The sequence below is a fragment of the Mixophyes fleayi genome, chromosome 2, assembly GCF_038048845.1.
Source record: "Mixophyes fleayi isolate aMixFle1 chromosome 2, aMixFle1.hap1, whole genome shotgun sequence".
Lineage (NCBI taxonomy): Eukaryota > Metazoa > Chordata > Amphibia > Anura > Limnodynastidae > Mixophyes > Mixophyes fleayi.
The window spans coordinates 146110011-146254189 of NC_134403.1; the positions used below are offsets into that span (position 1 = coordinate 146110011).

The 144179-nt window shown below is 39.4% G+C and overlaps 4 protein-coding genes and 1 long non-coding RNA gene across 7 annotated transcripts; 4 read left to right on the forward strand and 1 right to left on the reverse strand.

The window, feature by feature from the left end:
* Nucleotides 1-586: 586 nt before the first annotated feature.
* Nucleotides 587-28539, forward strand: CDC16 (cell division cycle 16). Its single transcript, XM_075200170.1, has 18 exons — nt 587-839; nt 3755-3809; nt 7028-7125; nt 7790-7828; nt 8022-8162; nt 9307-9466; nt 11711-11802; nt 12768-12901; nt 13305-13384; nt 13473-13522; nt 15128-15201; nt 15392-15517; nt 16481-16633; nt 16864-16927; nt 18682-18743; nt 19470-19605; nt 21209-21299; nt 27701-28539. The coding sequence occupies exons 1-18, from the start codon at nt 792-794 to the stop codon at nt 27964-27966; spliced, it is 1869 nt and encodes a 622-aa protein (XP_075056271.1). The 5' UTR covers nt 587-791; the 3' UTR covers nt 27967-28539.
* A 14953-nt stretch (nt 28540-43492) lies between these two features.
* UPF3A (UPF3A regulator of nonsense mediated mRNA decay) lies at nt 43493-80171 on the forward strand. Of its 2 annotated transcripts, none has more exons than XM_075200171.1 (10): nt 43493-43835; nt 46597-46703; nt 47324-47430; nt 56204-56302; nt 57780-57890; nt 58890-58945; nt 59024-59182; nt 65860-66017; nt 75161-75455; nt 79640-80171. In XM_075200171.1, the coding sequence occupies exons 1-10, from the start codon at nt 43689-43691 to the stop codon at nt 79790-79792; spliced, it is 1392 nt and encodes a 463-aa protein (XP_075056272.1). In that variant the 5' UTR covers nt 43493-43688; the 3' UTR covers nt 79793-80171. The 2 variants fall into 2 exon arrangements, with proteins under 2 accessions (XP_075056272.1, XP_075056273.1); XM_075200172.1 differs by having other exon boundaries at nt 43494-43835; nt 75161-75399; nt 79640-79801.
* A 7015-nt stretch (nt 80172-87186) lies between these two features.
* On the reverse strand, nt 87187-110183 carry LOC142141576 (F-box only protein 36-like). The gene is made up of 4 exons (XM_075200194.1): nt 110088-110183; nt 99185-99293; nt 89383-89555; nt 87187-87399 (listed from the first exon to the last, which is right to left on the reverse strand). Exons 1-4 carry the CDS (start codon nt 110181-110183, stop codon nt 87247-87249), a joined length of 531 nt encoding a protein of 176 aa, XP_075056295.1. The 3' UTR covers nt 87187-87246.
* A 4881-nt stretch (nt 110184-115064) lies between these two features.
* On the forward strand, nt 115065-120222 carry CHAMP1 (chromosome alignment maintaining phosphoprotein 1). 2 transcript variants are annotated; one of them, XM_075200190.1, is made up of 2 exons: nt 115065-115162; nt 117361-120222. In XM_075200190.1, the coding sequence occupies exon 2, from the start codon at nt 117404-117406 to the stop codon at nt 119378-119380; it is 1977 nt and encodes a 658-aa protein (XP_075056291.1). In that variant the 5' UTR covers nt 115065-115162; nt 117361-117403; the 3' UTR covers nt 119381-120222. The 2 variants fall into 2 exon arrangements, with proteins under 2 accessions (XP_075056291.1, XP_075056292.1); XM_075200191.1 differs by lacking the exon at nt 115065-115162 and adding an exon at nt 115322-115493.
* A 6075-nt stretch (nt 120223-126297) lies between these two features.
* On the forward strand, nt 126298-132190 carry LOC142141567 (uncharacterized). Its single transcript, XR_012688687.1, has 2 exons — nt 126298-126597; nt 130129-132190. It is a non-coding gene; the product is annotated as an uncharacterized LOC142141567 (long non-coding RNA).
* Nucleotides 132191-144179: the final 11989 nt, after the last annotated feature.

Genomic DNA, 144179 nt, shown 5'->3' on the forward strand with positions numbered 1-144179 from the left:
AAATGAGGATGGCAATTTGCATTGACTTGCCTTTATCATATGTGGCTTTCTAGCTTCTTTCTGGCAGTCTGTAACTCAATAAAAGCAGTGAAAAACTATTCCCCTTGATGAAAGATGAAAGGCAAGCTCCAGTGGAACAATAAATAATAATAATGTATAATTTTAAAGCTGCAAGTGTGTGACTAAATTATGGCTAGAAACTGACAATTTTGAAATCTGAAGCATAGTGGATAAATGTAGTTTCCTTTTGGGGCAGTCTGAAGTTTTCAACAATTGTACTTATAAGTTGATCTCTTTATTCACTTGTATTATATGTATTAATGTATTCTGTGTGCAGTCCAGTGTCTGTTTACATCTTGTGTGCTGAAGGGATTTAAAATAAATTACTAATATTAATAAGTAAAGTGCAAATATTTGAAATCAAAGATAACAGAGCAGTAACAGAGAGAGACATAGTTTGACATATTTACTTGTAAGTAAACTAAGCATATTTGCAGCCCATTGTTATCAAAATTACTAAGAAGAAAAACTTGCAGTTGCTACGCCGGAACAGCTGTGTTAGAAGCTTTGTTTCCGGCCGGGAGATGATGTGTGTAACACTCATCCTCATCCAGCGCTGCTGGTGATATCGCTGCACGGGTGTAATAGGATACGGAACCGGTGCAGCAGATCGGGATCGCGGTCAGTACCGGTGTCCAGCGGTTTACATACTGACCGAGCGGGGCCGGGGGCGCGCACCCTGCCTGTGGGCGCGCCTCCCTGTAGCCGCAGCCGTCCGTAACATCACAAAAATGAACTTGGATCGTTTAAGAAAGAGAGTGCGGCAATATATAGAGCAGGTGAGACCATGTGATCTCCCACATCACGTGACGTGGTGGCCTTCTACCACTGGGTGATGGTCACTCTTAGCTATGTGTTCTGGTATTGCTGATAATACCTGCATGAGTATGATCTAGGTATTGGTACTGCTTTACTGTGCTACCTTAGTGGTGCGGTATTGTTAAATGCTTATTGTGTTTGTGGAATTCCCTCCCTTGCACAGTAAGACTTTCCTCTAGTCTTCAAACCATCAAGTGTTCTCTGAAAACCCGCCTTTTCAGACAAGCTTATAATATTCCTCAATCAGCATCTTAATCTCCCTAGGTTACCCTATTACCACCCTATACACAGCTAAGACAACAACCCTCTGACCAACAATGCTATATGACTGATCACACAGCCCACGCAATACTTTTTACCTTTGCATTCTAGCTGGTCCAATGCGCAATATGATGTAGCGCGTGCCCTTGTGTTTCAAACTGCCATTGTCCCATAGATTGTAAGCTTGCGAGCAGGGCCCTCTTACCTCTCTGTATGTATTACCTGGTATTATTTTTTTAATGTTTGTTCTCAATTGTAAAGCGCTCCCAAATTTGCTGGCGCTATATAAATAAATGTTGATGTTGATGCTTATTATGTAAGCTGAAAATTTTCGATCCACACTGTTCTTCACAGTATTTTTCAGAGTCTGAGCCACGGTATTTGCATTTCTAAAGTAGATTTGCCAAAAGACCCTTCTCTACTGTTTGTAGACGTTTATAATAAGTGTGTCAATTTATTTGCTTTTTCTCCAGATGTGCAGTATTACACAATATGCCTGATACTTTATAAACAAATTCTAAAATAACACGACAGGTAAAATATAATCGAAGTTTAAATATTGTCATCAAAATATAAAATCAAATTCCAGGGGGGTGCTATTCCTGTGCAAATTCATCACAAACATAGTGATCATAGGAACTCCATAAATCTAAGTATAGCATAACTGTTGTGCATTATTAATTATACACAATAGTATTTAAATTCAACAGCCTCAATGAACAATAATTTGTAAAGACAAATAAGACTGTAGATCAAGGGAAGTAGCTTTTGGGCCGTTGGCCTGTATTAATGGTAGAAACATTGCTATGGGCTAACTCACCTTTAAAATTATAAATAATGAAAAATATGCTTTAAAGTTAGGGCTACAGTAGTTATTTTGACCCTATATAGCTCACATGCTTCCGGCTGAAAAGTGTATAGGGGAATGCAATTAGCTGCGAAGTGTCTCTGGAACGTCCGCGATTGTCCGTGTGCCACAAGACTGGCAATTGAATCCCCCCCATAACTGCTAGCCCCTATGGACCAGCTGCACTTGTTACACTCTCTTGCATGTTGCAATTGCTTCTTGCTATTTCCGAGGTATGGAATATGTGGGAGAGGTCCTCTTTTGTTATGTAAAAAGTTGGACAAGGTTGCAGGTCTTGGAAGCAATCCCCAGAAATGTCAGTAAAGCCCTTCTTTTTGCAAAGAATTTTGTTTGTCCATTTTGACCCATGATCTAACATGAGTTATCCACTGAGAGTCATACTGATTATGTTGTTGAAGTTTTCGTCTTTTTATTAACTGTGCTGCACCATCAGTAGCTGCAGAGAAATGGCAATCGCCAGTGGTTGTTTTATTATTGGTGGATAATGATGCTGCTGTCTTACAATAGCCACACGTACTTTCAACACAAACTGTTACAACTGTTATTCCTCAGCCTTATGCATCAAGTGTTCCTTCCCACATCTCTTAGATTGTAAGCTTATTTAGGAAAGGCCATCTTTAACTTCTGTTTCATTTTAATGCATGTCATTTGTTAGTCATGATCCCCTTAATGTTCAATGCTGTGTAATAAGTCAGTGCTTTATAAATGAAAAAAATAATAATATTGTTACTTAATGTCTATATATTTATGTGTCTGTGTGTAGGTATGTGTATATATATATATATATATATATATATATATATATATATATATATATATATATGTGTGTATATATGTATATGTTGCATTATTACAGCAATGTGACTACATTGACAAACTATAATAAACAGCTTTGTATGAAAGTGTTGCATAATCTTAAGTTCTGTAACATGGCATTGCGTAGTTGTTCTGCCTCCCCATGCATTTACAGCGATGTTGCTCCCTCATATAGGAGGGCTGCATGTAAATCTGGCTAGGATGCTAAACACAGCTATCATGCAAATTGCTGTCACTGCCACCTCCTTACTGTAGACCAGTGAGAAGAGCTGTTGTAGAGCCGGGTGCAGACGTAAACGTTGCTTGGTATTGAGCATGTCTCCTACCTCTCCCTCTCATCATCATTCTGCTGTGTACATCATTCTCCATTTAACAACTGTTTCAATTACAAAGGAGCAAAATCAAAGGGGTAAAAGGTAATAAGATTGACATTCTTTCTCTCCCACATTGAGCAGGGCTCTACTAGACCTGTACTGCATTAAAACTATGCAAATACAGCCTTGTGCACTGTAAATAAATAAAAGGATCCATAAAAAACTCTAATAATATAATCCACACAATGTTTTATTGAGGCTCCTGTGTAGCACCACCAAGACTGAACCTAGCCTGGCTGCTGTACTGTCGCAGTGGATACAAATAGATGTGGTTGATTGCAAGGCACTTCAATTGTGTATATTCTGTAGCCAATCATTGTGTCCCTTGCTAACATATTTGGGATACTAAATAAATAAAGGATGACAGAGCCACCTTTTAATTAGCAGTTCTCTATAGCTTAGTTCTACTGCTGAGGAGATGGTTGGAAGAACAGATTGCTAAAACTCCTCTTTGCAATACTAAAGAGAATCAGATTGGTTGATAGGATTTTGGAAAGACATATATATTCTCTGTTTTTTAATTAATAGTCATATGAAATCTTTCTGTCTCTTGCAGCAACAGTACCAGAGTGCCTTATTTTGGGCAGATAAGGTTGCTTCATTGTCGCACGGTAAGTGCTTCTGTTATTACTAATTTCATACACATATGTACAAGGAAAACATGAGTCGATCTCTCTCTCTCAAATATATTTGTTCAGATGCAATATAAATCTGTTATTTCATATATGAATATCAACAACAAAGTTAACCATCCTATGTACAACAATGCATTGCAACTAGCCTTTACGCAATAAGTTGCACACAACAAAGCATCATCCCCATCCTCTCGCTCATAACATATTATACTTAGTCCTTGATGCTTTTGTCCTTCCCTTTCCATGGTATCAGCCATAAACTGTTGGAATCACATAGCAACTTTTAGAGCTCCCAAATGCAGGATTACAGTACACTGCGCTATGATTGGGCCAAAACCACACTCCTATAGAGAACCTCTGGTCATGTCATCATCAGTACAACTCTGGCAGTACAGTAGTACTCCAGTGCTTAATAATTCTGTGTCTGGGGCATCTAAAGGCCAGGCGTATATATTGAGATGCATTTACTATCATATAGCATAGCCACTGCCTTTCCCCATTATCTGTTATGTGATTGAGCATGTTCTATACAGATGTGGCATGTGGATGTTATATGGATTATATGATCAACTTTTACAAAGCATACTACCAAGAAAGGGGAAGGGTTATGGGTTATGTTATACTAAAGAAAATGTTAGAAGTGAGGAGCATCCGCTGTACATTATGCCTGAAAGACACACCATAGCTATGGATAAAACATCTTGATTCTTAGCTACTCAAATATTCACTTCATATTAAGTAGGGCCTGTAAATGGTCCAACATTAAATGTATTTGTCAGAAAAAGTATGTGAACCTTTGCTTTCTGTGACTGTAAACTGCTATCAAACATTTATGGTAATTGCTGATCAGCCCCACACATGGTCTTGGAGGAATATTTGCCCAGTCCTCTTTCCAGAACTACTTCAACTCATGGATGTTGGTAGGCTTTCTTACATGAACACCCTGCTTCTGGTCCTGCCGCTACATTTTGATTGGATTAAGGTCTGGGATTTAACTCGCCATTTCAAAACGGGAAATTTCTTTTGCTTCAACCATTTTTTGGTAGACCGACTTGTGTGTTTAGGGTCATTGTCTTGCTGCAAGACCCACCTACTGTTGATCCTCAGTTTACGGACAGACATTCTCCTGTAAAACTTGCTGGTACAATCCTGATTTCATAGTTCCATCAATGGTGGCAAGCAATTGGGATGAGAATCTTATGTTAGAATGCAGTGTTTGTTTTCTCCAAACATAATGTTTCTCATTTAGGGGCATATTTATTAATTAATAGGGTTTTGCGATGACAGATGATTTTTTGGCCCCAGTTATAAAAAATGAACCTGGGACATCGCATCCGATAGGAGGCTGTCCTGACAATGATTTCACTTGCCTTAAAAGTCCCGTTGTCTGGCTCTGCTTTCTGGTCCCTATGGCAAAGTTGCTTTGCGCGTACTTGCTATAGTTACCAAAGGGTAGAGCAGGTAAGCTGTCTTTAAAGATCCAAAGATCCCTCTACCGCAATGCTTTCCCCATAGGCTTCAATGGCTAATCTTCATATGGCGTTAGCTATTGCGGACAAGTTTAACCGCAGTCTCCATAGAAACCTATTGGGACTAGTTTTGTGTACAAAGCCAGTAGGACTGCAACAGTTATTGGAGATATCTGCTGCAATCTTTTAGTTATAAATAACTTTGTAACTTTAATTTTCGGTAGTTTTTGGAGGATTTTAGGCTAAAAGTACTGTGTTAAATAGGCCCTTAATCCCAAAGTTCTTAGTTAGATATGTCCATCCACAGAACATTCTTCTAGTAGTCTTCTGTCTTATCCAGGTGGTCTTTAGCAAACTTTAATTGGGTAGCAATATTCTTCTTGGAGATAAGTGGCTTCTTCTTTGCTATCCTCCCATGCGCACTATTTTTGTGCAATGTTTGCCTATGGTACACTCATGCTAACATACATACATACATACATACATACATACATACGTACACCGATGCTAACCAGTGCAAGAAAGGCCTGCAAGTTCTTTAACATTACCCTGGAATTCTTTCGGATCTCCTGGAATATTATGTGCCTTGGAGTGTTTTCTTGTTTGAATGACTGCTCCTGGAGAGAGATGTAGAGAATGGTGTTGAATTTTTTCCATTTGTACACTATCTGCTTGACAGTAAATTGGTAAAGCCCAAAGTCTTTAGAAATGTTTTACAACATTTTACAACCTGATGAGCATCAACAACTCCTACCTCCATACCTATTATCTGGAATTTGATTGCATAATTTTTAGTGTGTACTCGGTACATTTACCCTTTAGAATTTCACTTAAAAATATGCATGCAATAATTTTAGATTCAATGCAGTTTTGAAGGTTGCAATTACAAATTAAAGATTTGGTAGAACCGCAGCCTACAATTAATATTCACTTTGAACACTGTTATTATTAATATATTCTCTTGTATTCTATAGTCTCAGTTGTTCGTTGTATTTTTTATTTTAGCGGTACTTATTGTCCTTCACATTCTGCCAAGACTTAAAAATAAACAGCAACTACTAATCTGATGTGATCTTCAAATGCTCATCTGCTAAGTAATGATTTTCTGTTAGGCATAAACATTTAGCTGTTTGAGTACCACATCATTTGTTCTTTATAATCCAACACTACAAAGTCAAAACTGTCCGAGTACCATGTATTGACTATTTCAAAGTCAGGATAACATACAAATTTTTTCTTATCATTAGCCTGATCTGGTGATTCCCCCTGAAGGCTCCAATGATCCAGCATGCTTCTCTCTACTACCGATTGCTTGGCTCAAGGGAGTAGCGATTTTCTCTTCACCTTTTCACTGTGAACGTCCCTTTCCTGCAACAATACTGCTGTTTTTTTCAATACTGTCTTCGTAGTAGAGACGAGTGCAATGCTGGACCATTGGGACCTCAAAGGAAGCCTGGCACACTGTTTAATGTCACAGTGAAGGTCAGTAGAAGTTAGTGATTTTTTTTCCAATTCAATTTTTAATGCATTATTTAGGAACACTGATGTATTGTACAGAATCAGTTACTACCATAGAATAGCACCTAGTGTAACCTCATGGCGTTATGTGACCATTGGACTCCTCAGTAATTTCTAGTGTATATATATCATCTAGACAAAGGGGTGCTTCAGTTCAAATACTGTTAAGTTATCTGAAATATAAAGAATTGCTTGTTTTGTTTGCAGAGGAGCCACAAGATATTTATTGGCTGGCGCAATGTCTGTATCTGACTGCTCAGTATCACCGAGCTTCGCATGCACTAAGGTCACGAAAACTGGATAAAGTGAGTTTTTGTTCATGTTGATCACACTTTGTGTTTTGGAAAACAAACGTCTTTAGAGCCAGTTTTGGCTTTGCTAGAGACAAGTGCATGGGTTAATATTAATGTTCCTTAAATGTGCTGTTGTAAATGGCAATAACAGTAGACCCATATTTCCTCACATTCAAAAATGTCCTCAAACCGGTGGTACTGCAGGAGTACCCACATCCTAGTAACAACTGTTTTAAAGTAATCATCCCAAAACTCATAGTTTATTACTTAGCTCTGCTCTAAGGTTGTGTAAATATAACACAATTGCGTGTTTTGTTTGCAGTGATGTTTATTGGCCATTTAAATGATAAAATAAGATCCTAAAAGCTACAGAAATACTGCATAGCATCATGGACTCCATTCTTTTCCAAGACATTTTACTGCTGGTCCTTTAATGTTAACAAACATTTTGGAGTACACTCATAACAATTACAGTTCAAAAGTGAATTGCTCTTTAGTGTCTAAGGACAATGTAGAAAAAGTGCAAGCCGTGAATCCACTCTCTGCACAATTGTCCTAGTAAAGCCAGTTATCAAGAGTGATACAGCAGAGTGATGGTACGAAGTACACAGTATTGTATAGGACCTTTTTGTTGCTCTTTATAACTCCTTTTTTTCTTTTGTCTTTTTATTATTAGGTGTTTGAGGCATGTCGTTATCTTGCAGCACGATGTCATGTAAGTAGCATCACTAAGCTAATATGGATATAATGTGTAAGCATCAGACCTTTTTAGTTTAGGTAGCAATTCCTAAAGAATCAAAACTATTGTTTCTAGCCAATTATATATTTTTTTTATTAATGTGCTGCAACAGCTTATATGTCAAACCTTCAGAATATGAACTGGGATCTCTTGTTATGTTTCTGTTCAGTATGCTGCAAAAGAGTACCAGCAGGCTCTAGACATCCTTGATATGGAGGAGCCCATCAGTAAGAAGTTGTTTGAAAAGAGTATTAAGGATGAGAAGATCTCAAAGGATGGCTCTGGAGAATGGCAAATGTCACAGTCCTCGGTAAAGTCTTGGTTTTAAAGTTTTAGGATTTTTATTTTCTCTGGCTTTTTTTTTTTTTTTAACAGTTGAACATGTCTGTGATATCTGGTTTCTCTTACAGTTGTTTTAATATTGACTAGATGTGTCATGTAGATGGTCTGTATGATAGTATGTGGTGTATCAAATTAGTATTTCAGCACAAAAAATACATGTAGCAAAATTAACCAGACACATTTCCTAAGTCTGTCTGCTAACCAAGATTTCAACATTAAAGAACACAGATTGGCAAACATATGGCTAAATAACTTAATAGAACACTATATGCATTTTAACTATTCTAGGATGAAACCAATGGTACCATACATTGTTATGTTTATTAGGTTACTAAGTATTTATTTACAATAAATATCACATTACCCTAAAAGGGTAAAGTTGGAGACATAGGGTACTTCCAATGTGATGCACATTTATGAGAAGAAGGAAATCATTGTGAGAATCAATTACGCACAGTTAATCTTAATAGAACTTTGACACTTTGGAGAAAAGTGTATTGGTCTACAAGGACTAATTCTTTGTTCATTTATAATTCTGCTGCAAAAATGTAATGACTCGGAAATGGAAAAAAATAAACAATATGAAATAATTTCTGGTGGAAACTAATCCCAAAATAAATATATTGTTATGAGGACTGTACTATTCTTGCCTTTCCTTGAATGTGCCTAAATCATTGCTTACTTGTTTGTTTAACATCCAAAGTAAGTCTTGATCAGTAATAACCATCCTGTTATAAGCAATGTGTGCAACATATAATTTAACTATTTACATATAACAATTTTAACATAACAGACAAAATGATCAACTATGTTAGCAGTTTGTTTAGCATGTTCTTGGTTTGCTTTGTGTACTTTTAAGAGATGGTGGTTCCCAGTCATCCAGTGCTGATTGTCACTTTGGCATATCTTAGTTGATGCCCCTTACATGGAGTTTCAAATAGGTTTAACTTCTGGTTTCCAAGCTTCTGAATTATTTTGAATGACCTGAATTGCAGCACTGAAATTTACATGGAGTTATGATAAAAACCCTGTCATAATTATTATGTGTCTGTTATTGTTCATTTATATTCTCGATTGGAGTCTCATGGGGTCCCTGGATGCTTTCTTTGCAGATCAAAAGCTCCATTTGCCTTTTGCGTGGAAAGATCTATGATGCTCTGGATAACAGAACGCTGGCGACCTACTGCTACAAAGAAGCCTTGAAGTTTGATGTTTACTGCTTTGAAGCATTTGACCTATTAACAGCGCACCATATGCTAACGGCACAAGAAGGTCAGAAAGTAACATCTCTCTCATCATTGCATGTATTTTGGGTGTTAATTGTTCTTTTATGTACAGTGCAAATAATATACTCTGTAGGAGAAAGTAGTCAACCTCTGCTTCTCCAGCTTTTGTGGAACTACATGCGTTTCTTGAAACATGGTGGGACATATGTCCACGACAGAAGAAGAGACATATGTTGCTTAAGCTTTTGACCAGGCATTTAAAGCTTATATGTGTGTCCACTTCCTAACTATTAAACTCTGCCAGGTTGTATGCTAATATCAGCCTTTATTAGAAACTACTTCCACCCCAATAATGTCTCACCCGGGCTTTTCCTGGCTAAATATTAAAATCCATGTTACAATGCACTAAACTGAGGTTTCCATCAATATATGATGGCATGATATTGGTAAGGATGTGTATGGGCTGTACCCCCTTCATCACCAGGGATTTTACATACTTTAGCATAAAACCCACATTTTAAAGTTTTGCAATATGTTCGTTAAACTGAGAGTAATTTTCTAACTAGTAAATTTAATGCTGTTTTTTTTTTTTTTTTTACAGGACAGATTTTTCATACTATTTATAGGTTTTTACACTTTATAAATCTATTCATACAAATCATAAAGTACAGAAGAAATAACAGGAGTATCTTCTACACATACAGAACTTTTGAAATTTAAACTAATATAAGCTGATATTCCTTATACAATATATGCTATGAAGGTGTGGGCCGTTTATCTTACAATATTTTTAGCCACGCATAAAAGTAATTTTAACCATTTAATCGCATCTGTTGGCCCTTTATGATGCAGACTCTTAAGCAGTTTGGGTTTGGGGTGACTTCCTCCAAGGGATGAAAGCTTTGTACTCTACTCCATCAGCCAGGGTCTCAGTAAACGGTGTCTTATCAAAACCCTTGACTCTTGCGAATGGCACCAGACAGGGGTGCCCTTTGTCACCCCTGATTTTCACACGATTTTTCGAGTCCCTGACAGTGAGAATGTGCTTATGCCCGGATATAAATGTTGTGTTAATAGGAGTGGAAGAGTATAAGGTATGCCTTGCTGATGATGTATATGTCCATTCCAAACCCAACTTCTTTCTACTTAGAGTTCTCCTGTTGTAAAATTAATTTCTCTAAAACAGAATCTCTTGATCTCCATTTTTAACCATATGCCTTGTAGCTTTTGAAGAGCAACTATAATTTCTCCTGGCAACATAATAAGATTAAATATTTCGGGATAAATTTCACTGCCCAATCGAATCGCTATTCATAGAGAATTTTCCTCAAATTATCAAATCAAAAAAGCTGGATATGTTCAGGTGGCAGAAATGATTTATATCATGGCTTGGTAGGACAGTGGTACTTAAAATGAATCTAGTGTTCTACCTACACCAAGCCCTCCGGGTCAAGGATCCCAAGGCCATTTTGGTGCAACTACTTCGTTGGTTTGTCTAATTTGTGTGAAATAATAATCAGAAATAAGACTTCCCTCGTACTGTCTCACCCTGTCACTGCTCTCAAGTGCCATATCTGGGACCACTGCAAATGCCTCTTCAGGAGTACATCCTTCCACTCCCCTATCACACCCCTATGAGACAATCCTGATTTTCCACCTGGGCAATATGTGACCTTACTTTGGAATCTGATCACTGCTTTGCTCTGGCCACCTTGCAGGAAAAATGAGTCTTTGGATATCTGCAAGTGAAAACTTTGTTGATTCACTTCCTATGTTTGATATAACTAGACCCCTGACAACTTTCGAGTCCTTATGTTTGTATAACCCCCTCTCAAAAGGCATCATCTCTGTGCTCTATAAGCTGCCATCCCAAAACTTGAAATCAACTGGGAAACTTGGGCAACCCACCACATGAAGATACATGGTTTACTACAAAAGAAAGGTTCTCTAGATCCCTAATATCCTCCTTTATTAAGGAGAACTCCTATAAAGTCTATTATTGGTGGTACCTGATTCCCGCTGGATTATGGAGGATATATGGTGCCACCTCTGATCAATGCTGCAGTGGTGTGGATGAAGAGGATCCTTCATCATAATCTGGTGGTCTTGCTCAAAGAGAGTCCGGTTTTGGGACAATGTTTTTATCCTTATTAATGATATTGTGAAAGTTCCAATCTCTAACCGCAATTGTTTTTGTCAACATTGTTGCATTGCTCCTCAGAAAGAGGTACCTTGGGGACTGGTACATCAAAAGGTGCATATCCACAGCACTTTTTTTTTCTTTCCACAGAGAAAGAACTTCTTGATTCTCTACCTCTTAGTAAGAAATGCTCGGAAGATCAAGAGCTCCTCCGTTTCCTCTTTGAAAACAAGCTGAAAAAGGTAAACACATCTTAACTGTAACGTAAACCTTTATCAAGCATATGAATTTGGCTGCCTGTAATTTACATATACCTTTATATTTTATAATAGAGTGCATTATGACATGAATATGACCTTATACAAATATATTAAAAATAAAATATTTATGGTGTTAGAGAGGAAACAAAACTCCTTAGATTGTTTTATTCAAATTTACCTAGATATTTTTAAGTTCTCAGATACAGTATTCACATAAATTACTTGTTCCTCTTCTTCATGTAAATGGAAGTAGTCACACAAAGGAATACTTGTTTAGTGGGAACAACGTTAAGCTGGCATCACATGAGCCGATCCTGCTGCTAGTTTCTACAGCCAAGCTACAAGTTCGTTTTCCAATTAGACTAAACATGTTGACCATGGAGTTATCCAGCTGATTGATTGCACACACCCAGGCTGACAGCGGTTATCTGACAAATGAGTTTTCAGCATGCTAATAATGATCTCATCATTCTATGGCATACCAATCCTTTAAGGGCCACACCTATGCAAATATTGGGCCCAGCTGCTTATATTGGTGTGTTGGGTTAGGTTCACATGAAAATGAAATGTATTTGCCTTTTTGTGAAAATTCCCAGTACTATTATTATTATTATTAATAATAATATAATATTATTATTATTACCATTTATTTATATAGCGCCACTAATGCCGCAGCGCTTTACAGAGAACTCGCTCACATCAGTCCCTGCCCCATTGGGGCTTACAGTCTAAATTTCCTAACACACACAGACTAGGGTCAATTTGTTAGCAGCCAAGCAACCTACCAGTATGTTTATGGAGTGTGGGAGGAAACCCAGGCAAACACGGGGAGAACATACAAACTCCACACAGTTAAGGCCATGAGCGGAAATTGAACTCATGACCCCAGTGCTGTAAGACAGAAGTGCTACTTTCAATTTCATTACTTAAACACTTATGTCTTTCAGTACAACAAACCCAGTGAAACGGTGATACCAGAATCTGCAGATGGACTTCAGGAAAACCTGGATGTAGTAGTTTCTTTAGCAGAAAGACATTATTACAACTGTGACTTTAAGATGTGCTACAAGCTTACATCTGTGTAAGTATATGCATTAGCCATTGCAGTAAACAGTGTAAAATGTAAATTCTGTGATGCGGCTTGGGAGGAATAAAAGAATGCATTTTTTTGTGTATTTCTGTAAATATACTGCTCTAAATTGTGTTTTCATGAAGAGGCTATATTAATAAAATTACCAACATTTTTAACGCATCTATCTTGGGTGCATATACTCTAACAAAGTACTTCCTTCATTAAACACATTCTCACATCAATTTTTGCATTGTGAATTGAGACACACGCATTATTATTGGACTATAATATAAGTTTGATCTGACAGAATGGAAAGACAAAATGTAGCACAGTTGTAGGGTGGCTAGACTTAACTAGTTACACAATTAGAATACACAGGACTTATTTTATGTCAATGTTCTTATTATTTCAGAGTAATGGAGAAAGATCCTTTCCATGCAAATTGTTTACCTGTACATATAGGCACGCTAGTAGAACTGAACAAAGCAAATGGTAAGTTTTGCTGTCTGTGCTTCCTCAACGAGCAGCACATTTATTGAAATTCTATTGAATATCCTTAACATTGTTTTTTTCTTTACAGAACTTTTCTACCTTTCACATAAACTGGTTGATTTATACCCTAATAATCCGGCAAGTATTTACATTTCTTTCCTAGTCAATAATCCGTTGCATGTACATTTTTACTGTTATTTTTTATTTAATAAATAATTAGTCCTAGCAACCCATATAACTTATCTATAGCTCTGAAGTATGAGGGTGCTCAGGACTTAGAGGAAAATATGTCACGCCATGACTCACCCTGGCTACATCAGTTTATTCAGGCAGCAACTGCGGACTATAAAAAAAAATGTATACATAGTTCAGGCTGCTGTGTCAGATTGTTACATAACACTATCATCATCATCATTTATTTATTTAGCGCCACTAATTCCGCAACGCTGTACAGAGAACTCACATCAGTCCCATCAGTCAGCTTACAGTCTAAATTCCCTAACATACACACAGAGACAGACACATAGATGAGGGTCAATTTAATAGCAGCCAATTAACCTACTAGTATGTTTTTGGAGTGTGGGAGGAAACCGGAGCACCCGGAGGAAACTCACGCAAACACGGGGAGAACATACAAACTCCACACAGAGAAGGCCATGGTCAGGAATCGTGACCCCAGTGCTGAGAGGCAGAAGTGCCAACCACTAAGCCACTATGTAATTAGTGTGTTAAAGGTATTGTTTTGGGATTGAGCCAGAATAAAAAGTATAATCTAGTGATGGAGAGCGTGAAAAGGCAAGGGCTTCTTCAAAAATGTGTCTTGGGGCCTAGTAGTTTCTAGTTACTGTCTACTACAAGCAGTTCTATTTGTCTACAGGGAAGTGTGCTAGCTGCGGGGAAAGCTGGGCTACAGGGAAGTGTGCTAGCTGCAGGGAAAGCTGGGCTACAGGGAAGTGTGCTAGCTGCGGGGAAAGCTGGGCTACAGGGAAGTGTGCTAGCTGCGGGGAAGGCTGGGTTACAGGGAAGTGTGCTAGCTGCGGGGAAGGCTGGGTTACAGGGAAGTGTGCTAGCTGCGGGGAAAGCTGGGCTACAGGGAAGTGTGCTAGCTGCGGGGAAAGCTGGGCTACAGGGAAGTGTGCTAGCTGCGGGGAAAGCTGGGCTACAGGGAAGTGTGCTAGCTGCGGGGAAGGCTGGGTTACAGGGAAGTGTGCTAGCTGCGGGGAAGGCTGGGTTACAGGGAAGTGTGCTAGCTGCGGGGAAAGCTGGGTTACAGGGAAGTGTGCTAGCTGCGGGGAAAATAAAAATAAGATGGCACCACTGCTAAAGTAAACTGTTACACAATTTTTTTCAGGTCCATCGCACAATAAATTTCAGCAACTTTAATGTTTAGAACAAAATATTGCACTTGTGGATTAAATATGAGAAATAGATTTGCACTTGTATGTTTCTGCTGTAATAGGGAAAATTATTTCAGCTACTTTTATATGCTTTGATATTCATAAATGTGCTTGGCTTTAGGATACATGTGTTTCAGAAAATAACAATATAACAATGTTTGCCTTGCGGGAAACATTTAACTGCACTCTATTGAAAACAAAATAATAAACAAAAATATCTAATTTAAGAATAGAAACGATCAGTGGGGCAGTTGTAATGGTAGCAGGCAAACTTTACTCGTCCTTTTTAGAAGTCTTGATGGATATTTTCCTTGGGTTTTAATTGTGGTGTTCTTGCTTGCTTCAGGTGTCCTGGTTTGCAGTAGGTTGTTATTATCTCATGGTGGGGCATAAAAATGAACATGCCAGGAGATATCTCAGGTAGGATATGCATTAATTCTTATTATATTACATTGTGTCATGGTGGCGTGAGGGTACAAATAAAGCATCAGTGTGTATATATACAGTATTGTGATCATCTATTAATGTGCTGTAATCATGGTCTATATATGTTTACTAATATTGCACACAAGGATGCATTTCACTTAAAGAATGTTGGGTTGTTTTTCAGCAAAGCCACCACATTAGAGAGAAGCTATGGTCCAGCGTGGATTGCGTATGGACATTCATTTGCAGTGGAAAGTGAACATGACCAGGCAATGGCTGCCTATTTCACGGCAGCGCAGCTGATGAAAGGGTATGATTATTAATTACTGACCAGCAGATGGGGAGGACCCAGTGTAGGGTCTTTGAAACAGAATCTGCAGCAAGAAACATTTCTATATATAGCATTTTAAAGTATTTTTTCCATAAGGTCTATTATGCACATTTAATGCAAAATGTAACACTTTTGCTATCTCTTATTGTTTTCTGGATAAAATTTCTAGTAGAGTGTGTATAGCGCTTATTTGCCCTGAAGCTCCTGCCACATTTGTTGGGCTTTTTGCACTAAATCCCCTGTCTATGGTTGAACCTTTGTACCATGCTACAAACCCAACGTTATAGAGTTGAAATTGAGAAAGTAGATTTTTGCCCTGCTCCGTTAACATCCAGCAAGATGCTGTGACTGAAGGGGCTGGCTGCAGACCAAGGACTCAATACAGCCAGTCCACAGAACATGGCAGTAGCTTCAGGACAGATAAGTGCTATATACATTCTACTAGAGATTGTATGTAGAAATTGCTTATAGATAGGGTATGGGTCATAATTGCAAGAAAGATGGGGGTCTATTTTTCATATTTAAGCACGAAAGTAAAAAAACAAAAACCTACACAAAAGTCTTAAGTAAAATATTTTTTTTTTAGTTTCTTTTTATTTTACCAAAAGAGATCCTTTTGATAAAAAAATAAAATAAAGTATTTATACATATGACATCCGGGTTATAAGCTGTGTCAGTGTGTGATCACGAAATACAGTATTTGTGCTCTTTTGCTGCAGCACTTACCTGTGAATTGGCACATGTTAGATCTTGTCATATTGATATTTTGGATGTAGAATTAGCTAAGAGGAGGGTACAAAAATAATAGTAGAGGAATTATACCCGATTAGTATCTTGGGGAGACATTACAGTACAGTGAGATCTGATTGTTGGTATTTTGACTATAGCTCATGATTCAACAGCAAATTATTAAAATTGCTATTCACTGCTATACTTTTTCAGATGCCATTTGCCAATGCTATATATTGGACTGGAGTATGGCCTGACCAATAACTCTAAGTTGGCAGAGAGATTTTTCAGCCAGGCCTTGAGTATCGCACCAGAAGATCCATTTGTTATGCATGAAGTTGGTGTGGTGGCATTTCAGAATGGAGAGTACGTATGAAAAAACTTCTTACATTACCACACGCAATAGGACATGTTTTGCTGCTTGTAAAAGGCTGTATTTGAAAGAAATGAACATTTCAAAGCTCCTGTAGTAAATGCACTAGATTTGTAATATTGATGCAGGTATTTTAAACTGTAAGCTTTCCAGTCACATTGAGGACTGTCACTTCTGGATATCTGTACTAGTATTTTCACCAACACTTCTTTTTACACTGCAGCTGGAAAACTGCTGAGAAATGGTTTTTGGAAGCACTAGAAAAAATCAGAGCCATCGGAAACGAGGTAACGTCATATTAACTAACAGAGAACAGTGGTCATGTTCTTCTAAACTGAGACATACACAGGAGAATACCTTAATTTCAACCAAAATAACTAAACCCATTTCCGTGGCTATAGATGTGGGGGTTGTTTTTTGTTTTTTTTTTGTTTTTAGCTGTGCTAAAAAGGGGAAGCATAAAAGAAAGAAGCACCACATTTCTAAAAACTGTAATGATGATTGGGTGTAAACAATGTCTTTACCTTTTTTAAAAAAAAAGTGTAATGAAGCCCCAACTCCAACATTGTCATTGACAAATTATTATTATTATTATTATTATTATTATTATTATTATTATTATCGTAGATTTGTAAGATGCGATGGAACAGTGCTCAGCAGCATTGTACAGTAGGGAAAATAGGACATACATAAAACAAGGACATACATGACAGACAGAATAAATGAAGACATGAAAACAAAGTGTATGGAGGAACCTGCTCATTAGAGAGCTTACATTCTAAGTGGAAGAGGGCACAGTTGAAACGAGGTGTGACAGCTGTGAAATTGTATTAGTGTGAATAGTATCATCAGGGATAAGGTAAGCTTTTAAAAACAGAGATGGGTTTTTAGAGAACATCTACAGATTTGAAGGCTGTGGGAAAGCCTAATTGGGCGTGGCAGGGAATTCCATAAGTGGGGAGCAGCACCGGAGAAGTCTTGTGGGTGGGAGTGAGAGGTGGTTGTCAGAAACTAGACAAGGCGCAGGTCAGACTTAGATCTAAGAGGGCGGGAGGGAGATGTATGAAGGGTGGTGTTATTGAGGGCTTTGTAGGTAAGTGAGTAATTGGAATTTGATTCTGGAAGTCACAGGGAACCAGTGTAGGGATTTGCAAACAGGTGCAGCAGATGTGGAGCAGTGAGAGAGGAAGATCAGTCTTGCAGTAGCATTAAGGATGGATTGAAGTATGGATAGATGGGTGTCAGGAATGCCAGATAGCAGGAGGTTGCAAAAGTCAAGACGGGAGATGATGAGAGTTTTGGTAGCATTTTGAGTAAGAAAAGGCAATGTTTTTAATAAGAGGAACAGCGATTTAAAACCTCATATTAGAATCTGGGTTTGTAAATACCCTCCACGTAGCAGTGCCAAGAAGGCAAATGAGTTCAGAATGGTGCACTAAAAGTCCCTCCTCTATATTCTAAAACAAAAATCTGTGTTAGGAGATGTCTAAGCCAAGTCCCTTTTGAAATGAGACAATATTATTCCTTTAACAGAAAATCAACATTTTGGGCTATAGATATCCCTTTATTGAGACCTTACTGAATGCACCATACATGTTATGTAATAAGATGAAACTGATCCATTTTGGTGAAGAACAATCATAGTTCATATTGAACAATCATGACATGACCACAAAAAAATACACCACACAGAGTAATGGTCCTTCCAGCTTACTATATGAATGTATTAGTAATCACTTTACCTCTTGGGGCTAGATTTACTATGCTGTGGGTTTGAAAAAGTGGGAATGTTGCCTATAGCAACCAATCAGATTCTATCTATCATTTTGTAGAAGGTACTAAATAAATGAAAGCTAGAATCTGATTGGTTGCTATAGGCAACATCCCCACTTTTTCAAACCCGCAGCTTAGTAAATCTAGCCCTTGATGTGCATGCCATGTACTGTAAGCGAAAGAGTGGACTGAATCCTTGTATACAGAAAGCCTAATGCACTGTTTGTTTCTAAATGTTACTAAAAGTTATAATGACTCTGTTTTGCAGGTTACAGTTGACAAATGGGAACCTTTGCTAAACAACTTAGGTCATGTACGCCGAAAACTCAAGTAAGTAAATCAATTTAAGTAATTAAATACGCTGATTACATACTATATTCTTGGGAAAATTGTGCTAGTGGAATGTTCAACCATTGTTTCAAAAAGCCAGTGTATTTATTTAAAACTTAGATGTTTCCGTCCAATTGTGGACCTTTATCCAGATAACAATATGTGAGCAAAGGCTCTATGCATAACTAATCTCTAAAAATAACTAAAACCAATGAGTAACCCCACTTGGGTAAAAAATGCTATGCAAACTGCACTGACTGCATCACCCCACTCCTGTATTAACCATCACCATAACAAATATACCAAGCACGATGATATGTCTGTAACATGATCAGTAGTGACGTGACAGACAGTATGATACAGAAGACCAGAATACAACAGCACCCCCTGATCACTTGATCTTTTTTTGTTGTCAACTTTGCTGCCATCTATAGTACTAATAATCATATTCTGTTTGGAGTGTTTTGATGCTAAAGGGAATCCTTTTCTAAGAAAATATGTCATGAGATGTTTGTAAATATACTACTATTGGAACAGAGGCTTGAATGCTGGTTTCTAAGAAAATTCCCATCACAGTATAGTCTAAATCTACAGATAACAAATGTTTTCTTTCTTTTTTTTATTTAAGGCTCTTTAACCTCATTATTTATATTTAAATATTAGAAGTGGCAGCATTTTCATTACCTTAAGTTTTATTGTATGTTTTTTTGTTTGTTCCTTTGGCAGAAAGTATGAAGATGCCTTAGAATACCATCGCCAAGCTCTGGTTCTGATACCACAAAATGCCTCTACTTATTCTGCCATTGGATATGTACACAGTTTAATGGGAAATTTTGAAAGTGCAATTGATTATTTTCATACGGTAAACTTTTATCTTTAAAATATACAGAGCACCTTTTAGTTATCAGCCCTCATCTCCTGCATGCCTGTACTGATTGAAATAGGGATGGATGGGTGAGGGAAATGCCAGATAGGAAGTGGTTGCAGTAGTTGGAATGGGAGATGATTAGAGAATGGATAAGATTTTTGGTTGTATCTTCGGTAAGAAAAGGGCATATGGTAGCAAAATTTCAAAGGTTGAGGCAACAGGATTGTGAAAGACTTTATGCGAGACCTTCCTATCTCAGGATGCCACCAAAACCTTCTCCTCACTGAGCTCCCCTGCTCCCACCTCACCCCCCATCGTTCTATACTCAATGTGGCTGCGAGACATCTACCTTTCACAACGCTCTTCTTCTGCCTCCCCTCTCTGCCTTGCCTTACACTGGCTCCTCTTTCCCTACAGAATTCTTTTCAAACTACTAACCTTCACTTGCAATGCCTTCTCCCACTCAACTGCCCCTTATATCCACAACCTCCTTTCCATTCACTCTCCCTCCTTCTCGCTGCGCTCGGCCAATGACTGTCGCCTCTCCTCTGATCACCTCATCCCATTCCAGAATCCAAGACTTCTCCTGAACTGCCTCCCTCCACTAGGATGACCTCCCAAGCTCCATCCGACTGTCCCCTAATTTATTCTCTTTCAAACAGGAACTTAAAACTCACCTCTTCCTCAAAGCCTATCAGCCATCCACCTAACCCTCTCTCCATGCTCGTTCTCATCACCTCTCTCTTCCCAGCCCCTGTACTCGCTCCTCCTGCCCTTGATCCCCTCTACTGAGTCCCCTTTGTGCTTGCTATCTGTTTGCCCTTTAGGATGTAAGCTCTTACGGCAGGACCCTCTTCCCTTCTGTCTATACTTGTTCTTCTGCTACAACTTCACTACAGTTGCTATGCCTGGAGCTTCTGGAGTCTTGGTATTACTTATTTATTGTTCTGTACTGTTTTCCTTGTATGGTCTACTGTTGTGTATGGCGCTGTGGAAATCTTGTGGTGCCTTATAAAGGATAATAATAATGTGAGGAGTAACGTGGGGGGAGTCATGTGTGATACTAAGGCAAACTGATGAAGTGTGTAAAATAGGTAAGAGTGAAGGATAAAGTGTTTCAGAGGGGCCATAGAGTTGGATCCTAGATAAATATTTGAAGAAAGCTATGTTTGGCAATGATCTAATGGGGGGTGAGACAGGTGTTTCACAAATTAGTATTAATCTAAATGATTTTGCATGTGTGAAATTATCTGATTCCCTTCTATATACTGAAGAACATTTCTGTCATGTGTTACTTTGGGGACAAGGGTGTGGTTGGATAATAGGTATAAACACTGCTCCTGGCGGAAAAAAATCAAAACTCCAACTCCAGGCACAAGCCCACAAAGTCATATTTTCCTTAGTGTCCATATGAGTTTGTCATTCTTTTTCTTTCGAGCTCAACCTCCTGGAGGCTGGGTTCATACCCATCATCATATGTTCTCCAATAAACTACACAATAGGGTATTTAAAGATAATTACAGGAAACACTTTTTTCTTTTCTATAGGTCTTATACATTTGGATGGTGTTCTAAATACATTATAATTTTACTTTCAGGCTCTAGGTCTAAGGAGAGACGATACATTTTCTGTTACAATGCTTGGACACTGCATAGAAATGTATATTGGAGATTCTGAAGCATACATTGGTAAGGTTTCATATAAATTATTATTGTGTATTTGAGTAACAAGGATCTACAGGTCCTACTGAAAGGTGATTGCTAACCATATGACTTGGAAGGGAGGGGAAAATATTTGTATTTAAATTTATATATTAGTAAGACTGCAGTGGAAAATCAAGACTGACCAGGCCATTTCACCTTTATAGTTTGTTTAAACAATCATATTTTGGGTTTGGTTTACATTTAATCCCTTCACAAAGCTAGAACCAATTACAGAATCTGAATCAGAGAGACAGTTTTTTTGTTTTTGTGCTTGTTTTCACAGCAGGGAACTCTAGCACTGCAACATTTCCATGGCACTGAACTATATTGAAGTGCTATGGACTCTTTTTTTTTTTTTTTTTTTTTTTTTTTTTCTCAGCTAACAAGAAACTCCTGGAGATGGATTGCACCCTGTTCGCTAAACATGGGTGGTGGTGGTGGGGGGGGGGGGGGGGGGGTTGATTGCAAGGGAGATATCCAGAGTTAGTATGTGTGGTGCTACACATATACTTGACATTTCTAAGTATAATTTATAGATGGTGGAGAAACATGCCACTGCTTAATCTCCGTTGTTAAGACCTGTCAAATGTTAAAGGAGGTGCAGTGTTTGTTTGCTTTCTTGTACACCGTATTCATCTGAACGTGGTGGGCTTAACGTGAAAGAGCAGTGTGCTTCCATATCCAGTGGAGAATATCCTGTGATGCAATCAGAGATTTCTTTGGTTGAAGATTGTCCTGGGAGTTGGGTCAGAACTTCTGTGCATGTCCACACTAAGTGATCATGTGACTCATTATGATCTCCTCTAAAAAAAAAAAGAAAAAAAAGCACACACTGTTGTTTTGTTTAGATCTGCATTCGACTTTGCAATACTTGGTATACATACTTGTTATTGCTATACTCAGGATAACTAGCTGACTGCATTTTAGTATAGCGCTCTGGACTTACACTAATTGTGTAAAAAAGACTCTGGTAAGACACTTATTCCAATATGCTAAAAAATAAAGCCCTATTTATCTTTCTTCCTATCTGGGGAACATTGCTACTATGGGGTTGTAGCTAGTGAGTGTGGAGTTGGCACTTAACTAGTTAAACTGTGAATGCTGACAGACTCCTCCCCTCTGCAACCCCCTGCAGCTAGTCAGTGTAGTCTAAGTGCCCAAAGAGTTGGGCTGACTTTTCTTTTGCTCCTATTTATTTTATTTTATAGACAGTTTTTTTCCACTAGGATAGTGTAGAAAGAAGATAGAAGGGGACAGCATGGCTGCTTTACTTACAGGACTGCAGCGCTGTCAGGTAGAGAGAGTGGTGGCTCTCACAGAAACCGCCTATTTTCTTTGCATGATACTTGCACGCAGAGCGGGAGAAGACGTGGCCACATCATTTCCTGGGGACCGGCGCTGCTCTGAGGAGCATAGAGCGCAGGAATCCAGAAGCGATGGTCGCCGCCATCTTGGAAACTTCCAGTCCCTTCCTCAGAGATTAAGAATTAATTATGAATGTATTAAGAAGAGGTAGTCTGCGGGCTTGATAGGAGAAGCGCCGCAGACAAACTCTTATAAGCAGTCAGGAGGCCGCTGGACGCTGCAGACAGGAGAAGTTATTATAGAGCTCCCCCTGTCTTAATCGGCAGATTGGTTTCTCCCACAGGGCCAAAGCATTGGCTGGAGAAGGAAACATTTGCAGTCAAAACTTGAACAGACTTGGCTGTTGCTGGACTTCCTCCTGCCTGCTATACATTAGCCTGGATAGGCTAAGTATTATTTATATTACACTATACTTGCTATATAAGAGGAGGTGCACACGGTGTCTTACAACAATTGTAGTGTTGTAGTTACATAATTGAATATGTTGGTTTCTACTCACTAAAAATGTGTGTGTGTGTGTATGTATGTATATATATATATATATATATATATATATATATATATATATATATATATATATATATTATACCCTAAGAAACTGACTTTGTCAGGGATTAGTAGTATTCTTAGGGGTTAATCTGTACCTGTGTGATTGTATACTATACTTTCTATTCCTTTTCAATAATCATGTCTGATAAAGGAAAATCTACCAAAGCTAAATTTTATATTTGTTCAACATGTAAAAAAGAATTACATTTGGGACAACAGGACCAGGGGGCTATCTGCATGGGCTGTGACGCAGGGTCCCAGGCCGCACAGTCTCAGGTTTCGGCATCTATAGCCATGGAGGAACCAAAGTGGGCAGTGTCTTTACAACAGGCTGTAAACTCTCTGGTGCAGCGTTTGAGCCGCCCAAAAGAGACTTTAGTAGAGGAACACCCCTCTACCTCGTAAGTTGGGGTAGCCCAAAAGACAGTATTGTCTCAACAAGAGGAGAATGCAGGTGCAGGTCCAAGTGGCCTTCCATCCTCATTGGCTCCTTCGGGCCTTTCCCAGGGGAAACCGGCCTGGTCTAGAGCTTTGGTTAGCAGTATAGATAAATTTAACCTTTTTTTAGACTACCCAGGACCATCAGGGTCTAGGTACAAAAGACACAAAGTGAGCCATCCTCTCTTCTCGGTCTCTGACTCTGAGGCCTCATCAGAGGAGGACGGGGAACTTCTGCCTTAGTCAGATTTCCAGACACAGGTCTTAGACCTGGATGACTCTAATAGAAACCAAGGTGTTGAGGATTTGGTTCTGGCAGTTCAGCAGGCCTTAGATCTCGTAAACATTGACGAGCCTAGACCAGTTAACCACGGGTTATTAAAAAAAACACGTAATTTGTTTTCCCCGTTCTTCGGAATTAAGGGAGATTGCTGAATCGGCCAGGTCTCAGCCCTATCACAAAATGGTGGTTCCACATAGTCCCTGTACCCATTGCAGCCAGATGACCTAGCACGCTGGGAACAGGTTCCTAGAGTGGATACACCGGTGGCACGACTGGTGCGCCAGATTACTCTGTTCTGGGCACAGCCAATCTTCAGGATGTCACTGATCGGAAAGTGGAAGGATTTTTAAAATCTGTTTATGGTATAGTGGGAGCCTCCTTTAGACTCATGCTGTCTTCTGCATGGCTTGCTAAAGCGATGGAGATGTGGACTGACCGACTGGCAAAGGGTTAGCAGGATTCGGACCTTCTTCCCTGGGCCTTACACCTGAAGGAAGCTGCAGAGTATCTGTATGAGGCAATGCAGAAAGCCGCATTCTTGTAATTTTCGAGGTTTAGTTATTTTCGCCAGCCTTTTCGTGGAGGTATGCCTTTAGAGGCCAGACAAGCAGAGGTAGGAATTCTGGGTTTAGAGGCCTCCCCCATAGAGGATGGTCCTCAGCTGGTAGCAGGCGTCGGGCCAGACTTCCGGGGAAACCGGCAGTCTGACTCTCACCCTCCTCTCTTTTCGGCCACAGGAGTGGAGGGGCGTCTACAACTGTTCACAGAACAGTGGATAAAATCCTCTCCAGATAATGGCAAGGCGATATATCCTAGATCTTTTAGGTCAGGCCCCTCATCGGTTCTTTGCAACTTCCTTGCCCCTCGACCACAACAGAAGGCAAGCAATGTTGCACTGTGTAGATTCTCTTCTTTCAGTGGGAGTAATCTGCCTGGTCCAGAGACTTAAAGTCTGTAAATCCACACCGGAGAATAGACAGGTTTTGAATGGAGTCTCTTCGTTCAGTGATAAATGGGTTGGAAGGGGGAGAATTCCTGCCGTCCATAGATATTCGGGATGCATATCTGCATGTACCTATATGGGAAGGGCACCAGCCATTGCTCGCTTCACGGCAGAAGCGGCCCATTACCAATTCAGGGCACTTCCTTTTGGCCTGGCAACAGTGCCTAGAGTATTTACAAAAATCATGGCAGTAATGGCTGTCCACCTCCGATCTATGTGGGTGTGCATAGTGCCCTATCTCGACGACTTGCTGATCAAAGCCCCTTCAGATCAGCTTCTTCGTCACCATTTACACCTCACTTTAGAGACCCTGCAGCTTCACGGTTGGTTGACGTCCAGAAATCGCAGTTAATACCTGTTGTGGGGATGATTTTCTTATGTCTTATAATGGACACCAGAAGACAGAAAATTTTCCTTCCACAGGACAAGGTTTGCTTGCTACAAGACCTAGTGACCAAGATCCTAGACAGTTACAAACCTTCCATGCTTCTTTGCATGAGGTTACTGGGCAAGATGACCTTCGAGACAATCCCCTATAGAAGGTTTCACTCGAGATGCTTCCAAGGGGATCTCCTAAAGAAGTGGTCAGGTTCATCTCTCCACTTGGAGCACCAGAGGATACTGTTGTCCCCAGAGGCTCGTCTATCGCTCAGATGGTGTAAGAGTCAAGAACATATAAGCATGGGTAGATCTTTTGCCCCATGCTCCTAGATCATCCTAACAACAGATGCTAGTCTAAAGGGCTTGGTTGCATTGACGCTACATTTGTACCTTCAGGGTCTTTGGTCAGAACAAGAAAGTTCCCTTCCAATAAATATCCTGGAGTTGAAGGCCATGTTAATGGCTCTCAAAGGGGCTCAGTCTCTTATTTAGGGATTCCCAGTACGATTACAATCAGACAATGCCACGGTGGTGGCATATGTCAACAAACAGGGGGAGACAAGGAGTCCAAATGCAATGGACATATCAGCCCAGATATTTGCCTGAGCAGAACAGTTCGTCCCATCTCTGTCAGCCGTATTCATTCCAGGCATTCTAAATTGGGAAGCCGACTTCCTAAGGTGTCACACAGCAATGCCAGGGAAATGGTCGCTCCATCCAGAAGTGTTTCAAATATTAGTCCGGAAGTGGGGCCTTCCGGATCTGAATCTTATGGCGTCCAGACACAATCGACAGGTTCCCAGATTCTGTGCAAGAGCAAGGGACCCGCAAGTAGATTTGGCTGCTAAGTTTTCTTTAAAATGGTCTTGATGTAGGACTACTCCTGGGATCCTTAAAGGTCCAGGTCTCGGCCCTTTTCATTTTCTTCCAGAAGCGTCTGTCGGACCTTCCGGAAGTCCGTACTTTTTTGCAGGGGATCCTGCACATTCAACCTCCCGTTGTTCCTTCCACGGCACCCTGGGACTTGAATTTGGTACTATCTATGCTACAAGAACCTACTTTTGCACCCTTACAGTAAGCGGACCTTAGGTTTCTGACATGGAAGGTGGTCCTGCTGGCCATAGCGTGGGCTAGACGAGTCTCAGAGCTTGGGGCTCTTTTCTGCAGGGAGCCTTTCCTGGTCTTCCATGATGACAGGGCGGTGCTTCGGACTGTCCCTTCCTTTCTGCCGAAAGTAGTTTTCGGATTTCACATTAATCAGGAAATAGTGGTGAGAGTGATCCAAGATGCTTCCGCAGATTCCACCTTAGAATATTTAGACGTGGTCGTGGCATTACGTATTTATGTTCAAAGAACTTCGGACATCCGGCGTACGAACTCTCTTTTTGTCTTAGTCGATTCCCAGAAAAGAGGCTGGCCAGCTTCCAAGCAGACCATTGCTCGATGGCTTACCTTTACCTCAATGGCTGATCAGACTGTGCCTACCCACATTACAGCACACTCCAACAGGTCTGTGGGGGCTTCCTGCGCTGCGCGGAATGGGGCTATGCCGAGCGGCCACATGGTCCTCGGTCCACACATTCACCAAATTTTACCAGTTCAGTGAGTTCACGTCCTCGGATGCTAGCTTCGGCCGTAGCGTGCTACAAGCTTGCATCCAGGACAGTCCCTCCCTTAGGGGGGCTGCTTTGGTACGTCCCCATGGTAGCAGTGTCCCCCAGATAGGAAGAAAAAGAAAAAAGGATTTTTATACTTACGATAAATTCCTTTCTCTGATTCCATCTGGGGGATGCTGCGTTCCCTCCCTTCTATTCTTCTGCTGTTTTGCTTCTTGGTTGTTCGACTCCCTTTCCTTGAGGGCTTTAGAATTACATTGACTAGCTGCAGGGGTTGCAGAGGGGAGGAGTCTGTCAGCAGTCACAGTTTAACTAGTTAAGTGCCAACTCCACACTCCCCAGCTACAACCCCATGGTAGCAGTGTCCCCAGATGGAATCAGAGAAAGGGATTTATTGTAAGTATAAAAATCCTTTTTTCTCCATAAAAATGTAAATGTTTTAGGTGTGCTAGAAAATAACATTTTGAAATGTAGCGCCAGATTTTAAATTAAAAGTTGTAGATATCAAAACAATTGTGTGCTGTTGGCATAATAGATAATAGACTAAGTGAACAGTAAAACTTGAGGGATATTTATATTAATACACACAAAATGCAGTTTTAATAATAAATCTTACCAGTATTCCTTTTTCACTCCATGTTACTTTTTCCACAAGTGTCTGTAAATATAAATGTATGGATCTCACATACTCTAGGGTTCTGTAAATTTGTTACACTGTAAAAACACCTAAAACTGTTTATCATCATCTTAGGAACCGAGATCAAGGACAAGTTAAGATGTTACGACTTTGATGTGCACACAATGAAAACCTTGAAGAACATTATTTCTCCTCCCTGGGAGAGGGAGTTTGAGTTGCAGCGGCAGTCCCTTGATGAAAGTGGCATTATAGCCTTAGAGACTTCTCAACTTATACCTAAATCCTCTGACGCCAGGTCTCCAGTTGAGGAAGCTCTTGAAATTGAGATGAATGAGAGTGATATGATGCTGGAGACTTCAATGTCCGATCACAGCACATGAGTAGAATGGCACTGAGCTTACCCTATAATATTTGGGACTCTTTTTTTACACCGTGAAATCTAGATATTTTATAGTGAACAGACACACCACTCTTTGCCTAAACTGGGAATGAACCCCCTGCATCCTCGCAGAGATGCTGGCAGTATACTGTTGAGCAATGGTTTGCTGGTCGTCTTGGCTGCAAAAATTTGAGAGGTGTGTTACTCTGAAGAGGTTTTACATTTTTACCGTTAACCATTGTAAAATGTATTTCACCTAATTATGTTTTTTTAAACATTGTACTGTGGACTGTCATTATAATTATAATAAAGTGCTGCACAATTATTCACATGTTAAATAGAAATTCCATGTGAATAAAAATATTTCCGTGCATTAACTAGAGACGAGTGATCTATGTCCACAGACCACTCCGTGTTATAATGTGAAATTGCTTTTCGCAGACATATATACGTGTACATGCATCAAACTTGGTCATTGTCTGTAATAAAGACTGAAATTAACAAAATGTGTTGTTTTTTTGTATTTTTATTTTTTAAGTTTTTTTTATGCTTATTAAATGTATCACTTAGATCACTGTTTTGTGTATTTTTCTTTTTTCAGAATGATTTTGCTAATCTGTTATGACTACAATATTTCCATGTTTTATAAATTTCTGTAATTGTATTAGAGATACTGCTTTCCTGCTAGCAGACTATTGGTTATTAACTGACCCTTTAGAATACTAATACTATTCAGGCTAATGGTACAGTGAAGTGTCTGTGACATAATTACTCATTTATCACCGGATTGGTTAGAAAAATAGTTATATATAAGATTTTATAAAAAATAGGGTTATCAGCAAACTCCCACATCTGCACTTCTAAATGCTTAGGATTTGGTAGCATCCTCTTACACCACTTTTAAATATTCCCATGCCAAATTGATATCTATGGGCCTGATTCATTAAGGAAAGTAAGGCAAAAAAAGAAGTACGTTTTCTCCTGAGCAAACCCATGTTCTAATGCAAGGGGTATAAATCAGTTTATTATTTTGCACATAAGTTTGCACATAACTGGTTGTTTTTTCATCTAGCACGCAAATACTTGATAGCTTTATTTTTACACTGAAATTTAAAGTTGATCTAGGATATGCCGTACCCCAACTATAAATCTGACTCCATATTTTAAATGTACCCCCCCCCCCCTACAATGCAACATGTCTTTGCCAAGATGTAAAGTTAGTCCTTTTTTTTTCCTTACTCACCTTAAGGAATCAGGCCCTTTACTTACCTTAATATCTCCAGATGTTACCTGCAGCCCCTTAGTACTGGAATAAATAAAGGAATTCCCCTCAATACTTAGTGAATGTTGAACTATTTGTTCCAGATTATTGTATAGGGATAGGACTCATTCAGACAAGACTTTTGACAGTTCTTTTCTAAATGGAACATAACAGGAGAAAACCACTGAAAATAGTGTCAGGAAGTGCAAACCTACAATATAAGCATGGGTCAGAACAAAGCATGCACAATTTTGAATAATTGGTGCCGCTACAAAGGTATGTAGTCATTTGGGTCACTGAACCCATGCCTACACTGTTCTCACAACAGGTTGGAACACAGCATGAGCAGTTTCTATGAATACACTTGTCTGAATGAACCCTTAGCGGTATATTTACTAACCTGCAGCTTTGAAAAAGTGGAGATGTTGCCTATAGCAATTAATCAGATTTTAGTTATCAATTATTTAGTACATTCTACAAAATGACAGCTAGAATCTGATAGGTTGCTGTAGGCAGCATCTGCACTTTTTCAAACTAAAAAGCTTAATAAATTTACCCCTTAGTGTGTGTATTTTATCCTAATGTTACAACCATGATATTATTTCTACCTTAATTTCTCTAGCACTACACTACATTATACACACAAGCTTTATAGTGGAATGCCCCTGGGGCCACTACCTTTACCAGGTGGTAAACATTCTTGTTTCTGCTTTATACAATATTTGCTGTTATCATTTTGATAGCCAAGTTCCCCTTTTAGCTCACTTGAATGATAAACACTGGGCTAGATTTACTAAACTGCAGATTTGAAAAGTGGAGATGTTGCCTATAGCAACCAATCAGATTCTAGCTGTCATTTATTTAGTGCATTCTACAAAATGACACAGTTTAGTAAATATGCCCCCAATGAAGTGAATTGTTGCTATTATCTCAGAAACATATTTTAATACATGGTACAGCCTCCATCTTTCCCACTATGGACTTCATTTTCTGCATAAGCACATACGATACCTTGTGTACAATGCAGCAGTTATGTACCAGTGCTTGTGCGCCGCATTTTCATAGATATTCATTGTAATAGTCACATTGCACATTTTTTGACTAAAGGACAAAATTTGCTATTGCACTTAATAAGTACCTGATTTCTGGTTTTATAGTAAGAATAAAAGTGAAAAAAAAAACTTCTATATTAAAATACATACATAGATGTGAAGGAGACCTCTGCCAAGAGCTACTATTGAGGATGTGAACACTTGTACCCAAAGAAGGTGCTCTAACTACAGTCATGGCCAAAAGTTTTGAGAATAACACAAATATTATTTTTCACAAAGTCTGCTGCCTCAGTTTTTATGATGGCGATTTCCATATGCTCCAGAATGTCATGAAGAGTGATCACATGAATTGCAATTAATCTCAAAGTCCCTCTTTGCCATGACAAGAAACTTTATCCCAAAAACATTTCCACTCCATTTCAGCCCTGCCAAAAATTACCAGCTGACTTCAGGTCAGTGATTCTCTTGTTAAAACTGGTGAGAGTGTTGACGAGAACAAGGCTGGAAATCACTCTGTCATGCTGATTGAGTTAGAATAACAGACTGGAAGCTTTAAAAGGAGGGTGGTGATTGAAAACATTGTTCTTCCTCTGTTAACCATGGTTACCTGCAAGGAAACGCATGCAGTCATAGCTATGCACAAAAATGACTTCGCAGGCAAAGATATTTCTTCTAGTATGATTGCACCTAAATCAACCATTTATCAGATCTTCAAGGAGCGAGGTTCAATATTTGTGAAGAAGGCTTCAGGGCGCCCAAAAACGTCCAGTAAGCACCAGGACCATCTCCTAAAGTTGATTTAGCTGCGGGATCGAGGCACTACCAATGCAGAGCTTGCTCAGGAATGGGAGCAGGCAGATGTGAGTGCATCTGCACACACAGTGAGGTGAAGACTTTTGGAGGATAGCCTGGTGTCAAGAAGGACACCAGGCTATCAAAACATCCTCCAAGAGCAACTTCTCCCAACCATCCAAGAACATTTTGGTGACGAATAATGTCTTCTCCAGGATGATGGAGCGCTTTGCCATAAGGCAAAAATGATAACTAAGCGGGTCAGGGATCAAAATATCGAAATTTTGGGTCCATGGCCAGAAAACTCCAAAGGCCTTAATCCCATTCAGAACTTGTGGTCAATCCTCAAGAGGAGGATGGACAAACAAAAACCCACAAATTCTGACAATTTCCAAGCATTGATTAATCAAGAATGGGCAGCCATCAGCTAGCATGTGGCCCAGAAGTTGATTGACAGCATGCCAGGGCGAATTGCAGAGGTCTTCAAAAAGAAGGGTCAACACTGCAAATATTGACTCTTTGCATAAACTTAATGTAATTGTCAATAAAAACCTTTGACACTTATGAAATGCTTGTAATTTTACTTCAGTATACCATAGCAACATCTGACAAAAAGGTCTGAAAACACTGAAGCAGCAAACTTTGTGGAAACCAATACTTGTGTCATTCTCAAAACTGTTGGCCATGACTATAATATCATTTGATTCAGACAGTTTTCCACTTATATGCAGAAAATGAAAACAAGTGTCTGGTTACTATAGGTAACACCACTTTATTACTGTACACCAGTTTTTCATAGTGTTCTTCTGTAGGGTCTCCTCCATTCCTTTCAGTAACCTCTGTAGCCCTGCTTACTGACAAAGGGCTTTTACTGGTTAACACCAGGGATGTCCTCATCATACGCACAACATGACATATAAAATGTAATTTGAATATACAATTACGTGCATTTACTACAGCCCTGCTGGAGTTGTGCCTAATTTTAAAGATCAATGACTTAGAATGTGATATCTAGTAGTGAGCTTGTTATGGCCTGTCCCACACTTAGGTGGCAAATGATGTAAATTCTATGTTGCTTGACATGAACTAGCACTGCATTCCAAACTGCTGCTGTTGGTTAGCACCTGGCTTCCTGGAAATAGTACATGTACTATGTAAGCAAAGTGTCAGAGAGAGGTTAGTTTCTTGTTACATATAGCACTTATCTGAATGAATTTGACTTGTAATGTTAGTGTTAGATTTAAAATCTGATCCAAGTTTGCCTGTGGTGTCAAGTATATCTGGAAGCGCTTCAATCAGCTGGAGAGAATAGGCACAGACCAAGTTCTGTATACAAGGAATATTCTCTGCTTATTGATATCAAGATACAAGTCTTTATAGCCTACTGAATATATGAATCCTACGTCATAAGCATACAATAGTCTATGGGATGCGCTGCAGATTAACTATCTCACTTATTTATGAGGTGTTTAACTTTCTCCCCCTTCTCAGGACAGATGTGTCAATTGTTCTTATTCCAAGGGGGGCTGGAGGTTTATCTCCTGTTTGCCATATCCAAAGTCATGGGCACAGCTCCCACACTACAAGCTGAAAATGAAACCACAAATCTTGCTACATTCTTACAGGAGTTCTCTATGTCAGCTTATACTCAAGGCCGTGGGCTTGCAACTTGCAAAACTGCATTTCAGCAGAAAAATCTATTTTAGCAAGTAATATATCTATGCGAGTTACAAAAATGGCTGAACAAAGGCTTTATGAGACCTTAACAAAAAATCATATTTAACACTAGCATACCTCCAGACATCGTGTCTGTGCAAATTGGGACAGTGCACACGGAAAGGAGTGCAAATACTCAACAAATAAGAAAGGCCAAAGTTACTCTAGAGTTATTTAAAATCTGTTATGGTAGGATTAGATTTGAATGTTACATTTGGAGCATAGTTGGATTAGGATTAAGTCCAATCACAATGTACTCTATATAGGATCACTTTGTACTGCAAAAAGATTTTTCTGTCATGAAAACTACATTCAAGCAAAACAGGTTATTCAAGGTAAGTATGAAATAACAGTGCAACTTTGACACACGTTTCCAATCCTGAGAAAAGAGGAAGACCTGCTCATTAATTGAACTGGAGTAAAATGTTTGGTCAACAAATTAACCTTAACTAGATACACTACTTATTGGGGCAGCACGGTGGCTTAGTGGTTAGCACTTCTGTCTCACAGCACTGGGGTCATGAGTTTGATTCCCGACCATGGCCTTATCTGTGTGGAGTTTGTATGTTCTCCCCGTATTTGCGTGGGTTTCCTCCGGGTGCCCCAGTTTCCTCCCACAATCCAAAAACATACTGGTAGGTTAATTGGCTGCTAACAAAATTGACCCTAGTCTGTGTTTCTGTCTGTCTGTGTATGTTAGGGAATGTAGACTGTAAGCTCCAATGGGGCAGGGACTGATGTGAATGAGTTCTCTGTACAGCTCTGCGGATTTAGTGGCGCTATATAAATAAATGATGATGATGATTGACAAAAATATGAAAATTCACTTGAGATGTAGCTATGAATCAAGAATGCAACATGAATCAACTGCTTCCATCTTTTGGAGTGAGACTGAACAAAATGTGATCAAAATTTGGAATTTAACTTTGATCACATAAACATCCATATATAGTTTCCAATAGTATTTTAAAATGTGTTACGGAGGACATGTTTGGGCCAGTTTTGAGCTCAGCATTTAGCTAGAGATCCTGACTGGAGAAGCAAGTACTATAATAGGACTGCAGATAAAATGTTGCTGAAAATACATTCAAACAGGACCGTCTAGCACTCAAGGTAGATGTTTTTTTCTTTTAATATTCCTGTGAAATAATAGGTTCCAGTATTAGCACCAATATAATATTTTGAATCCAATTTTACATCAAGAACTGGAGAGATAATGGAGAACAAGCAGTAAAAGTTTGGCATGTATTGGACTTGGTGATTCTTGAACCTCACCAGCACTGCAGTATGCAATGAAATACATATATGCAGTGCATTACATTATATATATATATATATATATATATATATATATATATATATATATCCCAACCAGCCACAACATTAAAGCTTCCTGCCTAATATTGTGTAGCTCCCTTCGTTCGGGCAAGACAGCTCTGTCCCCTCAAGGCAGAGACTACAAAAGACCTCTAAAGGTGTGCTGTGGTATCTGGCACTAAGACGTTAGATGCAAGCCCTGAAAATTGTGAGGTGGGACCTCCATGGTGGGTGGGTACATGTTAACGATGCTTAACATTTTGACACAGTACATACCTACAAAATAATTCCGATTTGAATAATGACGATAATAAGCAAATGCAGACTTCACATAAGAAAACTCAGTAAATCACGGACACTTCTGCAATGTATTCCGATTGAAGTAAAAACCGGCACTTGCATTTTATCTCAGTCATCTTGGGGACAGTGATATTTCTGAATTTAAAGCGGCAATGCCACCAGTCGCCACGTGTATAATGTAAAAGCCTTTATTCTACTTGTAATTCTAACCCTAACCTTATCCCTAACCCTAATCCAAACCCTAACCCTAAACCTTAAATTAGATTGTAAATGCAGCGACTGGTAGCATTGCCATTTTAACTTCAGAAATATCACTGTCCCCATGATCACTGATATAAAATGTAAGTGCCGACTTTAACTTCAACCGAAATCTATTACACTAGTGTTGCTGATGTACTGAGTCTTTTTTATGTTAAGTCTGCATTTGCTTATTATCGCCATTATTGAAACTGGAATTATTTTGTAGGAATGTTCTGTTTCAGAATTTGGATCATCGATAACATGACTACTACTGCTCCAAGGCTCAGGCTTTTATTTTCAGCACATCCCAAAGATGGTCGATCAGATTGAGATCTAGGGAATTTGGAGGCCAAGTCAACACCTTTAACTCTCATGTTCCTCAAACTATTCCTGAACAATTTTTGCAGTGTGGCAGGGTGCATTATCCTGCTGAATGAGGCCACTAACATCATGGAATATCATTGCCATAAAGGGGTGTACTTGATCTGCAACAATGTTTAGATAGGTGGTGCGTGGCAAAGTAACAGCCACATGAATGCCAGGACCCAAGGTTTCTCAGGAGAACATTGTCCAGAGCATCACACTGCCTCCGTCAGCTTGTTTCCCATAGTGCATTCTGGTGACATCACTTCCTCAGATGAACGTGGTGGGTAGGGTACGGTTTTCTGAATGTGAGAATTGCGACACATAGTACAGCGACTGAAAAATTCTGATTACTATTCCAATTAGATTATACAGGCGGTTGGTCCTGGCATTGCCCCTTTAAAACCGGCAATCTCACTGTCGCCATTTTAAGTGACGTCACTCTCCACTGGTGGCATTATCTGTAGTCGGAATTTATATCAGCCGTGTCGGAAATCTTCTCTGTGTGCTTTATACTAAGTCTATATTTCTTTGTTGTCGCCCTTATCGGAATTTTTCAGTCTCTACAGTGTCTCAATTCTCATAATCAGAATAATGACTACCGCCGAACAATGCACATGCACCTGGCCGTCCACATGAAGTAAAAGAAAAGACATGATTCATCAAACCAGGCCACCTTCTTCCATTGCTCTATGGTCCAGTTCTGGCCCTCACATGCCCATTGTAGGCGCTTTCGGCGTTGAACAAGGGCCAGAATGGGCACTCTGTCCAACCTGCGGCTACACAACCCCATATGCAGCATTGTGCTTCATTGTGTGTTCTGACACCTTTCTACCATAGCAAGCATGAACTTTTCAATCAATTTGTGCTACAGTAGCTCTTCTCTGTGATTGGACCATATAGGCTAGCCTTTACTCCCCATACGCATCAATGAGTCTTGGGCGCCCATGAACCTGTCACCAGTTGTCTTTCTTTGACCCACTTTTTGTAGGCACTAACCACTGCATATGGTGACCGCCCCACAAGACCTGTGGTTTTGGAGATGCTCTGATCAGTCATCTAGACATCACAATTTGACACTTGTCAAATTCACTTAATTCAATGCGCTTGCCAATTTTTTCTACTTCCAACATATGAACTTCAAGAACTGACTGTTCACTTGCCTCCTAATATATCCCACCTCTTGACAGGTGCTATTGTAATGAGATAATCAATCTTATTCACTTCACTTGTCAGCGGTTTTAATGTTGTGGCAGATTGGTGTATGTACCAACAGGTTTTTCATCTCTCAGGTTTTTCATCTCTGATGATATGTTTGGAGAGGATTGGGACTGGGAGGAAGTGGTTACCAAAGAATATTGTGTACAGATTACCCCCTCTGTAAAATTGGAACTGCCTGCCTACCTTAATTGGATATATGTTGATCTTTCCCAAAATTGGAATGGAAAGTATGGACAATAGAAGTGGTGTATAAAGCACCCTCATTAAAAAAACAGATGTTGGAAGAATGAAGAACAAGCAGTGTAAGTGGCTTGGGGTCCAGGTTCTACTGCAACTGTAATAGTAACAATTCTGCTGTTAAATATTTTTCTCCTTCAGAATCAATGACAGCCATAACTCCGGGGTAATAAAAAACCTTAGGGGAGGGCTGGTGCTTCCACTACAGAGATAATTAAATTATAATGTACAATACTTATGTATGTCTGGAGATCTGAGCTGTATAAAGGTTCATGCATAAAATGTCAGAAATTGATGAAAAGGTTCTATAAGAGTTCCAACATTTCTCCCTTTCCTTTCTCTGCTTGTAGAAGAGACAGGTAGGTAATCTGCAGTTATCCACTCAAATCTATATGTTTCACCTGCTGTAATGTTCCTCCAAAAAAGATGTGAGACCTATTTCGAGTGTGTGTGTAGGCTGCCTTCACAGGTGCGTCACATAAAAGAGTATTCAATTTATTGTTATTTGTATAACTCTAGAGTAGATTTCCTGTCCAGCTTGAGTAGAGACAAGTTACAGAAATCACACCCCAGATGGTATATAAGGTAGCCCGTCGTCTTTCCCTTTGTCTGTTCCTGTCTATAGAATAGGTAGGGCAGGTAGTAGTTTGTTGTTTTTCTGTAGTACAGGAGCTTTGTGATCCAGGACACACTAATCTATGCTGCGTGTCAAGGACTTCGCTAGCTACCCAGGGATACCAGTCTGCTACCACAGGAGCAGATTTGGTTTAGTTGTTTTGGATTGGCTTCGTTGGCCTGCATATGTGCATGCAGTGCGCCAGGTCACAAGATGGAGGACCCGGATAATAGTAGGAACAGAGCTGCTCTGAGTGGGATACATTTTATATGGACACTGACTGAGTCAGCTACTACTGGCAATGTAATGGAGTCTGCGTCAGATCCCAAATAGCCGAAGGGCTCCCACATTAGGTAAGCCCCTAAGTTAGGGGTGGTGCATTAAATATGTTTTTTATTGTTAGTTAGTATGTCAGGTTGTCAGTAATCTGGTAAGAGCCTGTAAAATAAATAAACAATGGAATGCAAAAAGTTTGGGAAGCCTGTGATAAGAGTCTTTTTGCATACATGTAATTCTCAGCATCATTCAGAGGTTAAAGAGAGCAGGGTCTCAGACAAATACAGGTTGGAAGACACATTTTCTATCAGAATGTGATTCCCTAGTTGATCTGAATATTCCTCTAGTGATGAATCTGGAGAGATTAAGGCTTCACCTGTGATGTTTAATTTGAACAATATGGAAATTCTGCTTAAACATACTTATAAATTCTGGAGCAGGATCAGACTTCCACAGAGTCTCATATATTCCTTTTTTGAAGACCATAAAGAAAGTGGAGTTTGACTGCCCAACAGGTGGTGAAGGTGCTGATTAAAGATTGTTAGGTGCCGTCTCTACACTGACACTTAGTGCAAGAGATGGGCGCCTGCACCCTCCCGACAGCCGCATCCCGTTGCCTAGGAACGGAATGCTCCCTTGTTCCCTTGCACGCCATGCGCAGGCTCTGTTCACTCGCATCCCATTGCTATCCCCGCTCACCTGTCTGCGGTCAGCGTACCTGACCACCGAATCTCTATCACCCAATCAGGGTGCACCTTACTGTTTATATAGTATCCTCTGACAGCTTCACTCCAAGTGGATAAGTTTCCTAATTCTTCCTTAGTCCGTCAATCCTGTTATTCTGGGCCTTCCCTGGCTTAAAGCTCACAACCCGCAGTTCGATTGCTAGGCAACAGGACGCTATCCCCGATCACCTGTCGGCGGTCAGCGTGTCTGACCACCGAATCTCTGTCACTCAATCAGGGTGCACCTTACTGTTTATATAGCATCCTCTGACACCATTAGGGTGCGCGAGTATTGGTTCACTCCCTACTCCAGCGTCTCCTCAACTTCTGATCCAGTGTTCTTCAGTTCTGACTCGGCTTGCCTCCTACTACTCTGTGTTACGAATTGGTACCTTGTTGCGCGGCTGGTTTGATTATTTGGCTTGACCTGACTACTCTTTGGATACTCCCTGTGTGCCGCTCTGCTTGTTTGTCTTTGACCTGGACCGTCTGACTACGCCTGTCTACTACTGCCGCTACACCAGTGACTGTCTTGGAGAACAGCGACATGTGTACCCTCTGCAGCTAAGCCCAAACTCCCTTGCGGGGGTCCCTGGTGAATACTGGGGGTACGTTAGACTCCGCTCCTCCCTGTTCACTTGCGTTAATACCGGTTAGCGGCTATCTCTGCAATTCCGTGACAAAGATTAGGTTCAGGTGGACAAGAGTTACTCTAATTGAAGAAATGTATGTATACAATCAGGGATGAGGAGGCTCAGAAGTGGAGCATAGTCCTATAAGTGGATGCACTTGAGGATAGTATGTCATCCAGAAATACTATTCCTGAAAGATAGAGGATTCATCGTTTATATGGAACTACTACTGGTGTAGATATGGCTCTAGTGACAAGAACACTTAGATTTTAGGAAGATACACTTAATACAGATATCCAGTAAAAGCTACAGTCAGATACATGTTGAAAAGCATTATAGTTATACAGTAAAGCATAGAGATTTGTGGGAAACATCTTTTGACACTATTGTTTTTTGCAGCAGGGTTAATGGCCTCTGCAGCGATAGCTAGGACAGCCCTCTGGTTGAGCCTTTTAGCTACAAACACTTAAAAAAAAATATTCTAGCCAAACTCCCATTTGAAAGCTCCCTGCTTTGTGGAAGAAAAATTGGGCATTGTTATACAGAAGTTCTCTGGGGGTAAAGCTAACTACTGGCTACAATACAGGAGCCTGAGTATTCTTCCTACGCTCGTCAGTACTTCAGAGACATGAGAAGTTTTACGGCAGGGAGACAATATGGCTTACAAAATATACCTACTACATTCAAACATCCCTTGGGGGCCAAAAGAAATAAAATCAAATCAGAAGACTCCACAATGACTATTGTCAGGATCAACCCTCATTAACACCAGTAGGGGGCGGAATCGCACAGTTTGCAAAAAGATGGACACAGTCCATCACAGATAACATGCTCAAAATTATCTTCCACATATTGGCCAAGGAGTCTTCTGTAGGTACCCCTCTTATCTCTCCAGATGAGAGGGAGATGACACCTAAATCGGTACTAGGGCTCCCGAGTGTTAGTCGACGATGTTGCAGGGTTGCAGGCAGAAAGCTGCTTGGTAATCCTTTGCAGACAGAAGTCTCAGCGTCCGTGATGTGTAGCCTTAAAGGGTACATGACGAGGGCAGAGTCCTGTCAGTGCCACTATGCTGATTACTTCAGAAAAACTCGTATAGAAGTCCTGTTCTGAATAATTAGGTTTTTCAAAGAATGTGGCAGTGTAGCCATCGTGTTTCACCCGTGACCTTTATTGGGCTTCCTCAGGAATAATGTGAGTAGAGGATGTTTACAAATTAACAAAATAAAGCCTGGATGAAAGCCCTCTAATTAACTAAATTAGTGTCCATCCATACAGCATATGTGTTGATCTAACAATCAGTAAAACATGATGAAGAGTATCTCATGGAATGAGAGAGAGAATGTAAGCAGAGATGGTTAACATGATAAACAATGTGTGTGAGCGATTTCAACACCGTGATTAAAACATGTTGTGTAAAAACATGTCCTCATATAAGAGTGAAACAATCATAGCAATGTAAAATGCAAATATTTGGTATATTAAGCTAAGAAATGTAATACATTCACGATCAGTTAAACATCATTTTTAATAATGGAAACCAGGAATGTACATGTCCTCAAGGTACTGTGTATACAAAAAATAAATATAATAATATTAAATATAAAAATAAAAGTAAAAATATGGGGAACGAATATTGTACATAAAAAAATAAAAGCAGGTAAAAACATAAATTATAATCAGTGGCACTGAATGGATATGCACACTGCGCTCAATCCCAGGCTAAGGTATCCCTCCTTGAACAACTAAATCAATAAACAAAAGGTGTCCCAATTGCGCTCGCAGTAATGAGAACATGTCTTTGTTCATTTGAGGTAAATGAATCCCTGGACTGCGGTCTCCATGAGAAGCTGAAAGTGCCATTTGGACTGATTTTGTGACTCTCTCAAGGACCTTTATATCAAGTTGCCATTGGGACAATTAAGACCATTGACTTCAGGACTTTGTGGATAGGAGTGGGACATGTACCATCTTCTTCTCTCCCTGGTGACTATTGTTCTTTTTGTGGTACTCATTGATGGTGCATAGTTTTGGTTGAAACCATCTCCATATTATATTCCATCAAAAAAACATATACAGTTTTCTGGTCAAACCACCTATTTGTCATCTTGACTTACTAATTGTGCATAGTGTATTTGTGTAATCATCTCCATATAACATTTCATTTTTCAAGAACAAGAACGTATACAGTTTTCAGTTAGATTTACCTTTCTGCATTTTTATCCATGCTGGTATAATATTGTTATATTTTTCATTTTATATAGATTAGTAATATCAAGATTGTACATTTTTTATTTGTTTTTTATTTGTTATATATACAATATCATCATTACTGCGAGTGCAATTGGGACACCTTTTGTTTATTGAGATGATCAGCAGCAACCTAGTAGGAGGGATATATAGCCCATAATTCTGTAAAAAGCAGGTAAATGCATTAACCGTAATGATAGTTATTTGCAGTTTTTGCTTAATGGTAAGTCTAAAGCTACTAGGAGGTAAGTTTAGTGATTTTCTAAAGAAGTGCCCAAATCAAAATCCAAATTAAGACCCTTCGCTGAAAAAGTACTCAAATCATATATCCAGTGGGCCTCTTCTCTGGATATACATTGGATGTAATCCCCCTGCTTAGGGGCTCTTTTAATCCCTATACATTTCAGGGTGGTGTGGTCATGTTCATGATGTTTTAAAAAAAATGATCAGAAATGATGTGTAACTCTAGTTGTTTCTTAATATTTCTGAGATGTTCGGAAATTCTTACATGTAGGCTGCTTATGGTACATCCCACGTATTGAAGCCCTCAGGGACATTCTAAAGGGTAAATGGCACTCACAGTATAACAGGACATTTTGTCTTTGATCTTAAATTATCTCCCTGTGTTGTTAAATTGGAAAATAGTAAAGAGTTTGCTTTTGTTCTGCCCCGTGGTCTTACTTGCATTGAAATGGTTACAGAAAAAGTAACATTCCTTTGTTTCGCCAAACAAAGTCTCTGGTTTTTCTTGATTCACATGTGGTAGGAAGCTGGGAACTAGCTTGTTTCTAAAATTATATGCTTTCCTATACACGGTTCTTGGTTTATTATGAAGAATTGTTGACAGTTTGTCATCTGTAAGCAATATTCTTACACACCCTTGTCAAAGAATATTATATTGGACACAAACCCACATGAACACAGACAGAACTCAGGACTCCACACAGATGGTGCCCTGGTTGGAATTGAACCTATGGCCCGAGTACTATCAGGCAACAATGCTGACCACTGTGTCACAGTGCCATTGAGGAAAGAACTAGTCTAAAGCAAGGATTTTAACTTATGGGTTGGCCCCATTAAATGGACTCCAACGCTGTTTAAAAACTACTAATAAAAACTCATGTTTCTCATGTTACCACAATTTCACCAGCATCTTAACACAAGACTGCAAAAGTACAACAATCAGGCAGTATGAAAAAAGAACTAGAAAACACCTTATGTGTCTTAGGGGCACTCAGAGGATAATGAGATTATTTAAAACATATTCAAGTTTAATTGGTATAAATTAAAATAATAATATTTATACAAGATTAGAAAGAGTGAAATGTTAAAAGCAAGTACATGACATTGATGACCAAAGAATAATAATCTGTTAAGATCGATAGGTGAACTATGGAAGCACGCTGTTTCTCCAGTAGTATATCTCAATTCTAAGGTGGATGCTAAATAGATTAGAGATTTATAATAAATTCTCTACTATAACATATGCCATATAGAGTTAAATAATAGTTTCCATGAATAAAAGATTGTATGTGAAAAAATATCCCCTAGGATAGGGGATATTTTTTTTTCGATAGTTCACCTATCGATCTTAACAGATTATTATTCTTTGGTCATTAATGTCATGTACTTGCTTTTAACATTTCACTCTTTCTAATCTTGTATAAGTATTATTATTTTAATTTATACCAATTAAACTTGAATATGTTTTAAATAATCTCATTATCCTCTGAGTGCCCCTTAGACACATAAGGTGTTTTCTAGTTCTTTTTTCAGACTCTCTAATTTTTGTGTGGGTGCACCTAGCTCTAGATGTCGAATTAATATATGAAGTGAAATACCAACAAAATTACTAAGTATACCTCTCTTCATCTGGAGTAGTTAGGATTTTCCTGGTGCAATAGGGTGGTTCGTAATAAAACAATCAGGCAGTAGTCAGCAAATGGTAAATGCCCTGTGACCGGAACAGAACACCAGCCACTGTTTATTAGTTACAATAATTCAATACAAGTGGATTGGCCTAAACTTTGAGTAAAGCACGCCAAGTATTTAAACTGTGTACAATTTGCACAATATTTTGATAAAAAGAATATTTAAAGGTTAAATATAATTTTTTAAAAGCTTATTTTGGTGTTTTGACAAAATGTTGTTAAATAAGTATTACAAAATTCAATTAAAATCTTTTGAGTGACATTTTTGCTCAAAAATAATTTTTGAAGTAGGAAACTTTAGTTGTGTGCCTGTGTTTATTTTAAGATAATTTTATAAAAATCAGTGTTTCAGCTGAGAAATCCCTTCCATTGTTGCTAAACTGCATTATTTGGTGCTAAACTGAAAGTTAATGTGGTGTTTTTGTGAAACAGTTGAACATGGACCTTATGATTACTATGTTTCATTCAGCTGTTATTGCTAAAATGAGATTTTTAACAGTTATAAGACATTAAGGTTAGCAGCAGAGCTACATGGATAAGCTCCACAGCGGATGCGCGGCCCCGCACTGTACGGTGTCGGGAGCGCGCGTACCCACTTCTTGTGGAGCTTGCACGAGGCATCGGCTGCGGCATCGCGCGCACCTGGGCGGGTTACGCGCTGGGTCTCGGGATTGAGGCTCGCGGCAGAGCAGACGGTAGTTCCCCGGTAGCGGAGCTGGAGACTCCAGTGCAACATAGAACACGACGGACGGCTGTTACCGGAGGTGTCAGAAGCTGGAGGAGACACTTCGGTCATGAGGAGCGAGCGGGAGACGCCGTTGTCCGTGTTGAGAGGGAACCGGGAGAACCGGAGCAGTGACCGGCAGAACCGGGATGTGGAACTGGGGGGGATGGCGAGCACCGTGAAACACAGGGAGGAGAGGAAGGCGGCTCTGAGCAAAGTGAGGATACAGGGCTCTACCATCATCCTCTGTGTATCTTTCCTATTGTGTACTACACTGGGGTTTGATGGGGACCAGTCTGTGATTGGACCAATGACATCACGTGACCTGTCACTATCCTTCATGTCCTTTGTTTATATATACACATATGTGTAGTTCCAGTGCATGCCCTGTATACATACCTACAATGTGTAGCAGACGTGGACGACATGCTGCTCTCCAACTGTGGTTAAATAATGGTGGGACCCCGGGCTGGCAGGTCATGCTAGGACGTAGTTTCACCTGAGCTGAAGAGCCACATGTTGCCTAAGCCTGATACATGGTCTACACCCATCTGCACATTTCTGTCTCTATGTTTATACATTTAGTAATAATTAGGTGGCCTAAAACAGCGGTGGATGTTAAAATACTCTTGGTTTGTGTCATTCTGTGCGTGATTCTTCGGTCATTGAAATGACAGGCAGATGTGGGGCAGCACCATGGACAGCAGCTCAATTAGTAGCTGTTGAAACTTGAGCAGACACTAGCTGCATTCAACCCCGCTGCTTTCATCTCGGATTACTTTATTTGATGCCCTGAAGGCATTCTTTATTGAAAATAAAAACAACACCCTTTCGGTAGACTATTTTATTACATTTCCACATCGTTAATTGTAAATAGCTATGAAACATGTTTGATTACATGTATATTAAGATGTGCAATAGGCTATTTATAATAAAAAAAAAACACTGAGCATCATAGCATAAAAAGGGTTGACTCTCTTCACCAAGTTTGCATTTCATACACATTTTTTTTTCCCCAGAAAATTGCTACTTGACATTCATTTAACTCAAAACAAACATACATTAAACAGAAGATAATTTATGTATATGTTTATCTGATGATTCTCTCTTATGTTTTTTTAAATTCAAATGCATTTTCTACTTAGAAGCATAATTAAAATAGAAGGTAAATATAGTAAATTACAGAGTTTATTTCGCATTGAGAATAAACTTTGCATTCCTAGGTGTTTAAATATATATGTCAGGGGATGGATCAAAACAATTACTTAAAGGAAAATTCCACTTTTTTTTAGGGGTTAAATGTATAAATTAGACCCTGATTAGACTCTAATGTTCTATTTTATAGACATAACCTGTATCCTATATGCAATTGTTTTCGCTATGCACTCACTAGTAGTAGGTGATAGCGGGAAGACCATTCATAGGCTGCAATCTTTTAATTGGGGTTTGTGATTGGTCCTAATGCATCAAGTAAGTGTGAGGTAGCAGGGGCATTAAAATATTTTTTAAAATACCAGGAAAAAGAGTGTAAGTTTGCGTACCCCTTCTAAAATTGCATGTTTCACTGAATATTTACATGATATCATACGCTATGCAGGATACAAACTTAAACAGGCCATATTTCTGCACATTTAATTCAAAATCACTATTTATTTGCCGGATTTCAGAAACTGAAACAGTGAATGTGGCATGTGCTTTGGCCACCCTTCTAGTTTATTCATTATTTATGTATTTTAAAGCCAAAAGTTGATTGACCTATTTAGAACTTAAATCACACGAAGTTATAAAGGCCCTAAAACGATATTTAAACAATTTCAAGTTGGAATTTTTGCTGTCAGAAACAGAAACCACTTTCACAAAAATATACGTATGGAATAGTTGTGAATAAGGAACCTTTCCTATGACCACATTATAAAAGACACATTATCTCAAGTGTGCAAAAAAATATTTGAATAAGCCAGCAACTCTTTGGAAGAAAGTGTTGGTGACCGTTAAACAAAAATGCAACACATAATGAACACAACCACAAAATATGCAGAGAAAAAAGTTTCTAAAGAATGTCAACCATTAAGCATGGGCTATAAAGCCTCAGGGGTGTGTGCATTAGCCAGTGGCACACAAAATATTTTTTGGGTGGATGTAAGAATGAATTAAAGTAAATAACAACAAATCTTAGAAGCTAATGTCCCAGAATTGAAGAAATTGCAGATGGAAAATGTGTGGCTATTTCAACAAACTAAAATATACATTAAATCAACTGTAAAGTACATACTGATGTGAAAGATATAGGTTTTGCAATAGCTTTCACAGTCCACAGATTAGAATATTGTTGAAAAGCTGTGGGGAGATCTAAAACACACAGTACATGCGAGAAGACCTAAGAATAATTCCTTGTGTGGATGACATTGATTTACACAAGCTTTGTGTACTAAATGAAAGCAATTATTTCCATAAATTTGTCCACCCCATCTTGAATGGCATATTAAAAACATATTTTTCTTAAAATATTGTATATATTTTCAATAGAAAGTAAAAGTAGTTAAAGTAAGGCTCAGAGTGCACAATTAAAGGGGATGGAAATCACTGGCCACATTACAATATTTATTCTGATTGACAGAGATACTTGTCAGCAGAGGGGACTAACAAGCGTGTTCCAGAATTGTATGTGAGCATTACATGATCGACTCATGGTCTATCCTTGGATGCTCTCTTAAGCCAGGTAAACCCTGCTACTGCCGAGTCCCCTGACTAATCATAATAAGTATTATGATGAGGTTTCTATGCCCTTTAATAAATTTCCCGTTATTTTCCAGTGATTCAATCACTGTATATTTATGTAACAAAATAAATAGTTTTCACTTGTTTTATGCATCTAAAGTTATGCTTCCCATTTTCTGATAAACAGCCCAACAACAGTGTCCAGTATCATAGAACCATGGTTATAGTAGAGTATCACTTATTTGTGGTGTCTCTTGCAGGTTGTAATACGTCGCCTTCCTCCCAGCATAAGTAAAGAACAACTAGAGGAACAACTACATCCTTTGCCAGCCCACGATTATTTTGAGTTTTTCACTGCTGATCCCAGGTAAAGCATACTTACCTACTATTTGAACCTCCCCTCCGGGAGATCCCACAGGAGATGTCCAAGGGACAAGAGCGGGTGGTTGACAATGCGTTTCGCATCTTCGCGGCCCTGCCCATCACTGCACAGTAATGTGATTTGCGTCACCGCACAGTGGGGGGCGAGGCCATGCATATGATTCACATCAAATCACATAATCAAGTCCCCATCCTGCCCACTTCAGAAGGGAGGGAGGTGGGATCTGGGAGCATGGCCTTCTCTGCTGGGAGTCCGGGAGGGTGACCTTCTCTGCTGGAAGTCCGGGAGGGTGACCTTCTCTGCTGGGAGTCCGGGAGGCCTCCCTGAAATTCATGAGTCTCCGTACATTCTGGCAGAGTAGACAAGTATAAGGAAAAGATTATGAGGGGTGTTTCATAAAACAAAGCACTACAGGAAGTGTAAAAATGTAATTTTAATCTAAATGCATAGTTGTTTTGTAATATTTTTTGCTCCATGTAGAGTGTTTGAAAAATTTCAAACTTGATGTACATCTCATCCGCTGTTTCTCATCCTCTGTGCTGTATAGATATTGTAATGTTTACCCACTCATTACTTACAGAGAAAATTACATTTTCTGTTTGCAGCCTGTACCCACATCTCTTCTCAAGAGCCTACATTAACTTTAGAAATCCAGAAGACATCCTTCTTTTTAGAGATAGATTTGATGGATTTATCTTCATTGACAACAAAGGTTAGAAATAATTTTTTGTACCTGATTTGATTTTAAGAGCTTTTTTAAATCAGAATTTGTATCATTAATATTAATGAAAACATTTATCTAAGCAAGCTAATTGATTACTATTACTTTATATTGGCATACATTATTGGGAATTACTTTTCATAGTAGGTAGCATGCCTTTTAAGAGACAGAACCAGTCATCTGACCGTGTTTATTTGAAATGACAAATTCAATATTTTGTACAGGAAAACTTTAAAACAGTTTTAATATACATAGTTTGTACCTTAAGTAAATATCATTATAGCATATCACACTTGATGAGCATTTTACTACATTTTATAACACTAAAACAGATTTATTAAGATATAAAACAATTACAAAAATAGTGTTTTTGTACACACCGTAAAATAATTTTCTCTGAATCCATTTGGGGGACACTGCTCACCCTGGGTATAGAGGGCATTGTGCTGGGAGTAAATCACTAAAAACTAACAACTTGTCTGGCCTGCTCCCTCCTCTCTATGCCCCCTGTATGGATGTTCCCCCAATTTTTAACTAATACAGCCCTAAGAATAAAACTAAAGTAACACTAAAACAAGAGCTATATTACTGAAAAATAACAGAACATAAGGGTGGGAGTGCAGTGTCAGAGAAATGGATTGTATGGCGAGTACAAAATCCTCTTTTCTCATACATTCCATTTGGGGGACACTGCTTACCTTGGGAACATTCCAAAGCTGCTCCTAGGGGTGAGTACAGTCATACACTCAGACAATGCTGTGTGCAATTCTTTTTGCCCAAAACTGTTGTCTTTTGAAACGAAGACATGAAACCTTTAGAATCTAGTGAAGGTGTGGAAAGAGGACCAGGTTGCTGACCAGCACAATTGTTCAACCGAGGATCCATGCTGCACCACCCCGAATGCGCTCACTGATCTGGTAGAGTGTGCTGTAATATCTTCAGGAATGTGGGCTCCCTCTGTATGATATAAACTTGACAGATGGTAGCCTTGATCCACCTCGCAACAATCTGTTTTGTTACTGGCCATCATCTCTGGTGTGTGACAGGGCAGATGATTGAGACACTCATGTCGCAGAAGAGATGGCAAGCAAAAAGGATACCTTCAAGGTAAGAAATTTTAAATTAACAGATTGCAGAGACTCAAAAGGCAGTGCCATAGATTGAACAAAGAAGAACCCCCTGAAGAAAAGTCTGGACATCTGGTATAGTGGCCTGTTTTCTCTGAAAGAGGTTAGATAATGCCTATACCTGTACCTTGAGTGAAGTTAACCTCAACCCTTTGTCCAGGCCATCCTGTAAGAAAGACAAGAATCTAGAAGAAGTGTGAACACCTTGACTTTCACACCAGGCTGTGTAAGTTTTCTATACTGTGTAATATTTAGAAGAGTCCAGTTCCCTGGCTCTGATCATGGTCTAGATGACCCTCTCAGAGAGACTCATTTTACGAAGAGTCATGGCCATAACAGCCATGCCGTCAAAGCCAGCTAAGTCCTGAACATAAAATGGGCCCTGGCTTAGAAGATCTTCTCTGAGAGATAATCTCCATCGTGCTTCTCCCGCCATGCATAGAAGATCAGCGTAACATGATTTTCTACACGCCAGTCTGGTGCCACCGGAATTACTGTTACACCCTCTTTTTTGGTCTTCTTTAGTACTCATCATCATCATCAGCTATTTATATAGCGCCACTAATTCCACAGCACTGTACAGAGAACTCGAATCAGTCTCTGCCCCATTAGAGCTTACAGTCTAAATTCCCTAACACACACACACACACTTCAATTTGATGGCAGCCAATTAACCTACCAATATTTTGTTGGAGTGTGAGAGGAAACTGGAGCACCCGGAGGAAACCCACGCAAACACAGGGAGAAAGGGAGAACATACAAACTCCACACAGATAAGGCCATTGTCAGGAATCAAACTCATGACCTCAGAAGTGCTAACCACTAAGCCACTGTGCTGCCCTACTCGAGGTAACATAGGAAATGGAAGGGAAATATACACTAACTGGCACTGCAAAGGGCCGTCATGGCATCCAATAGGAATGCTTGCGTGTCCCTGGTTCTTACACAATATCAGGCTGTTTTGTGATTCAGCTGAGTTTGCCATCATGTCGACCTCCGGCTGACCCAAATTTCCATATTCTGGTAGAATACTTCAGGAACAAAGGACCATTCCCTGGGATGAAAGGCATGCTGACTCAAAAAGTTGGGCTCTCAATTGTCCACCTCTGTGATAAAGACCGACAAGATCGCTTGGGCATGATGTTCCACCCAGTGCATAATTTTGGCTGCCTCCCTCATCACTTGAAGACTTCTTGTTCCTCCTTGGTGATTTATATATGCTACAGCCATGGCAATGTCCAATTGAATTCAGGTTGGTATGTATCTCAATAGAGACTCGGCTAGCAATAGAGCGTTGAGAACCACCCTTAGTTCGAGCACATTTATAGGTTGCTAGGCTTCCTCTTTGAATCAAAGCCCCTGAAGACGAAGGTTTAGTGTCAACGCTCCCAATCCCTGTAGACTGGCATCTGTAGTCATAATAGTTCAATCCCATATAGAGACTGTTCTGGTTGACATTCTTCGTCATCAGCCACCACAGAAGGCAATGACAGGTCTGTAGTGACAGTTTTAAAAATGTGTTGCTAACTGGGGATTGGACTTCAACCACCTGGCTAGAATCTTGTTCTGGAATGTCTGGGAGTGGAAGCATGCAAATTGCACCTCTTCAAAACATTAGCATTCTCCCCATTAGCTTTGTGCAATGAAGGATGGATAATTACCTTTGGGACAACAAATTTGTTTTTGAACGGTTCAAATTTTCTCATCTAGTAAAAACAGTCCCTGACACCTGGAGTCGAATAAGAGACCCAGAAAAATCATGTGCTAAGCTGGGACAAAAACTTTTAATGGTTTAGAAGCAAGCTGTGCAATTCCAGAGTTTCTGCTGTCCAGCACAAATGGGTCAGGACAAGAGGAACAGGAGTACGTCTTTATCAAAAGATCATCCAGGTATGGTATGACAGTCACCCCTTTTGTTTTTAAGAGCTTCCAAGACCATCATAACTTTCGTAAATACCCTTGGTGCTATAGCCAGACCAAAGGGTAGTGCCCTAAATTGGTAAAGTGTTTTTCCACTGCAAACCTGAGAAGGCTGTGGTGGCTTTCCCATATTGGAATGTGAAGAAACACATCTTTTATATCCAAGGAAGCGAGAAGTGCGCCATGCTCCATGGCATTGATTACTGAACAGACAGACTCTATTCTGAATTTGCAAAAAATAAAGATGAGACAATAAGCGTTAGATATCTGCTATAAAGATGCAATTAATAGCGCTCTAGGAAATATTTTATATTTGTTATTTTGCTCTATTCTGAATTTGGCTACTCTCAAGTGTAAGTTTAGTGACTTAAAGTTCAGGATGGTACAGAAGGACAAATCCTGTTTCTGCACAAGAAATAGATTTGAGTAGGAACCCAAACAATCCTGCTCCTTCTGGGAATGAATAACCACTTGCATCTGCCTCCCAAGATCAAAGCCAGATTGTCTGCCTAGCTGCGACCACTAAGACAGAGGTTCTGGATATACTTATACCTGCATCCAGGACAGCATCAACCAAATACTCCGATGCTGTTTTTACATGGTCCGCTAATGGTGTTAATTTGGATCTAGGCCTCCCAGATTGTATGCTCTCACTTGGCTAGCCCATTTGTCCACTGTTTTGGTTACCCAAGCAACTGCAGTAATGGGTCTGAGTGAGGAACCTGTGCAACAAATATGGATTGTAAAATGCCCTCACATTTCTTATCCGTGCTGTCTTTTAAGGACAATGTGAGGCAATCTTGAAATATTTATGTGGCCACTGGTGTCTCAAATCACTATAGTGGTTATGGACAGGCCAAGAAGGTTGTGGTTTGGAGATATTGTAAAGATGTTATTAGGTTCATGGTGAAGACTTCCACTAAGAGAGGCCCTTTTGAGGAAAGGACCATTCCTCCATCAGGATATAGCTCAGTTGGCCTTAATGCCATGGCTGTTAAAGCCATGATTCTTAAAACTAAAGGGCTCTCGGTCAGCATTACTGAAACCATGCTTAAGGCTAGGAAGCCGGTTTCAGCCAAGAATAACCATAGGGCATGGGACATTTATATTTCTCTGTATGAGAAGAAAGGTATCATACTTCTACTTTTAAGTTTGCCTACTTCTTACAGTTTTTGCAGGATGGCCTAGACAGAGGTTTCAGACTCTTTGGAGTCTGTAGAATTGAAGACTGGAAGACTGTTTTTCTTTTAGATAGAAGGGTTTTGCAATTGGGAGCTCTTGTGTGTAAGTCTCTAAATATAGTTTTCCTTGAAGACAGGACTGTACTGAATTACTAAGCCTTCATTTTAAGTGATATCTAAAATTTCTTCTTAAACAAGCCATTGTCAAACTGGCTTTAATAAACATGTCATCTATTGATTAGGAGACATCCCTTGTACTGTTGGATGTGGTTTGAGCTTAAAGCTCTAATCAGAACATCAGCTAACAGGAAGATGGAAGACCTGTTTCTTCTCTATGACGCTCAGAAGAGGGGTTAGCCATCTACTAAACAGATCATTGCCAAATTTATTACATTAGTTATCTGACTATCATATATTAGTTCAAGAAGTCAGATTCTGGAAAATATTAATGTGCATTCTGCTAAGTCTGTGAGTGTCTCCTGGGGAGCATGACACAGAGCCTCAGTTGAGCAGCTGTTCCAAGCTGCAAGCTGGTCTTCTGTCCATGGTTTTACAAAATATTACCATTTCAGTTTTTTTTGCTTCAAAGTAGCTTTGGATTGAAAGATTTGCACTCAGCAATTCCGCAGCATCACCCCCATAGGGGCAGCATTGGAACATCCCCGTGGTCACAGTGTTCCCTAATTGAAAGAAGAGAAAAGCAGATTTTTGTACTTACGTTAAATCCATTTATACATCCTGAGCTATGGACGTAATGATCAGAGCTCACAGTTTAAGCGGCTCTCTTGGCTGTACCTTCCACAGGTTGCACTTAGCATACAGAAAAAACTAACCAAGTAAATAGTTATCTAAACTAGGTAGAGCTGTTTTCTTACATCCGATTTCATTTGAATATTGTGTTTTTCTCATTTGGACTTTAGTTTATTGGAACTGTTTACAGATCAATAGGGGTTAATTCAAAACATAGGAAGGGGCTGGATTGTAGTTGTGATGCTATTGACTACAGAATAATAAAGTTATAATACAGTGAGTGATGTGATGGTTTATAGCACTGTTTGCCCTATTTAATAAATTATCACCATTAGACCATGTTGTATTGATTCGCTGTGTGGGTATCTGTAATGTACGGTGGTAATCGTTTTAACGATTACGATAACACCGACACAGAGGACACCTACAATAAAAAATCAATTGAATGAAAAAACGACAGGTAGAATGACAGACTTACCTGAAAAACGACTGTGCAGATCTCCGATGCCAGCAGAAGGATGACAGCATCTCCTTCCAACTGCTCAGGTCTCCGGCAGCACTGTGTGACGTCAGTGCGCCAATGATGCCTTTCAATTTAAAACGGCAATGTCGGGACCCCGTTTAAACAGTGTCCCTGCGGGGTCTTGCCATTGCCGGTTTAAATTTAAAGGCATGAAGGGCGCACTGACTTCACACAGTGCTGCCGGAGACCTGGACAGTCGAAAGGAGGTGCTGTCATCAGAGCTGGATTAAGGCTCTGGGGGGCCCGGGGCACTTTAGGCAGGGGGGTCCCTATGATGTAACATGGTTATCATTTTAGACAAACACACAGGCAATGCTGTGTGCACTACTGTTAGGTGCACGCAGCTCTGCCTTCACGAGCAGTACAGTGTGAAGCGGGACATACCTTCCAACTGTCCTTGTAGTCAGACCCAATCCTGACTACGCGTGACAGTCACCCAAATTCAGGACTGCCCGACCAGATTCAGAACAGTTGGCAGACTGTCCTGCTCTCTCCTACCTGTTCTTGTCACTTTCTCCACCTGTGGCTGCTGGTGTCTTTAGCTCAGTTGCTGCTTGTCTGGAACTTGTAATATTGGGGGCCCTATTTGGAAAAAAAAATGGGTTCATGAAAATTAGAAAATTCCAACCAACCCCGATGTTAAATCAAAAGTATTTTCATTTAATATATTAACATATTTCCCTCCCTCGAAAAAGCCCTATCAATAAATTAAATGGCATTTATGTTTAAAATATATAACCATTTACCACAATCATCCACGGCATTAAATAATTCATATTCACATTTAATAAACAGACCTAATTTTCCCCAAAAAGCCCCACATTCATTTATGAGCTTCCAAACCACCCCAGCATCAAATTTAAAGGTCCAATCACCCAAACTTAAATTGATAGCACACACTATTAAATTAAATTGCCCCACCATCATTTCACAAATAAAATAGCACCCATTAAATAATTAGCATCCACCTGCAATCCAAGATTAAATTAAGAACCCCCCTTCCCTCACACATTATATTAACATACTACCCTCCTCACACACACATTATATTAACATACTACCCCCCTCACACACAAATTATATTAACGTACTACCCCCACTAACTTTATTTTATCCGCTCGCTGTATGGCCTTGTTTCTCCTTGTTTCTCTTCACAAATGGGACGGCACCTGTCACGTGTTGCAGGTCCCATGTGACACCAATAGCAGGCGACACACAGGGAAAGGGGAGGACGGATCGTAAGAATCCGTGGCCAATGGTAGAAGGTGGCTGGTTTCAGAGGAGGGGACAGCCACCAAGTAATAGAGACTTGGGCCAGTGCAGGGACCAACCCAAAATAGTCTCTCCTTTTTTTCTGCCAGGCCCAGCGGGCATATGCCCCCCAACTTCCCGTCCCAGCCCGCCTCAGAAAATAGTATTGATACTGCACATTAAAAAAAAAAGAAACACTGATAAAATTACATCAGTTTTAATATATATATATATATATCTCAAAATTATTGACATGTTATAAATGTTTCTTTCTTTTTAATGTGCGGTATCATTGCTCTTTATGTATGTATATGTATACTATATATATATATATATATATATATATATATATATATACGTAGACACACACAACAAATATGTTATGGGATCCCCTATTTTGTTAGTAATTAAAGTGGTTATGCCTCTTCTAGTACACACACACACACACACACATACTCCAAGTGAAAGTTTGACTCACCTTGGCAGCCACGTTCAGCACAGCATTCCAGTGTCTTTTGGTATGTGAGGAGCTGCTGCTGCTGCTGCACATGCACAGCAGCTTCATTTTGGCCATCTTAGAATAGCCTGATGTACAGCAGCACCGCGGCTGCTGTACATCAGGCCAGCTGTCAAATTCTGCGGGGGGCGGTGCGCCTGCGTCAGGGGGGCCCCACAGCCTCACAAGCAGCAGAATCGGATCACCAACTGACAGGTGATCCGATCAGCTGGCGGCCGACGGCGGGGGCCCTCAGAGAGAGGTGGGCCCAGGGCACGTGCCCCCTGTGCCCCCCCCTTAATCCGGCCATGGCTGTCATCCTTCTGCTGGCATCGGAGATCTGCACAGTCGTTTTTCAGGTAAGTCTGTCATTCTACCTGTCGTTTTTTCCTTACATTGTTTTTTTATTGTAGGTGTCCTCTGTGTCGGTGTGACCATCATCGTTTGACGACACTAAATAACATTTGGGGGTAAATTTACTAAATTGCGGGTTTGAAAAAGTATAGATGTTGCCTATAGCAACCAATCAGATTCTAGCTGTCATTTTGTACAATGCACTAAATAAATATCTAGAACCTGATTGGTTGCTATAGGCAACATCTCCACTTTTTCAAACCCGCAGTTTAGTAAATATAGCCCTTGGAATTTCAAGCCGGAATCAGTGTTTGACACGTGAAATGATTTTGAGCTGGTATCGGTGTTTGATTTATGAACAGATCAGATGTTTTAGCAATGTGATTTATCTGATTGCTATATTGTATTACATATTCTATAGGTTGTGTTTTAACAATAGATATTTTTTAAGAAATTGAAAGAGCTCTATTTCTGTTTGGATTCAGGATTTTTATAGATAGGGAAACGCCCAAGTATATGTATACTATATTTATTGTTGCATGCATGTTAGAGATATTGACTTTATTTTTTATTGTTTTGATATTTTATTAAATGTTTTGTGTTTTGATAGACCTTATAGAGTGCTGTCATTTTCCTGTGAGCAAGTATTTTGTTTTGATGGAGTGATATTGGCAATCTCCTTTTTTACAGCAGCCTTGGCCTATTTCTTATTTTTTATTCAATATTTCTTGGTGATTTTTTAAATAGGATAATATTGGCTCATTCTGAATTAGTTGTGAGATAGCTTGCAATCAAATTTGAAGCTGAAACAAGAGGAGTAAGTGTGGCTCAGAGCGGATGTTGGGACAGTCGTGAGGACGTGCCGGTGTAGGTAGTATAGGTGGGTGTATGGTAAGCTCTAATAAAGAGATGGATAATGTTTTTTGTTTTTTTCTTTTAAAATAATTTTTAATATATTGATATTGTGTGATCAACCTTTTAAACAAAATAGTGGGATACACAAGCATCTTCTGGTTTAATAGCTCCACTTACTGTCAGCTTTACCACAGGCTGCCTGTGTAGAAGTAACAAAAATCATTGAAGTATTTTTCTATCTGTATTGTTATGACAATGAATATGAAATAGCAGCTCTCCTACAATGACCTATGATATGTTTCCTCAGGTCAGGAGTTTCCTGCTGTGGTTGAATTTGCACCTTTTCAGAAAATTTCAAAAAAGAAACTGAAGAAAAAAGACACAAAAGCTGGAAGTATTGCTGAAGGTAAGTAAGCATTTTTGTGGTAATGAAAAATATATGTATGTTAGCAATTAAATAAGCAACCATGGGAACTTTTTACCCCAAGGACCATACACAGGACACGTGGTCATCCCCTAAGGTTAGAGGAGAGGAAATTTCACAACCAGCAAAGGAAGGGGTTCTTTACAGTAAGGGCAGTCAAGATATGGAATTCATTGCCAGGGAAGGTTGTGATGGCAGATTCAATAGATATGTTTAAGAAAGGGTTAGACAAATTTTTAGCGGAAAGGTGTATCCAGGGATACGACCGTTAATTTAAAATCAAGGATAGTAGTGGATATAGGGTAAAAATTGGATTGCAATATTGAGTCTGGGGGGATTTTCAAAATTGAAACAGATGGGCGGTTGCCTACTCTGGATTAATTTCAAATATAAGTGCAGGATCGCAGGAGATCCAAAATAGGTTGAACTTGATGGACTGGTGTCTTTTTTCAACCTCATCAACTATGTTACTATGTTACTATGTAACCAAAGGCAAGAGGCACATTTTTATCTTCCCCAATATACTCAATATGACTGCCTTTTTAATTACACAGAGTATGTCAATCATTGCATGCCAACATTTTCTTATTTTAGGCTCACAATATTACATTTTAGATTTTGCTCACCCTGTAAGTGACTTCATACTGATCCAGACATCCTTTAATGTGGTGGACACGTAATCTGACATTTCTTGCTGAAGTCAAACAGTTGGGTTTAACCCCTCCCAGCTGCACTACATCAATTATCACTTAAAAGGTAATTTAACCCAAAGCTCAATATTTGTTTTTGGGAGGAATATCCTAGCTACAACCCGGTTCCTTGGTGGGACCAGTGACATGTTCTGTGGACCTGCCACTGCTTTTCTCGCTCACACTCCCGCTGGAGCTATCCACCAATAATACGTTTGATGTCAGAAACAAGGAGACTCCCATGATGTCTACCTCACCCTGCTCGCTCCTGCTGACCTGGTATAAATTCTGAGACAGGCAGCGTTTTGTCCAGCGAAAATGAGCTGACAGTGGGAAGATGCATGAGCGAGAGGAATAGTGGCAAGTGTGCAGAAGATGTCAAGGGACTCATTAGATATTTTAAACTCTTGATCCCAGGTAAGTAGCTTTTTGGGAAGAACAGAGATAAGTAGTCCAGTCCTCTGCATGTGAAAGATTCTGCTGAGTGAAATTAAAATCTGAAATCCAAGGAGTGGCATTGGCATTAGAAATGGGAAATTATGATAGTATGTTGTGGGCAAAGTGGAGCAGTGGTTCTGGGACGGTTTCTTGCCATGCCGATCATGATCATTCCTTTCTGTGATTATCTTTTGATTTTGAAAGATGGAGGTAACGGGAAGTTCTAGTGCATGTCATCTTTGTGTTGCTTTCACTCGCTTACTATCGAATATGCTCTGTCTGTACATCATGTGTGGAGCTGGCTGTTTAAATGTTTTGTGTTTATTTTGTAGATCTTGAGTATAAGAAATTTTTGGAGAATTATTGTGCAGATGAGGAAAAAATTTGTGCAAATCCAGAGACCCTCTTAGGAGAAATTGAAGCAAAAACAAAGGAACTCATTGGTCTGTTATTTATATATTCAGTGTATTATAGCATTGTAATCAAATGTTTTTCTACAAAACTATTTGTTTAGTTAAATGATATTGAAGTTTACTGGAGGTAGAAGACCCCATCATTTGTGCAGTCCCTCATTGGCACCTTCAGCTGCTCTGGAGCTTGAAATTCAGATATGTCATTGACATTACTGTACTCCTTGTTTTTAATGAGTAGTAATGTTTTGTCATTTAGAATTTTTATTTCTTAGTATATCCTCTACTTAATAACAAATAATACTACTCAATGAATTAAATGTATGAAATATAAAAGATATTGGTGTTAATCTATTTGGCTCTATATGCATGCAGGATACACTGCTGCATACTTTTCTGTTTCTTAAAGATGACCTCGGGTATTATCAATTCTGTATGTGTCTCTTCTCTTTTTGCATTGCACATTGGTTGAACCCCTCATAGATCCACATTTCCTTTGAAAAGATCCACAAGACATTCACTGTTGGTGAGACCTGAGGACATATTTTAGAACTGCTGTTGTCTTGAATGTCCCTTTCTATAAGATACTTCACCTCGCAGCAAATGCTCAATTTTCTCCCTTCATATACCAAACTTGGCCAAACCTCTCCACTATAGATATCATGATATGTAGACAGTAACTGATTGAAAAGTTTGAGAAATATACTCCAACAACAGCTGATGTGAGAATGGCTTTCAAAAACCATTTGGTGCATCTCCCAACATTTTAGCTGGAACCTCAATATAATGAATGATAGATTTAGTTTTCTGGTCATAAATTATAAATCTAAAGTCATTGGAGATAACTAAGTACTAGTTTCATTTTTTATCATTCTTGAAATGTACATTGTATTGAGTTGTTCATCTGTGAATAGCACTAAAACTGCATAATACAAGATGTATAGGTACATGACGTAAAATGTCATTCATAAATAATGATGTTGACTATAAATACTTTTGTGTATGTTCACCTAATTCAACTTTGAATTCCAGCCAGAAGAACAACTCCACTTCTAGAATTCATCAAAAACCGGAAGTTAGAGAAACAGGTGAGATAGAGGACTGCATAATTTAACAGTGAATCTTGTGGCATTTAATGTTGGAGGTTTTCTTTAACTCTCCTCTAGAGAATACGAGAAGAAAAACGGGAAGACAGGAGGAGACGGGAATTGGAGAAAAAGCGCTTGAGAGAGGAAGAAAAAAGAAAAAGGAGAGAAGAGGAAAGGCGTAAAAAGAAGGAAGCAGACAAGCAGAAGAAATTGTGTGAAAAAGAAATACGAATAAAGGTGAAAAAAGTAAAAAGGAATACAAATATCGATTTAATATATTATGTTTCATCCATTATTAGAATAAATAATGTTATTAATATTTTACTTAGATGCACAGCCTAGATTTACATTGTACATGGCCCTAAAGATGCATGGCTAAGGTAAAAATAGAAAACAAGCAAGACTTGTTGGTAAATCATAAGACACAGTTAAGGTGCCTATACACAAGGCAGATTTCAGATTTGGCCGTACGTGTACACATATGTATATGCAAGTCTAAAAGATCATACTAGCGCTCAGGCCAAACATCCAACCATGGCAGGGCACCTTTAGTGCGGTCCAACATGGTCAGAGGTGGTTATCATTTGAGTGCATCTACCACCCCTGCCGAAAAAGCCATCAGATGGTGATTGGGGTAGCATACCTCTTATCTGTCCTGATTTTGTAAGGACATCCCATTTCGCAGGCAGAAAAAAAGGGGCGTAACTTAACAAAAAGTGGGTGACATTTTACCCAAATTTGTCCATTTGTGGATGGAATTTTGACAGAACAGGAGCGGGCCTTATTTTGTCCAGATTTCGCGATTCAAATGTTGAGAGGTATAGTTTGTCTTTTTGGACTATATACAGCTTATTAGGCCTAGACCAGTAAAACTGATCATCAATATGGCAACATGTATAGCACCTTCATTATAAGTGGGCAAACATTGTCCTCCAGCAGCGGCAAGCAAAATAGATACAAACACAATACATATATTAGCACTATAAACATATGAATACAAAATACATTTATCATGCATCCAATTGGGGACACTTGAACAATGGGTATAGAGATGCAGACAGGAGCTCAGGCACTTTGGGAAACGCTCAAAGTCAGAACTCTTTACCTCTATATCTTCCAGGCTGTAGGGAGTCAGTTGTTCCCACAGGTGAAGGGCGCTTTTTTTTCCTATTATGCTACTTGGCAGTGTTAGCAGTTTTATTTTTTTATTTTACTTTATTTATTTTAATAATGGTGTTCCATTTAGCTGCCACAGAGTTTTCATTGGCTGCATCATGAGAATGTTGGTAGTGGGGAGGAGGTGATGGTGAGCACTTCATGCTGCAACATCCAAACCCTCCCATTCTTCCTGGGACATTTGGAGGGGTGATCTGGTCACTACTGCCACATGTAGTGACTGAGAACCCTGTTCTGCTGCTGCCATCAGGCCAGGTCAGACAGCTATTTAGCAAGACCATACTCCAGAGGTTCAGTGGACTGTTATTGAACTTCTCTCTCTCCTCAGAGAATAGAGATGTGTTTAATAGTGTGGTCTGTACCAGTAATTGGGCTTGTACATGGTAGCTGATGCAGAACCTCCGATGCAGGGCAATGAGTCAGATGAGGGCTGTATGATAAAACAACCAATCAGCTGCAGCTGTATACTTATGTTATGGGCCTGAGAGGCAGTAAGCAAGCTTTTTCCTTTCACGGGAAAGTCCACATAAATCTGCCAGATACTGAAACCCACAGATGCTGCTACGCCTCTATCTCTTCTACCAGAGAAGTTATAGAGGCAATAATTGTATTATTTCAGCTAAATTAACCATGTCGTCTTGTCTGTGTTGTAGTTTCACGCTCTTCCTTTGGATTGTGTATTATTGCTATCCAACTTGCTCATCATTTTCTGTCCTGTCAGAGAAGACTAGTAATTCCAAAGCTGGGTCTGTTGGGGAGATCAGTGACAGTTTTTATATTGTCTAAATGTCAGGCTAAGTTGACTACTGGACGGTCTGGGGCGTATGCCCTATGTGCAGTATGTAAGACTGAGGGTCACTTACCACGTACGGCTGCAGGTGGCACAACCATATGGACAAAATCTTTAGCGCAGTCTATTGCAAAGCTTATTCAGCTAGTAATTTGTTCCAGTTTGGTGAGCAAGGATGTTAATCATTCTGTTACCCCCTGTTCAGGTGGGTATGTTTAGCCAGGCTCTCTGTACTACTTCCATGGAGGAGTCTAATTGACACCAGAGTCTGGCCAAATGTGCACAAGCTTAGCAAAGCTTTCTTCTTACTTAAAGAGAGATCTAGAATCTACCTCTACAGCAAGACTGCAAAGCTCTACAGCATTTCGGACATTTCCTCTCAGGAGGAAGGAGAAGTGGCTGAGGACTCAGAGTTTGTGTATTCCTTAAATTTCAATGAGGATTTCTCTGGAAAAGACTTGTGACTGAACCTTAGCATCCTAGACATTGAGGAGTGTTTCTCCTGACTAATCATTGTTCAAAAGGAAGAAGAACAGTCTGTTTCTTTCAAAGCAAGCTTTGCTTTGTGAAGCTTGGACCAATCCAGACAAGAGGTTCAAGGTCTCACACAGACTGCATTCTCTTTATCCTTTTGCAGAGGAGGATAGGAATAAACGGTAGTCTCCCAAGGTGGATGCCCCTATAGCATGTTTTTTAAAGGCCACAACAATTCCTATTTTTAATGCACCAAGCTCCGACACACGTTGAGTAGATGCAATGGCCGGCAAAAACACCACAGTTTTGTTCAAGTGCCCACGGAGTTGGGCTGTGTTTAGTACTGCTTGGCAGTACTTACTATTTAGCTTAGGTTTTATTATTTTTCTTGTTCTATTTTAGTAATGTTAGGTGAGGATAAATGTTGATTAACATTTTTTTCCTCTTAGGTTTCTAATAGAACTATGTTCCGTTTTTTTTAAAAATAAATAAATTAATCTCTGGATAATAAAATGAATGTCTCAGAATAATTTAACTGAACACTCATGTAAAATACTGTCTCCATTAACTTTAGAGAATTCTATAATAAAACTTTAAACTGTATTAATATATAGACAGTCTTGTCTCTATTACAACAAGGAACCTCATTAATTGGTTATTCCCAAGTGGGGTACTTAGCTGCTGAGGACCCAAGGCCTGTATGAGAATGAAGAGGGAAGGAGCCAGCCACTGTAATTTATTAGCTGATGTCCCCGTCTTCTGTGAGGGGGGCAGTAAACTGCGCACCTCTCACTTAGGTGTTGTGGGGGGAGCCTCTCTGCTCTCACTCCCCGCACTGTTTGCTCACTTTTCTGGCCAGGGAGATCCAAGTTCCCCCTCCGCCTCAGCGGGGGATCTGGTATCTCCCTGTAATGGCCGCTCAGTGATCAGGGCACAACGCTCTATGCCTGGGGCAGCGCGGAACTGTCAGGATAAATCAGTGACGGCCTCATCAGCGCGTTGCTGTAGTTGCCTCTAACTGAAGAAATCTTCCAGCATATCTGAAATGAATGGAGCGGTGCTCCGTTTAGTCCTGTGGGTGTAAGTGCTGCTTACAGCACTTACCCCGTCCTAAGTAAAAATAAACAACAGGAATAAATAAAAGAAAATCTATTCTAACCAACAGCAAGTACTGGAGAGCAGTACTGAAATCAGCCCAACTCCTTGGGCACTTAAATAACACTGAGGAGTTACATGGGTTGCATAGGGGAGGAGCTTCTGTCAACAGTTACATTAACAGTTTAACTATTTAAGTGACAACTACATGCGCCCTCATACAACCCATGGTAGCAGTGTCCTCCAGATTGGATGAAAGAGAAAAGGATTTAACGTAGGGACAAAAATCCTCTTTTAATGCAACCAGCTTCAAAGATGGCTTGGATAGAAAATGCAAATTCATTTTAAAATCTAAATATATTACTGCTGAGGGCTCTCTTCGACCCATCTTGGCATCAGCCTGGGTTAAGAAAGCGGTTGGAAATTGTTTGGTACAGTTACCAGAAGGGCTGCAGTCAGGTAAACCATACTAAAAGACCAAATCTTAAGAAAAACAATCAGCATGAGGTGCATGCCTTCCACCCATGAGCACCTGTGTTATGAGCCTGTCTTCTTCTCTTCAGGAATCAGTGGTACAATTCCACATCAGATGCATGGGTGAGAAGAATCATAGTCCTAGACTTTTTCTCCACATGTCTTCACATTGATAAAACAAAAAGACTAGTTCTGATGGAGGTCATTCAATCTTTTGTTTCCTCTGTGTCACGGCAATAGGTTTTCCGGGACCCCTGGGGCTAGCTGTGGAAAGAGTGTAGTGGAAACTGGGAAGCCGGATGAATGCCTTGCTCATAGAGCTTGCTCTAATCCCATATACTGGAAGTTAGGAGGAGGAATGCTGAACTGGACTCTGTACTGAAATAAATGTCTGGAATCTGGAGTTGATGGACTGGAACTTGGACGAAGGAACAGGGGGACCTGAACCCACGACCAGAGACCCAGTACCTCCAAGAACTCAGAGACTCAGGCAAATATAGTACCACAACTGGGACTGGGAAGACTCAGAACTCAGGCAGAGGATATACTGGGGTGGCAACTTCCTGAACAGACTAAGCCTGGAACTAGCCCATGACAACTCAGAACCTGGTTTAGGCCTGGAACTGGAAGTCGGTACCCCGAGACACAGAAATGGCTCCAGAAGATGGATGACTCAGAACAACAACCTACTACCCCAGATAGCCAGTAGGAGAGACAGGAATAGATTGATGAGAGGAGGATCCATACAGAAGATAATAGCTGGAATCTGTACACAGGCTGATAGAATGAAGGTGAATCCACACGAGGAATAAATAACCAAACTATTTATTTCAGCAGGCAGAATGAAGCTGAATTCATACAGAGTTAATGGTTTGCAGTTCATATAACAGCATACACGATGAAGCTGAACTCACTCAGAGGGTTAACAGTAAAAGTCCATATAACAGCATACATGACGAAGCTGAACTCTCTCAGAGAGTTAATGGTAGAAATCCATAGGACAGCAAACAGGGTGAAGCTGAATTCACACAAAGGATGATGGTTGAGATCTTTATACAGCAGACAGGGTTGAAGCAGCAACCAACAGCAACTGTGGAAGTCTGGAACCCGGAACTAGGAAAGTGTTGCACTGGCAACTTGCTGAGTGTGGGAGGAGACTCTTATAGTCTGCAGAGGAAGCCAAATGGTGGATGAGATCAGGTGTTCAGACTCAGCAGGCTGTTTAGCAAATGTCTCACTCAAGATGGCAGCCTCCAGTACTGCAAACAGAAGTCACGCTTTTCTAGGATAGAATGCTGCATTCGACCAGGAGGGAGATGTACGGTGATATGGTAACGCCGAGTGGTGTAAACAGGACTAAGACCCCGATTCGTGACATTCTGGAGTGGTCATTCCAGTCTAAAATGCACAGAACAGCTTAGGAATCTGTTGAAACCTTTCTTATTCCAGAAGGCAGATGGAACTTTCTGGTTCATTTTGAACCTGAAAGTCCTTTGAGATCTGTCCACCCATCATTTGGGCAGGTTCAAGATGAAATCCCTAAGATCAGTGCACGAAGTGGGCTGGTATACAGTGGCATGCCATACCGCCACTTTGCCTACTGCCTTCATTTTAAAACCATCAAGCTCCATTCACTTACATTTTCTATACTGCAATTTCTAAATTCCCACGCCACCACTTCTAAATTGACACTTTGACCACTGCCTAAGATCAGTCATGAACGGCATTAGGAAGAACGAGTTCCTTATTTCCTTGGACATCAGGGATGTCTTCTCATATTTGCAGTCCTCTCTTATCATTATCAATTTCGGGCTCTACTTTTTGGCCTGGCAGCAGCACAGAGGCCGTTCTTCTGAGATCCAGGGAACTGACAGTCATCCTTAAGTTGTACAGCTTGTTAGTCAAGACATAATCCTCGACTTCAGGCAGATATGCAGATGACAACCAAGACCTTAGAGTCTCACAGGTGGATCATCAGATATCCAGCCTGGTACCCACCAAGTGAATGATTTTTCTGGGGTTGCTGGTTGACAATAGACAGCAGAGGGTATTTTTTCAGGAAGCCAAGAGTCTCACGTTTACAAAGACTAATGTTCTTGCAAACTGTTTTGAAATTTGTATTACATTTCTGACTTATACACACTATAAACACTATTTTTATTTCACTGTTGATTTTAAATAATTACTCACATTCAATGAATAAAACTATTTTAATGCATACCAATAACAAGTCAGGTAATATACCTGTTCCCTCCAGTAACAATCCCTCCAAGATTCCTAAAGAAGGTTAAAAAAGAGGATATTATACTTGTGGCACCAGACTGGCCCAAGAGGACCATGGTACATTGACATTATCAAAATGGCAGCAGGCCCATCGCTGCTTCTTCCTCTATGGTTGGACCTGTTAGGTTAGGCTTTAACAATGTGGATTTTGGAGTTATGATTCTCAAGGCCAAGGGTTTTTCTGACAACATAGTGGAGACCATGCTTAAGGCTAGAAAGCTGGTCTCAGCTATGAATTACAATAGAGTATGGAAGATTTAAAGATTTTAATTAGCCCGGTTATTTCTGTTTTTGAAAGCGGGTCCAGTCCAGACAACATTCTGAGGCTTCGTTCTTTAAAAGTTTAGATTGTGGCACTGTCCGTCTTCAGCCATAAGAAGTTCTCTTTTGTTACTAGATATATAAACATGTGCAGCCTCCATACATTCTCCTATAGCTCCTTGGGATCCAAACTAAAGAAAAATTATAATCTGCTATACATTAGAATGCTGAATATAGAGGGGACATAACAATAACTTTGTTTACTCCTCATATAAAACAGCACTGTGAGGTGTAAAATAAAATTGTTTCTTATTACTTAGTGTTTATGTTTATTTTCTCTGTAATACATCTCTACATTTAGCTCCTTAAGAAACCTGAGAAGGGCGATGAGATAATCAATGAGAAACAAAAAGAGAAAGTAGAAGAAATTGAGCTAGAAGAAACAAAATGGGAAAAGTCATCTTCTGGGAGCATTAAAATGAGAACTTTTGAACACTTTGTCAAAGAACTCAAGGAAAAGTAAGGGTCCATTTTTTGTGTTCCAAGACAATCCAGATTTTTTGTTGTTGTAATGAGTTGTATCTAGATAGAGAAAAAAAAATGACTACACTTATTGACTTTACCCTAGACTGACAGGTTCAAAGTGTGTACAGGATTAGAGGCGTTGATCATCAGCAGCAGTAGATTTAGATTTACTAAACTGCGGTTTGAAAAAGTGGAGATGTTGCCAGTGGCAACCAGTCAGATTCTAGCTGTCATTTTGTAGAATGTACTAAATAGATGACAGCTAGAATCTGGTTGCTATAGGCAACATCTCCACTTTTTCAAACCTGCAGTTTAGTAAATCTAGCCCTAATAGTCTCGAAATAGAATTGATTTATTTTTGTTGCTACGTATCTTAATTATTTTCTATGCATCATTGCTAATAATTTTTACCTTACCTTATCTCACCTAATGCTGCTCACCATCAGCTGCAGAGCATTTTACAGAACACTGTTCAAAGGACAACTTCTGGATTTGAATCATTAGTTGTAATGGAACTGTAGGCTGATATAGATAAGCACTTTGCATTGATCTATTTGGAAAATAAATAATAATGTAAACTTTAAGTAAATTATATTTAAATACATACTATTTAATGCATTGCTTTAGTCTCATTTGGTCTAAAAATAATTAGGTCATTATATACAAAGTATTTTTAACTTTAGTATAAATAAATCTATACAACTTATTATTTCGCTGAAAAACATCAGGATAATTAAACATGATAAGAGGATCTCCCATAATAGAGTACCCAAGGTTTTCTTTCATACAATTGGGAGACACTGCAACCTTAAAGGTATAGAAGCTGGTCCAGGTCTAAGTCACTTTATTTGAATCTGCTCAAAATTCACAAGTCTCTTCCTCCTGTATGTCCCCTCCATTTAGGGAACCTGTTTAAACTAAGTGATGAAAGAGTGTGGGCGCTTTTTCCTATGGGAGCATTAATGTATGGATGAATGTTTTTGGTGATTTATTACTTTATTTAGTTTGTTTACTTATTCTCCTACTCACCTCTACTGCTGCAGCGACTTCACTGCACTGTAGTAGTCCCACCACAATTGGCAATGAAGCGGGCTGAGGAGGTACCATTTCGTGGACCTCCCACTCCCATCAAGGGTTGCCTCCAGAGGGTAGTGACTGAGGGCCCTCTTTTCTAGTGCCTACTGGCACATTAGGCACCTGACCACACCTCATAGGTGTGGCTACAGGTAAGTGTCTTTCTTTCTCTCTATTGCTGCTGGGAGAAAGGAATCTGTGTAGCAGTCATCCCCAAGTTCTGCAAGGTGAAGTAGTGCAGGACCTCCGGTGCTCCGGAGCAGGTCAGATGGGAGCAGCTACTGTAGCAGTCCTAAACTAGGGACAGACTGGCATAGTAGAGAAACTGTATTACAGGAGAGCAGCCATGTCTGGATTGGGCCCTAGGGGAAGGTGCTTATCCAGGGGCATAACTACACATTTGTGGGGCCCAAAGAAAAATTTTGTAAAGGCCCACATGTACTACCCAATGGTGAAAAACTCACATGTACACATGGAACCTTGTTAAAGGCAGAGAGCGTGAGATCCTCAACTGCTAGAACCGCTTTGCAAGATGTTCACCTTTAGCAGCCCCCTTTCAGAGGAACTTGTTAGGTTCCACAGTACACAGCTGCCCTCAGGACTTAAGCTGAGGTAGTAGCAATTGTTGATTTAGTACTTGAACACAGAACACAGTAACTTGTAGTGAGCAACCAGGCTGTAAATAGCAGAGCTCTGAGCCACACAGGCAAGGGTTAATGTGGAATAATCTGTCACTTGCCTGGTGTAGTGAACAGCGTAACAGGTAGTGAGCAATCAGACTGTAAATAGAAAATGCTGAGCCAGACAGGCAAGGGTTAATGCAGAATACAGACAAGCCAGAGGTCAGAGCAGGTAGAGATATAGGTGCAGATCCATTTAACAAGCCAAAAGGTCAAGAGAGAAGACAGCAGAATCATTTAAATAAGCCAGGAGTCAGGGCAGGCAGATATATAGGTGAAGATCCATTAAACAAGCCAAAAGGTCAGAAGTAAAGAAGACAGCTGAATCGTTTAACAAGCCGGGTCAAATACTAAGAGACAGAATCAGGTCACGATACAAAGACACTTGTGATCAAACAGGAATTATCACCAGCACTAGACTGGTAAGAGGAAGCTGTTTAAAAAGCCAGCAAAGCCAATCAGAAGTTGTTGGACGTTTAGCTGCGTGACTGTACCGCTGATGCTTCCAGAGTGTGAAACAATGCTAGTTGCTCTAATCATAGCAACTGACTGAAACTGCGGAAATCTTCCTGTCTCAACACATGGTTACAACAGTAACTGTACATTTGATGTTTCCATGATATTTCTTAACAAAACTTTGAAAGGGAAGACAGGCCCTGCTCAAATGTGGGACCCATAGCCAGGGCCGTCATCAGGGGGGTACGGCCAGTACTGCTGTGAGGGGCCCGGACAGACCTCTCCGTCTGCCCAGACTCTCTGGACTGTCCAAGCCCCGCAGTCACCGACCGTGCTGCAGGATCGCGAAAGAGAAGATAAGTTAATTAGCAATTTTTTTTTTCGGGGGGGAAGCCCGTGGAACCTTAACTGTGGAAAAGGAGAGGGAGAGCCCATGGGACCAAAAATATGGAGGGAGGAGAAGGAGAGCCTGGGGGACCTTAACTTTGGAGGGAGGGGGGGAGAGAGAGAGTTTGGGGGACCTTAACTGTGGAGGGTGGGTGAGAGGGGGACAATAACTGTGGGAGAGGGGGACATTAACTATGATTGGGGGGGATAGGGGGACATTAACTGTGATTGCGGGGAGATGGGGACATTAACTGTGATTGGGGGGAGAGGGGGACATTTACTGTAATTGCGAGGAGGGGAGAGGGGGACATTTACTTTGGGGGAGGGACACATTTACTGTGAGGGAGTAGGGGGGAATGTACTGTGATCAGGGCCGCCGAGAGGGGGGGGGAGCGGGTACATTTTACCCGGGCTCGGCCATGCCAGGGGGCCCGGGCCGGGCCCTTGCTGCTATTTTTTGTCATTTTTTTTTTTTATTTTATTTTTTTGTATTTTGCGTATTTTTATTTTTTTAAAAAAAAAATTCCCGCGGGGTAGGGGGAGGGGGGGGGGGGGCGTTGGTGGGGGGAGCTATAAGAAATAAAAAAAAAAAAAAAAAAATCAATACTCACGTGACCGCGGCGCCGCGTCCCTCCTCTCCTGTCTTCTCCATTCACACTGACTGTCGGGCGTGACGTCATCAAGTCACGCCCGGCAGTCAGTCAGTGAGGAGCGCCGCAGCCTGACAAGACCAAAGAAGAAGAAAGAAGAGAAGACAGAAGAGAAGAGAAGAAAAGAAAGAAGCTGACAAAAGGTAAGGAAAGAAACTGAGAGGCACAGAGGAGGAAAAGAGAGGGACAGAGGAGGAAAAGAGAGGCACAGAGGAGGAAAAGAGAGGCACAGAGGAGGAAAAGAGAGGCACAGAGGAGGAAAAGAGAGGCACAGGGGAGGAAAAGAGAGGCACAGAGGAGGAAAAGAGAGGCACAGAGGAGGAAAAGAGGGGCACAGAGGAGGAAAAGAGAGGCACAGAGGAGGAAAAGAGGGGCACAGAGGAGGAAAAGAGGGGCACAGAGGAGGAAAAGAGGGGCACAGAGGAGGAAAAGAGAGGCACAGAGGAGGAAAAGGGGGCACAGAGGAGGAAAAGAGAGGCACAGAGGAGGAAAAGAGAGGCACAGAGGAGGAAAAGAGAGGCACAGAGGAGGAAAAGAGGGGCACAGAGGAGGAAAAGAGGGGCACAGAGGAGGAAAAGAGGGGCACAGAGGAGGAAAAGAGGGGCACAGAGGAGGAAAAGAGAGGCACAGAGGAGGAAAAGAGGGGCAGAGAGGCACAGAGGAGGAAAAGAGGGGCAGAGAGGCACAGAGGAGGAAAACAGGGGCAGAGAGGCACAGAGGAGGAAAAGAGGGGCAGAGAGGCACAGAGGAGGAAAACAGGGGCAGAGAGGCACAGAGGAGGAAAACAGCGGCAGAGAGGCACAGAGTTATAAAAAAAAGGGGCAAAGAGGCACAGAGTGAATAAAAAGGGGGGAAAGCAGCATGGAGGGCGCAGTGTAGTTGTGATGGGGCTTGTTGCAATGTAGTGTGTGTGGGGTAGGTGGTGGCTAATTAATGGGCGCTATTTTGTTTGTAGGGTGATGGTGAGGCAATTTAATAGTGGGGATTATTAATTTAAGATGGGGTGATTTGGGGCCTATTGAATGTGGAGGTGAGTTTGGGGAGGATGAGGTCTATTTATTAAATGTGACTATGAATTATTTAATGGCAGTGATGGTTGCGGGAAATAGGTATTGCTAGGCTGTTTGCATGACGGGAAATAGGTTTATTTATTACATGTGAATTCTATTATTTTAATGTTGGGGCTGGAGGAAGGCCTAATTATTAATCGTGGGTGCTATTGATTTAACGCTGCGTCTGACTGAAATTTTCTAAATGTAGCCATTTTTTTCCCAAATAGGTCCTTCTACATTCCAAGATCCAGGCAAGCCACAACTAAAGAAACCAGCAGCCTCGGGTGGAGAAAGTGAGAAGAACAGGTAGGACAGAGCAGCATAGTGTGTGAAATGTTGTGATTCTAGTAGGGACAATGCCAATGTTTGGTGAGCCCAGTGGGCGCAGGCCAAGACTGAACTGTTTGTGTACACACTGCATTCTTTGTATACTACACTGTGGTGCTGGATGTCTTAAAAGTCAGGAGTGCTTGGACATATGTGACGCTGTGGTGAATTCAGGACCTAGTGATTTTGATGTGCTAGCTATGCGCCCAACGGTGCATTGCCACGGCCCCAAATGTATGACCACATTCCCGAAAATTTTTGCACCGTCGTTAGGCTAGCCACGCCCCAATGGCGCATTGACACGCCCCTGAATGTATGACCAAACCCGCGTCGTGTTTTTTGCGCCGCCGATAGGCGGCGCAAAAAATTTTTAGGGCTTACTCAACTATGGGGGGGCCCCATGAGTTTGTTGTACCCGGGCCCTGAATTCCTCTTGGCAGCCCTGACTGTGATGAGGGATAGGAGCGCATGTATGGCAAAGAGGGAGGGTGGCACATGTATGGGGAGGGGGGCCCCGCCAGATTAATTAGTACTGGGCCCCACAGTTTCTGATGGTGGCCCTGCCCATAGCTGCTGCAGCAATGGTGGTTACGCCCTTGTGCTTATCCCCAACTGCCGGCGCTATATTCTTGGAGTGCTTTTACCTCAAGGGAAAGCCCACCAGAACAGACAGATATTTCAACCATATGTTGTCTCTCAAACCTCCTCTCCTATAGGAAGTATTTGTGTGGGAGTCTTTACTATTTCTGTATGATTTCTCACTCCGTTTCTTTTTTTTTGTTTGTCTGTCACTGCAGCTACACTTTTTTTTTTTTAATGAAATAAGTTTTTATTGGGTTTAGAAAACACAAACAGGTTATAAAAGGCAAATCAAACACAATGGCATGGTAGGCTATTGACAATGAAAGACTGATATCATGGCACCAGGAGCAGCTACACTTTTTTGTTTATTATTGTGCATTTTAGTTGCTCTGATAGATTGTCTGTCTCTTTAGCCACAGTATCTTGCTATTGTGCACTGCAGCAGTCTTAAAATGCCTGTCCATCACTGTAGCTACACTTTCTTTCCCTCTGTCCTTCTTGTAACCTTTCTGTCATGTCAGATAAGGGGAGCAGTTCCAGAGTCTGGTTGGAGAAAATATGTAATGTATTTTAGCTGTTCCAAATGTCAGGGTAAATTGTCTAGTGGACTGTCTGAGTCAGAGGCTCTGTGTGCAACATTTGAGGACCATAAATGCACGACTGGACACAGAAACAAGCCTGAGGGGTTGTTTCCCCTATCCCCCTTGTGTGGGGGGAAAACTGAGGTTAAGATGGCAGAACAAGCCTGAGCTAAGATACTACCCTAGTCTATGGAGTCTGTGGAGCTCAGACAGCTTGCTGCTAGTCCCAATGAGGTAAGAGAGATGATCTCCCTACCCCCCAATACATCAGACAATAACCTACCTCAGAGGGTTCTCAGCCAGGGTTCTTTAGGCCTGATTTCTGTGGCAGAGGAGGAGCCAGCTTGGATTCAGTGTCTGGCTAGATCAGTGCAGGACCTTGTACAAGTTTCTTACTCATCGGAAAAATATATGGAGTCCACTTTTGTTTCCAAGCCTTGCAAGTGCCAGAGTGCTGCTCTGGTCCAGTCCTGTGAGGAGTCTTATTCAGAGTTTAATAACATTGAGGATCCTTCAGGTTTTGAGGATGATCTATCCAAAAGCCAAGGGGTACATAATTTAGGGCAAACTGAGAGAAGCTCTCAACATTCAGGACTAAGAGGAGCCGAAGGTTCCTGATATTTCACTGTTTAAAAGGAAAAAGAAACAGTCCATTCTTTGTCTTCTTCTCCCCAGACCGTTTTTCACACAGATCTTCCAGGAAACAGGGAAAAAGGGTTCTCCCTAAAGGAGGCTATTAAGTCTTTGGTCTCCTCTGAAGAGGTCAGCCCAGTTCCAGAAGGGAAGAGTGCGATGATTTTTTATTTCAAAGTCTAGACATGACCTTTCGGCCCATCTTTAACCTCAGTGGACATCAAAATTGCATATTTACATTTCCCAATCTGGAAATGCCATTAGTTCCTCATATTCAATGTCATGTTTCACTATTATCAATCTCAGTCCCTACCATTTTGCTTGGCAAAAAAACTGAGAATATTCCCAAAGATAATGGCAGTTATGGATGCTCTTCTGAGATCCAAGATGGGTGACAGTTATGCCCTACCTGAGCAATTTGCTAATGATCCTCATCCCTCCTCCAAACACAGTTGCATGTGATGGCCCAGACTCTAGAGTCCCCTGAGTGGGTAATAAACCACCAGAAATTGAACCTAATACCTGCCCAACAAATGCTATTTTTAGGGCTGCTGTTCAATACCAGTCAATAGAGAGTGTTCTCTACAGAGTCTAATAAGGTCTCTCTTGTCTCTCAAAACGGCATTAATTCTATGCCAAATCAAAACCAAGATACTTGTGAAATGGAACAGGACAAACAACTGCTTGTCCAGTCAGCTCATGGGTTCTGACTGTGCAGTCTATCTTCTGGTGGCTGAAGGTCAACAATCTCAATACGGGTCATCCTTTTGCCATTTGGGACTGAACTATAGATGCAAGCTTGCAGCGTTGGGGAGCTGTAATTCTACAGCGCCTCCTGTAGGCATTTTTACTTACTAGAACTAAGAGTGGTGTTAAACGCTTGCACAATGCCAATGCTATGTCATACATAAACCATCAGGGAGGCAAAATAGGCTCCCTGACAATAAAACTGAGCACCAAAATAATGTGCTGGATGGAACAAAATGTTCATGGGGTGGAAAATTTTGTAGCAGAATTCCTAAGCAGGCATGCCCTAACCCCTGGAATTGGTCCCTTAACCCAGTTGTCTGTATTCATATTGTGAAAAAGTGAGGTAAACCAGATGTTGATATAATAGCATCTTGGTTGAACCACAAGATGGAGGACTCTTACTTGAGATCCAGGAATCTGTAGGCATTTCTGGTAGGCGTCATATTGGTCCCATAGACTTATTAACTGAGTTACCTCTTCTGACAGCTATGCTTCGACAGGTTCTCAAAAAGATATATAGAGAGGATGTTCTCATCATCTCAGTGAACTGGCCAAGAAGGTCTTGGTACACAGGCCTTCTAATAATGGCAGCATACCCATTGTGGCAGCTTCAGGGTCAGGTGACTTTGACAACATGGCTATTGAGGCCATGATTCTTTAAAAAAGGATCTATCGAACATCTTGGTTGAGACCCAAGCCTATTTTAGCTAGAAACTAACATAGAGCATGGAAGAGGTATACTGTATATCTTGGTGTGGAGCAAAAGTTTTCATACCTTTTCCTTTAAATTGACTTTTATTGTTATTGGGGGAAGGTCTTGACAGTGGTTTGAGATTTAGTTCTTTAAAAGTTCAGACCTCTGCCCTGTTGGTCTGATTTCAAAAGATGTTGGATGTTGGCTCTTCTGCTAGAAGTACAGATTGTTTTTGCAGGGAGTGCTGCATGTGTAGCCTCAACTCATTCCTCTTATAGCTCAGTGGGACCTGAAGTTGGTTCTGACAGATTTACAACATCGTCCATTTGAAGCTTTGGAGTCTTTAACATTTCTTACAAAAAAAATCACATATTTTTACATGGTTTTTTCTTGGTGATCCTTTCTGCAAGAAGAGTTTCAGAACTATACAGCGCTGTCCTGCACACAAAGTCATAATTTAAACCTAAGGTGGTGTCAAAATTCCACCTAAATCAGCATATAGTTATTCCAACTTTAGGCTAGCGTGGCTTTTCCGCAAACCATTGCTAGCTGGATTACTTCTGTAATTCAACAGGTATATATTAGCATAGGAAACCTATTCTGGAAAATATCAAAGCACATTCTACTAGATCAGTGAGTGCTTCCTGGGTGGCACCTGGGAGCCTCAGCTGAGCAGCCCTTTTGGGCAGTCACCTTGTCTTCCATCTTTCACTTTCATTCACAAGATTTTACTGCGTCAATGTCTTTGCACCCAAGAAGCTAATTTTGAACAAAAATTTTTTCATACAGCAATTTCACAGCATACCCTCTCCTAGGGGCAGCTTTGGAACGTCTTCAAGGTTGCCGCAAAGGAGAATTGCAATTTTTATGTCTCTGAAGCTGAAAGTTGTTCTTCTATTTGTTTTATCTTTTTTTTTATCCTATCATGTGGTGTTTAGTTAGTTAACAACTGTGGTTTTCTGAAGGGAGGGGATATAGAGGGGGAGAAGCCTGCTGTATTTTGTGCAGATTCAAATAAGTGCCTAATTTCTGGACCAGCCACTATACCCCCAAGGTTGCAGTGTCCCTCAACTGAATCAGAGAAAGTGATTTAATGTAAGTACAAAATCCTGTTTCTGCATTTTGTATTTTAACCAGTATCAAGAATTTCTGTTAAAATAAACGTTGTTTCTTTGTTTTTGTAACTCCGTATGTGATAGTTCTATGCCAATAGATGTAGGTGGACTAGCACTGTACATAATAACAGACAACATAATGTTGCCCTTTGTCAGGACTCAGAATGAAAGTGACAAAGAACAAAGAGATGACAGGAGATTTCGAGATAAAGACCAAGAACGGCAAAGGTATCATCGTATGGAGGATGGCAGAAAGCAAAGAACACACTATGAGTTCGAGAAGTTTTTAAGGAGGAACGAGGATGACCAGAAATGGGGAAAGGCATACAACCAAGACCGTGTCAAAAAAGGGAGCCACAGCACCAGCTTTGCAGCGGATGCTGTAGACAAACTGGGTAAAGAGGACAAGTGTGATGACATGGCATCCAAAAAGGAACGCATAAGAAATAAGGTTCTTTTATTCTTTTAGGATCATTTTTCATTAGCCAAATAGTTCCCTATAAAAAGTGGTCCTTATACACCAATTTACTTACAGAAGCACATTATATATACCGTAAATAAGACACATCATTTTTTTGTCATGTAGAATCTTTACTGGATGCTATTCATTTCATTGTTCATTTTGTTGATTACACTTAGTGAGTCAGTATTGCCAAAACACATTCAACATGTTGAGTAGTATGAGAGATGTATTCTGTTACTGTAAGACAAAGATCGTTACCTTCTAATTTTATGGCGTAAAACAGAACCACCAGTCAATGGAAGGAATGAAGACAGTCAATAATCGGAAATAAATTAATAAAACATGTTTTAAATAAAATTCCTGCACTTTGTATCTTCCATTAACTGTCAGACGGTATTTAAGGGCAATTTTTTTTTTTGAGGGGGGACATTTATGCAGGGCTGTTCCTCCCATGAAGCAAGCTAAGAACATTGCCAAACCTCTGGGCCCCTAACTTGCATCACCCCTCTTTGTTCAGGCTCTGTACACCGGATGCCCTGCATTAATTGATTGCAGAAGAAATGACACAAGTGCCCTTAATTTACTGGTGACTGAAAGTGAAAGAGAAGTAGCGACAGGAGAGAGATAGGAAGTATTCTCCCTCTCCACCTGTTCCATTCCCCATTCATTCACTATTCTGCAGAAGTGAACACCCATTGACAAGAACTACAGGGAGCGGTGATATAAGGGGACCTTGGGTGGCAGAAGAGAGCGGAAGGCCCCTGTTATTTATGGAACTTAGTGGCCAGGAAAAGGATGCTGTGACTATAACACACTGTCATTTTTGTGGTAGTGTTTAGAAAGATTTATTGTAGCAAACATAATAATTTGATATCGATTACAGTCTCTTTTCCTATTCATCAGTTGTCATAAATGTCCCCATGTGTGCTTACTAGTACCCAGCTGCTGATCAACTATAAATAAGAGAACTTTTAATATTCTTTTGCTATATTTTTACAACAAAAACATCAGCAATAGTAAACACCTGTATTAATGATAACAGAGGAAGTAAATCATAAAGTTGAAACCTCCAAAGTGGCGTGGCAGATGCCATGTTAAATTTTCTGGCATTATTGGCTGACATTGTTCTAAAACTGCCACATTACATTTTCCATTAATAAGTACAATTCTACCAATTTTACCAGGTTAACTTACATGGCTACTCTGTAGTATCACTAAGGCCACAGAGCATGTTTCTCCCCACTAAAAACATAATTTTTACAATCCGTGGAGGTGGTGGAAACCAAACCTCAGACTATACAAATTATGTGGGAAATCACATTTATGGGTTTACTTCAATCAATGTATTAGAAACATTTAATACACAAAATAGATATGGGTAATAATGGCAGTCCCAATTGTCCAGTTATTCTCATGATTAATTTAAGACTGGCCTGGACAGCCTGTGGCTGTACTATGACACTACAAGTCTCAGCATGAAACAAATGGGTCCAAACTAAGTAGTATTTTAGGAGAAAAGCAGAAAATTAAAATTAATGAAGAACATGGTCCTAAATTGATGGCAGAGTGGACTTTGGATTTACATTTACACTTTTTGTTATGGGGCAGATATTTTTTTATAGTCAAGATAGAAAAAATATTTTTTTATATATTGGGATGATTGACAGCAGTACTTTTTCAGAATGTTGGATAAGGAAGAGAGAGTTATCAGTCCAGTGGCCAGGCCCAGGTTTGTGGAATGAAATGTAGGGAGAGCAAACTATACCCAAAATTTCTGTTGCCAGTTTGTAGTTTAAATTTCCTTATTTTATTTACATCTGTACGCCTGTAAATGATGGATTAGTTGATATGTAGGTGGACACATGCCTTCCAGCAAAAAAAAAATAATGAATGATCATTTCTAATTACTGGTATAATGCATTAATATATTCTATTAAGATATGATGACGTAGAGCAGATTGATACTGTGAAACTCTGTGGTGATAGAGTGTAGACAAGGCAAACAAAAAGTGGTCTTGGGGCAAAAAAACTGGGAGGGTTAAATGTTACCTGGTTCGTATTCCTTTTACAAAAAAAAGCATAATTTTGCCCAAATTTTAGTCAGGTAACCACTTGTTACCTGGCTAAAATTATTTGCCAGGTAACAAGTGGTCACAAAGAAAAATGAACAGCGCATTATATATAATAATATAATATAATATATATATATATATATATATATATATATATATATATATATATATATATATATATAAAATCAGTGACCAGAGATTAGTGTCTTCGACAGACCTTGTTCAGCATTTGTCCATCCTTTTACATTTCTACTTGAGGTTCTTCACGTCCAACCGCCTTATGTTTCTTAGGTAATCCATAGAACCAGAGCTTTGTCCTTTCTGTGCTACTGAAGCCACTGTTCTAACCTCTAAGTTTTAGTGGTCTATTTAACCTTGGTGACTAGTGAGTGGCAGTAAGTATCATTACGCTTGAGCCCCCCCACCTAAACTAACTAAAGCTGCCCGTGAAAGGAGTAAATGTCCCCTGTAAGGTCAACCATACGCATAGTGATGTGTCCTGACGATGGATCCACAGCAGCTTTCCCTGCGGCGATGGATGACTATGGACTCCATTATAAAGGTAAGTTAGGTATGGTTAGTTTTTTAAGGCTGGCATGTTAACTTGGGTCACATCGCAGTCCCAATAGGAGTCTATGTGGACTGCAGTGACCAGTGTAAAATAGGTTAAGGCAGGAGAAAGCTCTGATATCTCCTACTTTAACCCTGTTACATTACTTAGTATAATTAAAGGTTTTAATCTTTCCTCTAGAGCAGTGTTTCCCAACCACAGTCCTCTAGTACCCCTAACAGTGCATGTTTTCCATATCTCCTTGCTGGAGCACAGGTGTATTCATTACTGACTGACACATTTTGAAAGATCCACAGGTGCTAGTAATTATATCACTAGTGACCTGGAAAACCTGCACTGTTAGGGGTACTTGAGGACTGTGGTTGGGAAACACTGCTCTAAAAACACATTATCTAGGTTTACTAGACTTCCTTTTTTTTTCTGTGAACTGTTTCTCTTTGGACTTTTCTGGCCCAATGTTGTATTCAAGTTGCCCTCAATTCTAACCGTACTAGAAGATGGAAAACACTAAAGTAAAGTGGATACAATTCCATATTTCACAGGTAATAAAATATCTCTCCCTGTGGACCCGTGGTAATGCAGTCTGGTACAGTTCTGTGTAAATTCTACTTGTCTGAATGTCAGAGGCAGTGAGTAAGTGAGGCACTATAGGAAAGGAACGATGGCCGTAGCATTTTAGGTGTAAAAGAGGAACTGTGTGTGAGTGGTTTTCAGTATTTAAGGATAACCTTATATAATACTGGCTATAGTTTCATGTTAGATAAATGGGATAGGAAAACATGAATAGCTATTAGCATCATGAGATTATTTCTGCCATATGTATAAAACAACATATAATAAACCTATTTTATGCTGTTAATTAATGTTTACAATTCCTAAGAACATAAAATCACCTATTTTCTATGCATATGTTGTTCCAGAAAACTTATTTTAGATATTATTTTTAAAGCAGAACTCCATGAATAAAATTGTAGTTGCAGAATGAACTTTCCTGCCCGCAAATATTGGTTCAGAAGGAACTCACCCCTGCGGGCCCCTCCACTCCCATGACCCTACAATGCAAACAGCATACAGTTTATATTGAAGCTACTGCGGATGGAGTTTGTTGACAAGACTCATAGGACAAGTCACATCAAGAAGCTCCAACTGCAGAGGTTTACATTTCAGCTCCTAGCTGTGATCCCTAAAGGATCATAGTGCAGATACCAGTGGGGTTAATGGCACACTTGTGTGTGGCAGCATGTAGCCCTGCTAGTTGGGGAGAGGGGTGTTGATTCCCCAAATACATTTATTTCATGGATTTTTTTACTGAACACCCATCACCCCATCGCCTTTAGTGAAGAGCTGCTAATACTGAAAATGAAGATGCTGGGTGGGTAAGATAAGTGAAATAGAGGGTGGAGTTATTAATCCATTACTTCTTACTTAAAATAGTGTGTTATAATGTGGACAGTGTTGTGTTTCAGAAACTGCTATGTATTGTGTAGTCTTCTTGCTGTTAACAGCTGGTTGTGGCTTACCTTGCACAGGATCGTATGGCAATGCAGTTATACCAGCCAGGAGCTCACAGTCGCATAACTACAGGATTTGCAAGTAAATTTGTGGAAGAGGCCGGTTACAGAAAGAATGATGCAGACAATATATCAGGAAGAAGCTCAGAGAAGAAAGAAGATGCTGGGTAAATCATATTTGCTGAAAAGCACAGGTTTTTATACAAGAGCTCCAACCTGAACAGTAGATAATAGGTAGGCCTTAGACTATGGACAACAGAAGCTGAAGCCAAACATGTTGCCTGCCTCATTCTTTCCCTGGAAAAGAACATTAGCACAGTGAGAAAAATATGTTGCATTCATTTTGTTAACCCCTTCAGTGCCAAATAGCTCCTAATAAATTATACAATAGCCACTTTGTTGGGTTCAGATGTACATTTCAGGGATAGAAAATATCATTAGCAAGTTTGACCAACCTTTAATTTAAGTTATTGTTTGTTATCAACCATCATTAATATAGAAACTGAACATTCATAGATAAATAAAGCTAAAAATAATGACTACATCCACATGAACATTTGTTTTTATTTGTGTATTGTAGCTTGTTTGAAGTACAAATGCTCAGAAAATTATAGTTTTTTTTTTTTTTTAGAAGACATTGTTCCTGGATGTGGGCTTGATACTTGCATAATTTTCCACTCACCAGTAGGCAACTAAATGAGACACTAACAGGCGACTAATTATTATTTGTGTGGATGTATTCTTTACTACTGCTGTAAGGTGGATGGTTTAAATGGAAGTGTCTTTATCAAGCGAAGCTTGTTTTGCATGGAAATAGGATGCAGTGTTGAAGTTGTTTGAGTGAGTCTTCTACAGGTAATATAATTAGTTCTTTATATTTTCCCTTATTTATGACCAACACAAAAATATGAAATCTAACAAATACAGTATGCAGCTAAACATACACTTGAATTGCTTAACATCAAGAAGTGCCTCCATAGTCATCTTATTAGCTGGATTCTGCATACCTTCCAACATGACAAATAAGATACACTTCTCTCAGGGTGCAATGTTCTACTCTGCTTTTCCAACTTATCCAGTTGCTATTATCTTTATTGGATTTAACACTGAATTAAATAACTGACATATGTGCATTTTAAACATCATTTATTTAGTTATCTATCTAATATATATATATATATATATATATATATATATATATATATATATACACATACAACTCACCTTTTTGTAGCATGTTGGGAGGGGAAACGTCTCTATCTTGCATCACTCTTAAGGAACAGTGTAACTGACAGGTTACAGATCTTGCTCGCCATAATTACTCTAAGTTAACTGTTGTATTTCTACTCAGGACATGGCCAGTGATGTCACAGCAAGTCAACTGACATGCTGTGCTTTGTAGTTTAAGATATGGGATAGCTGATTCAAGCATATTTGGTTTAATACATGAATTCTAGTTGCAGCAGTTTCACACTATAAGTAATCATTGTTGACAGAAGATGATTAGGATGATTTCACTCAAATAAGGATAAACCTGGAAGAGTGCACTCTATAGCAACTTAAGAAGGCCTAAAGATTGGTGGGTAATTCAGATAAACGAAATACATAATAAAAAAAGAAATGAAAGGTAATTGGGACATAAAGTTTGTCAATGCCACTGTTCATTACTAACACCAGCTTAGCATATTTATCTACAGATATCTACAGAGGCACAGTAGATATATGCCTTGGTTTTTCGAAGATAAAAAATGCCTTTGCTCTGCCCAATGTCTCCCAACAGACAGTGCAAACAATTTCTCCTCTTCACCGCCACCTTACTCTGTAGACCCATATACTTTCGCGTAAATCTAGACAGTGGCACAAATTCTGGGGGACAGTGCCTCCAAAGAGCATTTTGTGTTGTGCTTTGGCCATTTTTTACACTGTAATTGAAGCCTAATGACTGTTATCCACAGAGCCTAGATGTTCACAGAAGATTCAGATACATTTCACGAGGCATAACTAAATGCCTCTAATTTGCTTATCGTGTTTAGTTTTGTGAGCTATTCTTTCAGGGGGCACATACAATAGATATAATATGGATAAGTCATAAAATAACAGTAGCATAATTTTTTGCAGTTTTCTGTCCCATAGAAAATGTTTCCATATGCTGAGATCTTGGTAGCAAATGCATTAATTGACCATACTTTATCAGCTAGACATGGATCCTCCTGAGCTAAACAAGTGCAACGTTTTTCCTATCCCCTTACCATCTTATGAAGCGCCCTTTTCCTGCCAAATGTGAAATCTGTGTGTGACCATGAGTGGTGTAGGAGAATGGAGGATATGTGGTCTGTCATCTCATTCAGGGGTCTTAGAGTTTCCAAGGTTGTCACTGAATTTGGCATGGTTTCTAAAGGCATTGAACTTTTTGAGGAGTCGGCTGGATGAATTCCTCTGTGTGTTATAAGAAAAAAGTCATAGGGCTAGATTTACTAAGCTGCGGGTTTGAAAAAGTGGGGATGTTGCCTATAGCAACCAATCAGATTCTAGCTTTCATTTATTTAGTACCTTCTACAAAATGATAACTAGAATCTGATTGGTTGCTATAGGCAACATCCCCACTTTTTCAAACCCGCAGCTTAGTAAATCTAGCCCATAGTCTTGCATACAAATCTTGTGCTTTCTGGTCCTACCCTTAAGCCCCTGATGTCATGAGAGTCTCATATGTATCCAAGATGAAAACGAAGATGAAGACGGACAAGGAGCAGCCATCCCTTGTGCCATCTCTAATCTCCACATGTGTCAAAAGGGGCAATTCATTCTAACAAAAGAATTAGTGTCTTATAACGTGCACAAATCCATCTTAGCATGCTATATCCCAGGCCTAAAGCTCTTAAGATAGATTTCATGAAAAGTCAGTAAATTGTGCAGTTTGCAACGTGGAAGGATGAGCTTGAGGCAGTTCCACTGTTAGGGGTTTAGTTACCCCGCTGTTACAAGCTGGATATGCTCACAGGTACTCAGAAGCCCCCAGGTCTTCATTCTCAACGTAGTGCAAGCTTCTGAGTAATGGCAGCACAGGAATAGGAGGTGATGACAGCAGGCAGCGTGGTCAGGTTCAGGCAAAGGTCAGGGCCAGCAGCAAACAAGGGTATCTGAGTCACAAGCAAAAAGGTCAGGGCCACAAGCAAACAATCAGAAGTCAAGAGAAACAAGCCAAAGGACAAACACAAAGGAATCCAGGAATCAGGACAAAAGGACAGGAGCAGGTCAGCAGTCAGGAACTGAACACTATAACCGGCAGGGACAGGGCCATCTTAACAACATTATGGGCCCCCGGGCAAAGCAGTGCACCGAGGCCCCTACATATATATATATATATATATATATATATATACACAGAGAGAGAGAGAGATTTATAGAGATACAGATATAGATATATGGAGATAGATAGATGTACTTGCTTAGTGACCCATTAAGGTTTTTTTTGCAGGTTTTTTCTTTTGCAGGATTATTTATTCTAATTAAGAGCCCTGCCTATGGGGCCCCCTTGCCCGTGGGGCCCCCAGGCACCTGCCCATCGTGCCCAATGGAAAAGATGGCCCTGGGCAGGGAGGCTAAGCCCTCCCTGCCTTATAAATACATAGATAGGCCAATAGGAAGCCAGGAATCCCTGCTGGTGATCAGCCTCAGGAGGCTGCTAATTAAATTGTTAATTGTTAATGTTGCCAGGCCGCGGTGGATCAAAGCATAGCACCCTCACCATTGCCTTAGTAATAGCCAGGACGAAACCGGAAGTGGCATCCCAGTCATCATAGCAACGGCTGAGACACAGCCAGGGGAAAACAGTGAGTCGCGCTCGTAACACCCGCCAGGTAAGCTGCATAGACTTTTGGGACTCATTTAGAGTACTGGTCACATGTAGGTGATTAATAAATATTGGATAGATTTCTTTAGCTTTTAAATTCATCATATCTAGGTCTATGAGTGGATGCTGCCTATTTTAGAGTGTGTTAGACAAGGTATTTAGGAAATTCTCCACACAAAATTGTATCTTGGGGCAAAAATTAGGAAACCAAAGCTTAACAAAGAATTAAATTCAGCATGTGACCTGGGCATTCGGACAAGCAGGAAGCAGGAAGTTAAGGCTTGAACGGCATAAAGGAGTATTTAAATATATTAATGGCGCACATCAACAAGCTGAGAACGGCAGAGCAGAGTGTGCGTCTATGTTAGTATCATAGTCAACTGAGCGTTAGTAATAATGTGTTCGCCAATTGGATGTCATTTAAGATGTTCTTCAGGGGGGCCCCAAATCCATGGTCATCGGCAAGCCCCTTGGTGAGCCCGGGCTCTTTACAATGGTACCCTCCCTGTTGGCAGGTCTGAATACCACCAATATAATAGATACACACCAGCTCACTACTGTCTGTAGTGACTGTTTGGAAGACTCCAGTTTCTGAGTATCATGCATACTGGGCTCTCATAGATGTATTTTTGAATTTTTTCGCACAATGATTTTTGACATAGTCTCTCAGGCACTCTAGTACTCTGCCCAAAGATGAATATACTGCTGTACCAGCATAGATGACTAATGGGACCTTTTTGACTAATGGTGTTTTTTGTATTAGCCAGGTCCAACCACAATAAACGTTGGATTATGACAACTGTTAATGCTAACAGCAAAGATAAGGGTAACCCTTATTATATAGGCATTTTTACGATCCTTAGATTGTAAGCTCTTTGAGCGGGCTCTTATTCCTATTGTGTAATTTCTGTGTAAATGTTAAATTTATAAGTTTTATAATGCCCTATTCAATACTTGGTATAGTGCTGTTGTAGATATTTGCATTTTAGACATAAATAATGGGAACTGAATTGGTTGGGTACTAATATGATTTGTCTGCCATTTTCAGAGGACTGAGTGTATGTTCCCAATTTGCACATATAACCATTACAAAAACTCCACAACAACCATGTGTAGAAAAGTAATTTTTCATCACTAGGATTAATACAAAAATTGATTAACTGTGCAAAATAGTACTGTAATACATAACATGGAAACAGACATTTGCTGTCATTTACAAAACTAATAGACAAATCATTGGTTGCTATGGATTATGTTAGGAAATTTAGACTGTAAGCTCCAATGGGGCTGATGTGAATGTGTTCTCTATACAGCGCTGTGGAATCAGTGGCGCTATATAAATAAATGGTGATGATGATGATTATAGCATCATTTTTGAACGTTATTGTGGACCAGTTGTCATAAATGTCTCCCAAACTATATTAGCTAAATTTGCAGCTGCAAACTACTCAGTGAAACAACTTATTTATTGAATAGTGATGCTATTGTAATTGTGGACCGGATTTGCAATTAATAAATTAATTTCAATAAATAAAGCTGTTGGAATAGAGTTCACTGCAGATGATTACAGGATGCCAGATGCAGGTAATAAAGATCAATATGCACTCTGTCACAACAGTATTATTTTGTTGCATAATATTGTTCATTCCCTTTCTAGGAAAAAAAACTGTTCCATTTTCACCTATACATTTGTATGGTGTTATGTGCAATCGTTAATATGTCATACAGTGCACAATAAATGATGTATAATCTTGTATGCCTTCACCTATTTTTTCTTTTACCAGTTATACTTATATAAATGAAAACTTAAAACATTGTAGATCCTTACTACAACTTCCTGTATGTCACCAACAGATTTCTGAAGTAGCATTTGTAGATAGGTGTTCATCTATTTCATAGTCTAACTATATACTGCACACGTGTTTTAAAGCATGGCTCTGGGAAAAAGGAACTGCAACTCCAGAAGAATCTCTCACTATTATTTAATAATATTAATGTCATCAATTTTGCCAAGCCGCAGTTGCGGTTTCCTATTTTAGGTCTATTCAAAATCTCTCTCCTATCCTGCATGTTTAATACATAAATTGAGTGTAACCTGAAATCTACTTTCTTCTTCACTTTGTAGACTACACTTCTGCTTATTTGTGAACAACACTGTTTTTGTCATTGTATAACGATCCATTGGTTGCTATCAGTAATGTCTTTGTCAGGTTTGTGGTGACATAAGTAAAGAATATATCATAAGTCACACTTAAGAGAAGTACAGGAGCATAGGTCATTTTATTTTTATACTACCAGGGTCACCCGGTGTTTTACAGTTTTTGTGCTTACATTAATGCCAGTGGAAGTTTGGAACTCTTCAGTTATGGAATCAGCAAAGTATTGGCGACTTTTACACACCATGCGCCTTAGCAGTCGTTGACCCCACTATGTGATTTTATGTGGTCTTCTGCTTCGTGACTGAGTTGCTGTTGTTCCGAAATGCCTCCACTTTCTAATAATGGGACAGGATGGTGGCTTAGTGGCAAGCACTTCTGCCTCACAGCACTTGGCTCATGAGTTTGATTACCGACTATGGTCTTATCTGTGTGGAGTTTGTATGTTCTCCCCGTGTTTGCGTGGGCTTCCTCCAGGTTCTCTGGTTTCCTCCCACACTCCCAAAACATACTAGTAGGTTAATTGGCTGCTATCAAATTGCCCCCAGTCTGTCTCTGTGCGTGTATATGTTAGGGAATTTAGACTGTAAGCTCCAATGGGGCAGGGACTGATGTGAGTGAGTTCTCTGTACTATATAAATAGCTGTTGATGATGATATTAATATCACTTACATTGGACCGTGAAATATCCAGCAGGGATGAAATTTCAAAAACTGTCTTATTGCAAAGGTGGCATCCTAATCACAGTACCACACTTGAAGTCACTGAGCAGAATGACCCAATTTTTATCACAAATGTCTGCAAACGGAGACTGCAGAGCTAGGTGCTTGATTTTATACACCTCTGGCAACGGGTCTGATTGAAACACCTCAATTCAATAATTAACAGGTGTGGCCAAATACTTTTGTCCATATAGTATATATGTGCATGTGTGTGTATGTATGTGTGTGTGTGATATATATATATATATATATATATATATATAATTATATACATACAATTACATACGTACACACAGGATAATATTTGCTGCAAGGAAAAATTACTACATTGTTATTATTAACTCTGTGTTTGCAAAGATAGCAAAATGAGCCGGTAGCTGGTGAGGAATGTAATTATTTATTGCAGAACAAACACTAATAGCAAAACAAAATAGAATCCAAGGATGCAGGAAATAAACAAAACTCAGGCCAGGTAATAAAAAACAGAATTTGGGTGTGGCTGGGTGAAAGAGAACAGTCTCTAAACTAATACTTATTATACAGGAATCAAGGACACTCACACTGTGGATGATAAGACACTGGCAGGTAGCAGAGAACTGATGCTGGAAAATTGCAGGAATGGTGATAGTCAATAGAGCCGGTGATGCATAGGAACAGGTACTGGAAACAGACAACCAACACACAGGAGCAAAACAAAACAATTAAAGACCAGCAATGTGCAATATTAGGGGAGGGTATAAAAAGCAATGGGGCAGGTGCAGGTGAGGCGCAATGTCTCAAAGTTCCACAAGAGCAGCACCTCTGATAAGACACAAGTACTGTAGGGGGTGAATATATATATATATATATATATATATATATATCTCTGAACATACATATGCAGCTTTCATTGTTTTTCTACCAAAACAAAGTGCTTCTTCTTTGCATCCAAACTGGACCTTCCACCTTTTGATTGGGTTTCCTTGTTGTCATTGAAACTGAACTGCTTTTTCTTATGTTTGTCTCTTGTCTTGGTTTGATTTTTTCCCAAAATTCCTCACTGCTGCACAGCTGAAAAATACATTTTTAGATTAAAATATCCTGCAACAGTTTAAATTAAGTATGTTAGTACATTACATAAAGTAGCAAAAACACTTTGGGCCTGATTCATGTTCGGACATACGTTCGATCAAATTTGTTATCACTAGCAATTTTATGAGCAACTGAAGATCTGTGCTCTTCATCTGGCCCAAAAGCAGTGTAGTCGTTTAGAGAATGACAGCACAATATGCAAACGAAATAAACTGACTTTTCCACAATGTAATTATAATTTTTTTTAGCTTCTGTGACTCTAAAACAAAATATTCAGTCTCAGAATGAATGGATGAATTATCACACCTACCGCACTCTCTACATTCCCTGTTTGAGGAACGATCAGCAGTTGGTCAAGGAATCAGTTGTGATTTTCATACACACTGCAGGATCAGAAGGCGGTTGTAATGAGATTATTATGTTTACCGACCAACCAAATGAACCGCCTATCAGTGCTTTGGAACGACTATCAGTCATCATGTACACACTACTGCGATATCTGGCTGACCAGTCGATTTTTTTGGTGTTTGGCTCGATAATTGGCTGAAAACACTGTAGTGTGTACCCAGCCTTTATCTCACTTCACTAGCTGGACACAGAGAAACACATCTAAGTCTCTAAGCAAGTATATATGGATATATAGGAGCTGGAGTGTAAGGCAACATGGAGGGATGCTTTGGGTGGTACCTGGGGTAAGATTACATAAGTTGATGACATTTGGTTGGTATATTTGGAAGTTAATAGAGTTGTGTAGTGTACTTTTTATACATTGTGTGTTAAGGGATTGAAAAATGAAGCTAGGCAAAGACTGTGTGTAGTGTACTTGTTATACATTGTGTGTTAATTGGATTAGAAAGTGATATGGGAAATTGTTATGTAGAAAGTGAAAACTTCACGATAAGGACAATACCTTCACGATAAGGACAATACCTTCACGATAAGGACAATACCTTCACGATAAGGACAATACCTTCACGATAAGGACAATACCTTCACGATAAGGACAATACCTTCACGATGAGGACAATACCTTCACTGAGGTTTGGGCCCCGTGGCACTTTTCACATGGCCCCTCAGCCCTCCCTGACACCCTCATATGAACATAGGACCTTAACTCACCCCCTTTAGACTTCCTCTACTTATCTCTCTCTACCCTTATATTACTTAACGGCTAGACCATTTAACTCCTTAAACCCATGTACCTCACAGTTTATATATACATATATCTCCTTTTACCCACCTTTCATTCCCCCGCACACACACCAAGTAGCTCTACTATCTTTTCTTATTATTTCTTCTTATGTTTTTCAAACCCTTTGTTACATTGTAACATTGTGGTTGTACTATGTTTTTTGAAACCTACTAAATAAACAAATGAAAAAATAAAATCATACATGTCATTATAATATACTTCAAATAAATCTAGAAATGCAATAAAGTGCATCTGGAATGTACAAAAGCATTGTGTTATTAGAATAGGCCAAGGTCTGATTTCCACCACCACAGAAAATATGTAAAAAGAAAACAAGTCCTTCTGTAGGGTTATAGGGACGTCTACAAACCAGGAGATACCAACAAGAACCCTTTTCCACAAATGGAATCTCATTTCAATATCTCATCCTACGAAACAAGATCTTGCGTTTGCATGTGAGTGAAATGAGGTGCACAAGTGTACCTAGCCCACACTTTGTTATGAACACACCATTCTCCCATCAGAACATGCAACATTTTGCACTGCAGCATATGCAACCATTTCAACTTAGAACTGAATTTGCACAAGAATAGGGAACTATGGCATCTAAATAATACTTAATAAACCAGTCTCCTTCGCTTACTGAGCACAGGTGTAGTATATTCATTTTTGCTGCTGTTGTTCAGCACATCTAAGCAAGAACTCAAAGAAAAAGAAACATAGTGCTTACTAGAACATGACCTTTGGGACAACAGCTGTGTATTGCTTACCTTCTGGTATGTCTTGCATGTTTCTGACAGCTGCTTAATGTCTTGTGAGTCAAGAAAAGATAAGATACGAATCTTGAGGCTATCTGGTATCCGAACAATGAAATCAAACTGTCCGCTGCACAAATTCAATACATAGTCCATTGTGTTCTTTCCAAAGATCTTTTCTAATGGTTCTAGACAGTTAAAAAAAGCAAAGCTGTTAATAATTTAATGTGAAACTGAGTGACATGTTTACAACACAAAGAAAATACTTGCAGAGAATGAAATATGTTCTCAATAAATAATATGTTGATTAGGCATTGTTTATAAGTGAAACTGACTGCCCAATACATTTTTTACCAGAGAAGAAAAAAAAACAAGAAATACATTCTACCAGTGGTCTGCACTTTAATGTTATATCCTAGGAGATAAATAAAAGTTATTCCATTACTTGCACATGTCCAATTTTATATAATTTTTGAGTATATAAGGACTCTTTGGCATATGTTATTTCTATATTCTAGATGTTTACATTATTTATAGGCAAAAAATTGTAGTTGACGCTTATACTTTAAGACTATGTGAGGTTATTAACGGCTGTCTCTATCGGTGGCTGACATTATTCCGACCCTGTAAATGTCAGCTCTTAACCGGCAGCCTAAATACCGGCACTTGCAGTGTGTAGACAGGTCGCCAATGTCGTCAGTGTGATTGGCGACATTCACAATGTCGCAAATCGCAATGCCGACATTAAAAGACCAATGCCGCCATGGTGGCATAGGCGGCTATATACCGGCAGCTATATAAGGCTATATACTAGCGGTTATATACCGGTGGCTATATCCCAGACCCAGCGGCATTGGTCTTTCTGATGTCGGCATTGTGATTAGCGACATTGTGAATGTCGCCAATCACACTGACGACATTGGACACCTGTCTACACAATGCAAGTGTCGGCATTTACAGTGTCAGAATAATGTACCCTACCCATCCCTATACATTCTGAAACACTCAGAAACATTCCATGTTATTTACCGCACTTTCAAAGTTCATGTCACCCTTTAATACCCTCTAAAAGCTGTTACTGACTTACTGTGCTTCCAACACATCTACACATAATAAGGTTGCTATTTTATTGCCTAATTCTGTAACTTTTACTATAACAGAATCCAAAACAGATAATAATGGAAGATTTATTATATTAGTAGGTCAGACTGAGCTGAAGAAATAACAATTACCAGTTTCTATGTTCTTAATTCAGAAAAAGCCAGAGTTTTCCACAATTTTTACACAGATTTGCATAAAATTCAAAAGGGCTGAATGCTTTAATACTTGGAGGAGACTTTAATATTGTCCTGCGTCACACAGTAGACAAGTCAACACCTACAAATGTAGGGTCAAAAGCACTATGGCTGAGGCAGGTCTGTTTGACTTTGGGAGAGAAAAAAATTCCTCCTCTATAGGTTATACATTTTATTTGCACTCACACCAGTCATATTTGTATATTGACAAGATCAGGGGATGTAGATCTTCCATCTAGGCCTTTACCTAGGTTATTATACGCCCCAATATTTGGTCTGACCACAGTAGACTTAATGGATCTTAAAGCTGCCCCAAGTCCAAGAATTAATCTTTGATTAAATCCAAAATTACTCTAACATACAAATGTATACCAAAACCCAATAAAGACCCAAAGAACTGCATAGTAATAGACCAACATCATTACTGAATAGATTTAATAGTATTCACAATAGTCCTACCTAACAGACTCAATCTGCTACTGTCAATCCTGACAAAGTAGGCTTCATATCTTCAAGGCAAGCTCTAGATAATATTCGTAGGTCAGTTAGTCATTATATTAATAGTCTAAAACTGCCTTTGGTAGTCTATGATTCCTTTGCCAAACTGTTTCAGGGAAATTGATATTTATTTATTTTTTTAAATCCAGTATTTTTATTGAAATTTTTTAAAATATAAACATACCAAACAACAAAAAGAAAAGAAAAACAATCGCATACATATCAGAATTAAATGACGGAATTTACAAGATTACAATAAAGCATAATAATAATAAATGTGCTATATTCATTCAGGATCATACATCGTAAATGCTTATACATAAGTATGTTACACATGCAGGGTTTATTACATGGACTCAGATACTTATTATAAGAACTGCGGGAGCCATAAATTTAAGTAAATAGAGCATCTATACTAGATGACACAGGATAGAATGGAGACTCTAACCATCTGTACCATATATTCTCAAATTTCTTCAGAGCCTGTCTGCTAGTATAAACAAATCTCTCGTGCCTTATGGTGGTATTAACCAGTGCCTTCCAATTTTTAACCGTGGGACTCGTCGGGGCCAACCACAGCCCCGCTATACATACTTTAGCCAACATCAATAACTGTGAAATGTACATTTTTGTCAGTTTATTAACTTTCCCCTTCAATCGGAGCCCAAAGATACAAGTGGCCGGTGAACTAAGAGACACTTCAATTCCAGTAACCTGAATACATCTCCTGATCCTTCGCCAGAAGATTCGTATACATGAACACTCCCATAGAAGGTGCCAAAAGTTAGCATTGATCGAATTGCATTTCGGACAGTTAGGGGTAACATCCGGACGAAATTTTGCCAATCTAATAGGGGTAAAGTAGGCTCTGTGTAAGATAAACACCTGTATTTGTTGAAATTTTAATGATGAAGTATAACCTTTAGTACTGTCTGTAACCATTCCCCACTCCTTGTCTGATAAAGGGCCAATATCTATTTCCCACTGATTCCTCAAACTATCCAAATCATCTACAGTGGATTCATACAGAAGACATGAATACAGGAAATTGATATTTATGACACACCGTCAGGCTACAAAATGAATAAAACTATTCTAGTACTGATCACAAATCAAACTCTTAATTCATTACGATCACACTTTAATAAACTTAGTGGTGACAAGTAACCCAGGATTAAGATATCTCAGGAGATTAAGGACTACTCATCTGTCGTAAATACTACCAGGCAACCCAACTAAGCCACATAATGTCTTGGCACGTGCAAGGAAGGCTGAAGAAATGGGTTAACATAGAGAAGGCCTTTGTTGAGGAAGACTATATGAAATCACTTACATGGTTACTTAGAAAACACAGACCCGTCTTGGCTTTTACCTTACCCACAATCAAATTTACTTTTAATGTCTGGTACACGGCCAAAAGGAATCATTAGCTTACGGAATACACTTCACCACTAACTCCTTTGTGGACACATCCAATGTTTCCGCAGGCAAAACGAATAATTTTGCACTACCTTGGATAGTTCTGATTTAGTCACTTTATTCACATTTCTGGGCAGTTTGGCCATTCCTAGGCATTATCAATATTTACAAATGAAAAGTTCAATTCAGTCTCAACCAAATTAAACTAAGCATTAGACAATTGATGCAATTTAAATGCCTGTTTGTAAATATAAACTATTTTAATTCTGTACAGTATTATGAGGCTGTCTGGGCAAGCGATTTGGGGATTACTCTTGATAGTGAAGTCTAAAAAGAGAAGGGTGAAATTCACATGAGCAAAAATGTATCAGCTCTCCTACTGAACAAACCCATTAATTCAAACAGTTGCTATTAGACTCATTACGCATATTTGAGAGAACGTGTATGACCCTCCACACTACATAATAGCACTAATTTATTGACCTCAATACTATATTTTATCTGTAGTAAAATATTTAATTTTCCATATAGTTGTGTGCTATCTGAGTAATTAAGTTAAATTATTAACACAGGAAAAAGAAAAGAATTACTGTTATATAGGGCATTCCTGGGGTACTAATGTTGTGAGGTATAGTTTTAGCATTTACATATTAATGTTCATCAGCAGATTAGGTCAACAACCCAGATGGAATTCAAAATAAAATGAAAATGAAATGTATGGTGCAAATATTATATTATTAATAAAGACAATGGGGCGCTATTAATAAATTTGATACTATATATATAGTACTGTGGCAGTTAAGGGGCCTGGCTTAAAAAGGGGTCCAAGCCTCAAACTCAGTAGTGCAATTGTGATCTGGATAAAAGATAAAGTAAATTTTTGGTGAGAAAGCTCTCAGTATTTTCCAATTCATTTTTTACTGTTAATTGCAAAATACTTTGGGTATGACACCTGCTCTTTGAATTAATACACGCGGAGGGAGATACTTGCTCGGCGTTCTGAAGCTTTAAAATCAAAACTGTTCCAAGAATGGATATTAAACAATGTTGAGTGTTTATGGCTAATTAAGCAGGAAAAATAGTATGTGGCTTGGTGGCCCATGGTTTCAGACCTGCTCAGGACTAATTGTTATTTTAATGTCCAACTGAACAATTTAATACTGCATTTCTGATTGTCTCTCTGGAATCTGTCTCAAGTTTGTCTGATAAGTTTGCACATCCCTAAATATTTGCCTGCAATTAGGGACTGTGAAATTGTGGCTTCCCACAGAGAAATGAAATAACACTTGCTGGTGCATCTGGTATAGACTAGATGGGTAATTACACTCTATGGGCCTGATTCAGCGTGGAGTGCAAGCTTAAATGTAACTTGCAATTGAGAAAGTTGCATGCAAGTGTATGCATACGTAAAGTGTATTCAGAGTTAAAGATGTGTCCAGACCTGAACGAGCAGCAGATGCGTCTGTTTGACAAAGGTCACACCCATCAGATATTTACTTCCAACTTACCAAAATGTACAAAAACCTTTTATTTTATGTTATGAACGAAACTGATATGAAGCATTTTTAACTTGGATAACCTAGCTAGTACAGCAAGAACAACTTCCCGTCATGCGTAAAAAAATTATATTATTTTATCTTTGCTAAAACACACCCAATCTATGGCCAAGCAACTATCAAAGTCTCAATAAACATTTCTAATTACATGAGGTTCGCTAGTTCGGGTGACTGTCATCATCATCATCTGTTACTTACACCTGCCCCTGACCATCTGCAAATAAAACTGCTTTTTCAGTCGTATCTGCGATCACGTCCCAGTCTGAATCCGTACGCAATTGTTCTTACTGTACATTGCCTATCCCTTCCCTCTTCAGGCGTAAGGAGCTGTAAGTGCAAAAAGTCACAAGTCTGAACAGTCGCAGTTGTGTACGTTCATTTTCTGAGCAGTGCGGGGAAAAAAGCAAAGGGGCATACATCTCACTCTGAATTGCACTCTAAGGGCTAGATTTACTAAGCTGCGGGTTTGGGAAAGTGGGGATGTTGCCTATGGCAACCAATCAGATTCTAGCTGTCATTTTGTAGAAGGTACTAAATAAATGAAAGCTAGAATCTGATTGGTTGCTATAGGCAACATCCCCACTTTTTCAAACCCGCAGCTTAGTAAATCTAGCCCTAAGTGTCTTGTGAGCCATCAACAAGTCCTTCCCCCACTGTCTTAAGTCTGTAGCATTGGTATTATTCTTAATTCTTCCTTTTCTTCCATTCCACATACAAAGTCACTTGCAAAATCCTGTTTAACAGGTCTTAAAATCTTCAGAATACTCCCCTTTCTTACCCAAGAGGATGTAAAAATATTAATTCACTCATGTCTGAACTATTGCAATTGTCTTCTTATTGGCTTTCCACATATTTGCCTATCTCTCGTAAGCTTGCGAGCAGGGTTCTCTTACCTCTCTGTCTGTATTACCCAGTATTGTTTTATTAATGTTTGTTCCCAATTGTAAAGTGCTACGGAAATTGCTGGTGCTATATAAATAAATGTTGATGATGATGATTGATGATTATCTCTCCAATATTTACCTTTCATGCCGATCTTACTCTGCTCCGCCTGTTAGTAGCTCTCTGCACTAGTGCCCCACACCTTCTAGTATAAAATTCTAACTTTTTACACTAACCTCCAAAGCTCTTTCCCCATTTTACATCTCATATTATCTCTAAATAATGTCCCCTTATTCTTAATAACTACACAGTGTACTCCATTCTGGTGACCTCATAGCATTCACCTGTGAATTTCCCTTCCACTACAGACCCTCTGCCACCTGAAATATTTAAGTACTCTCTCAAAGCTCACCTCTTCAGAATACAATGTTATAATAATAATAATAATAATAATTAGTAGCACAGAGGACCTACATCTTCATGGACGTTATATTACGCCAGGAAAGTGGCGTAACTGGCAGGGAAGCAGGTGATAGCAGCTTCCAGTTCCTTAATGAGTGCTGACACTGCAAAGGACCATTCACGTGAGATGGCATTTTAGGGCTCTAAGATTTAATTCTGCCCAGGGGTGAAGAGGAGGGGGCCAGCCGTTAGGTAACTGAGTGCAGGTTGTCGTGCCTCTTATTGAAAACCTTTGGGACCCCACCAAAATCTTACCCCGAATGTTCTAGTTACATCCCTGCACAAATATTGCTTCTAAACGTCTGGGGGTAAATGTATCAAGCTGAGAGTTTTTTTTGGCGGGTTTGAAAAACCAATCAGATTCTAGCTATAATTTATTTAGTACATTCTACAAAATGATAGCTAGAATCTTGTTGGTTGCTATAGGCAACATCTCCACTTTTAAAACCCGCTGGAAAACTCTCAGCTTGATACATTTACCCCCTGGACTGTTATATGCAATAATTACATGCTAACTGGCTTAAAAAGTCACTGTCATTCCCTAATAAAAATGAACAGAGGCTAAAGAAGCTCAAATCTGGTGTATGGACTGTCACAATACACACAGGAATAAATATAATTGCCTCTACGTTTATTTTACTGCTCTAAATGAGTGTACAAGTAATTAGACTTAATGATCATAACAAGTGAATGGTTTGACTGTTTTTTTAATTCTTAAGCTGGAACGGATGATTCCTGTAAAATGTTACACGGACACAAGAAAGTAAGAAAAGAAGTGCCCAGACATGCCTGGGCTTTGTGTGCCATTAATACAAGGTGTTACTTATTACACTATTTGGATACAATGGACACAGTTAGCAAGAAGGCTTTATAAACATAATTTTTTTTTTATAAACAATGTAAGTCTGCTCTTGAAAGTCATTACTGTATTTATTACAGTGCAGGGGGTTTGAATACTTAGGATGTAACATGAATCATTGATGTTGCAATTTTTTTATTTAATTGTTGCACTATGGTAACAGATATATACAGTTATGTGGCCAACATAATTATCCAGACAATATGATTTACTTGTCAAAGGCCCATTGAAAGTCTGATATATTTGGCAATGTAACAATTATGACTACAATTCAAAGTTGGCAACTCAGTTCACATCTAGTGTGTGGTCAACATTTTCCACAATACAGAATGATTTGAATGACGATACATACTGACGCAAGGAGCTAATAATAATGTTGTATTTATAAAAGGAGAACAAATCCACTGAATTTATTTTTATTTATATAAATAACAAAGATAACCTCATATTTAAATAAGTTAAATGTTTTGCACTTTATGCCATTTGGAAAACAGAAATATTCAACTTTATGCATGGATAATGCTTCTCATGTTCCCCGCAGTGTTTCCTACCCAGTGACATAGATGTCACCAACAGTTAACCGTCAGCCTGTACCTATACTGTGTTTCATATCTTCTGCATTCAATCTATAAAATTGTTGTGACTCTATGGAATACCATTGACTTAAACCAGAATAGGGAATTGCTGAGACCAGTAGCTCATTAACCTACATTAGGGCAATAAGCATTCCCTTTAATTCTAATAATTATGGCAAGTGTCTTAAATTTTATTTATTTATTTTAAGATTTTATATTTTATATATTTTAAGGAATGGAAATATTGAGTGCATTGTATATTAAAAAGTAATTCCACCCAATGCTAAAATATTTGTTTTGGGTGGTTGGATTTAAGAAAAATTAAGTACAACACAACTTATTTAATTGTGCTATGGCGATATATTGATTAAATGGATCCTTCAATGCCTATAATGGTCCAGCACAAAAGTTCCTCTCTCCTGCTATCAGTTGGGTTGTCATCAGTGGTCAAAGTATAAATTTAGAAGTGGCAGTATAGAAAATGTAATGGGAATGTAAGTGAATGGAATGTTATATTGTTACAATGAAGGCATCAGGAGAAGAGGCGGTATGGCATACTACCGTATACACCCCATTTCTACCACTGGTTGTTGGTGAAAAAGAAATTCACTGTGAAATGGCTTTAACAGCTCTTTCAACAGTGCACAGTAAATAAGAAGATATTAGATCATTGTTGTGAAGTCAGAAGTTAAAAAGAGTAAGGTAACATCATCTTCAGTGACTGAGCTGAGAATGCAGTCGCAGGTAGATACTGTGTGGTGTCCTGTGGGATATGTCTAGTTCAGCATAATTACATTATCTTATTGTGAAGATTTGTTCTTGATGTAGTCTGCAGTCTAAGAGCAGTTGGTTTTGGGAATCAAATGTGGAAAACAGGTGGTGGGGACAAGTGTAGGTCATACAATTTGTAGTTGGGGAAATTAGAGTTTAAACCAGTTTTCTTCCATTTCTATTTAGCATCACACGTGAATTTTTGCAGGAACTTGTAAGGTAAGTGAGGGAAAGTCTCCTATAATAATCTGTCACTGTCTTTTATGCAGTCCTTTTAATATTGAAGTGCCGCACAATACACTCTAAAGGCCATTATCCTAAGTGCAAAAATGCAGCACTACAATACATTTCTATTTGTGCAAACCTGACTACAGTATTTATCTGCCCACATTCCAGTATTTGGCACTGCCCCTATACAATCAGCCAGTGCCTACTATCACTTTGGAACTGCACCCTTATCAAATTAAAAACTTTTAACACTTTTTTCCTAAACTACTGCTTATCCAGCTTCGATTATGTCTTAACTAAAGCCATGAGTGTGAGGACAGTCTCTATTACATATTTCACTTTTCTGTGTAGGTACTTGTACACATATAAACATAAAAATCCATATTAAATACCTGGGTTGTAAAACAATTGCCATCCCATTCAAAGTATAGGACAACTGCCAAATATCAACACCTCACGGCTCTCCCTTTAAAATCAGGTTGTTTTGTGGGGAGAAAGAGGCTCTGCAGCTTCTGGCAAACCAGGGTATGTCCCCAAAACATTGCCTTGTCCACCCGGTGAAATGAAATGTATTTATTTTTCAGTCCTGCATTAAGCTAGGAATGTCAGGACCCACTGAGCTGTTCCCATCAGAGGATGCAAGGCCTGCAGATTCCACCATCTTGTCTTAAACATCAGCGTGCTTCCCATAAGAATGGACACATGGGTAACAATGGGTGCGTGGATGTCACAAAGTGGCAAATGCACTGCATTTTAGTTCATAATTAACCATTTCTACCCTTACTGTCTAAACTCCTCCACCAACCTCAATAAAGTTATCCACAAAATGGTAATTATGACATTTCTATGCTTATGATCTTGGTCTATAACTTTTGAAACATCTTATGGTGCTGGATTTGGTATTCGTGATTCTTACTGTTTGTCTTTTGTTAATTGAGTTTTGGATACTAAATAAAACTATCATTGAATTGTGAGCTCAAAATGACAGTCCAACTTTAGATATATTTATCTTCCAAGCAGAGTTTCATGTTGTTGCCAATGGTAACAAAAATAAAGGAATCTGCCTGGAAAATAAAATAATCTGAAGGTGATCCTCTTCTAATATACCAAATGTGAACAATAACAAGTAAAGGGTAAGGACTCAGAAGGAAAATGAGAAAATGGAAAAAAGCAATTGCATAAATTGTTTTATATCAATCTTATTTACAGAAAAACAAATTTGACCAGTGTAAATGGCTATGGTTCATGTTATGCGGTACACCTGAAACTTACTGTGTAACATTGTTGCTTCTAAGAATTCACTGTGTGTTTTCCTTACTTCTCTTGGCAGGATTTTCCTGTGCTCAGCTCGGACAGAGATCTTCCAGGATCTTAAGGTAACCTAAGAAAGATCAGGATGACCAGAGTTACAAGCGTTCTAATAAGTTAACAGGCACCACAATATTCTTCTGTATATATATAAAGAGATCTATCACCAGAATTTTCCCCAGAATTTAATTTGAATACAAACTTGGCTGTATAATGGTTATTTGAGATTTGCACTAAGCTTCCTGTTGTTTCATTACTTTGTTCTGTTTCAAGCTTTATGTTAGTTTCAGTTTAGTCAATGTTGGATTAGAGATGAGGGGAACTGATTTGACTGGGCCAATAACTGGTAAAAACAAAGACAGCGAATATGTAATGCTTCCAATTTATTCAATCAATTAATGGCAATACACACAAACCTAAAATAGCTCTATAAGCAAATTGGATATTGTTTTAAGTGCCAAATTATTTGGGCAATATATACAGCTTTAGTGAACTGGTTCAGCTTGATGAACAGCAAGTTTATAATGCTATGTATTCTGGGTGTTTGCTCACTGAAACAGTCATAAATACTTTAAGTTCCACGTTTACATTTTTATTAGAAAACTGACGAGAACACTCTACACATAGTAGACTCGCACGTCAATTGATTTCATAAAAAGAGCAAGTATGTTGTAATAAACAGCAATAATATCTGCCCCAGGTTCACTGAAATATATCTCTCACTCGAAAGTAAGTATTTTTGGCAAGGACAAACGCTGAGTTTAGATACAGATCTCAGCTTCATTAAAGTGCAGGGCTCCAGGCTTCCTCCACATAAGTCTCTATCATAATGTTACCCTGTCTTTTAGAGTCATGTTAATATGGACTTGCATCACTCAACACTATGACCTCAATACCTTGCCTACTCTATCTAACTATATCAAAGTGTCCACAAAACAATAATTATGGCATTTTTTTAGGGTACTGAATTTCAGACTCTAATGTATGTCATAATTCCTGTGTGTTACCTAAGTTTTGGGGACTAAATAGTGAAACAATTTCTCCTTACTGTGAATTTTGAAACAGGAAATTATATCATCGTGAAATACTTTGGAATTGCTAATGGTCCAAAAACACTATCAAAGCATCTATTAAGATGACAAACTGAATCTCTGCATGCAGAAATTTTATAGTGTTCCCAGAGTAATTAATGAACAGTCCCTACCTTTTGGTTGAGGGACTCATTAAAAGATGTGCATTTTATAAAAAAAAACAATGGTTAGGTAGAATGAGGCAGTCAGACATTGTTTTTTTGGTTCAGAAGATGTAATGTGTGCCACACCTTATATCTTTGAACTATAATCATTAACATTATTGTTATTATCATGTAATATTGGTTCACTGACCCTTGCTACTTTCATGACACTATCTTTGTACCTGTCATCAATATAATGTAGGATAACCTAAACCAGGTTATCTTTCTTTTCATATATATAGTTGTCCAATATAATGTTTCTAAGTCTTACATAATATATGAAGCTAATTACGAGGTGCACCTGATGCTCACTGCAAAACATCTTGGTTTTGGACCATTGCACCTTGATGGTCCAGCCAGTGCCTATTAAGGTTTGCACCTCCTCTGCTGTCTTGTGAGCATCCTTTACAAAATGAGAGTGTGCCTCTATAAACGAAGAAGCGGAACAGATTAAAAAGGTGCACTGTAAATGCCACATCAAAGTGCAACCTCCTAGCTCTTTAGTAACACCCTATTCAATTAAATAAACAATTCTGTTTTTGTCATAGTATACTGCTTGGCTTCACTTTATTTATGGCTTTAATTAATCATGAAAGCGAGAGGACATAGCTACTCTTTTTATTATATGTATCTCTTTATTATGAAGCTTTTAATTACATTGGTCAGAGAGCACCTCAAAATTCACTTCTCCACTGAATGTCTATCCTTCTAATGGCACCCACTTGAAGAAGAAGCGCATTTGTATGGGCGTTGACCTGTGCAAATAAACAGCCCTAGTGTAGCAGGGTGAGACACTGCCGCATCTGAGAAAAGGGTTGATGTCTTTATTAAAAGCTAGAATTGCCCGGGTTTAAATCTTCAAGTTATTAAGTTATCAATGAGTTAGATGTAACAGTCAACCTTTTAAAATAATTAGCAGCTCTTCTAACACACCAATCAGTTGGCTGCCCAGTGTCATTTTTGTTTTTATATTAAATGTCATCCAAATCCATCCAGTGAAAGGTCCAGAACAGGCTCCCAGGTCAAAGTTTTGCCCAGCGTACACCAATGGGAGGTCTGACCGGGACCCCAACCCCCTAGTATATCTTCTGGGATACAAAGTTATTAGTCTGTGAAGTTTTTGTCCAAATCCATCCTGCGAACTGTCAAAGTCGTATAATTGGATGAACGAAAGTATATTGGTTAATATTGTTTTGACGTGCGATTGCGATCCGTACGCCACGTAACACGTGGCATGGTGCGATCGCAAGGTAAAATACGCACGCACACACTCGCATTACAAGATTTAGTTATTTATATAATTCATATTCATATTGGTTCCGTTACACTTTAATTTATGAGCAGATAGTATTTGGTTTATTATTAGTTTATATATATATATATATATATATATATCTATATATATATCTATATATATATCTATATATATATATAATGATTATATGTACACTTCAGTGATATTCAAGGTTCAGGTTATAGGAAAGGTATCATGCCTAGTATCATATTGAAACCCTAATCATCAGCAGCTGTCCAGTGCAGTCGGCGAAGAGATCGCACATTGCATACTTTAGTTATTGATATTAGGAAATAAACCTTTGTATGATGCTGGCTATGAAATGCTAACTGTAACTGGAGCATTGGCGGGAAGAAAGGAGCTCATACCCTGGAGAGATGACCCCCACCTTTGGATTCCTTAGATTGAATCAGCCTATGACCTGTTTACCCTGGAACCACCCTTGTCTTTACCTATAGAAGCAAGCTACGTCATCTCTATTGTTCACTGTGTAACACTGTACTGTATATAATCATAGCTGCACCCCCATGGCCCTCAGTCTTCACTGATCACAGTATTCTAACAGATATACTGTCCACCGGGTCCCGTGGTTAGCGCAGCGAGCGCATGCAATAAGAGCGCGGTATGTATGTATCTTTTGGTATTGGCTGTACTGTACTGTATCAGAATATAATAATGTATTGAATTGTTGCTAAAATGAATCACTTTGTGCGTTAGAAACACAATACAATCGCCTATGTAATGCTTATTTGAAATCGATAGAATTACTTTAACAGAACACTAACGGCAGGTCCGACCAGGACCATAACCCCCCTAAAACCTGTCCAAAAAACTGGACGACCTCATGTTGATTTGATCCCGATTGGTGTAGGGATGACCTAATGCATAATCGGACAGTCAAACAAACAGACCAATGAATTTTATATATAAGATTGAAACAAAAATAAATCCCATATCACTTTGTCAAAATTAAAATAGACTATATACAACATCAAAGGGTAAAAAGGACCAATAGGAATGAAAACTTCACATTATGTTAACACTTAATTCTCCTATAATCCCTCCACAAAAACTACTGCATCAGTTCACAAATAAGATAACTATAGACATCAAAGAAACATGACAACCCCTAAAACAATACTCTGCATTATAACAACCCCGCCATCAATCTATAATGCCACCCACACAACATTTACTGTCAGGAAGTCAAAACAAATGTTAAATGTATGTAAACGTTACTGAAAAAAAGGATTTCCACAAAATCTAGTAGTGAAAGAACACAATAGATAGCCAAGAATCAAGAGACTTCCAGATGTTAGCTAAAAAGGTTAACCTCTTGGGAGTCAGGAGGAAATCTCACCCATTCCTTAGAGGAGTATGAGCCTATTTAAGGGCTCTAATTCAGTTTAGTCTTGGCTGGTGTCTGGATAGGGTAGAAGTCTCACACCTCTCCACTGAAGGAGTCAAATACACTCTATGGATAAAAGTATTTGGCCATACCTGGTATTAAACTGAGATGTTTCAATCAGAGCCGTTGCCAGAGGTGTATAAAATCAAGCACCTAGCCATGCAGTTTCCATTTGCAAATATTTGTAATACAAAATACATCTTCTGAAGAGCTCAGTGACTTCAATTGTGGTACTGTGATAGGATGCCACCTTTGCAATAAGATGGTTCGTGAAATTTCATCCCTGATGGACATTCCACAGTCAACTTTAAGTTATATTATTAGAAAGTGAAAGTGTTTAGGAACAATAGAAAATCAGCCACGAAGACTATGTAAAATCTTCAGCTATGGAATCTGATTCCATAGCTGAAGAGTTCCGAACTTCCACTGGCATTAATACAAGCACAAAAACTGTGTGGCGGGAGCTTAATGGAATGGGTTTCCATGGCTGAGCAGCTGCATGCAAGCCTCACATCACCAAGACCAATGCCGGATGCAGTGGTGTAAAGCACACAGACTCTGGACTGTGGAGCAGTGGAAATGTGTTGTGGAGTGAAAAATGACGCTTCTCTGTTTGGCAGTCAGATGGGTGAGTCTAGGTTTGCGGATGCCGAGAGAACGTTACCTGCCTTACTGCATTATGCCAACTGTGAAGTTTGGTGGAGGAGGGATAATGGTACGGGGCTGTTTTTCAGGGTTTGGGCTAGGCCTCTTATCTCTAGTAAAGGGCAATCTTAATGCTTCTGCATGCCAAATCATTTTGGACAATATTATGCTTTGTGGCAACAGTTTGGGGAAGGCCCTTTTCTATTCCAACATGACTGTGCCTCGGTGCACAAAGCAAGGACTACAAAGACATGGTTTGATGAGTTTGGTGTGGAAGAACTTGACTGGTCCGCACAAAGCCCTGACCTCAACCATATCACTGTTGAACCTTTGGGATGAACCAGAACGGAGATTGCGAGCCAGGCCTTCTCGTCCAACATCAGTGCCTGACCTCATAAATGCTCTACAGACTGAATGGAAACAAATTCCTATAGTAACACTTAAACATCTTGTGGAAAGCCTTCCAAGAAGATTGGAAGTAGTTATTGCTGCATAAGGGGGCCAACTCAATATTAAAGTATATGCATTTGAATACAATGTCATTATAGTCCCTGTTGGTGTAATGGTCAAGCGTTTAAATACTTTTGTCCATATAGTGTATCTTGAAGTTTCTGCTTTGCTTTGCTGTTCGCCTGTATTGCTGTTATGTCGTAGATCCTCACAATAAGGCTCCTGTTTGACCCAGACTCAAGACTGGTGACATGTTGTTAACATACTACAAGTTAGTGTTAGAGTGGGATCAAATTGGGTCCTGCCTTGAAAACTTGGATGCCAGCATGGAGTCAGTGATGCAGCAGTTCTTGGCACATCTTAAGGATGCTGAGAGATGGCATAGAAGCTGCCTCCACTCACCCTTCAATGGCTCCTGTAATTCCTAAAATGAGGTTTGGCAATGATGTTGATGCTTTCCTGACCACCTTTGAGTGAGTGGTCACCCCTCAGACTTTGCCCAGAGATTGTTGGGCTATTTGAGTTGCGCCTCTGCCAATGTGGCAGGCTCAGGCAGCCTATGAGGTGCTCTTCGCTGGTGAATGAACTGTTGCTCACTGGATGTTTTTAGTTTTGCATATCATTCTCTGTAAACTATAGAGACTGATGTGCGTGAAAATCCCAAGATCTGACATGCTTAAACCACCCTGTCAGGCACCATCAATAATTCCACGATCAAAGTCACTTAGATGACATTTCTTCCCCATTGTGGTGTTTGGTCTGAACAACAATTGATATTCTTGAACGTGCTTTTATGCAATAAGTTGCTGTCACAAGATTGGCTGATTAAATATTTTCATTAACTGGCAATTGTACCTAATAAAGTGGCCATTGGGTGTGTGTGTGTATATATATATATATATATATATATATATATATATATATATATATATATATACAAGTTAACCCGTGCATGATACTCATGCATTCTAGTCAAATCAAGCTACTTAAGGTGTTAAAAAGGTTCTTGTCATGCATTTGGGCCATAGCCCAGGCCTCCTCAGGGGAAGAGCGTTACTTCCCGATGTAAGCGCCCTTTTTTAACGTGGTTTTGTCCACATGTCACCACCTCATCATTCTTCTCCATCACCTCATCCTTCATTTTCATCGCCACATCTATCCAGATGTCTATCCAGACACAGGTATCTCTCTCAGCGGTCCTGAGTATCACACTCCTCTCGCTCTGTCACCCCCGGCAACCACCAACCACTCTCAACTGTCACCCCCGGCAACCACCAACCACTCCCAACTGTCACTTCTCCTTCAAGAAATATATATATATTTTTTTTAAATCTTTATAAACACTTTTAACAATTAACAAATTAAATTAACAAATTAAAAACATCTTAGTATACCAAATTTCAGCCCTTTCTGAATTTTTTTCCCCACACACACTAAGAATTTAGTAGGTCAGTGTATAACTCCGCCCAGCAGGTGGCGCTGCAGCTTGGTTTTATTTTTTCCACACACACATACAGACAGACTAACACACACCACTAGACATTTATATTATAGATTGTAACATAGGGAGGCATTTATCTGACAAGAGGCAGAGAAAGTATACAAACAGAATAAAACATTGGCACAGTTATGCACCTAGGTTGAGATTAAACCAGGTAAAAACGTATGTGTAGTGTAGTTTGTTAACTTACATGATTTCATCTCAGCAAACAGACAGGGTGTGTCTGTTAGTGCAAACAGAGCCAGTAATGGGCGTTTCCTTTTAAAGAGAAGGTGGGGGTGTCACCTGCCCATCAAGCTAGGGCTGGGGGAGGAGTATCATGCATAAAAGCTTGTTTGTGTCATTTGTGCACTGAGACCAACGCTGGGGAAGCTGGCTGGTCTTGAGAGAGATTGTCTATGTCTAGCTAGCGTTTAGGTTTTCCATATCTGCTGTGAATTCATGTGGTGTCAAATACATGTTAAACCATCCTGACAATAAAGCTACATAAAAAGAAGAAGTTGTTCGTGTGTGCTTCAGCAGTAGCGGGCTCTTGCCACAATATATATATATATATATTATATACACACACACACACACACACACACACACACCATATACATAGTATACACGAGAAGAAACCTCAATTAATTACATTATACATACATAAATACAAATTAAACAAAGCTGTACAGGAATGTAGGTTCCAACTTCCACCCTACATGATGGTTCCACAGGTAGAGAATTTGATCCTAAATAAATTCACCACAAGAACACCCTGTATTGTGCTCTGTACAGTCCGTGACAAGATTATTTGATACCAATGGTAGTTTCTTCAGAAGAAATATGTGACCCTTATTCCTGGATAGTACTGCTTTCAAAGGAGTGGTGAAAGACTAACAAATCAGATTAATTTGATTGCATTCAAGCTAAATCTGGAGGGACTTTACTTAAGTTCTGTATAGTATAGGACATGTTACCACTCTGATTTTACCTTTATGATTGTGACCAGAGTATAATGGATCCAATTGAACTATCTGGCTTACCCACAAATTAGCATCTCTTTAGATATTTTTTGGACTCCCTGTACCAATTTATATATGTATTGAGAGTGCTGACATCGTACATATGATTCTTCTACCACCGGAACACTCCCTTATAGGAAATGCTAATTTTTATGTGCTTTTATCTGTGATAATAAATTCTATAATAGATATCTTATACTGGTCTTATGATAATTATATTTGAACATATGAAGTCCTCCTGCTTAGCGGTTTTTCTTGTTGCTTAAAATACAAATCTCGCATTAAAACAGATCGAGTACATAGTGTATGAGTTTGATGAAGGAAGTGCAGAGATAAGACTGTGGGTACAGTGATCTGCACATGAGAGCTTACAGTCTAGAGGCAATCTTCAGGCATGAAACCTGGACTTATGTTACATAGATCGAACATATGATATTATCAGGCAACAACATTGGTTTATATCTACCTTTATTAGTACAGATACAAGAGAATCAGTAGTACAGTAAATTATTCTTGAAAACTATTTATTAAAGAACAAGAAATCCAAGAAACTGAAAAGTATGCTGACAGCGTTGTGTTCAAAATGTATGCAGTAAAAAGCTTTAGTTAATGTATCCCAATATTTTCTTAAACACCAGATTATTTCTAATATTTTGTATCTGTAATTATGGAAATTCTAAAATCATCTTCCAAATTATAATCTCCAACAGAAAGAAGAAAGGCACATAACTATGTGTAAGGAAGCAAGGTTTATGATCACAATAAACAAAATATTGACTTAGGAAATTAAGATAAGCACTGGAATTAGTTTTGTAAGAGTAGAGCAAAGCTGGTTTATAATTATATTGGGTCTTCCAGCTCAGCTATGAGAACAGAAGGAAAGAGAGATCAATACAAATCATTGAAAACTGTAACTACAAACCTTAAAACAATTAATGTTTTACAAATTCCCTCACATGAAATGCACATTTTTACATATGCAGAGAATACTTCATTCTGAAACTTTCCTGCCGGACACAAAAGTATTGTTATGTGTCATGTGGTGACATTTGGCTATTTAGGTGATGTCTTGTAGAAATGCAGGCGGTCTTTCAAGAATTATTTACTTTTCTTCAATGCATTAGCGTAAGAATTATGGTCATGAAAGTACAGGCTCTTTTTTTCTATTAAATGGTACTTAATGTTATTATTGTCATAAGCTTTTATGTTACATTTCCTAAGCATACTGAGGGGCGTATTCAATTGTGAGCGTTAACGCTGAAAAACGAGTGCTCAAAAAATATTACCGTTTATACGGTAATATTGCGCGCGAAAAGCGTTAATACGGTAGTTTATTCGCGGAATTTCAGCTCGCACCTCAGCTCGCAGCGAGCTGAAATTCCACGAGTAATTAACGTATTAACGCTAAGATTTTTCGAGCGCTCGTTTGTTAGCGTTAACGCTAACAATTGAATACGCCCCAAAGATATTTTATATTTGTAAATGTGTATATCATTCATGGGAGTTGAGGGGTTCATCTTATCACAATGTTTAAAAGGTAAAAAGGGAAAGCTAAGATTAAAGGAAAAAGGGACAATATTTATACATATAAGATACAGGAAACACTGTAACTTGGAAATGCAAACTGTAATATGAATTTATACAATAAATCATCACATTTGATAAGAATACAGATTACCTCTATAGTATTTTGGTCAGGAGCTCAGCCTCAGGTACAGTAGGCGACCCCTAAGCTGTGTCACAATGAATTATAATTCAAAGTAAGAATAGTTTTGAAGCCAAAAATAAACTCCTCCTTTCTAACATTTTTATATACTCCATAGATGTATGCAATTTCTGACAGTAATTATTGGTCAAAATGGGAAGAATCTGGGAATTAGAGAGGAGGAGGGTGATAGGTGGAAGTTTTGTCTAGGGCACCAAGAATCCTTGCATTCCATTTCCTGTTGCCTTAAATATAGGAATATTTGCTTTACAAATAAACAAACCATATTAGTCTGGCATAGATGGCACACAGTTAACAGTTTTACCAGATTATGAGTAAATCTTTGCAAGTAAACTCATCTTTGATTAGCTCATACAAGCAGCGATCTTAGATGAACAGTCCAGGGTGTTATAGCCAGGCCCTTCTGTCTCCCCCTTCCTGTCTTCTGTCTGCCCATCAGCTTGTGAGTCTCCCCTCAGCCTGCGAATCTCCCCCTACCTCCATTCTGTCGCCCCCTCAGCATGTGAGGGGCATGTAATGCCATTAATTTAATGTTAGAGCTGGCAGGAGGGAGACAGACAAATATGCCTATTAGATTAAATATGAATATTTATTAATTTAATCTCAGGAAGGAGTCTGATTATTAAAAATGGGTGCTTTGATTTAATGTCAGGTCTATACGGGTGGAAATAGGCATATTTATTACATGGGAATGATATTAAATAAATTCTGGGGCTGATTGGGTGAAAGGAGGCCTGTTTATTAAACAAAAAAGTTACTGATTTAATGTCCGCCTGATTGAGGGTGGAAGTCCTACATTTTTCACTCATTGCTCAGCTTTCGAGGAGGAGAATGGTAACTCTATTCCAAACAGGGACCCATCATTCCAGAATCTGGTCAAGCAGCAAGTGAGCTTAAGACACCAGCAGCAGCACCAGTTAGTCAAAGCTACAAGAACAGATAGGAGAGATGCTGGTTTCAGTCTTATTTATGTCTAACGTAAATCATGGGAGGAAGGGGACAGCAGGTTTGACTGTCCAGAACTGCAGAGTTTTGAGACGAGTTACAAATTTAAATTTAGTCAAAAAATTCAAGCTAGGGTTAGAAAAGAAGAAAACTGAGAAGAACAGTGAGCATTATAAACACGCAAAACAGTTTATATACTAAAAAAAATAATCAGAAAATACTGTAAGTACCATGTCACTGTCAGTGGGCTGTAACAAAGGAATGCAAACTGCAATTTAAATTAATTTAAAAGCTCAGCCGCAGGTAAAATAAGTAAATTGTGGCCTGGGCACTATAAATTGTAAACAACGATCCTTTATAAATGTATTTCTTTATAAATTCACTAGATGAATTACAAAGTAAAGCTTTAGAAAGGTTAGTCTTACTTTAAATGTAATTACATTTTTGACTATTTTAGCTACATACAATGTATCATAAATAATAATGCAGAGATGTCTAACAAACTCATTAGTCAAATCAATAGCTTGGAGCCACAGCTATTATCCTAAAGATGTTTTACTGCCCTTACAAAAGTTAAATTTAAATTAAGTGCCTAATTGCTTGATTTAATCTTCCCTTAAGAATCAACAATCGAGTTGAGAAATAAAAAATTAGCTTCACCTCTTTTTTCGTGATGGTAAGATGGTGAAAATCTTTGCTAGGAGCAGGAGCCTGGCACTGCATTTCATACAATGTATCTTGCAGAAGAGAAACCATAGTAAAATATGTATTGTCCCCTGCCAGTTTCAGTGGTTTATGTAAGGCTATTTATATGCCTTCTATGATCTACTCCCTCCTCCTTAGGTGGTTTGGCAAATCTTCCTTGATTAGGGAGCATTGCATTCTTGGGTTCCATCTGCTGAATGCAAGTGCTAATATTTTATTCACTAAGCAAACCTGACTATGTTTACAGAGCAACCTGCTCAGTTTCTGGCAAAGGGACAATACGAGTGAAGATCAAAACATTTGAATTAAAACCTGAAGACAGATTAAACTCTACAATGTAACAGCTTTTAGGCTTATTGTAAATGGATCATTATCCTCACTCACAAAGACTAACAATTTGCATAGTGGTATGCTATCGCATAAACTCAATCACATTTCTGCTTTATCATTTTGTCATATCACAAGAAATATATTTCCTCAATGAGATTTATGATTCATGTATTGTACACCAAAGATGATCAAAACTCTTCTTGACTTTTCAATGGACAAGACCATATTCACCATTATTTTTAGGCTTATATGCTTAACTGATATTATAAAGCACTTACTGGATAAACTCTTTCATTGACTCGTAAAAGTGTATGTTTGGGTTGTAAACTAATTTTAGTCATCATTCACTGTCCTACCTCTAGTTTTTATTACACAGATATGTATGGTTATGCAATAGCATCCAACATTAATTTATAAATGCAATACATCTCTATCCAGTAAAATGTTTTGCCAGAAAGTGTTTGTACTTACTAGAATAGGCAACAGTATCATACTGTTCTTTTATACAAGACTCTTCTCCGCCACCTGTCTTTGTCACAAACTACTGTCTTGTAAAATAAATAGACCCTGGTGCCTGGAGATCACTGACACCTAGTGCAAAGTAGGTAATAGGTGAGCAGTAATGAAAGTTCAAAACTAAGGCCTAGTATACAGGAAACGGAAAAGCAAAGGTTGAGTCTCTAGCTAGGCTCTTGTACACAGGTATGGGATAAACATGATTAAAGGTGCCAAGCTGGAATCTTGTATACACGTAGTGATAAGCAATGGTAAAAGTTCCACGCTGGAGTCTTGTGCATAGGTAGCAAATAATGGTAGCTAGAGATATAGCCAAGGTCTGGCACACAAGCAGCGGACAAACGATGGTCAGAGGTATACCCAAGGTGTGACATATAGGCAGCGCAGAAATGGAGGAAAAGGGTATAGCCAACGTATAATAAGCAGACAGCAAACAGTGGTTAAAGATATAGCCAGGGTCAGGTACACGGCAATCATACAATCGGATGTGCTGGATACCTGGATCTTTATAGCCGCAGGTATAGCTGGCACCTGCAATGATGTCACAGCTCATTTATGAAATCACCTCTACATTCCGTTGCCAACCTCTGATCAATGCAGACCATGTGAATTACTATCCCTATCCCACATGTTCCTTTCAAGACCCAGTCTGGACACTAATACAGCAAATGCATGCGAGTTCTACCTCTTAAGACAGTTTTTTGTAAAAATTATTTCTCATTACATAAGTGGCTCTATGCTGCTGTACACTAATAGGATTCACTAATGCTATGGTTTGTGAAAGTATTATTTAATCATCAGCAGTCTTTACATAGGCCCTGACACCATGATTATGTCCTAGTTAGTAAAAATTTTAATTGTACATGAAAACCTGTAAGAAAATTGTTACTTTAACACTCAATCTCTTGATGTACCCAATTGACACATACAGTTTTCATTGAACTCCATAAGTCTGATATACATTTAAATACATATGTATCTGTAAAGGAATGATTGATCCATCACTCACCCTGACCCTTCTCAAGCACATACACCTATTACAACATGCTTGTGTAGCATCCAAGCCAGCTCAATTATATCACTGCGGGTGGGGAACACATTGCGCAAATGATACAAGAGTCCCAATAGCAGGATTGTTGTGCCAGTGTGCGAAATTTGTACACCTACACAACACTTGCATGCACGGGGACATCGTTATACATGTATGTGCCAATGTGTTCCATATGTCCACATGTGCAATTACATCATTTGGACACGACATGCTCTCTCTGCATTATATTTTCTCATTTGTTGAGCACCAGAACTCACTCTCTTCCTATTTGCGAAATCATCAATTATGAAAGCAAGTATCTACATACATTCTATATACCCCTGGCAATGAGCTATATATAGACACATAAAAAGACATACAGGACAGGAACAGAACAGCTGCACATAGAAAGAAACAGGAATAGTAATGCACACTGAGCACACACTTAACAGAACAAAGCAGCACAAACACAGAAAGATCTGCCCTGATTAACACCAACAGGGAATAAATAGAAGATTTGCAACATACATCAAATAATTCAGCATTCATTCAGTGAAGTATATTATATTACTCTTTTCTTATCTGAGTGTAATGCACTGTGATTGTGGGTTATCTAAAGAAAGTGTGTGTTTACAATCCAGTATTGATATAGGTACTTTCAGTGTGTTTAAAGGATTTTTGTCTTATTAATCAGTAAAAAGGGTTGGGCTGGAGAAGGCGCAAGCAAGTAACGAGATCATCAGCATGTGTAAACACGTTCCCTTCATAATTACTATCCACAATCTTAGACATCAAATGCTGGAAAGTATGCTTGTATCTGTCTTTTGAAGATACGTTCTTAATTATTTGCAATACAATCAGTTGTTAAGGGTGAGGGGAGCTTGAAAAATGGAACTAATATTTACTACATTTGTGTGCAGGGTGTCGGCTATATAAAACCAATCAATCTGTATGTACATTTGTAAAAAAAAAAATGAGGGTAAATGTATTAATCTGCGATTCTAGCCAATTGCCGATATTCAGCGACTTTGTCGGACAAATTTAAAACGGCAATGTTTAAGGCAGGTTTTGCCTTTAAACAAATTGGCGTTTTAGATTTGCTCTGCAAAGTTGCCGAATCTCGTCGATTGGCTAGAATCGCAGATTAATACATTTATCCTTTGGTCTGTAGATTGATTATCCATCAAACTGATTCAATTTACAACAGTCTCACCAAACATGACCAGCTTTATTCTCTTACACAATGATGTAATGGGGGAGATTATAGAAATATTGTTTTAAACTAACCATCACTGCCACAATTTATCAAACACTCTCACAGAAGCAGCTGAGCACTACTCAGGATTTATTGCTTGTCAGGGCCAGTCTCTATAGTTAGGTGCATGGTTTCACTACCACTAATTTAATAAAAAGTTGAAAATTGAAAAAAGAACTAAGAATTGTTTCAATCATTTTCTTCTCTTGTCGCAATCCAGAGATGAATCATTATTGCGATGGTAGAAGTAGCACAGATACCTGTTAAATAGCTAAATGGCAGTTCTATCCCTGGAGGTAACACTTTGATATATATAATAATCGTAGATTAGCAAGGTGCCACAGAGCTCTGCAGCGCTGTAAGGTAGGGAAAACAGAACATACATAAAACAGGGGACATATAGGGTAGACAAAATAAAAGCAGAAATTATGGAGGACCCTGTCCATTAGAGAGCTTACATTCTAAGTGGAAGCGAGCACATAATGTATAGAGAAAAACAAACAAAAACCCCATTGGGTAGTTTTACAGGCAATAAGGCTTTTGGGTCTTTAATAAATTGACACCTACGTTAACTACCACACAGGTAATCACCATCCCCGCAACTAGCGAGCTGCGTGGATTTCATCCAAGGGACACGAAAATGTGGAAGAAATCACTCCTGAAAACCAGGGTACGTTTACATATAAACAGTACAGTGTCAGTTTTCATACACAGAAGCTGATAAAAGTGTACCTCCCATCCTGTGTCAGCAACAAGCAAGCAGTGGTTTCAGTGCTGCCTCAGGGGATGGGGTGGAATTATCCTTTAAAATTGCACTAGTTGTTTTTATAGTGCATATTACCCAAATATAAATTATGTTATACAATGTATGTGATAATAAAAGAGGCCTGAAAAGCTGCAACCTTACAAATCAGACGTGGGCAGACATTTAATCCTAATTGTGTGTGCAACAGATTACGGGGACACATTACTGAGAGATTGATTTCCTAAGCAGGACGTCTCTGTGATGCCCTGCTCCAAGGAGGGGCCAGAAACAAGGCTAAAGGGTATATTTACTAAACAGTGGGTTTGAAAAAGTAGAGATGTTGCTTATGGCAACATCACCAATCAAATTCTAGTTATCATTTATTTAGCACATTCTACAAAATGACAGCTAGAATCTGATTGGTTGCTATAGGCAACATCTCCACTTTTTCAAACACGCAGTTTACTAAATATCCCCTACGTCAGTTATTAAAATGGAGTCAAATTAAGGAAAATAGTTTTAACAAATATAGGTGATTGTAAATACATTAAAACACTTGCTCATTATTTATAATTACACAAATGAATCTTAGTTATCGAACTTTTTTTATAATCAAATATTGTTCATACACTTCAGGATTACACCTGTTGTTTAACAATTGAAGCGATACAAATGCAATGAGCAGTACTGTGATATTTGTAGTTTTCATGGCAACCATTCATCCACAATATGGTGAATAAATTGATACAGCTGGTTTAGGAAAATGTGTGTTACCATATTTTAGATCAGCATGAAGCACCTGACAGATGGGACAATGAAACAAAACATATTATGTAAGCCAGCAGAAGCTGTTTCAGTAATGGGCACTGATAAGATTAAGAAAGCACGATGAAGTGATAAATCTGCAGATAAGCAGGACCAGAAGGACAAGCTAAGTCTTACTGGCGGGGTGGGGTTAGTATTAGCACAATAAACTGGGACATGGGGCCCTCCCGCTCTCTGATTTGAGCAGAGTTAACGATTTGCCCAGTGTCGCTTCCGTCGCGGTAGTGTGACGTCACGATACATGGCGGTACTAACTATCCGCTTGTTTACTGTCTGTTCCTCAGCTACATCTCGGCTATGAGTGGATCCCGGGCTGCTGAAAGGAACCGGTAAGTGCCACAACAGTAAGGACATTTATTTAATGAGTAGTAATTAAGATAAAAGCGTTATGAGAACGTGTGCAGGGGAGCGCGGGCAGGACGGCTTGTAGCCATGTGTACGGAGTGACAGCTGCTATAGGGAGCATGGGGTCACGTGTCTGTGTATAGAGGGATGACGTCATCATGGCCAGAGCCCTCGCTGAGGTGTAGGGACGCATGGTCCACAGCATGAGACCACACTAAACCATCAGTCTATTGTTAGTGGCCAGTAGATCCAGCAGTGGGTGATGTCCCTTGTATCGGTACACTGTCTGACCTGTAGAAGATCCTAGCTTTACAGGTAGGGATGAGGGTCATCTAGGTTGACTCAGAATGGTAGAAATGCCACCACACAGTTTCTGGCAAACATTTATTGTTGTATGTGTTTCATTATTATAATTGTATGTATTATATTTCTTTAAGTTACATAAAGCATGTTGTTTTGACATGTTGGAAAGCAGACGGCTCCAAGGATATTCTGGCACCTAGTTATACACCAGCTGCACAGTACAAGTTGCATGTTTGGTCACACATCTGTAGAAACATCTTGGGGGACGTTTTTGAAAAGTTCCATGCATGGAAAGGTTTTTCTCTTAGGAGCCAATCAGACACTAATTTTTATAGCACACATTAAAATCTGAAAGTAAACTGCTGATTGTATGTTATGGCTTCAAGCACTTTTCTTTAGTTACCATTTCATAAATATCCCCCTTTATGATTGTATTTAATCATATTTAGAGTGTATCATATTTTTCCAGTCCTGTGAGTGAGGACAGAGCTGCATATTAAGGAACAGTGTCAGGGTACAAGGGGGGCAATGGAAGCATGCAAGAAGCCACAGGTGTGTGTATGTATGTATGTGTATATATATATATGTATGTGTGTGTATATATATATATAGATATATATATATATATATATATATATATATATATATATTAGTTGAAGGCATTTGGTCCCCCCTAACAGCGCAATATACTAATGCGAGTCAAACTGATGTGGGAAGCTTGTGATGTCAGATGCATCTTTTGCATTGCTTGCATAACGTGAAACATTTGAATTCTTACTTTGGTTTGGGAATCTGTGTGTGCTCCTCTGAAACTATAATAAGAGCTGTAATTGATGCTTGTATTTGTATTCAATATAATTCAGTTAATTTTTGATATCTAAACTACAGCATACCAAAATAGCATTACAAAAGTGGCTGAATAATAAACTCTTTGCAAAATCCAGCGAATAATTAAAAAGCTAAAAATAAAGCTAAACTAGTTACGATTGTGTCTATGGCCCAAGTGATTGCAAACGAAGTGCTTAAACATAGTTCTCTTCCTTGCTATTAGTACAGTATCACTATTGTAATGACCAAAACATTCAATTTCTGGTCTGCTTTGCTACACTCTGTTGAAAGTTCCTACTTTTGATTTAGTGATGGGTGCATTTTGTTAGAGATGCTTGAAACAGTAGCACCATCGGCTCCCTTGTTAGATGGTTAAAATGAAGTGTTGTCAGCACACACTTTACATTAGATAAATTGAATCATTAGTTAAAATATTTTTTTTGTTTATTTAAATCCATCCTACCCCTGCCTCAGCTCCCACTGTGGTTCAAGGTTTCAGAGATTCCTGATAGTAAATCTTTGCAATTATTATGTGCCATACATGCTGGTTCCCCCCATAGCTAACAAATACTAAGCCAGAGAGGGACTGGTGGAGAACTACAGGACTGTTGTAATGGAGTCCTTTGTAGATGTAATCACATTCACACCCCAAATTAGTCTTAGGAAAGTGTGGGGCTGTGATTATACTACTGTATGAATTAATCAGAGGAGTCCTGCTATGCTTTGATATTGCTGAGCCCCCTTTAGTTTACAAACGGGAAGAGGGGCAGACATTTCATCCTGTTGCCTTTATGTGCAACCTATTTACAGGAACACATTACTATGAGAGAGTAGTTTCCCCAGCAGGCCTTCTCTGTGAAGCCCTGCTCCTAGGAGGAGACAGATGATTGGCTAAGTTAGTTACTAGAAGATGTGGATAAGAGAGTCAAATGACGAAAAAAATGATTTTAACAAATATAGGTGATTGCTAATACATTAAAACATTTCCTTTTTTTTTTTTTTTTTTTTATAATTTCACAAATTAACTTTATCCTATTTTTTTTATTCATAGATTGTTCATACACCACTTCAGAATTACATACTGTTGTTGAAAGATGGAAGTCCTACAAAAATGCAATGAGTTGGACTGTAATCGTTGTGGTTTTCATGGCAGTGACTATAAAAGTGTACAAATTCACATGGGAACCATTCATCCAGAATTCTGTGAGGAAATTGATACAGCTGGTTTAGGAAAACTAGTATTTTACCAGAAAAGTGCTAGATTGTTCCATTGTCACAGATGCTTTTTCACAAGCAAGATGTTCTCCAATGTGTATTATCACATTATAGACCAGCATGCAGCACCTGACAGATGGGGCAATGAAACAAAACCTATTGTACAGCCTAAATCGGAAGCCAATTCAGTAGTGGACTCCGATAAGAATGATTCAGAAAGTGTGTTAAGTGAAGATGAGAAATCTATAGATGAGCAGGACCAGAAGGAGAAGATAAGCGAAGTTGTAAAACCGGAAGAAAATGACACACTGACGTCTTGGCCAGAGAAAATGCCAAGTCAAGATAACCAAGATAATTCTGACAGTGAATTTAAAAGCAGCAGTATAGAGAAAGCAAGTGTTGTGTCCCCCGAGGCCAAAGAATCCAGTAGTGATCCTGAGTTACCAGAGTCTGAATCTAGCAGCAATAGTGATAATATAAGTAAAGCAAACTCAAAGACAAAGGTCGATATAGAGTTTTCTGATAATGATGCAGCATCATCGCCACCATCAAAAGATATACCAGAGTTTTCTGATGAAGATGAAGAGCCTGCTTTACCTGGTGGCATACCACATTTCTCTGAAGATGAGGACATTGTAACTGAAACAAAGCATGTAGATGAATCATCAGAAGCACAAAGGTTAGCTGACCAGTCTAGAGGGATTGAGGACATTTCTGAGGATGAAATGCCACCGGAGGAAAATCCCACCGAAGATGACAGAGCTCTGGCGCAATCAAAGGAGCGTGAAGATTCATCGGAGGAAGAGGATGCACTTGCCCCAGGTAAAGAAATTATGGAATTTTCTGAGGATGAAGAGGAGGATACTCCAGTGTTGCCAAAGGATATTATGGAGTTTTCAGAAGATGAGGAAGAAGAAACTACGAATATACCTAAAAGCATCATAGATTTTTCAGAAGAAGAAGAGACTGCAAATGCATCTAAAACTATGGATTTTTCAGAAGAGGAAACCACAAATGCATCCAAAAATATAATGGAATTTTCAGAAGAGGATGAAACACCAGGTTTGTCAAAGGACATTATGGAGTTTTCAGACGATGACACCCCAGCAATGTCGAAGAGCATTATGGAGTTTTCTGAAGAGGAGGACATTTCTCCTCCATCAAAAGATATGCCCAAATATTTAGAGGGTAATTCAACTCCAACTCAGTCAAAAGACTCAGAATATGTAGAAGATGCAGATGCTTCTGTATTAAAGGGATCATCTCCATGTTCAGAAGATGATGGAGTTCCTGATGAGGGAACATCTATTCATCCAAAGGACGTAATGGATTCCTCTAAGAGTTTAACTACTTCAGCAAGTGTGTCAGGAGTTTTGCATTTATCAGAGAATGCAAGTAATGCATCATTGTCCAAAGATGGACTTGACCCTTTAGAACCTGGAGACCTGTCTTTAAGTGCACAAGAAACAGTGGATGCATCAGATGACAAAGATGCTTTTCTTAAAGATGAAGAAATATTGAAGCATGTTAAACGTGTAAAAGGCAGGTTTCATTGCATGCTGTGTGATTGTCGTCCTTTAAAAAGAGGCCCTGTTTTGCATCATTTGATCACCAGACATAATATGCCAAGTCCTTTTGTTTGCAAAACATGTGGGAAGACATTTGTGATGGAGACCCATCTGAAAAACCATCTCACTTCTCACACCAAAGGTTTATATAAATGTCACAGATGTAACTTTCAGACTGATCATGCAAGGGGTTTCAAGAAACATCAAACACACTGTGAAAGCCGCCACAAAGAAGATGCTAATAAATCTGTTTTGGATTTTCAGGAGGATGACCGTGAAGAAGACTGATTTATTCAACATCTGTCTTTTAACCACAATTTGTACTCTTTATTCTGCACTAGAACATCCTAGATATTTTGGTCTTTAAAGCAGCTCAGTGTGTTTATAACTTTTTTTTTTTTTTATAATGTCACGGAAGTCTGTTGACAAACCTTTAAATGATTTGACGGAATAAGGCGTGAAATTACAATAAGAAGTGTGTTTTGGATTAATAGGTTTTAGTAGTAGGTATATTTTCTCAGAGATCAAGGACACTTGTCTTCATTTAAAATATAAAAAAAAAGAAAAAGTGCTAATAACAGTGAATTTTGTAAAACAGAAGGATCTATAAGAATGGAGTGATTTATTTATTGTCTTTTTTAAAGTGTGTCTCATTTAAGCACACTAGGGGCAGCTATTTTGCGGGATGAACCAATATTCCGGAGCATGTAACCTACTCATTTACATGAATATTAGTTCAGTACTTGATACTAATGTCTGCCAAAAGTTGACAGGTACACTTTTTAGATATAGGGGGTTTCTAAGCTGTTTGTGTGTACAATACCAGATTTGTTGCCTAAAATAAGCTTATTTTTTAATTTGCTGACCTAGTGATAGTTTTAGTGTAATACGGACCTCGTTGAAGAATGTGTGCATTCTAGTGTCACACGTCTTGTGAATATAAGTTTTGTGGAGTTTTCCATGTGCAGTGTTAAATTGAAACAGTTATTGTTGATACAGTATTTATTTTTTTCAATACTAATATAGTATTTTTTTGGAAATACCTGAAACCCTGCTGTATTGTCTATTGCAAATTATTTTTTTAAACTGCCGCTTATTTGTACATAATATAATTGTTTTCCTAAATGTGATTGCATCATGTAAAGTTGTCGTATTTAATGTAGTAATATATTGCTGGTTTCATTTAATATTCAGATAATTTGTTATAAGCCAGTTGACCATTTTAAAATGTTATTTGACTTGTTTAAAAATCTATTGCAGATACAATTGGTTCTGTTGCACACAGTGGGCCTGATTCATGTTCGGACGCAACCTGTATGCAACTTACTCTTAAAAAGCGAGCACAGAACCTGAGCGTAGTTTCGACTGTATTCAAATTCAAGCGAGTTTCAAGATACGTTTCCGAATCTGGGTGTTAGTTCTGCCTGTCAAGTCATAGACAGTCGTAAGTGTCATTTGCGTACGGACATGAATTGCAGGCAATTACGTTCGTTGGTCTAAGGTTGGTTCTGAGCATGTGCAGAGCGATTTCATGCCCTTTTTCAGACATAAAGTAAATTCAAATAAAGAAGAGCAATAGCAAGCTCAAACTCTAATGCACCCCTCAGTTGTAGCAAATGAAAGCAAAATATCACAATAATAATCTTAGCCTTAAAAATATTTTAATTATATATTCAAACAAATAAGCAGAAACCATTTTATATAGATCAATCTGATACCCCTATTGCAAATATCTACCTTTCTAGATATTTGTGTTTAAAAGGAACACTCCTTACTAGCTCAGAATTTTACAATGATGCAGAACATTAATATTGCACTATCCAAATATACAGTTGCATAAGCAATCCGTTTAAGAACAAGCAATAATATTAGGAATATAACCTAAATGTCCCAGATTTCATACAAGGAGATCTTATTATATGATTTGTTTACGTTGTCAGTTTATAGCTATCCATTTATCTGGAGTAGGATCGCACAGTGTATGTAATAGAAGTCTCATGTCCTGAATCAACTAAATATTGAAAGTCCTTAGCCACACACAGACCTCATAAAGATGGTAATACTATATAGATTTTTACAAAAACTAATCAGATCCAGATATTAGACTCCTGCTAACAGGTGATAAGGGAAAAACGTTTCCAAAGTGTGAATCTGTACACATCATACAAGCATTTAAATAATTATGGTACCAGACTTTAAATGTTGCACTCCTGGGCAATAGCCAACATGCTGGGAAGGCTGTTTTCCTATGTGATTATACTGTACGGCTTAGAGGGCTCCTGGAGGTGCTGTCCTGGACTGTTTCAAGCAGAAGTTTCTCCAATTATCTGAGTTATTCTCATCTTCACATCCCACTTCTGAGCCAGGTGTGCCTGGCTCTAAGGTGAACTACTAGACCTCCAGTGTATATCCTTGATGTTTGCTCTATTGTTAGCAACGCTCAAACATCGTGGATGCAATTGGTTCTGGTGCACACAGTGGCCTGAATCATGTTTTGAATGCGATCTGTATGCAACTTGGTTTAAAAAAACACAACATACAATACGGAACTTGAGCATAGTTCCGATCATATTCAAATCCAAGCAGATTTCAAGATGTTTCAATTTGAATCTGGGTGTAAGCAATTTCCGCCGTTCAAGTCTTAGGCAGTCGTGTCATTTGCGTTCAGATGAATTGCATGCAATTGCATTTATTGACGTAAGGGCGTTTTTGAGCCTGTGCAGAGCTATTTCACGCAAGTTATGGCACGCACGCATAGGTATTTCCAAACATGAATCGGGCCCTGATTCCCCAAACAAACAAAAGGTCATACATAATATGTATAAAACAATACCCAGTTTATGTTTAAATGGTCTGATCTGATCTATATCTAGTAGGACATAAGGTAACAAGGACGTGGCGCGCAACAGATTTTGGGACAAGCAAAGTGTGTGGTTTGAACAGTACTTTGAGATGAGGATGCATATATAGGATTGAGGATTATGGATATCTTCATAGGTTATGGATAATATTTAAATTTTATCCTTTGGTAAAGACATCTAGTGCAAAGATTGGCTGAAGAGGAGCATCTGTGGTTGTGATTGTTAGTCCTAGAAATGGACTGCAATGGTTACATATGTTGCTAAGAAGTGTGTGATATACACAAGGGGCCTTAATCATTAAGGAGAGCAAAGCCAAAAAACGAGTGTCTGCTCCTGGACAAACCATGATACAATGCAAGGGTTGCAAATTTGTTGTTTTGCACATAAGTTAAATACTGGCTGTTTTATCATGTACTTGATCACTTAATTTTTACACTAAAATTTTATTTGGTCTAGGACATGCCCTACCCCAACTATAAATCTGTCCCCACATTTTAAATTTACCTCCCCCCTCCAATGCAACATGGTTTTGCCCAGCTGCAAAGTTACTCCTTTTTTGTGATTTACTTTCCTTAATGACTTAGGCCCAACATGTCTGTTAAACGAAAGCAACAGCCATATCAGTCTTCCAGATGTCGATTTCTGGTAGACATCCTTATCAGGAGCTAATCAACTAAGTTGTGGTACACTGCAAAATGACCAATTAGGAAAATACATTTTTATCATTTTTAAGTGGATCTACTCTTTAATGATTGAAGTGTAAGTGTACTGTATAGTTTATTCAAAGTATGTGTGGCCTGACGGGTAGGATGATGAAGTCTCTACAGATATTATTAAGGGCTCTGTTGGCAGGTAAGCAAGTGCAATTGAATTTTAATAAATGGCATCTGCAATATACCCAAAAATGTTAATTACCTGAACTAGGTGTTGCTGCACTCTTAACATTGCATTGGTTTGTGAAGCAGCTCAGCACTTGACTATTTTATTTTTCCTATTTCAAGGCCACTTGACTATAATTGAATATATTAGGCTTAACAACCTCCTTATTGGTCAAGGCAGTGTACAGAACAAATGAAAATATATTTGTAATGCCACAGTTTAGTGCCTGTGCTTTTTCTCCTCTGCACAGCTTCTTTCTGCCACGATATTCTGCTTTATATACACAGATCAGCCACAACAGTAAAACTACTGTCAAGTGAAGTGAATGTTGGTAATTATCTCGTTATAATGGCACCTGTTGATGGAACAGTCTGTTCATGAAGTTGATGTGTTGGAAGCAGGAAAAATGGGCAAGTATAAGGATCTGAGCGACTTGGACATGGCCAAATTGTGATGGATAGAAGGCTGGGTCAGAGAATCTCCAAAACGGCAGGTCTTGTGGGGTGCTTCCAGTATGCAGCTGTTAGTACCTACCAAAGTGATCGAAGAAAGGATAACTGGTGAACCAGCGCCAAGGTAATGGGCACTCAAGGCTAGCTCGTCTGGTCCAAGCCCACAGAAGAGCTACTGTAGCTCAAATTGCTGAAAAAGTTCATGCTGGCTATCGTAGCCACAGAACAGTCAGAGTACCCATGCTGACCCCTGTCCACCGCAGAAAACGCCTCCAATGAGCAGGTGGTTGTAATGTGGCTGATCGCTGTAAATGCTTTATTAATTTACTCTATTTACAATACAAATAACTGGGCACTTCATGTAGTTTTAGCTCAACCTTTTGATCTCCGTCTGTGATTTTCCTCCCACTATAAAACTTTACTATTGCCATTGATTGGTAAGTTTGCAGCACTGGACAGTGGAGACATTGGCATACATTAAACTGATATACAAGTTAAACAAAATAATTGCAGAAATGAAAACAAAAGCTAAGGACGGCCCTGTTCATGAAAAAAATATATAAGTATTTTGTAAGTTTCAGCCGACATTTTGAGCTTAGCCTTATGGGTCAATGAAGGTAAATATTCATAAATCTAGATTGGAAGCACAGAGTTTTAGTAAAATGTAATTTTCATGTAATAAGGTTGGAAAAAATGTAAAAAAAAAAAAAAAATACCTTTTAAATGTTAGATTACTCATACTGAGACTAATGTAGTCTGTGTAAATGTGAAATTGAAATCTCAATTAGCCAATAAAAGTAATACAATTCCACTACATTTTCATTGTTTATCATTGTTGAGCAAAATACAACAATGCTATAATAGAGGTACACAGCTTTTATTGTACTGGCTGTTAGTCCACTGTATAGTTTTTGAGGGTACAGATACAGTACTACAGCACCCAGTGTTGGAATGTTAGCAACTTGGCTGAAACAGCTTACTGCTTTGTATAGTTCTTAGTATGTATGTTTGTTAAGTTGATCTCCGGGCCCCCTTCTAACAGATTGCAAAGCAAGAAGAAGCGTACTCTAGGAGATGAAATACCCTCTACATCTGCTTCCTCTCTCTCTGTCAATCTACACTGGTTCCCTCTCAGCTAGAGTCCAATTCAAACGTCTTACCCTCACCTATGAAACCCTAATCCAATCCTCTCCCCTCCTACATCGCCAGCCTCATTTCCCTCCCGTACTTTTCGTTATGCCAAACGCCTCTTCTTACACATTACATTCTCGACTTCAAGACTTCTCCCGTGCCTTTGCCCCCCTTCTGGAACTCTCTCCAAGGCTTCAGACTGGCTCTTAAAACCCATTTCTTCATCAAAGCCTATCGACTGACCTAAATCATCCTCTTGTCTCACCCTCTCTTGCTCCTCGTTCGTCTGCCTCTCTTTAGATTATAAAATGTCCCTTGTGTCCTCCTTTCACTGGCATGCTATCGTTACCACCAGCATGCCAGTGGGGAATGGGTAAGTATATGTCCTTAGTACTGAAGGGTTAAATAAGCAATTTCAATTAAATAGGTGTACACTCAGTAAAAGATAATATACATACATAATCCATCCTTTGCTTCAGCTGATATCTTAGTATAACACTTTTTTTGTGTTTTTTCTTTTGTTTGCGATATGATAAAGCATTGTGTTAGTGATTCAGCACTTCCCACAGCCACCAACATCCCAATAGTGGGTTTTATGTAGAGTTAAACGTACATCTGTTTTTTTGCATAAAATTTGTATTTCTGTACCACGTGTGTAGCAAAAATGATTCAGAACATATGCAGATTTAGTTGCATCTTACACGTATGATTTCTTACAGGGATGAGCGGACTCGGATTATCGTAATCCGAGCCCACCCGAACAGTGCGGATCCGAGGGCGATCCGAGCACTGTTCGGGTATTTCCGGCGCTGAGAAAAACTGAAAACGAGGCTATGAGTCCAAATCCCGCCGTCGGATCTCGCGATACTCGGATTCTATAAATTCCCCACTTGCCGCCGCCATCTTCACTCCGGCATTGATCAGGGAAGAGGGAGGGTGTGTTAGGTGGTCCTCTGTCCTGCTCTTTCTTGTGCTGTGCTGTGTCCTGTGCTCTGTCCTGCTAAGTCCATTGGTATAAAAATATAAAAAAATATTATAAAAAAATTAGTACTGCAATATCTAACTACGTTCACTGTTCCTGCAGTAAAAAGGAATTTCTACTGCAATATCTAACTACGTTCACTGTTCCTGCAGTATAAAAAAAAATACTACTGCAATAATAAACTACGTTCACTGTTCCTGCAGTCAAGAAAAATTAGTACTGCAATATTTAACTACGTTCACTGTTCATGCAGTCCAGAAATATTAGTACTGCAATATTTAACTACGTTCACTGTTCCTGCAGTCCAGAAAAATTCCATCTTGCACCTCTTTTTTGCCATTATGTGCTCTTTGGGGCCTAGTTTTTCAAACTGCCATCCTGTCTGCCACTGCAGTGCCAATACTAGATGGGCCACGTGTTTGCGCTGCCCACTTGTGTCGCTTAGCTTAGACATCCAGCTACCTCGGTGCAACCTTTTGGCCTAAAAACAATATTGTGAGGTGTTCAGAATAGACTGGAAATGATTGTTATTGAATGTGTGAGAGATATACATTTTATGAACTTCTTAAAGTAATGCATTTTGTATAATTACTATTCCCTAATGAACTTTGCCTCACATTCTTATCTTTTCTTCAATATGTCTCTTCTCAAGAATGTGCACATCCAGCAGTTTCAGTACAGGGAGCCCACGACCCCCATTTGAGGCCTACGTGACTGAGATAAGACACCTGCTGTACATCCTGTCTACAAACTGCTGACCTGAACAGGATGCCTTCAGAAACCTTGGATTCCTTATCTTCTTTTGTCTGTGAAACTATGCATAAATAAAGCTACTCTGACTTAGGGCTGGTCAGAATCAGAATCATTTTCAGCCTAAACATCTGAAGTTGTCTGTTTCTCTATCGATCGATACCCACAAGGTATAGCAGCTGGAGTTCAGGAGAAAGGACCCGTTTAGGTCATCTCTGACAGTTTCAGTGGGGACTCGTCGCCGGGATCTCCAATACATCAGACCTCCCGACAACGGGGTTCTCCCTTTCCAGACAGACAGACGTTAATCCAGCGCTGGTGAGCAAAAAGCTTTATTTTTGCTCTTAGAGCTGTCTCTGTGGAGGGGGAATTATCCCAGCTCGAGGGTACTGCAGTCTGATTGACGGAGATCCCTGAACTCTGGCAACAGATACTATTAAGAGTATCAAGGTACTTGTGTGTAATCTGTCTTGTATTGTTACATGTATTGATATATTGTCTTCTCTATGCCATACACCTGATACATCTGTACACATGAATAACACCACAGAACTCAGTCAGATCACACAGTTGACCCTGCAAATAATCTTGATTGTATACGTGATTGTGTTTTTTGATGGATTTTAATGAAAGTAGTTAGGAACATTCAGAAAGGCAGACCAGCTGCAAACTTGTTGTAAAGCAAGACAGGAACAAATAAAAGTTTTCTCATTCAAAATATATTGGACCATAAGGTAATCCCATTATGGGAAATAAAGGGTCCAAGACAGGAAAGAAATCCGAAAAGTACGGGGATCTAGACCCCATAAAGTATATGCGAAAGCATAAAGGCAAGGATTTCACAAAAGGGATGAGAAAACTGTTCAAAGCTGCAGGGGTGTCTGAAAACCGGTATATTAAAGGTTCCATTTTTTAAACAACTAATTAAAGACAATGAGAAAACACTGAAAGAAAAAGGTTATTTTGACAGATGTGTTGCATGGTGTAAAATGTCAGAAGAATTAGAGAATGACAATGATTGCTGTGATATGTTACAGTTAACAAATTTAAGTGACAATGATTAAATAGAAAATGTATCACAAGCTAAATGATATAATGACTAAAACAATGAATCAAGTAGGTTGTGTACTAAAAATGTATGTTTAAATGCTGCGCAGCTGAAGAGTGAGATGTGCCCCTCCCTTATTCTGTGTAAAAGATTTCAGTGTGTTGAGATAAGAAGCACTCTGTGTTTTTTTTGTTATCTGACAATGTAACATTGATAAAATGGTTCTTCCAAGTATGTTTCTATTTTTCAATAGGAAAAATATGTCCTGAGTGCTGATTGATATTAGCATGTTGAAGCTAATGTGTATTTAATCTAATGCTGGGACTTGTAGTTCCACAGCAGTAGGCTGGAAGATAGCAGTTAATTTTTCTTTCTCTGTATGTGAGTTTTATCTCCTTCTTACTGTGTGTGAGAGAGATCCGTGTTTGTCTGTCTTGACCGTTTTACAAGAGACATGTTTCAAGGTTGAAAAAGCTGTACAGTTGTAAATGTAATGTTTTTGAAGAGATGCAAAAGAAGTTTTAAAGTTTTTGGTCCGTCACAAGACTGTAAATAATGCACATTATCACTATTACTGGTTTCAGAACAAAGTTGGCTGGGGTCCAACAAGCCGTTTCTATATTTGAACAAAGTAATTTTTTTTTTTTGAGAAAAATAGCTTTCTCTTTAATGAAGTTGAGAATTGTGGGAGTGAGCTTTACATGGAGAGATATTACAAGCTGTTTTTATCTGGCGCTGATAAATGTTCTCAGAAATCAGGAGGGTTTGTTATGCCCATAAAGAATTGTTACGAGATAAAATGTCGTCTGTGAGCGAGAATTGTGAATATATATTTGTACTTTAAACATGGAAATCACAGAATCTGGAAATATGTGTGAATATTTGGTTTACAAAGAGATGATGAGAAAGGAGTGGCTTTGAACACTCGACCAGGTCTCGTCACTTTGACATTCCCTGTTTGTGATATTGGGGACTGCCTCTTTGAGGAAATCAGTTTTTCATTGCATGGAACGCATAGCGTCACAGTTAAGCTACAAAGAGAAACTTTTAAGCAAGTGTCGTATTAGCAGCTGTTCAACGTGAATTAATAACAGTTACTGTAATTCCTAGTGAATAAATGTTAATCTTTATGCAAAAGTTTTTTTCTTCACAGATCTCCAGCAAAAAAAGACCATTTAGGCAATCCAGATTGCATTGATCCAACTTCCAATGAATAGAAGTTGCAATATGTTTTGGTCAACAGCTGAACAAAAAGCAGCTTTTGAGCTGATCAAAGATTTAATCACAAGCGCCCCAGCCCTTGGGCTCCCTAACTATGAACTACCGTTTAACTTGTTCTGCCATGAACAAGAAGGGCACGCTCATGGCGTACTAACACAAGAGCATGGGAGCAGACAAAGACCATTGGGGTACTACTCCCAGAAGCTAGATTCTGTCATAGTGGGAGCCCCAACATGTATAAAAGCAGTAGCAGCAGCCGCTTTATTGCTACAAAAAGTTGCAGACATAGTGCTGGATCACCCTCTCACCATTCAGGTACCACACTCAGTCATGGAAATACTGAATCAAGCCAGAACAAAACACATCTCAGCGGCTAGATTAACTAAATATGAAGTAGCACTACTGACACCCTCAAACGTTACACTAAAAAGATGCACAGTTTTAAATCCAGCAACATTGTTCCCAAGTTGCATGGATATAAAAGAGGGGAGTAACAGTATAGACGCTGCAAACACAGACAGTATAGAAAGTGTTGCTGAAGACACAGACAATACAGAGAGTGTTGAGACTGTGGCAAAACAGGAAACACAACTCAAAAAATGTTTCTGTGATCATGACTGTCTAGCCTTAATGGATCTGGAAACTAAACCTCCCGGGGATGTTAAAGAGACACCTCTTAGCAACCCTGATTTACTCCTGTTTGTAGATGGGTCCAGGTACTATGAGGAGGGCTCTCCCAAAACAGGTTATGCAGTTACAACAGAAACAGACATTGTACTCCAGCAACCCCTCCCACCAAGTCAATCTGCACAGCAAGCTGAATTAGAAGCACTTATAAGTGCATGTCAGTATGCAGAAGGGAGAACAGCTAACATTTACACTGACTCCAGATATGCCTTTGGGGTTGCACATGACTATCAAAGTATTTGGAAGAACAGACACTTTATGGCCTCTAATGGTAAACCCATTAAAAATGCAGAAATCATTTTGAGGTTGTTTGCTGCATTAGAACTGCCCAAGGAAGTGGCAGTCATAAAGGTAAAAGCACACACCAGAGAGCAGACTATGGAAGTAAGAGGAAACAGACTAGCAGACCAGGCTGCAAGAGCTGCAGCAGACTTACCGCTAGTACAACACTATTTAGTGTCCACAACACCCCCCACCCTCCCTATAGATCTGGAAATGCTAAAAATCCTACAAAAGCAAGCAGCAGTATCTGAAAGAGAGGAGTGGAAAAAGAGGGGGGCGGAACACATAGAGGGCATATGGGCCACAACAGACAGACACTGTCTCCCTAGAGTCCTTTTTCCTACACTGGCTGCTCTAGTGCATGGGCCTTCCCATGTCTCAAAAGACGCAATAATTAACACTGTATTCAGACACTGGATCGCGCCAGGCTTCAGCACAGCTGCCAGTAATCTGGTAAAGGCCTGCGCCATCTGTAACACACACAACCCTGGTCATACAGTAACAGTACCTCCCAGGGTGACACTGGCTGCAATGCCTTCCCCTCGCCCTATACTCAGTCAGGACAACACCTAATAAGAAACACAGGCTGAGCCCCTATGAAATACTGTTTGGGGGGCCGCCAAAGACAGGGTGTTATTTTCCACAATCTCTAGTGAAACACCAAGGTGAACTGACTAGTTATGTGAAAGAACTACAGAAGTCCCTCACTAACATACATTCTCGAGTTTTCTCTTCAATCCCAGATCCAGAGGATTGCACTGGAACACATGCCCTGGTGCCAGGAGATTAAGTCTTCGTAAAAAGACACGTGAGGAGGTCTCTGGAACCACGATTTGAGGGGCTATATCAAGTTCTGTTGACTACACCCACTTCTGTGAAACTTGAAGGAAAGGATCCTTGGATCCACGCCAGCCACTGCAAAAAGGCTACGGTGACCCAGGAAAAACCATGAAGGGGAGTAAGGTCCTTTAAAATATTGTTTCAATAAGGGAATAGAATCCAATAGGGCTATAAATGAGTCAATATGGACCCCATATGGCCAAATACGCATTAGTTACCAGAATAAGAGTTTCCCTTTAGGGTCTGTCCCTAAATCACGCTGTCAAGTTATAGTGAATTTCACCCAACCTTATTTATCACACTGTAATTCTGAATGCAACCAAACAGTGAAGATGGAATCCGGAAAAGGTACTATTTTTTTAAAGAGTCAGGAGTGTATAAAATGTCAATATGACAGATATAATCTCACCTGGAACGGCACACTGCCTGCCTTTGACAATGACAGAGCAGAAAATGACACTTCATGTCACTTAGGACAACAGGTATCTACATATTGCCTGTTTTATGATATCCCCTACCTTTTACCAGATGATGTTTATTATGTATGTGGACGCAATGCCTACAGGTGGCTCCCCCCAAATTCAATAGGGGTATGCTACTTGGCCAGATTGGTTCCTGAATTCTATGTCATGACCCATGATGACCTCAAAGGAGTATTCAGGAATAAAAAGGACCATAGACTTGAGAAAAGGGAAATTAAGACAATAGATACTGAACATATCCCTCTCATAGCAAAGTCCAAAGGGCATAATGTGGGCATTGGATTTGGCAACATCGTTTCAATAGGAACAATGAGGTACATGGCAAACTATAATATGATATTAAAGGTTGCAGGACTTTTAGATAACATAACGGAAATTTATGACAAATCCTTTAGGTATGTTGGAAAAGAACTGCAGGCGATGAAAACCCAGTTAATACAACATCAACTTGTATTAGACTACATCACTGCTCAGTCAGGAGGGTACTGTTTGACCCTAGAAACAGAATACGGAACACATTGTTGTAACTTTGTAACAAATGACACTGATAATCCAGAAGAAGTAATAGACAGGTACATGACAGAAGCCAAGGAAATGAAGGAGAAATTCAGGAAAGAGAATTTTGACCCCGATACGGTTAATGATGGCTGGTGGACATCAGCCTTCTCATGGTTAAATCCTAGTAATTGGGGCAAAGGTATTTTCGCATGGATTTCAGGCATTTTAATATGGATAGCTAAGATATTCGCTTTATTGTTGTTGCTATATGTCATTTTTAAACTAAGCTTATGTTTTTTCCAATGCTGTTTGAAAAGGTGCAAAAATGATCTCATTCTGAATAAAAAGTCTCTTAAAAGACATGTAAAGCCCAAACCGGTATCAGATGTTTATCTTGCCCTCTCTGAGCTTTAAGGCTCTTTTGTACTCTCCCCCCCTCAGTCTTTCCCATTTTCTTTTTTTATTATTTTTAAGAATTAGGTGTACATGAACCATAGACCTGATTGAATGTATCTTTACCATCCTCTAAGGGCCTATCAGAGGTTCCATTGAATTGAATGAAGTAGGTCGGGTGCAGGAGTGCTTCATGCACACCAAAAGGATAGGCAGGGCAATTATAAAAATGATAAAAAGAGGGGTTTATGTGAGAGATATACATTTTATGAACTTCTTAAAGTAATGCATTTTGTATAATTACTATTCCCTAATGAACTTTGCCTCACATTCTTATCTTTTCTTCAATATGTCTCTTCTCAAGAATGTGCACATCCAGCAGTTTCAGTACAGGGAGCCCACGACCCCCATTTGAGGCCTACGTGACTGAGATAAGACACCTGCTGTACATCCTGTCTACAAACTGCTGACCTGAACAGGATGCCTTCAGAAACCTTGGATTCCTTATCTTCTTTTGTCTGTGAAACTATGCATAAATAAAGCTACTCTGACTTAGGGCTGGTCAGAATCAGAATCATTTTCAGCCTAAACATCTGAAGTTGTCTGTTTCTCTATCGATCGATACCCACAAGGTATAGCAGCTGGAGTTCAGGAGAAAGGACCCGTTTAGGTCATCTCTGACAAATGTTATTGAGATTAATAGCGTATGAGTGAAAAAAAAACAAAAAAAACCTGGATTTTAACACTTTTTATGCTTTTTTTAAAAAAAAAAATCAGAACCCTAAATCAGAACCAAAACCTTGAGTGGGGTGTTTTGGCAAAACCAATCAGAACCCAAAACACGAAAAGTGGCCGGTGCACACCCCTAATTTCTTATGATTGGAAAGGTAGTCCAGAAGAGGAAAGGATAAGAAAGCATATAGTTCAGTCAGGGAGTGTTCACACAATTGCAATTGAAATACAGTGCATCTGGAAAGTATTCACAGCCTTCACTTTTTTCACATTTTATGTTACAGCCTGATTCCAAAATGGAATAAATGGCTCTTTTCCCTCAAAATTCTGCATACAATATCCCATAATGATAAAGTGAAAAAAGTTTTTTTTCTACAAAGTGTGGAAAATGTGAAGCGCTCTGAATACTTTTCAGAAACACTATCCCTGGATGAAGACACCAATACACCTGTCAGGAGCTATCTCTCTTGTTGATGTTGGAGGGCTGTTGCAAGAAGTCATGCTGATGAAGAACACAAGCATGAGCTAGCCGCTTCTGGTTGATTAGCCTCTAATTGTGATGGTGCTTAATTCATTGTTGTGGCTGCTATATTATATCCTGTTGCAGCAGACTAGGGCTTTAAGAATACATTTCCAGGGCCACTTTAAAGTGGTCTCATTTAGTTGGTGTGGTCAAAGTTTCAGTAGGTGAGATTAAATCAACAGGAGGCAGGCTGTCGTTGTGGGTGCCACCATCCATCCCAATATTGGGAGAGACAAGCTATTGTTTTAGCCAGTGTTAGGCCACACTCTAGCCCAGTGGTTCTCAAACTGTACTCCTAGGCTCCCTGGGGTGCCTTGGAGATCTCACAGGGGTACCTCGGCCAGGACCAGTGGTAAGCAAGGCGGGGGACTACTTGGTAATTATTTTGGCTTAGGGGTGCCTTGAAAAAATTTTGGAGACCCTAAGGGTGCCTTGAACTGAAAAAGTTTGGAATCCACTGCTCTAAGCACTCTCGTCCCCTCAAAATTACAGCATTACCCTCAGCCACTTGAAAAGTACAATAATCAGCTATAATACCCCTCACACACACATTACAGCAATATCCTACATTGCAGAAATTCTAGCAGATTACAGCAATATTTCCCTACACATTACAGCATTGCTCCTCCACAATATAGCAGTATCCCTCAGATCCTCAACATTGCAAGACTAGAGAAGGGAAGAGGGACAGATTAGCCCAAAACTTTACAATTTATAATTTAATGCTCACAAGCTCTTATACTGCGGATTAATAAAGCTGTCCTCTTCAAAGTCTGCTAAGCTGACTTCTGATGCATGACAAACGTAGCTTGGAATCGCCTAAGAATATGGGTCATTGATTCCTATAGAGAATGGGCTCACAATATAAAGGTTCAAGAGAACTTACGGCAGATCACTGACTTATTGTCACACGCCGGTCCCATAGACAGGATCCGGCATTATTACCTTATTCCTGAAAGCGGTGATCAAGGTTACTAACTTCATTATCAAGGCATCATCTGTATTTGGTTTTGCGCATGTGCTACCTATTACCCTCACTTATGACCTCCCACCTGTATTTTGGAGCACTGTTTTAACCTCCCATTGCCCTCTGTTCAGGGTCTGTTCTTGGAGGTACGCACATCCTATAGGGTTTGTCTTCCTTTGCTCTGACACTCCCGTGTGTGTCTTGCGCGTATCTCCTGGATCATCTGACCTTCTCTCTGCGGTTACTGTTAACGAATTGCCTGTTGCACCTGCACTCGTTGCTGTTGCTTGGAATCACCACCTACGAACCAACTAGTTCAACACCACTGCTGCTGCTCCATTAGAACTGCCGCTGCACTAGTAACTTGCCTGTTGCATGGATCAGCTAAATTCTATTCCTCTTTTACTCCTGTATATTGAACTGCTGTTAACGAACTGCCTGCTGCACCTGTACTCATCACGGCTGCTTTGGAATCACCACCTATGGATCCGCTAGTTCAACACCTCTGCCTCTTCTATGCTAGGACTGCCGCTGTACCAGTAACTCACCCTTTGTTCTGAATCACCATTTGTGGATCAGCTAAGTTCTAATCTATGTCTGCCTCTGTTAGAACTGCCGCTGTGTCTAGGATTCGCCTGCTATGCTATGAGTTATTACCTACGGATCAGCTAAGTTCTATTTCACCATTGTTCTTGTCTAAACTGCCGCTGTACCAGTGATTCACCTACTATACTCTGAGTTACTAATTACGGATCAGCTAGTTCTATCCTTGTTACTACTATCGTTGAACTGTTGCTGTATTAGTGATCTCCCGCAGTCGCTTGAGTTATTATCTCTCTCCATTACTGTTCATATTGAACTGTTGCTGTAGCAGTGTTTTTTCTGCTGTTGCCTGGAGTTGCCAATTACGGATCAGCCAGTTCTACTTCATCATCATTTCCATCTGAACTATTGCTGCATTAGTTTATCTGCGGTTGCTCTGTGTTGCCAGCTACAGATCAGTCAGCCCTAATCCGTTATCTCTGTGCTTCTACTGTACTGTATTCGTATTAATCTGCATGAGTCCTGACATCATCTATATCTCAATTGTCATGTTCCAGTATTGCTGTTACTTCTATTGTCACTGAAACAAAAAGACTATCAAGCTTGTGCTTCTAGGGTCCCTTTGACTACCCGTTACCAACCCGTTGTTTTAAGCTCCACTGTCACTCTGCCAACATTCATTCAGGAGGCTGCGACCTGCGTGATAGGAGCAGCGAAATCCATACTCTCTTGCAGGGGTCACTTGGGAAAACCTCCTACTCGTTAGACTCTGCGCTCCTGCGTGAGTTCTACTCTCGGGCAGAGACAAGGGATCCACTAAATATTCAGATTCGTGACACATCATACACTATTTGTTTCTGTTTATGGTCTATCCTGTGTAGCTGTGTATACTGTGAGGCTATTCTTACATAGATAAGGCACACACAATGTGATGGACCACAGGACATGGAATGGAGATGTCAATATATATTTTTTTTGAGTCCATACACCTAACATTTGTATGTTTTGGTGGTGTATCAGAAAGCACACAGGCATTCAAGTCCGGGATCTTCAACCATTTAAAGTGGTTGATATTGTGACAAGCCAGACCTTTCTCAAGCCAATGAATATGATGTACACCTTTTTATATGCTTTGAATTCACTAATAATAACAGTCAGAATCACGGCTATACGTATGATATTATTATTATCTCCTAATTGGTATTATAGGAATGAAATTCAAATCAGTATACACTCAGTGGACACTTTATTAGGTACAACTTCTAGTCCTTTGCCTCCAGAACAGCCTGATTTCTTTGTGGCGTGGATTGAACAAGGTGCTGGAAACATTCCTTAGAGGTTCATGGTCCAAGTTGACATGATAGTATCACACAGTTGCTGTAGTTGTGTTGGCTACACATTTGTCCTGCAAATCTCCCATTCCACTACATGCCAAAGGTGTTCTATTGTATTGAGATCAGGAAGGCGATTGGAGTACACTGAATTCATTATCATATTTAGTGACGTCCTTTGTGACATGCAGGTGTATCTAATAAAGTGGCCACTGAGTGTACAATGTCAATTATTAAACATTAAAATGATCTTTTTCCATTTTGATATAGAATGTAGAAAGGACCATTTACAGTAACAAAAGTAATCTTTATTTTTAAACAAAATCAGAGAGGAAATAAACCTGTCCTCAGTTAATTCCATTTTACACATGTCACCAGCTGCATGCCAATATGAATGCCCTTCATGTATACAAAACAAAAAGACATCTGTTGTCGGCGCTTAAAAGTGCATGTCTGTGTGTATCTAGCAAAATGAAAACATGAGGCATTGGTTCATATATTGATCAAAACATTTAAGGCTGCATCCCAGCATCAAGGGTGCCTCATTGTATGCAGATCCTACACTGACTTATGCTTCAAACACCATTTAAAATACAATGTATTCACCTCAGCTATAGGGGCTTACATCTACTTTTCTTTTTGCCTTACAGTTGAAAGTTGCAGGAGTTTATCTTTTTACTCACAGGCCTAATTAGCAATATGCAGTGATGACAATGGTTTGGTATTTCTCCCGCATCCCGGGACTTGTTATAATGAAGCGATTCTCCAAGAATCGTGTCATTTTAGCCCCGCCCACGCGGTGAACCGCCCCATTGCCCCGCCCATTTGCTCCACCAATTAGCCACGCCCCTCTCCCGGACGTCGCCTACTGAAAGTAGGTAAGTATGAAAAAATAGTGATGATGTCACAATGTACACAAAGGTAAACTTAGGTCTTTCTTAAGTCAGTCCAGTACAATGCAGATCATGGGTCAGTTCAAATCATTCCTCTGATAATGGTGGGGCCAGCTCACTCCAACAGCTGAGCACATGTTGTGCCTGAGGGAACTGACCTTATCCAGTTTAAACCAACCTATAAATATGTGCTGCCTACACTAGTATAGAGTATCAATCTTATTTTGTTCATAACTAGCGATCTCGAACTGCGATCGCTAATCTGTTATCACCGTATTTCTACTGGTGAAATGAGGAATGATATAAGACCAAACACCATATGTTTCTTAGGACTTGAACCACAAATACCTGTTGTGCTGTTGTGACTGGATCAATGATAAATAACTTCTAGTATGAATTGATTTAAAGGAAATAGCACAGGACACTTATTTATATAATTGCATATGCACTTATTTTTTATACTGTATATATTCTGAGATAGGAAATCGTTATTTCTGAGACCAGGATAGAAACTCGTTTTTCCTGTTTTAACCTTACTAAAGGATATGCCTTATTTCTGATGCATATATCTAATACAATAGGCCTTTGTGAATGGAGGTCTTTGGTGTATTGGGATGTGTTTTGTATGGAAGTGTCATTGTGTGTGATTTGTAAGGTTGCTAGTGGAAACCTCAAATTAGGCATCTGTGGAAGGGAGTCTGATAGCAGGAATTGCTAACGAAGTTTTGTGATGAAGTGTCATACCTGCTCTCATCAAAGGCTCAGCAGGGGGTCGTTACTGTGTGGCCTTTTGTCCAGGGTGAATTTCATAGATAAACGCAAATTTTCTTAGCTTTGCAATGTATGTAAATCCATGTTTGTGTAAATACGATACATCCTGATGCTAAAAATAGCTTGTGTCTGAACTGTATAATAGGCACTAGCTTGTATTTGAAACTTGTTCTTCTGATTTTCATCTGACCTGATCACACTGGTACCTTCCACCAGTGTGAGAGCAAATAAACATCTTGCTTCAAGACCTGCTTGAAAACATCTTCAATATTTCTGTATTCCTGTGATCTACAGATTAGGCCCAAACTCTAATCCATTCTCCGGCTGTTCTGAGGTTTGGACCCAAGCTTTCCAGTACCACCGCTCTGCCTGCTACCCATGCAGCCCTGGTCAGTGTGATAGGCCAATGGGGGAATCCATCCACAGCAACCCTGATCTATAGTGAGAGGTCAGGAGTACCAGCCCAGGTACACTAGCAACGAGGTAAGCTAGCAGCGTCAGTTACCCAGAAGAAACCCGGTTCTAGGAGTCCAGTGGAGGCAGCCTTTGTAAGCCCCTCCTACTGCGGCAAGAGGGCATATTTGGGAAAATGAAAGGGAACGGTGGCAAAGTAAGCCCGGCTGGTTCCCAGCAACAACAGACAGGGTGGCATAGGCGGTCCATCCTGTCACATCTGTAATGTAAATTTATCTTTCCATGAATAACCTTTAAGTTTTACTAAAAACCTGATGTGAGTTGGAACTTTATTAAATGTGTACTATTTACAAATGTAAGTGTAAATGTAAGTTTGTGTGTGTTGTTTTCACATGCGATTGCGTTATTAACCCTGTTATGAATTAAACTATTACAATTGATATTTGTTAAGTTAGAACAACTTCATCCAATTATTTGACTTCCAAAACCTGCAGCCAAAACAGAGGGTGAGAAAGGGTTCAAGGGAAGTGGGTGGTATGGCAAATTTGTTGAATCAATTGTGGTGGCTAGGGGAGTGAAGCGATAGAGACTGGATGCAAGGAAGAGCATTTGTGGCTGAGGAAAGGGGGAGGAAGGAACAGTGGGACTAAGATGTTTGGGAGTGGGGTAGTTTAATACGTAAATATTTGTGAAATTACCCAGTTTAATTTCATATCAGTATTTCAACTTTGCATCATTCATATCATTCTGCCAATATGGCTCTTAATAAGGGATTACATTTTTGTGCCAGAAAGACACCTTTGCAAAACACAAAACGCAATTTGTATTTAATTTGTACAAAGTTTCTTTAAAAATTGCTTTATACTTTTATTTTAACTGATGTTTTTCTCTCCAGTAGGTGACACTGTTGCTATATCCAATGCTGTCTCAGAATCCTACACAACCTTACTCATCAGTTTTTTGTCCATAAACTCTTATCTCATACCTAAGTACTATCAAATCATGCTTTACTTTTAGTCACTACATCAGGATCATAGATAGACAGCAGCCTCCATTCCAATGGGCCAGTTCTGGTCTTTTGGCCTCCCAGCCAACTAACATACTGATTGACAAGCTGTAACTTTGTTGTTGGTATAAATAAAAGGACGTTAGAGCTTCAGAGCCGTATTTCTCTATTTGTGAGGAAAAAGGCTGATTGAGATACCAGTGCTAGAAATGAGGTCCCCAAATAAGTAGAGAGTTGGTTAGAGCTACGCAGATTTATTATTTATTTTGTTTCTTTATTTTTCTTGCAAATACATTTTACTGCACAATAAAACTAGCAGTGGACTAGCTGTACCAAACTGCTGGACTTTTGTCTCTATTACTGCCTAGTCCAGGAAATGTTACTACCCACAATTATCACAATATATAACAAGAAAAACTCCAACAACAGCAAAAAAACGTGGACGTGCAATGGATTCAGATCATAGGATTTAACATAAGTATAAAATTAAGTTTTTTTCTTTCATCCAAGGGGGGAAACTGGCCCCATGGAGATGTCCCAAAGTTGCCCCTTCAGGTGGTTATGCTCTCACTGAGGAACAAGTGGTTACCTGATACAGCTGCTCAGCCGATGCTCTGTGTTGCGTCACCCATGAAGGGCTTATTGATCTGATAGACTGCGCCTTGACATTGTAAGAAACAGGCCTTCTTGTCCCAATATAACCTTGATGAATCATTGAAGTCATCTATATAACTATCATTTATTTGGAAGCATGCCAAGCTCGTCTGTGGGCATTATAGAGGACCGAAATGTTATCCGTTTTCCAAAACTCTTGACATACAAATGCAGTGTACTTATAACATCCAATACATTAAAAGATCCCTCTTCCTCCATAGACGGAGTCTGACCCAAAACCGGAATCACAATGTACCGATTTATGTGGAATTTTGGAACCACCTTAGACTGGAAAGATATTTGGTCAGAACAACAACCCTATTCTCATGAAAAACAAAATAAGTACATCTACAAGACAGAGCTCGCAGCGCCAACACCTGCTGAGCACTGGAAATAGGAACTTCAAATCAACAGAGTTAAGTGGTAAAGGGGATATCAAAGGGATTGTAAATACCAAGGTACTAGTGGAGGTTTATTTGGTGATGCATCACACACTGTAGAAATGTTTGCACCTTATTCTGAAAAAAAAAACAGAGATTTGAGCCTTCAACAAACCACAATTTTAACACTTAATCCAAAACCATCCTGCAAAAACAACACAAACTGGGCTAAATGAAAAGAAGTGTTAGGAAACTTAAAATTTTTACACCAAGAAACTTCCAGACCTTGATGATCAACACCCTGTAATGTATGTGTACCTTTTTGAGAACGTCTACCAGAACCGCCTGCAGATGCCTTTTCCTTGGGCATGCGTGCTCCACCTTGTAGTTCATCCGATATGCCATCAAGTCCATGTCTGACTGACTTTATTTCCCTGGTGAGGGCACAAAAATAGAATGAAAAGAAGGACCCACACTTTAGGTAAACTCACCGGTTGGAAGGAACTCTTCCCACCTTTCGCCTTGCCAATGATGTTGTCCAGTGCCATCCTGAATAGGACATCACCCGAAAAAGGCCAAAACTTCAGAGTATTCTTAGACTCTGAGTCCACCTCCCAGGGTTAAGCCAAAGGGTAGGGGGAGCCGAAACTACTGATGCTAAAATTCTGGCTCCAATTATAACAGCATTCAAATCCCCATCCCGCAAATACTCAGACACATCAATGATGTGAGTCACCAATTTTAACCTAAGCCTTCTGGATTGCAACCCCTCCAAAAATTGCCCAGACCGTTGACCTTATTGGAAAGAATGGTGGTGACCTGTGGTACTAATCATAACTGACAATAGGTCACTTTTAATCGAAACTACTAGGGTATATTATTCTTGTATTATATTTATATATTTTCCTTTTTTCTTTTCCTTGCACATAATTCCACTAGGTCACCAACTCCTCCTCATTACTAATAAATAGTAATAAATGTAAAGTTTCCCTATGTGGTTTTCAGGCAGTCACGTTATAAAGTGTAGATTGAAAAGAAAACTGGTGGCAGAATATGGTGGGAAATCATATCACTTATTCCATTCTGAAGAAAGCACACTGCAGTGCTCCAATACCATGTTCAGGCAAATACACTTGATGCTGCTCAGTGTATATTCTTTTTAAAGCTCCTGTTGCTGTTATTAAATAACTGAATGTACATTTAAAATGTTGTTGGAAACTGGGTTTAACACCTTGACTCATTCTAATAGGCAGAGCTGTTGTTGAAGAAAATGATTGACCGTATTTAATCTGAGTATAACAATACATCAGATTTGACAGATGTACTTGATTTTAAACTTTAGGTGGAGTTCTTCTTTAATTATACTAATATATAACAAAAATGAAAAATATATTTTGGGCTACTCTTTTTTTATTTCCATTACTGTCGCTACTTTGGTATTGTTTGCAACCTTAATTCTCTTGCTCATCTAATGTTGTTGATTAACTATGCTCATGACCTAATTTTACTTCTTAAATTGGCTTCTAATTAAGTTTTAATTATTGGTAAACCTTCAGTGCATGGACAGGAATTAAAAATGTATTGATACCTGCTTTCTATCCCTGCTTAGATGAGAGTCAACCAGAAAAGGATTGTTTAAATTGCGGCACTCTGGGTAGGAATTCTCATACAAGGTCAATTAGAAAGATAATATTTATTGGATATATATTAAAATCACAGGGTCAAAGACGGGGGGAACTTAGTCACCTCTTGGCTGAAAACACAGAAAACAGCCATTGGTGGTTGGCACAAAGGTTTAATGAGAAAGGCAAAAGGCTGATTCTCTCCTGGCGAACAGCCTGAAAGCCAAACTCGCCTCCCAGACGACTAAACTAATATGGGAACCCACAGGTTTCCTGTTCTACAATTCCAGGGTAATTAACAAAACATTTTGTTCCTTTTACTTAGCTCTTTACAATCTCCCATCCCCGGGGAATGATTCCACACATGACGCCGATACTAATACTTACATGCAATCCTGCTATCAATCCCGTCTAACTTCGGCGAGGGCAGCGGCGTTGAGTGAGGACATCTCCGAGGAAGAAATCAAATGTGCCCTCACCTCCCAGAAACCTTCCAAAGCTCCGGGACCTGATGGACTCCCTATGTCCTACTATAAAACATTTGACCCCAAACTGCTCCCTAAACTGACTCACCTCCTAAACTCTTTACTGCAAGGGGACACTTTCCACCCAGATTCCACTTCCTCCACGATTATTGTCATACACAAACCAGATAAGGACCACACACTATGTGTCAATTTTCACTTTTTAACACAGACCTCAAATTCTTTGCCAACATTTTAGCAAACAGAATGAACAGAGTCTTGGCCGAGCTCATAGACCCTGATCAGGTGGGATTTATTCCCAACAGACAGGCACCTGACAACAACTGTTGAGTGATTAACCTAATTCATTGTATCAATACAAAGCAGCTTCAGTCCTGCTTGCCTGTAGTCCTGCAGAGAAAGCGTTTGACAGGGTTTCCTGACCCTTCATGTTTTCAGTGCTGAAAACGTTCGGCTTCCAAGGACAATTCTTACAGGCTATCAAGGCTCTATATACGAAACCCACCTCACGGGTCATGACCAATGGCCAGGTCTCTGGTCATATCCATCTACACAACAGCACCCGTCAGGGATGCCCACTATCTCCCTTTCTCTTCGCCTTATGTATCGAACCCCTGGCAGCCAAAATCCTCCTTAATCCTGATACAACTGGGGTTTATCTGGGTAGCAAACAATACAAAATATTCCTCTTCACGACAATGTGCTCCTAACATTAACTAACCCGGTGATAACCCTCCCAAACCTAATGTTAGAACTGTTACGCTTTGGGGCTCTATCAGTGAACAAAAATAAACAATACCAAATCCGAAGCTATGTCACTCCACCTACCCCACTCGGCTCGGGAAACCTTAGAACTCTCCTTTAAATTCCAATGGCGTCCTCACTCCATTCGATACTTAGGAGTGGCCAATACCAAACGTTACTTGGGGCTCTACAAAGTAAACTATTCACCTCTACAAACCCATATACAACAAGACCTTTCCAAATGGCACTCAATGTACATCTCCTGGGTTGGGATAATTCAGGTTATAAAAATGAACGTGCTCCCACATCTCTTATATCTATTTCAAACACTCCCAGTACCGATATCACATCATATAATTGCATCTCTACAATCCTTATGTAATCGCTTCATATGGGCAGGTCAGAAACCTAGACTAAGTTTTACTCTCTCAGACCAAGGAATGTGGGGGCCTTGGACTCCTACGTATCAAAACTACTACGCGGCCACCCAGCTTAGCCACATCATCTCGTAGCACATTAACCCGGGTCACAAGAAATGGGTAGATATAGAAAATGCCCTCACCCCAGACATACCCTTACATCATCTACAATGGCTCCCTAAGATCCACAGACCTGCCTCGACCCCATTATCTCGTTCACCTTATCAATCTGGGACTTGGCAAACCGCCTCTACAACCTAGCACCTTACCGATCCCCCCTGAAACCGATATGGAACCACCTGTTGTTCGCTCCAGGACTTTCAGACACAGTTTCCCATTGGTGGAAATCACACAAAGTGATAGTTTTCTCCATATCATGGGGGATACAGGGAAGTAACCCTGGGTTCTCTCCGTGTTTGAACGTCACTGCATTTATCAGATTGGCTGCAGAGGGAATATCTCACTTATCTACCATTCCATTAAAACCTCCCCTGGACTAACCCGTTGCACCCCATGAGGAGACACGGGAACATGAACTGGGGATCTCCTTGGACAGTGAGGAATGGTCAGTCATCTGCACCCAAACGGCCAAGGTCTCCATCAGTGCTGACATTCAAGAGAATTGCTATAAGATTTATGTTCGCTGGTAGAAAGAGTTCACTGTATGTATCCTTTGGTGACATTGTGGAGCTAAAGGTACTTTTTTCCACATTTGGTGGGAGTGTCCAGTAATTCACAACTTCTGGGACCTTACCCTGGAAATCATTCACCAGACTACTGGAGTGCGGATCCCTAAAGAACCATTACCACTTCTACTCAATCAACCAATCGCTGGTCTCAGCAAACCCACTAATCGCTTACTTGCACACATTTGTCAGGCCTCTAAACTGCTCATTGCACGAGGATAGAACTAATCAACCACATATGGTATATGCAGGGGAGGGCTGGCAAACTTTAGCCCGGGGGGCAAGTCTCGACTCGGCAGCCTATTTTAAATGGAAAAAATGCAGGTGACCCAGCCCAAGGTAGTCAACTATGGGACCGGCCCGGGTGGCAGATGTACCTCTGCCCCTGCCTCTATGGAGTATATAACTGTC

What these genes read in the sequence shown, in the direction of transcription:
- CDC16 (XM_075200170.1), top strand. Translation starts at nt 792, where the DNA reads ATGAACTTGGATCGTTTAAGAAAGAGAGTGCGGCAATATATAGAGCAG. An exon ending in GGCAAATGTCACAGTCCTCG is followed by an intron (nt 8,163 to 9,306) that starts GTAAAGTCTTGG and finishes CTTTCTTTGCAG; the next exon opens with ATCAAAAGCTCCATTTGCCT. An exon ending in TGCTACAAGCTTACATCTGT is followed by an intron (nt 12,902 to 13,304) that starts GTAAGTATATGC and finishes TTATTATTTCAG; the next exon opens with AGTAATGGAGAAAGATCCTT.
- UPF3A (XM_075200171.1), top strand. Translation starts at nt 43,689, where the DNA reads ATGAGGAGCGAGCGGGAGACGCCGTTGTCCGTGTTGAGAGGGAACCGG. An exon ending in GGAAGGCGGCTCTGAGCAAA is followed by an intron (nt 43,836 to 46,596) that starts GTGAGGATACAG and finishes TGTCTCTTGCAG; the next exon opens with GTTGTAATACGTCGCCTTCC. An exon ending in GTCAAAGAACTCAAGGAAAA is followed by an intron (nt 66,018 to 75,160) that starts GTAAGGGTCCAT and finishes GCCCTTTGTCAG; the next exon opens with GACTCAGAATGAAAGTGACA.
- LOC142141576 (XM_075200194.1), bottom strand. Translation starts at nt 110,183, where the DNA reads ATGGTTTCTCTTCTGCAAGATACATTGTATGAAATGCAGTGCCAGGCT. An exon ending in AGAAGCAACAATGTTACACA is followed by an intron (nt 89,556 to 99,184) that starts GTAAGTTTCAGG and finishes TTAACTGTCTAG; the next exon opens with AACCATTAGAAAAGATCTTT. An exon ending in CATGCAAGACATACCAGAAG is followed by an intron (nt 87,400 to 89,382) that starts GTAAGCAATACA and finishes TGTATTTTTCAG; the next exon opens with CTGTGCAGCAGTGAGGAATT.
- CHAMP1 (XM_075200190.1), top strand. Translation starts at nt 117,404, where the DNA reads ATGGAAGTCCTACAAAAATGCAATGAGTTGGACTGTAATCGTTGTGGT.